A 144,179-nucleotide genomic window follows, 5' to 3' on the forward strand; every position below is an offset into this window, starting at 1 on the left:
TGAGGGAATTTCTGGATACAAATATTGGTCGAGCTTTGGCGAAAGAAAGAATCGATGCTGATAGACCTACCTACATAGAAAATATTGAAATGCAGAACGTCCAATCTTTACCCTGGTTGATCGAGTATAAACCTGGAAATACCAACCTATCAATCGTTTTAAGGTTAGCAATGCCCGAGACTGATCATTTCCTCAATTGGGTGTTGGTCAATTTTTCCCTGACATTAGAAAATAACAAAAACGAAGAGGAGTCGATCAGGTTAGAAAATATCATATACAGATTTAAGCCTGGTTCTACCTATGTCTGGTCGGACGTTATACCTTTAAACGTTTTAGACAGTCCTCAAAATGGCTACTTAAATGAATCCGGTGAGAATACGGTGACTGTCCGCATTGATCGATTGGATTACTACTAACCTGTCTAATTAAAATTATTCCGGAATTTCGTTCCGTTTTATTTTTCGATTGTTTACTCAATTTCATCTTAGTCTAAAGACATTTTGTTTTTCTATGATTTCTAAAATGTCGGTTGTTCATGAGCTCTCTCCTGAATGCAAAGCAAGAAACGCCCATGTTCATTTCGCAGAAATTTCGTTAACCTTTTTTTCGATACATTTGTAAAATTGTAATTATTGCCCCCGACATAATACAATCTGTAGCTATAATGATATACACCGAACTCCCCGAGGTTTTTTAAACTAGATTGTATCCCAGATATGAGAAAAATCTGCGAATACAATCTCTCACAAAGAGTTTCAACGTTAAACTCTCGTTAAAATGTTTTAGTGGTTTCACTCAATTTAATGAAAGTACTAAAAAATAAATAAAGTCCTACGCAAACATATTAAGTAATGTTCGAAAGAGAAAATTTTTTTGTTAATAACCCGCTATTTAAACCTTTAATTTCATAGCAACCTTCGTTTTATTTGTTTGTTTTGCTGGCTTTTTGTTTTTTGTTACTGTCAAATATATTTATATCGCATGTATTTAATGAGTTATTTTAGTATTTTAATAAAAGTACAACAAATGCAAAGAAATATAAAACATAAATGTGAGTAATCCAAAATGTCTGATTATTTCCTTAGCCTATTTGTGGCTACTTTAATGACAACTAATTATCAATGGTGTGAAAAGACAAAATTGTATTCAGACTTGCGCTGGCGCAGTCCCCGATTAAGTAGGTTGCTGGTTGCAGTACACTGCTGGGCAGGCCCACGTACTATCCAGGCCCACGTAAAACGAAACGTCCACTCTGCCTACGCCATAAAACGAAACGTCCACACTACTTAAAACGTGGAAAAGAAAAGTGAAAGTGAAAGGAATGTCACAATGAAATTAGAGGGACAGTTCTAGATATATATATATATATATATATATATATATATATATATATATTTTAGTTAAGAACAGTAGTTAATTCGGTGTGAAAGATCCAACCTTTTATTCTAAACGTTTGAGAAATATACAATCTTTAAGTTCCCATGTGGAATTTAATACGTCTATGTTTATATGCCTGGAGGAACAGCTGTGGCTCAGTGAGTAAGACGTTGAATCCCTAACCTGGTGATCCCGTGTTCGACCCCGGTGTTGGCCAAGAAAGTTCGTAGCGATTTTCAGGTGTTTCCCCCCTCTTGTCAGTGGTGCACTGCAGACAGTGATTCTGGTAAGGGACAACGTATCGGATGGGGCGATAATCATTGGCGGGTTCGTATAACACCCCTTGGCAGTTAAAATTCCATATAACAGTAGGTTGTAGCGCAGCTGTCCGGGCACAATTTCCCTCATCGGACACTGGCGTATGTCAGGCTTCGTCCTCATTACCTCAGTCGGAGAAGAACAGTAAAACATTGAACCCCGTTTCATTTCATTATAGAGGTAAGCGCTCGTCGCGATTATCAAATTTATGATAGGGTGAATAAACTACCATATTTTGGCATTAAATTGGCGTACTAATACCCAATTTAAATTATGGTGAGTTACGAAATCAGTGACTTTAACTTCAAGTAGTCGAGAGGCATGTCGGTGGGGAGATGAGAGGTCAGAACATATACGTTTCACAACACGTGATTGGTGCTTAAAACACTTCAAATGGCACCTAAATGAAAACAAAATAGGGTTTAACGTCCTACTGTTTTGCGGCACCTAAATGAGCAGAAATATTGTCTGAGGGCTTCTGTTTTTATAAAACTCTCGGGTGATCCCAACAACCTCCGCTCGTACTCACTTGTACAACAATAGAAAGTGAAAGTAGAATTACTGTGAAATTAAAAATGGGGCGTGTGTAAATAAATCCTTTTATATGTATACAATAGCTAACAAGTATAAGAGGAGATGTAGGGCACAAACAACAATGCACCAAAACTCTTAGAATATTGTTTAATTTGGTTACAGGTTTAATACATCTCAAAATCTTATACAGTTGATCGAAGATCTTTCAAGACTAGAGACATAGGCTACATTAATAAATAATGATGACGGTGGTGGTGATGTGATGGTGATTAGAGTAGAGGTGGTGGTGGTGGTGGTGATTGACTGAAAAGGATAAATAAACCAATCAAGCACCGGACAATAATTATCAATAAACTATCTTAATAAAGAAACATAAAATAGCATCGAGTGCCTGGAATTTTCTGGGACCTGCACAACCACGTGATAAATCAGTCATGCATGTCGACTGTCAATATCATCGAATAATAACAATATATGACTATAACACATTACAAAACTTATGGATTAGATTAAACTATAACTTAATATGCTGCGGTAATTCATCTTACCGTGTTTTATGCCCTCCAAGCGTTACAAAACTGGTGCTGAAGACCACGCTTGCTTAAGCGAACAAGTTGTCAATTAAATAACAGTCTCCTACATCCAGGCGCAAATTAAGTCAACTAAAACAATGACAGGCCTAAATAATCTAGACTACCTTCTCGCTTAAAGTTGATCAAAATTTATGCATTCTTAGACCAAAATATTGTGGAACGAAATTAATATTAAAGAAATATATAAAAAGATAATAAGTGATAATTTGCATCTTACACCGGCCTCCTAATCGTGTATAGTCAAGGAACGATTACAAAAAATTCTTCTATGAAGCGAGCAAATTATCCATTCAGCATATATACATGATTTTGACTAAAAGATGGAATACATGTTACAAATGTACAACCAATTAACTTTCAAACAGTTGTAATTGATTACTATCCTTGACTGATATCTAAACAGTAACATTCTAAACAGTACTACTCAAAACAGTTGTAATCTCAAACAGTGTTATTCTAAATAGTAATATCCAAACAGTATATTCAAAACAGTAATTCTCAAACAGTATTATTCTCAAAACAGTAATATACTAATAAACAGTTATTCCAACAGTAATCTTATACTCTGTGATATTTCAAACAGTAATCTCATAATCAGTAATATTTCAAAACAGTAATATACATTTAATGCTCTGACATTATACAGGCACAAGACATATTTAGTACAAATTACTAAAAGTAATTCACTTAAATCTATACAGGGATTACATGTCTGCTTCTAATAACAAACACAGTTTATTTACAGGCCGTTTTAATACATTGTTTTTTGTCTTAACTGTAACACCTAGGCCTTTGTGATCATGACATACACTTAACACATGTCCTAATAAATATGAATCGCGAATATTGCCATCTACTATCATTACTACATCTCCAATGCGGATATTTCTTTTTGGCATCATCCATTTTTGTCTTTCCTGTAGGAGTTGTGTAAATATTCATTGGACCACCTTTTCCAAAATATACTGGCAAGATACTGAATTTGGCGCCAGCGACGTTTCGCGAAATTGTCACTTTTATCAAACACACCTATTGGTAAAGATTCACCTGCTCTTAACAATAACAAATGATTAGGAGTCAAGGCCTCGAGGTCATTGATATCATCTGACACCTTGGTGATAGGTCGTGAGTTCATTATAGCTTCGACCTCACAAAACAAAGCCTGCAAGTGTTCATCATCGAAACTTACTAATTGCTCTTTTAAGAGTCCATATAAAATCTTGCGCACTGTTCGGATCAAACGTTCCCACACTCCTCCAAAATTAGATCCAGAGGGTGGGTTAAAGTCCCACTGAATGTTCTGCTGTATAAGTTCGCTACTGATTTTAGAAACATTCCATTTATTAATTTCTTCTTGGAGTTCGAGTTCACAACCGACAAGATTTGTTCCATTATCTGAAATCATATACTTAACAGATCCACGACGTGCGATAAATCTACGTAGACAGTTAATGCAAGAACTGGTGTCAAGGCTATACGCTACTTCCAAGTGCACAGCACGCGTTGCTAAACATGTGAAAATAACACCATATCTTTTTACTGTGGTAAACATCCTTTCTTTTATTAGACCAATATTTCAGTTTATCAAAATATAACAGTAATAGAGAAACTGTTCTTCTCAACTTATCCCAAGACGAAAAATGACAGAAAAGTTTATCTATAATACCAGTGTTCAAAACAGTCGAAGTAACAACTTTCTTCACTTCTAAATCATCAGTAGGAGTACTTGGAGAGAATTCCTCTTCGACAGGCCTTCATTCTCTGGTTTCAGCAAAAATCTGGGTCCATTAAACCACCGTTGTATTCTTACGTTACTATCAAAGTTTAATCCTCTTGAACAGTCGTCAGCTGGGTTCAATTTTGTGCTTATATAACGCCATGAAGATACTGAACTACCATCATGAATCACAGAAATACGATTTGCAACGAATGTTAAGAAACGAGCGCCTTCATTTCTAATGTACTCTAAAACTGACATACTATCAGTCCAGTAAAACATATTATCAATTTGAATTTCGAGTTCTTTCACAAGCATATTAGTCAAGCGAACAGCAACAGTAGCTGCAGTTAATTCTAATCGTGGCACAGTTAATTTCTTAAGTGGAGCAACGCGAGATTTACTAAACATCAACGCACAGTGAATTTTACAGTCTTCATTTACGAGTCTGATATATGTTACAGCACCATAACCAATGTTACTCGCATCGGAAAAGGTATGAATTTGAGACGAAACAATCTTTCCAAAATTCGCCGGTTTATAACTTCTTGGAATCTTGAAATTTTCTAAGCCAGACAGGTTGTTTAGGAATTGATGCCAAGTATGTAGATCGGTCTCAGGTATTACGTCATCCCAATTTAGATTCTGTTGACAAAGTGATTGTAGCAACAACTTTGCAGGCAAAACGAAAGGTGAAACGAGACCTAGTGGGTCATATATAGAGCTAGCTGCAGATAATATTCCGCGTCTTGTTACTGATAACTTATCTAGCTTCACACTAAATTTCAAAACATCACTTTCTACCACCCACCTAATGCCTAGTGCGTGTTCTACTGGTAAAAGTTCACAGTCGAGGTTTAATTCTTTTATGTCCTTGGCTCTCTCGTTAACGGGTATAGCATGCAACACATTGCGTTCGTTACTCACCCATTTTGTAAGGCGAAAACCTCCATTTTCACATATTGCGCAAATGTCTTTAACGAATTCTACAGCACTTGAACAATCTTTTAATGACTTAAGTAGGTCATCTACGTAAAAATTCTTAAGTATTGAAGAAACTATATTGTCATCAAACAAATGGGAATTGTCAATTGCAGTTTGGCGCAAAGCTAAATTCGCACAGGACGGGGATGACACAGCACCGAAGAGATGAACAACCATTCTATATGTGTTTGGCGTACAACTAGTGTCTCCATTGGGCCACCATAGAAACCTCAAAAAGTCACGGTCACACTCGGGTACTCGAACCTGGTAAAACATTTTTTCTATGTCACCCATAATAGCTGTATTATCCTGTCGAAAGCGAATTAAAACACCTGTTAATGTATTGGTCATATCAGGACCTTGCAGTAGCTGCCGATTAAGCGATATACCGTCATACATGGCTGCGCAATCGAAAACAACTCGCAACTCGCCTGGTTTTCTTGGATGATACACACCATGGTGTGGGATATACCACACTTGCCCATCATCTCTGTTGACTTGACTATCTGGTACCACTTCTGCATAGCCATTGCAGATAATTTTAGTCATAAATTTAATATAGTCATTACAATAATTAGTGTCTCTGCGCATTTTGTTCTGAAGACTATTTAATCGACACTCTGCTTGCACTCTGTTATTAGGTAACAAAATAAACTCGTCACGAAAAGGCAAGCCAATAGTATAATGTCCGTTTTCAAAATTTATTGTCTGATTAACCTTTCTTATAAAAGCATTGTCCTCTTGTGAATTTTCCCTTACATCGTCGATCGATCTTTCCGGAAAATCAAACTTAGTTGTTCGTTGAACTAATACTCGCAAATCTTCAAAATTCTGAACAGCTTGCACATCAAGTCTATTAACAGTATTTACTAAACTAGACGAATCTCTAATTAGATTCCAAATAATCCAACCTAAAGACGACAATACAGCATGCGGACTATCAGATGGCCCTGTTTTTACTTCTATTGGTGAATAAGCATTGGGCACGTTATTGCCGATTAATAACCCGATTTCAGCATTTAAAACAGGAATGTCAATTCCACTTAAATGAGGCCACTTACTAAGGTCATTAGTAGTTGGTATATGATCATGTGAAACAGGTATACAGTCTTTAGTATAAATGGTTGGCAAGTCAACAGTATTACATAAAGTCAAATCACACACTTGCATACCATGAATAACAAACGAATTCAAAGTATGAGTAGAACCCATAGTGTCAAAGGTCAATTTAGTTCTTTTACCATTACAGGACAACTGTCGCATCAAATTTTCAGTACAAAATGAAACGTTAGATCCCGGATCTAGAAAAGCGTATGTTTCAACAACATTATGACCATTCTTTGTTTTTACCATAACAGGTATAATTGCCATTGTACATGGGCTATCATTATGGTTTCCGGCCTCCATATCGTTACTAAGAGTACTCGCTACCACAGGTTTTTGATCAGTTTTTGTTTGATTATTGTTCTTATTATCATGTAATACAGGATGATGACTTTCATCACACTCATTATTTGGGCACTTAGTTTTCTTACTACAGTATTGCAAAATATGACCTGGTTTTAAACAACCAAAACATAAACGTTTAGATTTAACAAAGTCCTTCTTCACTGACTCTGGTAAAGATGATAATTGTTTACATACAAACATTGAATGCGAGGGATGCTTACAGTAACAACATGGCTTGGTAAATGCTATGTCTGTGTTATAAGGTCTTGTATACATGTAAGTTGATTGTTCATTGGGCCTTGAATTTACTTGTTGAATGGCAAATGATCCCTTTGGTCTATTTGCATGTACTTGTACATGTGATTTGCGGATTGGTGTACTTAATAACCGGTCACCCAACAAGGCCTTTTTACCATATGTTGGATCATTAGCTTTCAGAGCTTCAGTATTAATTAATTCCACGAGTTGATCAAAATGGACACTGTGTCCTTTATCTCTAGTAGACTGAACAATGTTTCTCCACTTATCGTGAATAAAATAGGGTAATTTTTGTAGAATTCTTTTAATATTTTCAGAGTACTCCAAAATGTTTACCGCTTCAATACTTTTAACTGCATGAAGACATTCTGTTAAGAATAAAGCAAAGTCATCTAAACCCTTAGGATTGTCTGACTTGATAACTGGCCAATGTAAGGCCTTTTCTATAAAAGCATTCGCTATCAGTTCACTATTACCATATCTAGATTGTAGTTGACTCAAAGCGCAATCATACGCCTTGTCAGCACGAAGATAACTATAACTACGAACAATTTTATTTGCTTCTCCTGATGTAAATTGATCAAGAAAGTTCAAGCGCTCATCATAAGTGTCACAATTTGTTACGATCACAGAATTAAATTGTCTAATAAATCTTTGATACTCCAAAATATTACCATCAAACGGTTGAATACTTGTATTAGGTTTCTTGATATGTTTAATCATAGAGTACAAGGCTCCTTCAGCATTATGTGGCGTCAAATTTTGATCAGGTACCAAGTTTGCTGAAACACTGTCAGGCTTGTTTTCAAAAGGGCTAACATCTTTATTAAATTCACATTGTTTATGTGTAGGTCTAATTGTTAGTTTATCAAAAGAATTATCATCATTACATGTATTAACAGTTTCTCGAACAGTCCTGTCAACATTATATGTTGTATTACATGCGTCAGAAGAAATTATGTCATTAGAATCTTTAACTTTCACATTAGAGTCTGTATTTTCTTTAACTTCGCCTACAACACTAGAGGCCTCATCCTTCGACGATGGAGCATAACGTTCGTACAGTTTTGATTTGCCTTGTGAAATAGCTAATTCCGTTTTCAAGTCTAATTCCTTTTCAATAAATTCTAATTCTAGTCTTTTAGCTTCAATGTCTTTTCTTTGCCTTAATGCCTCCACTTTAGCTGAGAGTTCTAAATTCTTTTGTTCTTCATGAAACTTTAATGAGGAAATGTCACTACGATGTGAAGAACTACAATGTGATGAACTACGATGTGAAGAACGATGACTCGAACGAACAGATTTTTCTTTCGCACATACTGGTTTTGTAGGTGTAGCTATGCCTTCAGTTTGAACAAACCAATTTTTAGTTGAAGACATAAAATTTGATAAATACACATCACGATCTTCAAAGAAATCATCATAATACGCGGCTCTATCTTCATTAGATAAATGTAAACAATATGCATCATGACAGCTTAAGTATTTATCATAAAGAGTCATCCATTCAGAGTAATGCTTTCTAACAGTTGCAATCTCTGCATTATCAAAAATCAATTGATTAATGTCTTTCACACCTCTTTTCAAACCTTTAAACAGTGTATTTACCAGTACTTGATTCTGCACATGTTTATCAATATCAGCACAACTGTCACTTGACTTGTGGTCTCCAGCACCAGTAGATTGCATGTTGAACAGCTAACACGTCAATGATGTAGGGCACAAACAACAATGCACCAAAACTCTTAGAATATTGTTTAATTTGGTTACAGGTTTAATACATCTCAAAATCTTATACAGTTGATCGAAGATCTTTCAAGACTAGAGACATAGGCTACATTAATAAATAATGATGACGGTGGTGGTGATGTGATGGTGATTAGAGTAGAGGTGGTGGTGGTGGTGGTGATTGACTGAAAAGGATAAATAAACCAATCAAGCACCGGACAATAATTATCAATAAACTATCTTAATAAAGAAACATAAAATAGCATCGAGTGCCTGGAATTTTCTGGGACCTGCACAACCACGTGATAAATCAGTCATGCATGTCGACTGTCAATATCATCGAATAATAACAATATATGACTATAACACATTACAAAACTTATGGATTAGATTAAACTATAACTTAATATGCTGCGGTAATTCATCTTACCGTGTTTTATGCCCTCCAAGCGTTACAAAACTGGTGCTGAAGACCACGCTTGCTTAAGCGAACAAGTTGTCAATTAAATAACAGTCTCCTACATCCAGGCGCAAATTAAGTCAACTAAAACAATGACAGGCCTAAATAATCTAGACTACCTTCTCGCTTAAAGTTGATCAAAATTTATGCATTCTTAGACCAAAATATTGTGGAACGAAATTAATATTAAAGAAATATATAAAAAGATAATAAGTGATAATTTGCATCTTACAGGAGACGTTGTTCTTAGAATGTGGTTTACAAATGTAGTATCAGTTTCATATATAGTTACAATATTATTATGGTCTAATTGTATCAGAATTTATGCAGGAATACGTTGAATTATAGAAATATATTGACCGCAATTCTACCAGGTTTTATTTGGAATACACAGAACAGCACAACAAAAGTATTTTAACTACGTGAACTCCTCAAATGAGAAGTAATATTAGAGGAATACGTATACTCTGCTTAATTTATAGGTAAATGACGCGATAGTTGGAACATGGATATACATGGTCATATCTACAAGATACATGACTACAACTCTTCATGCAATGATTGCGGCTGCTAACCAAGAACCAAGAAGTAAAGATGTCTGGCAATGTTTTTCACTTCAGTGCCGTATCACCGCCTTCTGAACATGGTTATGCAAAATATGCCAGATATAAGACGAATCGAAAGTGCAAGAAAAATAAGTTGAACTGTAGGAAACCAAAAACTTCTTTGAAGTCGAATCCAAAACCTTCTTTAAAGACGGAAGTTATTAAACCAAAAGACTCCAATCCGACCCAGACAGGGGATGCTCCAAATATACCTCCTTGGAAAAGTCCGTCTATAAATAGTTCGGATGAAACAAGGGTAGACAATTCTAACATAACTTCAACTTCTGCGTCTGATTTCAACAGAGGTGATATACCGAAGACATCCATCTATTGTAGTTCATCACAAAGGTAAATTTACAATCTGTTTCGTGGAGGTATTGCGAAGGTCGTCTTTTTACAACTATGTGTAAGATAACTGAGCTTTATAAAGTTCATACTATGCATTCTACGTGTGAAGTACATCACCTGTCATTGGTCATACTGCACACAGCGATCCACCTGCGTCAGCCGGAGCTAGCTGTAGACAGGCAGCCTAAGTTTGGGATGGTCATTGGTTTGATGGCTCGTGCAATGTTTTAAACATAACGTGGTCTAGTCCGGGCAGAATGGCGTCTTTTCCTATTCATTTACACTAAATAAGAAATGTTTATTATCCAGATATACTTCAAACACCTTTTTTTATTTTTCTATTACTTCAAAAGTATGTTCTAGTATTTAATTTGCAGAAGGAAAAGTTAATATTGCGACCACATTAACCGCTCCGCATACTCCCCACAGTGATATTAGCGGTCTAGCGAATATTTTCTCGCTGATCAGTGTAGTAAATTTACCGAAAAAAACTGCTGATCTAAATGTTTTTGATGAAAGATTTTCTTCGGCTGCTTTATGCATCTTCTGGTATTCGCATATTATTGATGGTGTTTAGTATCTGCTCCTAAGAATTAAAAATTGATCATTCTATGGTCCCTGTTCGTAGTCCTTCGGGTAATAAGACCCAATAACCTAGCTTACGCATGATCTGAATACAATGGTCGATATGGCCTATTTTCTCTGTTAATAGCGAGCCAAGGTAGTTCTTGTCTACGATATCACCCTCTGTAGAAGTGGACGTAAAACTCCAGAAACGAACGAACGAACCACGGTAGCTCAGTGAGTAAGACGTTGGCTGGCTAACCTGGAGGTTCCGTGTTCGATCCTTGTTTGAAGGAAGTTCATCTGTATTTTCCGGTGTGGTCCCGGATGAGACTTGATTCAGAACGGAGGCCCTGCAAAGGACAACCGGGATCCCGTACATTGACGTGCACGCAAAAAAAACTTTGACTGTCCGAGCAAAATATCCCTCATACCAGCATACTGCATGGCTTATGCCCGTCTTCGTTCATCATTTTATTCTGTTAATAACCCAGCGTATCTGGTAGCTTGATGTATAATTAATGCTGTATAGTGACACCCACCCCAACCTTACCCTTTAATCGTCAACGGTTAACGGAGCAGTTGTCGGAGGGAACACGTTGATAAAAGTAGGTTTACATAATATATACACATTAAACGCCCAGATATTACGAAGTAGCCAAAACAGCTTGTATGAAAGATTCGCCGCAAACATTGTGAGTAATTCGGATGTAATCGCTAGATTTGTATTTAAGGAATTTATGACGTATGATTTGTTCAAATGGCATGGTCATTAGAAATATATTTAGGTGCAGAAAAGTTGAGACTTTAATCCCAGTGTTATTTCATTTGCCATTTTGCCATAACTTCTGCAACGACCAGGCACCATTTTAACCATTCAGTGAAATATCTCTTTAAGATAAAAAAAAATATATTGTCTTTTATTTATTTCAGCAATTCCTATTCTTCGACCCATTCGACTTCATTCCATAACTGTTCATCGAAAGATGTTTCCATTAATAAATCGACACAAAATGGCGGATCGAATAAACAAGGGGGTGAAATCGTTGAAGACTGTATCGAAAAACTGCAAAAAACAATGTTAAGATTAGAATCAATCGGAAGAAGCATAAAACAGTTGAGGAAAATGATTGTTCAAAAACATTCAGATGACGAAGAGATTATCGAAATAACTAAAAGATTTCAAGAATTGAACATTTCAAGAAACCTATCGGAAATGTCTTATAAAGCCCCATTAATAAATCGACACAAAATGGCGGATCGAATAAACAAGGGGGTGAAATCGTTGAAGACTGTATCGAAAAACTGCAAATAACAATGTTAAGATTAGAATCAATCGGAAGAAGCATAAAACAGTTGAGGAAAATGATTGTTCAAAAACATTCAGATGACGAAGAGATTATCGAAATAACTAAAAGATTTCAAGAATTGAACATTTCAAGAAACCTATCGGAAATGCCTTATAAAGCCCCCTGACATCTCCAGGGGATTTGGGCAGTTAAAGTATTAAAAGGCGTAAACAAGATTTTTTATAAAGACAACGAACAAAATGGGTTTCATATCGGTGTATGCATAACTAATAATATGGTACAAACGGGTTTCCATACTTAACTGTAAAAAAGCTATGGAAGTGACTTTGTCCATGAAACAAATTACTTCCTTATAAAGTTCCATCCCAACCAAATATATATGGCGACGGGGATGTGTAATCGTTGTACAGACGATTACGGATGGCTAGGAAAGTGACTCTGGGCAGTTAAGTTATTAAAGACGCTAACAAAACTTTGGGAAAGTGGTTCTGGGCAGTTCGCTAACAAGGCTTGTCATAAAGACAACGATGTACAGATGAGAAACTAATTAATAACTCGAGATGAGTAAATGGGTGGACAATCTGACAAGTCATAAAAAAAATTGACTAAGAGAACACGAATAAATTAGAAAAAGTCCGTGCATTAGCATGTTTTCATTAAACATACATTATGCAAGGGCTAAATCTGCCTATTGCACGTCTTTCTTTAGGCCTGAAATGTTATCTAAATTATTAATTAGACATTAATTAACTTATCCAGACCATAATCAAGTCTCGATGTCATCGCTAGCCAGCGATATTTACTGGATTAGGGTCCGATTTGCTGCTCAACTTTCATTCATTATTTAATCATGTAATGGATAATCGAGACTATGTTTTTTATTGTACCAACTTTAGTAAAATGATGATCGAGGATAGACCGAAACTTCAATCGCTAATTTCTCGGTTCAGAGTGGATCAATTTGACTGAAATTTTCAGCAAATTACCTTTACATTATCTAGTTTTTAACTATTATAATTAGAACTGCCAACTCTTTACCTAATCTCCCATAATGTATCTTTAAGTACAGAATAAAGAAAAATAAGGGAATGCTCGGACCTTTTCTATTTTTTCTCGTTTTCTCTTATCTAGTGCACCAATTACTTTTATGGATTGTCAGATATCCTCTCACAGTCTCATATAACAAATTTTCATCTTCAACGGATTATCAGTGAAATGAAATATAGAAGTTATATAGAACGATAACTCGTGTTTGTCATTTTTGATGTCACTTCCCGTTTCTTCAAATGTTCGTTACACATCTACCGTAGCAATGATTTCTGTGTTAAAATTATATTTGGAATGTGTTTAAGTCACATATGTAATAATGGCTGACACCAATATTGTCCTTCAAAAAAAACAACCCGCCCTCCCCCTGAAAAATAGACATTAAATCTTTTTTGTTAATGGAAATTTAATCTCATTTAATGTAATTGAATATGGCGTACCTGAAGGTTATATAAGTATTGTGTCCTTTATAGTTTAGTATTTCAATATGGTTCTCTATTATATAATGCGTGTATACAATCTTATGTAGAAGATTGTTCGTCAGTCCTACGTTTTTGCTCCAGTCGTGCTAATAAAAAACGAGTTGTTGAATTTGGCCCCTGGCATTCTCAGACATAAGTTAAGAATTTACTCAACTTTCAATCACTGTCCATCAGAAATATCTCTGATCCAGAAACACAAAAAATTGCAAATAGTTTCTTATTGATGTATTTGATACATTAAAACAACAAGCTTTATAATGGTATGATATTTTATGTTTTACGGTATTAAACAGTTTAAGGGATAATTTCAGTGGATATTTATTATCGAAGATTCGCACTGCTACAATACCATTCATTTCACTGACACATACATACATTTTTAACAAAACAAATGGGCTAATGTCCTTTTTAATAATATATAATATTATTGTATACTATATGTATATACTATTTCCATTTTTGGTTGGTGTGATATTGTGTATGAATGAATGAACAGTTAGAATATTGTGACTTTGTAATCATTTTTTTGTATATACATGTAGTTCTTATATAACCCTCTTTCTATTTTCTTGCTATACGTATTTCTCTTTATCTAATTTTATCCAGAGGTTTGACGTCATAACGTTTTAAATTCATCTCATAATAAAACATAACAGTAGATCCTTTACATAAAATATAGTATTTTACTGTTACATATAAAATATAGCATAAACTGTACATAAAATATAGTATAAACTGTTACATAAAATATAGCATAAACTGTACATAAAATATAGCATAAACTGTACATAAAATATAATATAAACTGTACATAAAATATACTCTTAAAAAAAGTAGGGGATATTCAGAAACAATACAAACTGCGGAAATGCTGCTATTTTTATTAGAGGTAACCAGTGTATGTTACAGGCCAATTGCCTACCCATGAACATAAACAGTTCATATGGGCGGCTTATCTGACGGTCCCATTTCACTCGCATAGAGATAAACTGTCAAAACTGAAAATTGACGTTTTTGAATTTTGTCTTAATAATGAGTAATTGCTCCACCAATCCTCAGACATTCAGCAATTCGTCGTGGCATGCTCCTAATCAACTGTCCAATCAAGATTTAGGGCAATCTGACCCACTCCTCTTGCAGTGCCACGGCCAATATTCTTGCAGTGTTGTCGGTTGACGTTGCCGTCGACGAACACGTCTCCCGATAAAATTAAACGTAACAAACTAAAACAAAGATACGCTAAACAGTAAATCTTATGCAAGAACCGATAGGAAAGCAAACATGGATAGATAAACCAGCATGCGGCAGTTTTCATCAACTCTTCCTCGAAGTGTCAAATTTGACAATGAACCCCACCCACGTGTATGACGCTATTGCGTGTCGCATGTGTGCAGCTCAGTGGTTCTGTTGGGGCGATAAGTTCTTCATCTGTGAACATACTCTCAAAGCGTGTCAAGTGTCCATGACTATTTATCATATCACAACCTGTATAGGTATTTGCATTTCAATATCCCCTACTTTTTTTTTGAAGAGTACATAACATAAACTGTACATAAATATAGCATAAACTGTACATAAAATGTAGCATAAACTGTTACATAAAATATAACATAATCTGTACATAAAATATAGCATAAACCTGTACATGTTATAAAAAAAATATAGCATAAACTGTTATAAAAAAATATAGCATAAACTGTTATAAAAAATATAGCATAAACTGTTATAAAAAAATATAGCATAAACGGTTTCTTTACATAAAATATAGCATATATTAAATAAAATATAATATAGAATGTATTTTTCATATCAAATTTATCTTTACATAAAATTTATACATAACAGTAGTATTAATAGAGCTATATTTGTGGAAATGGTTGTAGTTTGGTTATTACCAAATAACTCCTTAGCTTTATCCAAGGCAATTTTATCATTAGGATTGCCACTACCTTCGGCAAACCAGTGCTGCATACACGGTTCTCTGTCCGGAACAACTTTATAGTCATAATTCCAGATTATTTCACAGAAGTTTGTAGAATTGCTGTAGATTTCACTGAATGACTTGCACGTGGTATTAGCAGGACACTCAAGACCTGGAAAATGAAGAGAGTAGAATTAATATGATGACATTTGTCCATGGTTTCAATAACATGGAGTTTCAATAGTCTGAAGGTTCAGTTGTCCTGTAACTGTTCGAAGTTTCAATAGTCTGAGGGTTCAGTTGTCCTGTAACTGTTCGAAGGTTCAATAGTCTGAAGGTTCAGTTGTCCTGTAACTAATCGAAGTTTCAATAGTCTGAAGGTTCAGTTGTCCTGTAACTGTTCGAAGTTTCAATAGTCTGAAGGTTCAGTTGTCCTGTAACTAATCGAAGTTTCAATAGTCTGAAGGTTCAGTTGTCCTGTAACTGTTCGAAGTTTCAATAGTCTGAAGGTTCAGTTTTCCTGTAACTGTTCGAAGTTTCAATAGTCTGAAGGTTCAGTTGTCCTGTAATAGTTCGAAGTTTCAATAGTCTGAAGGTTCAGTTGTCCTGTAACTAATCGAAGTTTCAATAGTCTGAAGGTTCAGTTGTCCTGTAACTGTTCGAAGTTTCAATAGTCTGAAGGTTCAGTTGTCCTGTAACTAATCGAAGTTTCAATAGTCTGAAGGTTCAGTTGTCCTGTAACTGTTCGAAGTTTCAATAGTCTGAAGGTTCAGTTTTCCTGTAACTGTTCGAAGTTTCAATAGTCTGAAGGTTCAGTTGTCCTGTAATAGTTCGAAGTTTCAATAGTCTGAAGGTTCAGTTGTCCTGTAACAGTTCGAAGGTTCAATAGTATATTGCCCTAATAGTAAGTGCAGGGGAGGCCGCAATACACGCAAAACAAAAATCTACAAGATAAACCCGCGGAAAAGACAGAAAATAGACATTGCACCAAATAAACAAATATCAAATCAAGTGAATGGATCCGGGGGCTTGCCGTAAGCGTCCGCTGCGCTGTACAGTCCCAGGCCTGTAGTAGCACAGACTTCACTCAAATTCGAAAACAATCAGGAATACAAAAATGACGTAACAGAAATAATGCGACCAACCTTGACAGTGGTCGTCACCTCAATGGCGATAGTCTGCCAGTTGACGTCATGAGTTAGAACGTCAATCAATTTTAACAATAAATCAAGAAATCATTACTTTATTTTTGTTCATTTATTACATCTGGGAATACTGATAAATGGATTATTAATTTGGTGGTGGGAATGTTATAAAAACTGACGAGTTTGTGCATTGAGTCATCAAGCTCAAAGGCATCGACACTCACCACCAGGTACCATTGTTTCGAAAAGCCGCGGCGACGCAGTGAGTAAAGTAGTGGCTCGCTAACCAGTAGGTCCCGTGTTCGATACCGGTGTTGGCCGACAAAGTTCATCGGATTTCTCCGGCGTGTTGTCTTCTTGGCAGTGATGCAGGGCGGAAAGCCTGACAAGAAAAAGCATCCAGTCGTTCTGATGTGACGGAAAGGCGAGGTTTCGTGTACCTAAAAGAGCTCGTGGAAGTTGGGATTCAAAGAAGAGTAGTTTATAGCACCACTGTACGGACGAAATTTTACATAATAGCATAGTATGTGGTTAGGTCTAAATATTAAGTCCCCCTACAAATTTCTTCAAGGTCGCAAGATGTATATACGGTTAAGGCACGTAATTGTTGACGAGATGGTGGGTTGGGGTTACCGTAAGGGTTAGGGCTAGGTCTAGGGTTATGGTTAGCGCTAGCCCTGTTTACATCTCGTGACCTTGACGAAATATGCAGAAACGTGGGACGTATCATTTCATTTCCAACGTTTCTAGCCCCCACGTCAACTATACCAATGCTTCAATTCGACCCACGAGCAGCGATTCCTCACCAGCACCACTGGACCAACTTACTATAGCCTGTGTAATTAAAATCTGTTGCCCAGTTAGCGACACAAGTTAGATCATCTTTACAGGCATCCCACCAGTTAATACAGTCAGATTCACACAAAGGCACGTCTCTGTATCTCTCAAACGAGGCGTTTTGAAACTCAATCTAAAAATAGATAATGACGGAAATTGAATACAGAGCATAAAAGGCTTTAAAACACAGATGTGTCATCATCCTTTGATGTTGGCGTACCATTATTTTAAATAACGGTACGGGCAATAGTGCCAATCCTACCTTATTTTAAACATGCATTATGCAAGAGCCAATTTTGCATATTGCAGGTCTTTCTTTAGGCCTGAAATGTTATATAAACTATTAATTAGACATTAATTAACGCATCCAAACCATAATCAACTCTCGGTGCCATCTGATGGGTCCAATTTTCATTAGATTAACCGTAAAATGGGTTTAATTGAGACTGTGTTTATTATCGTATCAACGGTAATAATGACAATCGAGGCTGCAATGTTATTAAAATGAGTTTTCTCGGCTGAGACTATTTGCCCGAAAATTTTCTTTGTTACCCAATTTTTCAGAATGAATCAATCATTAACTAAAACGAATTTTCCACAAAGCTGTGATGGTTGTTTATTTTTAATTAATTACACAATTACACAACAATATATATATTTATAATATATTTGCGTAGGGGTCTTTTGCAGTGGGAGGAAACCGGAGGACCTTGGGAAAACCCACGAGATTGGACAGGCCACCATACTCCTTGCCACGTCAATAGGGGAATCGAAACCACGCCAGTTGACTCAATGACAGACTTTATGATACAGCGCGCACGCGCTAGCCATTCGGCCATCCACCCCCACCCCCACCCCCACCCCCTTTCGGCGAAGGTAAGAAGTGCCTCACATTGATTGTTACTGGACTTGCCTTTAGACTGAATCCTATTCATAACGAAGCTAAACCGCGGCGGTGCGAGATTAGGAACATTAGTCCGTCTTCGTGGCCTCCTTTAGCAACTGGTTAACGCGGTAAGGAGGAGCGAAACAATACTTATCGGCTTCGATACAATATTTATCCTCTTTCGAATCTCAATTCTATATAATAAGATGTAATTTACCGTAGTTATCCATGGCCCAAGGTTTGGTGAACACTGGAAGAAGCAAGTTTCCCGATGGAACTGCTGGAGACATTTAGCTGACATGTTTCCACAGTGATTCCATTCCAGACTTAACCAGACGTCAGACGTATGAATGGTCTCTGAAGTATTCCTGGTACAACACGATCTGTCTTTCCATGGTTTACACTGAAATTAAACACACATTATGCTAGAGCTAAATCTGTCTATTGCCGGTTTTTTCTTTAGGCATGAAATATTATACATGTATAAACTATTAAAAAGACATTTATTAACATGGCGAGACAATAATCAACTATCGATGCCATCTGATGCTTCCGATTTTCATTAGATTTGAATCCAATCTGTCGTTCAACAGCCATTGATGATTAACCACAAAAATGGATAATCAAGGCTTCTTTACAACGGTAACAATAACAACCGAGGCTACAATGTTATTAAAATGAGTATTTCTCGGTTTAGAGTGAAATAATTTGACTGAAATTTTCAGCATATTCCCGTTACATAATCTATAATTCAACTATTATAGCGAGAACTGGCAACTCCTTATCAAATCTTCAAATAATAAGGCCAATTTAAATAATACCCGCGTTTGTCTCCAGAAAACCAGGAGAAATGGTTTACACCGCGGAGAAAAGATTTTTCCTGGGGTTTTGGTTTTTTTTTTTATTTATCATAGTTTCACTGGATTTCTCATATGAGGTAAATTACAAGAAAACGGTATAAATCAACGTATGGCACTAATTGGCCACTGTACATTTCTCCCCAAATGGAAACGCTTACATCGAAACATTCCCATTATATTGCATTAGATCGCCAGTGAACACGCGACATGTAAAGCGGGCATAGAGCGAAGGGAAGACTTAAGGCCCGGTCCCAGTGGCCGATGGACACAAGACGTATGCGAAAAGGTCACAGCGGACGAGCAAACTTTCGGGGGTGGCTCCATCCGTTTTCATCCGCTCCAGAAATGGACAAAATTGACGAAAATTTGCGAAAACAGAACGGAAAAGAACGAACGTGAGAAGTATGTAGCGGGGATGTTAAATGGATGTTCATCGGAAGCCTAGCGGATGAAAGCGGATGAAAGTGGATGACAGCTCCGAAGGGGTTAGGCAAACTCCAGACATCCTTCAATATACCAGATACATCACAGATACAAACGCTTTGTCAGTTTTGAAAACTTTATATACGAGATGCATACACGCTTACATCATTTCTATTTCCGTGCTACTAACGATGTATAGACGTTCCATGTACCTTATCTTTCCTCCCTCTTTCCGTTTTCAGATGGAGCAGATGTGAGTTGCGAAGATGCCCAGAGGATGCAGAGAGGATACAGTGGACGTTTAACGGATGATAACGGACATGGAACGTTTGGTGCTCGTATATGTTGCGCATTTACATCGTACACGGCAGAAAGTTCATCCGTTATAAAAGTTTTGTGCAGCTCAAAACTTTTTGCGCGGATGAAATCAAAGTGAACGGATACTCGATGGATAGAGCGTATGAAACACGTATACAATGAGTTCATAACGGATGCATGGCGTTTTCAAACGGAGGGCACGTTTTTTTCCCCGTTTTACATCCTCTCTGCATCCGTAAGTGCAGTGGAACCGGGCCTTTAGATCGTCTATCTGTTGGTCGAATACGCTCCTAGGTATTTTCCAACGTATGGAATAAAGCAACGAGGTCCTGTGTACATGTTGGCGTGTACGTAAAAGACCCCTTGGCAGTTGGGATTAGTCGGACACAATACCTACAATTTCCCGGTTGGTGCGGAAAAGTAGAACGTTAAACCCCGTTTCATTTAATATCTTAGATTGGTATTCAACTTTCGGTAATTGCTCTATTAAAAAGCAAACTAACGTGTTCAAAGAGATCCGGCTCTGGTGTTGGTTCATATTTATGCTCGAATCCGTCTGCTTCTATACAGGTACTGGCCAATTCTTCCACTGTTGTCCTGTTTCGGAGTTGACCCATTACTACTGGTACCAAGCATAAAATATACAATTTGTACATGTTGTCTAAATTAGGCAGCTGATATATAATTAATTCTGAAAAATAAAGTAAAAAAGGATGGAGATTTTACAACATAGGCGCGTGTCCAGAAGGGAGGGGGTCGGGGCGAGAGGTCTGGACAGTACCTCTTTGCCCCTAAGACATCGAAATATCTTCGAACAAACAAACAATCGAGCGAAACATTGTCACCGTTTGGTCTCACTCCACTCAATGAGCAGAAATATTTTCTTAGTGCTTCTGATTATATAAAATTCTCTGGTACCCCGCACCCACCCGCCCCCGCCTGCCCCCGCCTGACCTCGCCTGACCTTACGCCAAACTGGACAGTCTGTGTCTACACCCCGGACCCACCGCTGCTTAAATTGTTGGATACAACAATTCTACAGTTCTTGTTAAGTTGTCATATCGTAAAAAAAAATTGCTATCGAATTCGATTCCGGTGTTGTCCGAGGTAGTTCCTCGGGATTTTTTTGTCAGTCGTACAAGACGGAGAGTGGGGGGGGGGGGGCGGTCAAGGAAGAGTGTCTAGGCTTTCGGGTAGGACGAAAAACCTACGTCACGTGTATACGTTGGCGTATACGTAAAAGAACACCTGAAGAGTCTGGGCAATGTTTCCCCCAATACACACTGCATGACGAAAGCCCGTCTTCATTTTCCCAGTCTGTTCAGAATAAGGAATTAGAAATAAAGAGTAGAGTAGTGAAGCCTCCAATTCGGTCCGTTGTCAGGCCCGTGGACACCTGGGCTATCTGCTCTAGCTATCTACGGCCCTGTTAAAACACGAAACGTGAAACATATATAACCGTGCAAGTTATAGTATAATTTAAATCTTAAATATTTTAGATAATGCATTATTAATTTTAAAGTGAAAGCCTTCAAATTGAATTTATTTAAACTCTCGGGACAATAACTATTCTATTCCTTTAAAACATTAATTGTATGTGTACTATTAAAAGGTGACTAGCCAATGATGAAATGTTATGTAATGCTTATGACATGTTAATTTATTATAATCCCTTATTGTTTATAAAACTGTTATAGATAGAAAGTAACTGCTTATAGCCTGTCTCGTGAACATGCCAATCGTATGATTAATCTATTAATTGTTTTATTTCTTATATCGTACATTATAACATCAATGCATATTTATGTCAACGCTTGATCTCGACAATTGATTCAAAGTAATTCCATATAAATATGTGATTGTACTTGATGTTTTACTCTTTTAGGTCTATCCGACTTAGTAGCATTAAATACTAGTCGGTTGTCCGCGGTCCTGTAAGTGTATGGAGATAATTATTATTATAAGTTTCCAGTATTAAAGATTTGATGAGTCATTCCAGACTCTTGTAAAATCTGACGGACCCCACGGTCACACATACATTCACCTAGACGTGCGGTATATGACTACAGTTGGTACTTTTACATGGTAAAATGTTCTTATTACTGTCCCAATTTCTTTGAGGAGGGGTAAGGGGTTAAACCCCAGTTCTCTCTCGCTCTCTCGCAACATTCTCGACTAAAATACAAATATACGCTATTACATCTACACAGTAAGATTAAGAATTGGGCGATATTTTGGTAATATCTGGCTGGTCTTTCAGACACTCTGGTTATCGGGTACCGATACAATAAATAGATATGTCCAGTTTAACGTACAAATTTGACGAATTCCGAGAATTAATCCAACCACTTTGTTAGTTTTTCACCTTGATGAAGTAGTGTGTGGTGGCATTTTTATTTAGTGGTATATATTATGTATTATTGGGTGGTATTGGATAAATTGACCTGTCACAGGTAAAAAGCTAATTGACCCAAAAGTTATTGAAATCGATTTATCCTAAGGTAAGTTATAGCCATCTAAAAAGTTTCTATTGTTTTCTTTTTTTCTAACGAGTTTCACTCTATGAACATCGAGGTCAAGATGGCATTTAACCTAGGTTGTTTTTTTTTTAAATGAATCCTTAAATCTTAAATAAATATATAAATAGCAAAAATGACTATTCGGGCACTGAAGCGTTATAATGCTTAAAGGGGATATAGCTCTATTCTCTATTGGACCTTGAAATGAACGAAAGTGGCTCTAAAAGCATATATTAATGTGAGTGTATATAAAGTATAAAGTGATACACAGCACCATTTTTTTTTTTTTTTTATATTAATTTCTTATTAATTATGCTTGGTGGAATATGCGAAAAATCCAAATTTGTTCCTGCTTAGCGCATACTTCAAGGGGTTTTTTGTGTTTTTTTGTAAATCAATCATTTTTTTTTTAAATTACTGCTTCATGGTTTTCTTTGGTCATTAAAAATTGCGCATGAAACCTTTATGCCCATAGAATACACATTTGTGAACTGTAGAACTTTATAGAAATCCCATGTAAAAAGTTTGTTGATGGCCCTATAATAACGTCGTACGGACATGGTTCTCTTTAAATGAATTAATGTATACTGCTTCTTTAATACAAATCAAGGTTCGATGCTCAGCTATAGATCTAGTTTGTGTATGTCTATTGCCGCGTGACTGAACGTTTCTTGTAGCCATTTGTCAATATTATTTCTGCCGACACCGTTTTTTTTTCAGTTACAACTCAAGTCCTTCACGTAAGCCTACAAAATGTCTAGTTGTTACGAAAACGAAATGTGTCTAAATTAACAAGCGATTGCCATGCAAGATACGCCCACATTTTGCAAGAGGTGGAACAGAGAACGAGCTAAAACAAATAAAGCGATTTTACGTACAATTAGGGGCCATAATCCATTAGGGTGTAACGGTGATATATTTAAACGTTTTTTGTTAAAATTGGATAAAAATTATGACTTCTACAGGGTCCACAAGCTAAAAACGCTACTTTTCGAACAATCAGGGGCCATAAGTCAGGAAGTTCCGAAATACGCGAATATCGAAAGGTACCGAGATCGTTGGGATATAAACATATATTTCAAGCTTCATCAAAATTGGATTAAAATTGTGACCGATTTTCACGAAATTCAAATTCAACCGTCATTATGGTATAGCGATGATACATGTATGTCCGAATGGTTTTTCAATCGGATAAAAATTGTGATCTCTAGAGTGTCCACAGCCTAAAAATGTGATTTTTCATACAGATACATTCCAATATCTACACGAACGAGTTCTTTGGGAGATAAACCTATATATATGCCCAACCCACCCCTTCTTCAAGTCTAGCAGATTTTTACCCACCGGCTGCCCCAGGTATACAGCGCAGCATTATTCCCCCATTGTGCCTTTACCGCAAATGGATACGTAGTATGTTATTTGAACATTATATATATATAAATTAGAATACATTTAATTTGATTCAGCATCCATTATTAAAATAATTTTCACTTAATCTCTGAAGCACTCTTCCCCAAGCTGGTGGAGACCCCTGGGCTGCAGCCCCTAAAGCCCAAAGCCTGAAACCAACCCTGGAGTCTAGTAAAAAAACAGTGTCAGACATTAACGCCTGTCCAACCTCGTGGGTTTTCTCTCGGCCCTCCAGTTTCCTCCTACTGCTGAAGACCCCTACGCGCAAGCGAATTATTGAAATGGCATTGAACCATGTGTTAGTCCCGAAATGACCTGGTTTGTGTCGAGTGGACGTTAAACTATCTCTCTCTCTCTCTCTCTCTCTCTCTCAGACATTAAAATGATCATTATAATCAGGTCATCAAGCTAACTGTTCAATCGGAATGCGTGACTATTCATCTTTTACAAATATGATATCTTAACTCTGTATTTAAATTGTTTCTATACAAAAAGAAACTAACCTGGTCGCTCCTATACTGGATATTCTACCAAATTATTTCACACTGATGACACAAAACAACTTATTTTGCTGTGATCGTAACCGGTCAGTTTTATTAACCTGTTCCGCACTGATGATACTAAAGACTTCTTTCACTGATGATCGCTGGGTCCGGGTTACATTGACTGGAGTTTAATCTCACACATGCGTAAACTATGTTGGTGTAGGGTCGGATTGGGGTTGGAGGGGGTGTCGGTGATGCTACCTTGGCCGGATTAACCCTCAGGCAAAAAAGGCACGTGTCCCAGAGCGCAAAAAAGTATATGATAATTATCGAGTGATTACAAAATTGCTTCCCTCTATTTTTATAAATAGCATACTTCGTCATCTACGTATGGTGGCTGATAGTGGCCATGTTAAATCTCACCCTTTTCATAGCGCGACAACACGACATCACGACAGTATTGACGCAATCATACGACACTTAACTCTGTCGTATCATCGTGTTATTTTTATCGTAACGTCGAGATGTCGACTTATTGTCCTAGTCTCTTTCTACAAGTCACAAAAATACAGCTGTACTCATTACATCAGATACATATAAATAGATAAATATAAATAAGACTCGTCAAAAGAGATAATAGGAAAACGTTGATTCGTTTTCTAAAAAAAAATGAAACATTTTGCGCCCAAAATTGAATTATATTTGGTATTATATTCAAAAAATCTAGAATTATAATAGCAGGACAAAAGTGAGTCAGCTATGTTAATTACTTGAATAAGAAGTGGTGTCGGTAGGTATCGAACAGGTATGCATTGCCTCGTGTACGACACCCACCAATACTTATAGATTACTGAAGCGATAGTTTAGAAGCGATTTCAGAAGATTTCCAATTTATTTTATTAGAGTGGGAAGGGGATTATATAAAACCTCAAATCAGACCACATAAAATCACCGCATTGGTGTAGCACGCCATCCCAATAAGTGCAGGGGAGGTTTTTTATGAGGTGAAGAAAGCGATTTGCAGCTGTTATTGACCTTATCGCATATTCATCCGTTTGGCATCACTAATGGGATCTGGGCCTAGATGATTAAAAATAGGCCCAGTATTGCCTTCAGCTATGAACACACTCCGAAAGTCCCCAACGCACCCCCCCCCTCCCTCTTATTTTATTTAACAAATAATTTCGGAATCAATAAAATGATAGGTCCCTATCAATGATGTTTGACACGACTGGAAATTAATGTGTCTAAAATTGATTAAACAACATAGGATAGTAAATATTACATTTTGAATCCGTATCAATGATACATTTAGGGTAGTAAATATTACATTTTGAATCCGTATCAATGATACATTTACTCAAAATGTTCCTTCCAATGGATCACCATTTAACTTGAAAACAAGGGAAGCAGCCGATCGAAGAAAAAAAGATTTTAAAAAACAAGTTTCAATATGATAGTAGTGGTTCGGTCATGCATTTACATCTGTGGGTGTCATCCTTTCTTTGAAAGTAATGATTGTGCCAGATTTGAACAAAGTCCATCTAGATTCGCGGCCTGTAGGTAGAGTGTTGACAGATCAAATGTAAAAAAAAAAAAAAAAAAAAAAAACCCAGACCTATAAAAATATATTTTCTTAAACTCTTTTAACTTTGAAATGATATTGTTTTCACATGTGCTAAGTGTTTTAGCGAATATTTATAGAAGGGTCTTGTAGATAAAGACTATAGCGCATGTGCAGTTTTAAACTTCCGAGACGACAAGTCGACAAGTCGATGATACGACAGTTTAGTGTTTTGTCGTACCGTCGTATCATCGACTTGTCGTGGCGATAAGTCGATGATACGACAGCACGACAAAATAAGGTCGATGATACGACAAAATCAGACGATCTGTCGTAAGATCGCCCGATTTTATCGTAAGATCGTGTGGTTTTGTCGTGCCGTCGTATCATCGACTTATCGCCACTGTAAGTCGATGATACGACGACACGACAAAATCGGGTCGATGACACGACAAAATCACGCGATCTTACGACAGTTTGTTCTGTCGTAAGATCGCGTGATTTTGTCGTGTCGTCGTATCATCGACTTACAGTGGCGATAAGTCGATGATACGACGGCACGACAAAACCACACGATCTTACGATAAAATCGGGCGATCTTACGACAGAACAAACTGTCGTAAGATCGTCTGATTTTGTCGTATCATCGACCTTATTTTGTCGTGCTGTCGTATCATCGACTTATCGCCACGACAAGTCGATGATACGACGGTACGACAAAACACTAAACTGTCGTATCATCGACTTGTCGACTTGTCGTCTCGGAAGTTTAAAACTGCACATGCGCTATAGTCTTTATCTACAAGACCCTTCTATAAATATTCGCTAAAACACTTAGCACATGTGAAAACAATATAATTTCAAAGTTAAAAGAGTTTAAGAAAATATATTTTTATAGGTCTGGGGTTTTTAGAGTGTGTTCATAGTTGAAGATATTACTGGGTCTATTTTTACTCATCTAGGCCTCAATCCCATTAGTGATTTCAAACGGGAGAGAGAGAGGGAGAGAGAGAAATGGGGTTTAACGTCCAATCGACACAAATTAGGTCATTTCGGGACTAACATGGTTTAATTTTATTTCAATAAATCGTTTGCGCGTAGGGGTCTTTAGCAGTGGGAGGAAACCGGAGGACCCGGAGAAAACCCACGAGGTTGGACAGGCGACCCTACTCCTTGTCACGTACAACCGGGGATTCGAAACCACGCCAGTTGACTCAATGACAGGCTGCGAATCGTTTTCTCCATCTCATTCAAAAAAAGTCCTGCAACTATTGGGGTGACGTGCTGCACTATGATAAAAATAATGCTGTGATTTTAAAGAATGTGGCCCGATTTGGTTTTTCTACAATCACCTTCCCACCCTGTCTTCTGATATCACTTTTAAACTATCGCTCCAGTCATCTATAAATATTGGTGGGTGTCGTACACATGGCAATGAATGCTTACTTGTTCGATACCTCCCGACACCACTTTTTCGTCAAGGAATTAACTTAGCTAACTCACTTTGGTCCTGCTATTGTAATTCTAGATTTTTTAATATAATACCAAATATAATTCACTTGTGGGCACAAAATGTTTCATTATTTTGAGAAAACAAATAATTAATCAACGTTTTCCTACTATCTCTTTTATATTTATCAAATCTGCTACTTAGGCCTATATATGATGTAATGAGTACAGCTGTATTTTTGTGACTTGTAGAAAGAGACTAGGACAATAAGTCGACATCTCGACGTTACGATAAAAATAACACGATGATACGACAGAATGACGTGTCGTATGATTGCGTCAATACTGTCGTGATGTCGTGTTGTCGCGTTATGAAAAGGGCGAGATTTAACATGGCCACTATCAGCCACCATATTTACGCGTTTATCTTCTTCTTTTTATCGGTGAACCCAAAATATCTGTACTTTCAGGCCACCTATCGAAATGTACCTTAGGGCCAGCAAAGCCTTAATCCGGCACTGCTGGGACACCAAACTAATTCTTGCCTAACACATCTCCTGACCAAACTGCTATTTAGACCGTTTATTGTGATATCTACATTTGTATGAAAAGCATGTAATTTAAAATTTCATGATTTTATGATATTATTTATTATGTTGTTCATGGGTATGTTTGTGTCAGGCAGGGTTCCTATGCAAGCTTAATCCGGCCCTTTATTGATAGGCACTTGGTAAGTGATTCCAAAATATGGATTTCTTAAGTTTTAAATTCCTGGGATGTAGATGTCAGATATCATTGATTTCGACATTAAACTGTGGAACAAATTACCTTTTATTCTAAGAAGCTGTACATCACTTTCCACTTTTAAAGACTTTTTTTATTTATCAAAGCTTTTTATTAACTATGATATTGTCTTTTTATCCCAATTTTTGACTTAGCTGGTTTTATAGTTCTGTTTTGTACAGTAATTTTATTTATTCTTATTTTTTCCTTTGACTATTTAGATGTATTTTATTGTTTTGTATTGTATCTATTTAAGTTTGTAATGATGCGCTATATATACGCCATAATAATAATAAATACAAGGTAAATATTACGACCTTGCTGGATGAAGCTACCCGACAAACTAGATCGAAGTTTTCATGCTTAAGGAGTGACAGCTTCCACCATCCATACCTTTAAGAAGGCACTAGTACCATCTTGCGTGGGCGTAAACACTTAATGGTCTGTTATACTTATTTCGAATTCCAACTGTTCTTTTACGTGCACGCAAACGTGTACTCTAGATCCTGTTTTATGCCCCATCCGAAGGAAATGGTTGTAGTTTGGTTGATACCAAGCTTCATCAAGGTAATTTTATCATTAGGATTACACCTACCTTCGGCAAACCAGTAATGCATACACGGTTCTCTGTCCGGAACAACTTTATAGGAATTATCCCAGATAGTTTCACAGAAGTTTGTAGAATTTCCATATATTTCGGTGAACGGCTTGCACGTGAATTCAGTTGGACACACAAAACCTGGAAAATGAACGGAGTAGAATTGATATGCTGAAATTGATCCGATGGTTCATTAGTCTGGAGGTTCAAAAAGCTCGACGGTTCAGTTGATCTGAATATGTCAATTTGTCCGATGTTTCAGCTGTTCTGTAACAGTCTGAAGGTTCAATAGTGCATTGCTCTAAGAAGACTAATATAATTAGAAGCGTTATTTAGAACTCCCCTCCAACCACTATTGCCACCCACTCTCACCCCCATCCACCATTACAACAACCCTCACCCTCCGCCACCATTACACCCACGTTCACACCCATCCACCATATCAACGCTCACCCCAGCTACCATTACCACCCACTCTCGCTCCCAGTCACCATTGCCACCCAATCGCAGCCCCACTCTCACTTCCAGTCGCTATTTCCACCCACTCTCACTCCAAGCTGTCATTACCACCCACTCGTCATTACCACCCGATCGCAGTCCCAGCCACCAATACAACCCACTCTCACACCCATTCAGTCCCAGCCACCAATACAACCCACTCACACACCCATTCACCATTGCATCCACTCTCACTCGCAGTCACCATTATCACCCACTTCCACACTCACCCACCACTACATTCACTATCATCCCCAGCCACCGTTACCACCCACTCCCACACTCACCCACCACTACATCCACTATCATCCCCGTCATCCACTATTATCTTTTGTCTTTCACCCCTTTCTGGGTTAACACCGGGAGCGAACACGTTGAATTGAAATCGTACATGCATCGTTGTGTACACGGTAATATGGGGTTTATCGAGAAGCTGGGGGGGGGGGGTGGATAGCCGAATGATTAGCACGTGCGCGCTGTATCATAAGGTCTGCCATTGAGTCAACTGGCGTGGCTTCGATTCCCTGATTGTACGTGGCAAGGAATAGGGTCGCCTGGGTTTACTCCGGGTCTACTAGTTTCCTTCCACTGCTAAAGAGCCCTACGCGCAAGCGAATTGTTGAAATGACCTAGTTTGTGTCGAGTGGGCGTTAAACACCATTTATCCATGGTCCAAGATTTGGCGTGCTCTGATAGAAGCACGCTTCTCGGTGGAACTGCTGGAGACATTTAGCTGACATGTTTCCACAGTGATTTCAATTCAAATCTAACCAGACGTCAGACGTGTGGATAGCCTCTGAAGAATTCCTGGCACAACACGATCTGTCTTTCCATGGTTTACACTGACATTAAATTAAATTGATTAGGATGACCGAAAAGACAAGTGTGAGGTTGATTGTTTCGTTATAAACGAATGCAACCAGCGGCTGCCAGGCAGGATACGCCCACATTTTCCAAGAGATCGGTAGAGAACAAGCTAAACAAATTGCGATTTTTCGTAACATCAAGGGCCATAATTCAGGAAGGTACGATCAGATATGCACGAATATCGACCGGAACCAAGATCGTTGGGTTATAAACATGCATTTCCAGTCTCATTAAAATTGTGACTTCTAGAGGGACCACAAACTAAAAACACGATTTTTCGTACAAGCAGAGGCCATAATTATTTAGGAAGTTACGATCCGATATGTGCAAATATCGACAGCAACCAAGATCTTTGGGTTATAAACATGCATTTCCAGTTTCATCAAAATCGGATCAAAATTGTGACCTCTAGAGGGCACACAACCTTGATATACCACAAGTTTACACTATTTGCGTAGGGGGGGGGGCATTTTGTCTGGCAGTTTTCGTCCGATTTTCACAACATTCGAACTCAACCTACATTACGGTGTAACGGTGATATATTCGAACAGTTTTTTTTAAACAGTTAATAATTGTGACCTCTAGTGGGACCACTAGCTAAAAACGCGATTTTTCGTACAATCAGGGGATTTAATTCAGGAAGTTACGATCTGATATACACGAATATCGAAAGTAACCAAGATCTTTGGGTAATAAACATGCATTTCAAGTTTCATCAAAATCGGATCAAAATTGTGACCGATTTTCATGAAATTCGAACTCAACCAGCAATACGGTGTAACGGTGATATATTCAAACGGCTTTTTTTTAAATCGGAATAAAATTGTGACCTCCATAGGGTCCACAAGCCAAAAAAACGTGATTTTTCGTACAATCATAGGCCATAATTCAGGAAGTTACTTTCCGATATGGGCGAATATCGAAAGGAGCCAAGATCTTTGGGTTATAAACTTACATTTCAAATTTCTACAAAATCAGATCAAAATTGTGACCTCTATAGTCTATAGGGTCCAAAAGCTAAAAACGCGATTTTTCGTACAATCAGGGGTCATAATCCATGAAGCTACGATCCGATACATGCCAATATCGAAAGGAACCGAGATCTGAGTTAGGGAGATAAACCTATATTTCAAGTTTCGTTGAAATCGGATAAAAAAATTTAGCTGTAGCGTGTCCACAAACACGGACGGACGGAAGTCCGGACGGACAGGGGCACTCAGCCTCCAGACTATAATGTTTTGTTTGGTTTTGTTTTCACAGGTAGAAAATGTCAACCAACAGCTATGGGAGACCATTAAGGGTCAATCAGATGATACTTTTAAGGTCGCCATCGTATATGGTATAAATGAGACCATGATATAAATTAAAACATGGTTATCTCGTAATTACGACATACTTAAAATTACGAGATAATTGTAATGTTGTCGTGCGCTTTAGATCAAAAGCTTTGACATTGAGTCGGGTTGCGTGGTTTCGGTCCCAAGCTAGTACGTGATAAGTATGGGGTGCTCTCATCCAGCTCAAAATATTGATTAAGGGGATTAAGGGTTTAGGGCTGGGGGATTATAGTATGTAGCTGAAATGTGTTCACCTAAACTGTGTTTAATAAGTGACTGAAATAAGAATTGTACAGCTCAGTGCTAACGGCATTTCCAGGCCAAAAAAGGAAGCCTACCGTGAACTAGAAGAGAGACTTCAAGCATTGAAAGATCAGTTCCGAAATGGTCAAAGAGACATCATGCTTTATGTAGATGCGGTTTCTCATCTTGTCCATTTAGAGTAAAAAGTATGAAATGTTTACTTGCCCATATGAAATATATATTTTTAATGTTGATGCTCATTTCATAGTGCTATTTAGTTATTTATTTTTTATATTAAGTTTTTCCATTTACATTAAAAGTGTTAAAATAAACATGTTTTACTATAATAAATGCTGAATAAAACATTATCAAGTGATTTTGTTTTACTATTAGGTTTAACCTAATGAAATAAACAGTGCCCAATGTGAAACAGACTACAGCTAATCCTTCTTTAGAAATTCCAATTAACACCTTAGTCACGCTAACATGATTATTTAAGTTTTGAGCTGGGTGAGAATGAACCATAAGTATGTCGTAATTACGAGATAGACAATTCGTAATTACGAGACAATCAGATTTTATTTCCATTTGATCGAACCAAGATAATTGTAAGATCGGCATGCGCTTTAGATCATAAGATCATAGGGTCTGTCATTCAGTCAAGTGTCGTGGTTTCGATCCCAGGCATATACGTGACAGCTAACTCATAATCAGAATTTTACTTTTGAAGAGTAATTGATGTGTATCAGTTTCTTTGAAAAATACTTTAATTTCCAGTTGGCCAGTGTTATTGCTGTTGCTACGTTTGAAAAAGGTGGTGTCAAGAAAATCTATGCTGTTATGATTTACATTTGCGGTTAATTTGACAGATGGGTGATGATTGTTCAGAATGTTGAAAAACGTCCAAAATTCGTCTAGTGTGTACGTCCAGACTATGAACATGTCATCTAAAAACGTCCATAGAAATCTGGTTTTAATAGGCAGAGTGGCAAAAATTCCCATTCCTACTCTGCCTTGAAAAGATTTGCAGTTTCGGAAGACTGGAGGTCTACTTGGTCGCTGAATGTGAAGTCATTCCTCCTCAGACAGATGTCGAGTAATTTGAGGATTTCTTCGGCCGGTCTGAAATGCTTTCCTAACTGCTTCAATACCTGTGTTATTATCAATGTTCGTGTACATGCTCTGTACATCAATGGATATTAAAATGGTGTGCTCAGGGACTCTTAACTGTTTGATTTTGTGAATAAAATCGCTGGTGTCTTTAAGGTAGGATGGGTGTTTGCATGCTAGAGGTAATAAGAAATGGTCTATATATTGTGATACGTTGTATGATTCTCTGCCACAGTCTGATATTATTAGGCGTCCCTTGAGTAATTTATTAGGTATAAACCATTTCGTTTCTAGATTTTTATGTATTTTTGGTAGCGTATAGAGATGTCGTTGTCAGCAGTCAGATTTAGCGGATAGATAATCATATTGTTTTGCTGTTATATGTATTCCTTGTCTTGCAATTGATGTAAGATGTTGTTTATTAAGGTTGCGGTGCCCTTAAAGATGGGTTGATCTAATTTAGTGTAACGTTTAGGATGACTTAATTGGATTTGGAACAAACTTGAGGCCTTTGTCAAATATGCTAAGTCCTAGGGGGGCTGAGAATTTTGTCGCTCGAATTGACAACTGTCTGTTCTAAAGACGGCTTCTCATTCCTTTACCCTGATTCTCGTTTAAATTCCCCCATCCAGCAGTTGATGATCTCCCTCGCCGTGTCTGGGCGTGAGTGTGTGGGGGGGGGGGGGGTCCTATTGGTCCAAAAATTATTAAAAATTATTAATCTTATCTAATGGTTATTTAATAAATCGATGACTTTCAATTGATTTATACCACAATTATTTCTGTTTTAGTTGTAAGTGTAGGAGAATCGCGCTACATACAAACACAGCCCATACAAGACAAACCTACACAATAACGGTGTGAACGTCAGGTGTTGACGAATAACTCGTTCCTCTCTATGAATATTAAGGTCAAGGTAAAAATTAATGTTTACGTCCTTAGTCACAGTTTCTATAAATAACGTGGTCATAAATTGGGCAATACATTTGGCTTCATACATGTATGTGGCCTAGAATATAGCTAGTTACGCAGGTAGCGTGTCTCTGATGTTCAGATTGATAATGATGGGTGTAAAATAAATCCCAATTGTATTTTAAAGAAGGGTTCACACAATCCGTCCCGAAATTTGGAGCCCTGTCGAATATTTCATAATAGTGTGTATACATTTCGCAATAAATCTATTATATGAATCAGGTCGAAAACATATCTTTAAATATTTTATTAACCGATTGAGAACCGGTTTCAGACGGAGACATTTGTCTCTCTGAAATTAATTATATGTCTTTAAACCCCGCCCGTCCTAAAATAAGAATATTTCATAATATTGTGTATACATTTCGAAGTAAGTCTATTATTGTGAATCCGGTCAAAAACATTTATTTGCATATTTATTGACCGAATAAGAAGCGGTATCAGACGAGCTATTTGGACACAGATCACCAAATATTCCTACGCCGTCACCCACAAAACAAGGGCCAAAGCTATTTTTAGTCTTCCTCTCCCTTTTCCTTTTTCCCCCTTTTGCATGGCGATTTTTGTTGACTTTTTGGTGTAGAATCGAGGAACAAGGGCCAAAGCTATTTTTAGTCTTCCTCTCCCTTTTCCTTTTTCCCCCTTTTGCATGGCGATTTTTGTTGACATTTTGGTGTAGAATCGAGGAAAAGGGTTTGAAAATACATTTTCTGCCAGGTTTTGGTGAATATTCATAATTTTGATGCGGAAGGATACAAGAGTTGAGAGGTTGGTTAGGTTGAAATGTAGGGCCTGAAATTGCATGTTTATTTGTCTCTACTTCCAGCTTGTGTATATCAAGTTTTTCATGAAGAACCTCATACGTGCTTTTGGGCAAGTGGTTGCCACATGTTGCTCCATCTGTGGTAGAAAGCGTTCTACCCAACGAAAATTTGGGAAAAAGTTAGAGCCGGTCTAAGATACGAGAATTAACATTGGAGTCAATGGGGAAATCTTTAGTGATCTGTGTCCATTTGTCCCACTGAATGTGGTTTCTCCCTTATAGAGTCATGCGCGCAAGGTCTCGAACTTGTTATTCTCTCCGGTTGTACGTGACAAGAAGTATAGGGTCGGCTGTCCAACAGGCCCGTAGCCAGCGGGGGGCAAGGTGGGGTGGGCAATGCCCCCCTGAAAAAAAACGTTTTGCCCCCCCCCCCCCGAACACAACTTTGCCGACCATAGCTCTAAAATACCTACTGTAGACTGTGCTTTGTGTGCCCCCCCCCCCTTAAAACTTAACTGCCCCTCCGAAGCCAGCAAGCTGGCTAGGGGCCTGCTGTCCAACCTCGTGTGTTTTCCCGGGTCCTGCGGTTTTCTCCCACTGCTAAAGACCTCTACGCGCAAGCGAATTATTGAAATAAAATTGAACCATATGTTAGTCCCGAAATGACCTAGTTTGTTTCGAGTGGACGTTAAACCTCATTCCTCTCTCTTTCTCGCTGGTTATTCGCTCCCCTGATCTTAATCTTTATGATCACAAAGAGATCAACATGTCACAATCATCCGAAATAAAAATATTGACGCAGAACGACCATTTAGATTTTTTGCTAGACCTGGTCAAAGCTATAGGCTGTGATCGATTTTTTTCTAGCCTGGATCAAAGGAATCTATCTATAGGTGAATTCCGTAATTATTGTCTCATTTACCTCCTGATCCTTCCACCTGAAAATCATGAATATTCATCATAACCTGACAGAAAATTAAATTTAAACACTCTTCTTTGAGAAAAAATGCCATGCGAAAGCGGAAAAATATGGAAAAGCATTTGCTCTCAATAGACAAGACATTGTGGGTTGTATTAACTTATCTTAGGGACCACACTGGTATTTGGACTCTTTACAGACTTTTGTGTTATCTTTACATTTTTATACAAAGCATACAAATTTCGAAGCATAGGGTTAGTAAACACGACACATTCCGATGGCAATGATAGTAATGTCACCAACAAGTCATTCGTTTTAATCGAAAAGTGTTGTAAACTGTTCTGATTTGGAGAGGAGACTGAACATTGATAGTCAATTACTACAGTCCAACTTAAATAGTAATATCGCTTGGCATAATCATTTAAGACGCATGAGTTTAAAGTCCAGTTTCAGTAAGAAATCACTAGATAATTTTGAGCAAAGCAGAAGAACACAGAACGACCATCCAGCAAATATCGGAAGAAAACCTGAAATTTGTACACGGGACCTCGGATGTCCGTCTAATCCTAATCTTAATCCGTGGCACCTTCCAGAGACTCCTGGTTAGGTAGCCAGCACCTCACACCCCCCCCCCCCGCGACTCCCCATTGGTATTCGTACTGTCCCCACGGGTCAATGAAGACGGGCGTGTAAGATACTGAGTGCAGAGTGCTATGAGGGAAATTTTGCCAGGACTGCTATATGGTCTATTCTTAATTCGTATTTCAACCGCCCTTTTGCGTGCACGCCAACTTGTAGACAAGACACATTCGTAACGAACATGTTAATTGTTTTTATGCAGGTGAAATCTAATATAAACTACATCGTTTATAATATAAACTGTTACATAAAATATAATATAAACTGTTACATAAAATATAATATAAACTGTACATAAAATATAATATAAACTGTATTTTACAATAAAACATAATATAAACTGTATTTTTCACATAAAATGTATCTTTACATAAAATTTATACATAATACAAGTATTAATAGAGCTATATTTGTGGAAATGGTTGTAGTTTGGTTGATACCAAGCTTCATCAAGGTAATTTTATCATTAGGATTGCCACTACCTTCGGCAAACCAATAATGCATACACGGTTCTCTGTCCGGAACAACTTTATAGGAATTATCCCAGATAGTTTCACAGAAGTTTGTAGAATTTCCATATATTTCGGTGAACGGCTTGCACGTGGATTTAGTTGGACACACAAAGCCTGGAAAATGAACGGAGTAGAATTGATATGCTGAAATTGATCCGATGGTTCAATAGTCTGGAGGTTCAAAAAGCTCGACGGTTCAGTTGACCTGAATATGTCTAAAAGTTCAACAGCTAGGGGGTCAATTTGTCCGAAGTTTCAGTGGTTCTGTAACAATTGCTCTAAGAAAGCTATTAATTAGAAGTGTTAATTAGACCTTTCCCCCTCCAACCACTTTAATCAGTCCCATCCACCATAACACCCACCCTCACCCCCTGTGACCATTACACCCACTTTCACACTCGTTCACCATTACGCCAACCCTCAGCATCATCCACCATAGCATCCACCATCACGATACCCACTATCACGATTCCTGCTACGATTAAAATCCTGGTTTTAATCGTGGAGTACTGGTGGTGATCCTATCAGGTGTTATCATATATTGAGGTCAGTCGTAGCAATCGTGTTGATCATATAGAAACGTATCGGCGCGTACCAGATCGTGGACACAATATGGACAATCATGTTGTAACAGATCGCACGACAGTGAGAACCTAGCATAACCACTAGCTTTCATTACATCCACTCTAACCACTAGCAACCATTACATCCACTCTCACCCTCATCCACAATTACACCCCAAGCTGTCATTACATCCACTCTCAACCCTAGGTACCATTACCACCCACTCTCACTAGCGGCCACCATTACCACCCACTCCTACCATCATCCATCCACCATTACACCCACTCTCAGCTCCAGAAATCTTTACGCCCACTCTCACTCCCAACCAAAATAAAAATATGGACTATAACCATGAATTACTGAAAACAACTAACCACCATCTGTAAAATTCATATCTGCCTCCCAATTAGGGACACACGTTAAATCATCTTTACAGGCATTCCACCAGTTACTACAGTCCGTTTCACATATGGGCACGTCTCTGTATCTTTCATACCCAAATGATAAAGTCTCATCAATCTAAAAATATATGCACATAGTAATCAAATACAGAACATAAAAAGTGTGTACAGGCCTAAATAAGATAACATATCCTCATAGGCGTACGAGCTGGGCACCAAATGGCACCAAATGCTGGGAAAATTTGGGCACACAGTTGTATAAAAAAATATTGTGTTCTTAAATGTGTCCAATTTAACGGCGAATTTATTATTATTATGTAACATACTAAGAACCTAACTACATTTTTGGGGCACCAACCACCACCGCCCCCCAGTCAAAAATTTCCTCGTACGCCTATGCATATGTTTATTCTTTATATCGATTTACGAGCGGTACACATGTTTAGTTGTTTTAAAGGAGATTAACAAATGGAAAGAAATGAAAGGGGGTTTAACGTCCTCTCTTTCTGCACCGAATGGGCTAATGAAGACGGACATATGCCATGCAGTGTTCTATGGGGGAAATTTTGCCGGGACAACGGCGCTACGACCTACTCTATTTTCGAATTCCAATTGTCAAAGGTTCTTTAACGTGAACGCCAATGTGTACGCGGGGCGTCGGATTTTATCTTCACCATTGACAAGGGAGGACCGAGGGGAAACCAAGTCGGAAACCCTGGGAATTTTCTAGGTCAACACCGGAAGTGAATGCGTTGACTAGAAATCGTATAGGCATCATTGTGACGGAAGTAAGCAGTCTCAGAAGAAGTAATTCTGTTACATATTTCGCCGACATTTTGATTGCCACATATATGTTAACAGGATATAAGAATTAAAAACTTACCAATTTTAACCATGGTCCAAGATTTGGCGAGCACTGATAAAAGCACGCTTCTCGATGGAACTGCTCGAGACATTTAGCTGACATGTTTCCACAATGATTCCACTCCAGACTTAACCAGACGTCAGATGTGTGAATAGCCTCTGAAGTATTCCTGGCACAACACGATCTGTCTTTCCATGGTTTACACTGAAATTAAATTAAAATGATTAAGATGACCGAAAAGACAAGTGTGAGGTTGGTTGTTTCGTTATAAACGAATACGGAATAACAAAACCGTTTGTTATTATTCACGATTTTAAAGATGCACTATGTAAGATTTAGATAAAGAGTTGGTCGAGTTTGCTATAATAGTTCCAAAAAAGACAATTCAAAACTAATATATTGAAAATTCCATTAAAATTACTTTATTCTGAGCGACGTTATCAGTGTTTGAACGTTTGACATAGATTGTTTATTATCGTAGCAACGTTACTGGTTAATCCAGACTCAATCTCGCCTCTAGGGAGAGGGGTTTTACATAGAATATGCCTGTTCCCCAATCCCATTCACACATCCTGAATAAAATATTGTTTATAAAAAAAACAAAAAAAAAACTCGCCTCTCCATTTGTTAATTAAATCATTAAATGGCGATCGTATTTTAATCCGTTTACAACTGCGCTGTCTGATGCTCTAGAGATTTGATTGTAAGCTTATCGTATGAATGGATGTCTAAATAATAATTTATATAAAATTTAAAGCCAAAATAAAAATCTGTAATAGGCAGATTTAGAGCTTACACAATGTATCTTTAAGTTTATAATGGTAAGCCTTGTAAACTACTATTGTTCTTTCCATCCAAGTGAGAAAAAGGAGAAGCTTTCTCGCCGAACAAAAAGTTTGACCCGTTGTACAGTAATGCTGAATGGCGGAAAAATAGTCAGGTCAACAGACAAAATGGAGTTCGTTTTTGGGTCCCCTGTTGATCAACATCTATACAAATAGGGAATAAGGGGTCAAGATCATTTCTATACTGCATATAAGTATACTGCTGCAGAATCGTCCATAGTTTTATTAAATGGATCGATTTAAATACATTTAAGACCAATATTTATTTTGGTAAAACTGCCGTTGATTGTGCTTTACTTTGCAATGCTATGATCTGTTAGGCTATAAAATACAAATACTAACATGTTTAAAGAGAGCTGGCTCTGGTGTTGGTTCATATTTATGCTGTCTTCCTTCCAAACAGGTATTAGCCAATTCGTCCAATGTCGTCCTGTTTCGGACTAAACCCATTACTACTGACGCCAAGCACAATACATACAATTTATACATGTGGTTTTTCTTTTCTTAAATAAGGCAACAAATCTGAAGAATAAAAAACACAATTGGAGATTTAAGGACTAATCTACTACATATTCTTGTCATAATGAGAATATAGGGAGCCGCGATAGCTCGGTGAATATTAAAGACGGTGGCTTGCTATCCAGGGTGTCTCGGGGTAGGGATTTTCCTGCGAGGTTTCCCCTTGTCTGGGGTGCATGACGAAGAGCCTGACTAGAACAGTGCCTAGTCATTCGAATGGTGCGACAAATCAAGGTCCTGTGTACACCAAATTGACAGTTGAAATTCGAAAAAAGAATAGGCCGTAGCGCCGCTCTTTGGACAAAATTTCCTTCACTGCATACTGTATGGCGTAAGACCGTCTTCATTAGCCGAGTCGGTCCAGAAAATAAAATGCTTCGTGTAAACTTACATTATGTCAACATTTCATTTTATCTCACATGAATTTTAGCTTATAGCTCTCATATGTCTGTTCAAAACCACTGACAGGCACACATATTACAACCGTGTCTATTTTCTTAATCGGTATGTTTATAAACCGTCTCATCGAGCTGATAGCAGTAGCTTACATAGCAGTAAACTAGTGAACCGTTAATGTTTTGTTTGCGTTTCTACAAACTATTAGATTTAGTTGTAAATGGTAATGTTTATAAATCCTTAAAATATAATAGTAAATTGTAATTTTTATAAATGTTTAAAAAATTTGTTTTATAATAACCAGCTACAAGTCAAAGTTGGAAATACACTAAGTGAAGTAGGCGTCATGCAAGGAAATAACCTCAGTCCTTTATTATTCAACATTTTTATTGACAAGCCCCCGTATATTTTAAATCATTCTATTGATGTCCCTAATTAAATGTTACTACTTATATACTGATGATATTATTTTGTTTTTGTTGTCAAGTAGTGGTTTACAAACCTCATTAAATATAGTTGATAAATATTGCAAGCAATGAAGACTTGAAATTAACATTAAAAAAACACAGGTAACCATTTTTAATAAATCAGGAAAAAAACTTTTTGACAAATTCAATATTAATGGAAACTGTCTAGAAATTGTTCAAGAATACAAATACATAGGTGTAATTGAACGATGTTGCATTGAAAGCATTTTTCAAAAGTTTAAAAGCCTTTTTAAATTTTGATGTATCTTTGAACATTAAATTCAAACTATTTGATATCCTAGTCGAAGCCATACTATTATATGGATGCGATTCCTGGGGCCATCATATTACATCCAACAATACAAACTGTTACAAGCTTGAAAAGCTGGAGTTAAATCTTTGTAAACACTTTTTGCATATTCATAATAAAACTTCAGACTCTGTTGTATTAGCTGAAGTTGGTCGGTTCACGATTCTTCTTGATGTTAAATACAGGCTGGCCAAGACATGGGTCGAATCAAAATCAATACAGACGCTTTTCTACAGATTTTCGAACAAAGATAGAGGGATATTTATGTTCAATCTTGGAAATATATTGAAAAAGGTCGAACTGTTAAAAACTTACATAATTGCCTTAAGACTCTTATAAAATTAAGACAAATTATGATATTGAGAAATACCTGGATCTACCAGATAAACAAAAGCGCCAGGCACTGAGCCAATTTATACTCAGTGCACATAAGCTTGAAATAGAGACAGGAAGGCATAAAAAACCTTTTGTCCACAGGGATAAGTGGACCTGTAAAAATAGTACGAGCGGAGAAGTAGAAGATGAAACGCACGTTCTTCTCCATTGCTCAGCCCACAATAATCTTTGGAAAAAGTTTATAAGTCATCACATTAAAACTAGTTTGAATGATTCAATAATACATATAATGAACGCTGATAAATGTATTCAAGATGTTGCAACGTTCGCATATGAAATGTTTAAAAATAGACATTAAATACCATTTGCTATGTAAGGCCTAATATAGGCATTACAAACATTATTAAAGATACATTATGAGAGATTAGATAAGGAGCTGACAATTCTCACTATAATAGTTAAAATCTAGATAATGTAATGGGAATTTGCTGAAAATTTCAGTCAAATTGATCTACTCGGAACCGAGAATTGATTGAATTTTGGGCCTAGTCTAGGTCATTATTACTAAAGTCGGTGCGATAAAAAAAAAAAAAGTTTCGATTATCCATTTTTTGATTTAATCATCAATGAGCATTGGGCAGCAGGTCGGGTTCTAATCCAGTAAATATCGCAGGCTAGCGATGGCATCGAGAGTTGATTATGGTCTGGATAAGTTAATTAAGTTAATTAATCGCTGTCGTGAGAAGAGAGGGCGGGACATTATGAAACAAATGCTAAATTGGGTCTTAAATCAAAATAAATTACAAAACAAATTATTCCGTCGTCAATAGTTTTATTTAATTAGGGGGATTAAGGAATCAGTTAGGCGTTAATGAATACAGACGCCAGCTGTATATAGGTAATTAAGGAATAAACATTCCGAATATGGCGTCTGAGGGGATTAAGAGTGTTTTCGATAATTGGCAAAGTCGTTTTTACGGGAGGTCTCTTTTTGAGACTTTGAGTGAAGATAGCCCAATTAATTTTAATCAGATTGGTGTAAACTTGCCGTAAAGTGGATATAGTAACCATTGGCTATACGTACCCAAAAGTAATGTCGTCCATCTTATGTGCCCTTTAAGAGTGTTTTCAATAATTGGCAAAGTCGCTTTTACGGGAGGTGTCCTTTTGGACTTTGAGAGAAGACAGGCGAATTAATTTTAATCAGATTGGTGTAAACTATAGTAACCATTGGCTATACGTATCAAACAGTAATGTCGTCCATCTTATGTGCACTTTAATTAATGTCTAATTAATAATTTAGATAACATTTCAGGCCCAAGAAAGGCACGCAATTGGCAGATTTAGCTCTTGCATAATATATGTTTAATATAATTTAATATGCTTTTAGAAACCTCGGTAAACCTTATTTTATGTTCTTTGATGTTTATTATTGTATTGTAATTTGTATTGTATGCTTTACCATACTCGTGTATATACCATGCCGTTGTGTAATAAAGCATTATTATTATCAGTATTAAAACAATAGCTATGGAAGACCATTAGGGTCAGTCAGATGATAATTTTAAGGTCGCCATGCTCCATATAAAATTGCATCGAAAGATTTTTACAGAAACGAAAATCTACCTGGTAATACTTGTCACGGGTCACATGTATGTATAAAACTGTTCCGCACTGATACGAATGACTTTTTTGTTATGGATCAGGTAGCACTATATATCTATTCACGTAACAATATGGTCCCTTACATTTATATACAACGATATCATACTAGGTGGAAACACACGTAAACCCCAAATGTTGTAGTAGGAATAGTAATCCCGTATATTCTTTGAAACAAATGTCCACGGAATAAATAGTGATTTACTCGAAAGATCAGCGACAACGAAACAGCTTTGAACAATTAAAAGCGTAACTTTTCTCAGAAAATACGAAATTAATGAATGCCGCCAGTCACCTGAATAACAAAAACGACTTGAGTCACTGCTCCTAATCAACCGTCCAATCACGATTTGGGGCAATCTGACCCACTCCTCTTGCAGTGCCACGGCCAATTCTTACAGTGTTGTCGGTTGACGTTGCCGTCGACGAACACGTCTCCCGATCAAATTAAACGTAACACAATAAAGCAAAGATACGCTAAACAGTAAATCTTATGCAAGAACCGATAGGAAAGCAAATGTGGATAGATAAACCAGCACGCGGCAGTTTTCATCAACCCTTCCTTGAAGTGTCAATTTTGACAATGAACCCCTCCCACGTGTATGGCGCTATTGCGTGTCGCATGTGCAGCTCAGTAGTTCTGTTGGGGCGACAAGTTCTTCATCTGTGAACATACTCTCAAAGCATGTCAAGTGTCCATGACTATTTATCATGTCACAACCTGCATATCCCCTACTTTTTTGACGAGTATATTTCCATGACTTTCCATTGATCTCATCATATAAGTAATATAACATCATTTTTTCTGTTGTAAGTGCAAATGGATCGCACTACACACAAACACAAACCACTAGGCAAACCTGCGAATAATGGGACATACAAACTAGCCTACACCGACATAGCAAGCAATAAACAACAAAGTGACTGTATATGTAACCTGTATTATCTGTAATATAAATGGGGTTTAACACTCAAATTGTATATTTAAATAAACTAAAATTAATGACATTCGTATTTATTTTAATAAATACGAATGTCAATAATTTTAGTTTATTTAAATGTCTAATTGTCAAAAAAAATTAAATCTTTGGCAATATGGGAGTATGAGAGTCCGCTCATGTTCAGCATGATATTACACAATGCCATGGTTATGAATTCGTGTATACCCAATTTGGTTTCAAATTGTTGAACCACATTTTTTGAGGCGAAAAATAATTCATCCAGGAGCTTAAAGATGGGTTCCCAGAAAAGTATTTATCGGGTGGTTATTTCCAATAAAAGTATGGTAATTTTGGTATATATGGAAAGTAGAGATATCCAATCTTACTAGAAAAATACTGGATTCCCCGAAAAACACTCACAGAGCGTATACAGGACAAAAATGTTAGGGTTCCCCTAATCAACAGCCCGACGATTAGGAATTTCTGCACGCGTGATGTCAAAGGTCACAGGCGAACATTGAGCGCTTGATGTACAAGTTGATAAACTTTATGAAGAGTTAGACGTACAACACTTTCTGAGATAAAAATGACGGAAAAAGACACGGGTAGTGGATAATCCGAGAATTTAATTTGGATTCGACTAAACAACGTATTCTAAATCCATGAAATAAATCTCTCCTACATTTTAAAGAAGGGTTCATAGGTCAATTGAAATGAATTATATGTCTTTAAACACCTTACGTGTCGATTCGAGGGCCCTTTCTAATTGAGTGATAGTGTTGAAACTTCAATACCTTAATACAGTTCGATGTTGAGCATTTTCTGCTTGGGTAAAGTAGAGACTTCAATCTAACTGGTCGAGACTTTTGAACGCAATAACTCTCCTTCTGATTGGGGTGGGATGTTTAAAATTGGTGTAGGTGTCTATTTGGTCAATGCCTTGACAGAGTTGGATCATTTGCATTTTCCACGAAGGCTAAGCAGAGATAAGCAATTTGATTGGTTGAGACTTTGGAACACGATAACTTTGGTTCTAATTTGGCGAGATCACGAAACTCCGAGTATAGATTCATTACATCAATAGCTTGACAAAGTTCGATGATGAGAATTTTCTGCTTAGACTAAGTAAGTAACGATAACCAATTTGATTGGCCAAGACTTTGTTTATTAGGTGAATGTCTTGACTGAGTTCAATGATTAATATTTCCCGTTAAAGCTAAGCAGAGCTAAGCAATTGGTCGATGCTTTGGGACAAGATAACAAATAAACATTGATTTTAACTATTGGAGAGTGGTGGAACTTAGTGCACAGTTTCACTACCAAATCAGGTACTTCAAACCCTGACTAAGTTTGATCGTGAACAATTTATGCTTAGATTAAGCACAGATAATCAGTTTGATTGCTTGATACTTTTGAAAAAGATAATTGTGCAATTAATTAATGTGTCATCTATTTATTATGGGATTTTGGCTGGGGACATCAGCCTCACTGTTGGCTTGTTAACATTCCGATCATGTTTTTTCTAGCCTGGGTCATAATGGAGGTGACTCCATAATTCGTGCCTCAAAATCATGAATATTCATTAAAACTTAACAGGAAATGTAAATTTAAACACTCTTCTTTGATATCAGATCAAAACTTCAACAACAACATATTCCTGAAGCAATGGCCTGTGAAATCCCTCTCTGGCCATTGCTGGATAGACTTCTGCTGATACTTGAGCTTTTGAGGGAGTGTGTCTTTTCTTTCCGTTCAATCAAATCTATCCCAAGTACAGCAACATAACAGTCCTTCGTTTAATCTGGGGCCTTCCCTAAAACTTGGACAGTGATTTAAGGTATAAAAACGGTGAAAGCATTGTTCGTCTCCAAACAGTATTGTTTACATTGTAGCCGTGTTGATAGCCTCGTTGATAGCAATTAACTTTTATGCAATATTTTACTATGCACTGGTTAATTCTATCTGATCGACAGATCCACCATAGCTGCTAGCAACCATTTAATTTTTGTACGTTAGTTACGTATGTGATTAATTGGGCGTAATACAATTCGTGAGTCAGACAGACCGAGAGAAATGTGGTTAAGTCCATAAATTAGGTCATTCCGGGACTAATGTATGTTAAGATTGTGACAACTGACAACCTGACCAGCTGTATAATTTGCCACAGACAAATTCATCTACAATGGACAATCTCATAACTGCAGTGGGTCCCCCATTTTTTTTCATAGCTCCGCTTGGTTTTAGGTAAATTACCCCTATCTGAACTGACCCATCCACTTACAAAAACCACATGGATCTGTACTTGACATAGATAAGATTATGTTTACTCACACTGCTTACATATTGGTTATTATCTGTGGACAAGGAACAGTTCCCAAGTCGCTACTCATTGTCTTCTTGTTCTTGGGGACCACCTATTTGAAAAAACACTATGGCTCCACCAATTCCTGTAAGATTAACGTGAAACTTAGCATGCTTGTTTCTTGGACAATTGGGCAGTTTTTGATATGTCACAATTCCAAGACGGTCTATAGTCTTGACCACAAGACATTTACTTGTCCAAATTGACCACAAGATAGTCATTTGTCCAACTTGACCACAAGATAGTCATTTGTCCAACTTGACCACAAGATAGTCATTTGTCCAACTTGACCACAAGATAGTCACTTGTCTACATGACATTTATTTGTCCAACTTGACCACAAGATAGTATTTAAAATAGTAATACTTTTCTAACTAATTTAAAACTAGATGATGTAATAAACTACAAAAACTGCCATTTTGTCTTTAATGTGGTTGTATATTTTACAATTAATTATGGTTAATATTATATAAGATACTAAGGAAAAAGATTTTAATACAATAACAGTGCTTCTATATATACAATCAAATACTGGCAACAAATTCATGCTTTGTCTGGCACAATCCCTCTGGTGCCAATCTTTTTGTCTAGCACTTATTTGTCATTTGGGGGGGGGGGGGTTTGATATTATTAATACTCCATCAAAATGTCTGATAATGTATTTCAGTAGGGTCTGACATTTGTAAATCACAAATAATATCACTACCATTCTTAAACAGAAATAACTATCAATTCTCTCACTTCTTTAACATCTTCTAATTTCACAAAAATGGTTTCTCAAATCAGGGGATGTTTTCATTCAAATCACAGATCCCTGATCGTGTATTATTTTCGGGAAATATTTCATTTTTTACAGCTTCATCCACACTATAATATACTCCAACTGAATATTTAACAGATAATTAAGAAAACAAAATATAATCTCTGTTCTTGGATTCAATCGGATAAAACAGGGGCCCATCAAAAATTTATAGGTTCCGCTGGTTTGTTTATATCAATCTATCATCTGGTTTGTTTATATCATCTGGTTTGTTTATATCATTGTCTGCAAAGGATGTTGAAAGTTGGAAAATTTTTCATTCATCATAATTATCTTTGTGAATACTAAAAGGAATGAAACTGTTTTGAAACTGATATTAATTTTAGAGTTTCCACTTTCACAATATTGTCGTTTGCAAAGGATCCGAAATTTCTGAAATAACAATCAGCGACTTTTGAGTTGTAATACCAAAGATTCCCATAAGATGTACTGTAAACACCCACGTACAACATACAATTTTTCCCCTTGGGGAGTCTCCCTCAACTGGGGAGTGTATATTATTTATGTAAATTTTGTAACTCTTTCCATCACTTTCAATGCACAAACTATTGATGTCCTTTTTGAAACACAGCCTATATGACTGAATTTGGATCTCAATCAAAAGTTTCACACAAGATATTTATATTTAAACATCAGCTACAGGTTTCACTTTCTTTACTTTCACTCGTCCACGTTGCTTTCGAGGTTTTCTTTTGTTGTTGTTTTTCATTGTGAAGTTGATGCACTGTAAAAGAAAAACTAACCAAGTTGACTTACTGATAAACATCCTGTGCCTTAAACCAAATGAAAAGGGTTCACTGTCTTACTCTTCCGCACCAGCTGAGCTAGTGAAGATGCAGTTTGATACAAGAGAAATGTTGCAGGGACACAGCAGCATTAGAGCCTACTCCAACCATCAGGGGATCTTTAACGTGTTGCCTATGGCAGATTTAGCTCTTGCATAATATATGTTTAATATAATTTAATATGCTTTTAGAAACCTCGGTAAACCTTATTTTATGTTCTTTGATGTTTATTATTGTATTGTAATTTGTATTGTATGCTTTACCATACTCGTGTATATACCATGCCGTTGTGTAATAAAGCATTATTATTATCAGTATTAAAACAATAGCTATGGAAGACCATTAGGGTCAGTCAGATGATAATTTTAAGGTCGCCATGCTCCATATAAAATTGCATCGAAAGATTTTTACAGAAACGAAAATCTACCTGGTAATACTTGTCACGGGTCACATGTATGTATAAAACTGTTCCGCACTGATACGAATGACTTTTTTGTTATGGATCAGGTAGCACTATATATCTATTCACGTAACAATATGGTCCCTTACATTTATATACAACGATATCATACTAGGTGGAAACACACGTAAACCCCAAATGTTGTAGTAGGAATAGTAATCCCGTATATTCTTTGAAACAAATGTCCACGGAATAAATAGTGATTTACTCGAAAGATCAGCGACAACGAAACAGCTTTGAACAATTAAAAGCGTAACTTTTCTCAGAAAATACGAAATTAATGAATGCCGCCAGTCACCTGAATAACAAAAACGACTTGAGTCACTGCTCCTAATCAACCGTCCAATCACGATTTGGGGCAATCTGACCCACTCCTCTTGCAGTGCCACGGCCAATTCTTACAGTGTTGTCGGTTGACGTTGCCGTCGACGAACACGTCTCCCGATCAAATTAAACGTAACACAATAAAGCAAAGATACGCTAAACAGTAAATCTTATGCAAGAACCGATAGGAAAGCAAATGTGGATAGATAAACCAGCACGCGGCAGTTTTCATCAACCCTTCCTTGAAGTGTCAATTTTGACAATGAACCCCTCCCACGTGTATGGCGCTATTGCGTGTCGCATGTGCAGCTCAGTAGTTCTGTTGGGGCGACAAGTTCTTCATCTGTGAACATACTCTCAAAGCATGTCAAGTGTCCATGACTATTTATCATGTCACAACCTGCATATCCCCTACTTTTTTGACGAGTATATTTCCATGACTTTCCATTGATCTCATCATATAAGTAATATAACATCATTTTTTCTGTTGTAAGTGCAAATGGATCGCACTACACACAAACACAAACCACTAGGCAAACCTGCGAATAATGGGACATACAAACTAGCCTACACCGACATAGCAAGCAATAAACAACAAAGTGACTGTATATGTAACCTGTATTATCTGTAATATAAATGGGGTTTAACACTCAAATTGTATATTTAAATAAACTAAAATTAATGACATTCGTATTTATTTTAATAAATACGAATGTCAATAATTTTAGTTTATTTAAATGTCTAATTGTCAAAAAAAATTAAATCTTTGGCAATATGGGAGTATGAGAGTCCGCTCATGTTCAGCATAATATTACACAATGCCATGGTTATGAATTCGTGTATACCCAATTTGGTTTCAAATTGTTGAACCACATTTTTTGAGGCGAAAAATAATTCATCCAGGAGCTTAAAGATGGGTTCCCAGAAAAGTATTTATCGGGTGGTTATTTCCAATAAAAGTATGGTAATTTTGGTATATATGGAAAGTAGAGATATCCAATCTTACTAGAAAAATACTGGATTCCCCGAAAAACACTCACAGAGCGTATACAGGACAAAAATGTTAGGGTTCCCCTAATCAACAGCCCGACGATTAGGAATTTCTGCACGCGTGATGTCAAAGGTCACAGGCGAACATTGAGCGCTTGATGTACAAGTTGATAAACTTTATGAAGAGTTAGACGTACAACACTTTCTGAGATAAAAATGACGGAAAAAGACACGGGTAGTGGATAATCCGAGAATTTAATTTGGATTCGACTAAACAACGTATTCTAAATCCATGAAATAAATCTCTCCTACATTTTAAAGAAGGGTTCATAGGTCAATTGAAATGAATTATATGTCTTTAAACACCTTACGTGTCGATTCGAGGGCCCTTTCTAATTGAGTGATAGTGTTGAAACTTCAATACCTTAATACAGTTCGATGTTGAGCATTTTCTGCTTGGGTAAAGTAGAGACTTCAATCTAACTGGTCGAGACTTTTGAACGCAATAACTCTCCTTCTGATTGGGGTGGGATGTTTAAAATTGGTGTAGGTGTCTATTTGGTCAATGCCTTGACAGAGTTGGATCATTTGCATTTTCCACGAAGGCTAAGCAGAGATAAGCAATTTGATTGGTTGAGACTTTGGAACACGATAACTTTGGTTCTAATTTGGCGAGATCACGAAACTCCGAGTATAGATTCATTACATCAATAGCTTGACAAAGTTCGATGATGAGAATTTTCTGCTTAGACTAAGTAAGTAACGATAACCAATTTGATTGGCCAAGACTTTGTTTATTAGGTGAATGTCTTGACTGAGTTCAATGATTAATATTTCCCGTTAAAGCTAAGCAGAGCTAAGCAATTGGTCGATGCTTTGGGACAAGATAACAAATAAACATTGATTTTAACTATTGGAGAGTGGTGGAACTTAGTGCACAGTTTCACTACCAAATCAGGTACTTCAAACCCTGACTAAGTTTGATCGTGAACAATTTATGCTTAGATTAAGCACAGATAATCAGTTTGATTGCTTGATACTTTTGAAAAAGATAATTGTGCAATTAATTAATGTGTCATCTATTTATTATGGGATTTTGGCTGGGGACATCAGCCTCACTGTTGGCTTGTTAACATTCCGATCATGTTTTTTCTAGCCTGGATCATAATGGAGGTGACTCCATAATTCGTGCCTCAAAATCATGAATATTCATTAAAACTTAACAGGAAATGTAAATTTAAACACTCTTCTTTGATATCAGATCAAAACTTCAACAACAACATATTCCTGAAGCAATGGCCTGTGAAATCCCTCTCTGGCCATTGCTGGATAGACTTCTGCTGATACTTGAGCTTTTGAGGGAGTGTGTCTTTTCTTTCCGTTCAATCAAATCTATCCCAAGTACAGCAACATAACAGTCCTTCGTTTAATCTGGGGCCTTCCCTAAAACTTGGACAGTGATTTAAGGTATAAAAACGGTGAAAGCATTGTTCGTCTCCAAACAGTATTGTTTACATTGTAGCCGTGTTGATAGCCTCGTTGATAGCAATTAACTTTTATGCAATATTTTACTATGCACTGGTTAATTCTATCTGATCGACAGATCCACCATAGCTGCTAGCAACCATTTAATTTTTGTACGTTAGTTACGTATGTGATTAATTGGGCGTAATACAATTCGTGAGTCAGACAGACCGAGAGAAATGTGGTTAAGTCCATAAATTAGGTCATTCCGGGACTAATGTATGTTAAGATTGTGACAACTGACAACCTGACCAGCTGTATAATTTGCCACAGACAAATTCATCTACAATGGACAATCTCATAACTGCAGTGGGTCCCCCATTTTTTTTCATAGCTCCGCTTGGTTTTAGGTAAATTACCCCTATCTGAACTGACCCATCCACTTACAAAAACCACATGGATCTGTACTTGACATAGATAAGATTATGTTTACTCACACTGCTTACATATTGGTTATTATCTGTGGACAAGGAACAGTTCCCAAGTCGCTACTCATTGTCTTCTTGTTCTTGGGGACCACCTATTTGAAAAAACACTATGGCTCCACCAATTCCTGTAAGATTAACGTGAAACTTAGCATGCTTGTTTCTTGGACAATTGGGCAGTTTTTGATATGTCACAATTCCAAGACGGTCTATAGTCTTGACCACAAGACATTTACTTGTCCAAATTGACCACAAGATAGTCATTTGTCCAACTTGACCACAAGATAGTCATTTGTCCAACTTGACCACAAGATAGTCATTTGTCCAACTTGACCACAAGATAGTCACTTGTCTACATGACATTTATTTGTCCAACTTGACCACAAGATAGTATTTAAAATAGTAATACTTTTCTAACTAATTTAAAACTAGATGATGTAATAAACTACAAAAACTGCCATTTTGTCTTTAATGTGGTTGTATATTTTACAATTAATTATGGTTAATATTATATAAGATACTAAGGAAAAAGATTTTAATACAATAACAGTGCTTCTATATATACAATCAAATACTGGCAACAAATTCATGCTTTGTCTGGCACAATCCCTCTGGTGCCAATCTTTTTGTCTAGCACTTATTTGTCATTTGGGGGGGGGGGGGTTGATATTATTAATACTCCATCAAAATGTCTGATAATGTATTTCAGTAGGGTCTGACATTTGTAAATCACAAATAATATCACTACCATTCTTAAACAGAAATAACTATCAATTCTCTCACTTCTTTAACATCTTCTAATTTCACAAAAATGGTTTCTCAAATCAGGGGATGTTTTCATTCAAATCACAGATCCCTGATCGTGTATTATTTTCGGGAAATATTTCATTTTTTACAGCTTCATCCACACTATAATATACTCCAACTGAATATTTAACAGATAATTAAGAAAACAAAATATAATCTCTGTTCTTGGATTCAATCGGATAAAACAGGGGCCCATCAAAAATTTATAGGTTCCGCTGGTTTGTTTATATCAATCTATCATCTGGTTTGTTTATATCATCTGGTTTGTTTATATCATTGTCTGCAAAGGATGTTGAAAGTTGGAAAATTTTTCATTCATCATAATTATCTTTGTGAATACTAAAAGGAATGAAACTGTTTTGAAACTGATATTAATTTTAGAGTTTCCACTTTCACAATATTGTCGTTTGCAAAGGATCCGAAATTTCTGAAATAACAATCAGCGACTTTTGAGTTGTAATACCAAAGATTCCCATAAGATGTACTGTAAACACCCACGTACAACATACAATTTTTCCCCTTGGGGAGTCTCCCTCAACTGGGGAGTGTATATTATTTATGTAAATTTTGTAACTCTTTCCATCACTTTCAATGCACAAACTATTGATGTCCTTTTTGAAACACAGCCTATATGACTGAATTTGGATCTCAATCAAAAGTTTCACACAAGATATTTATATTTAAACATCAGCTACAGGTTTCACTTTCTTTACTTTCACTCGTCCACGTTGCTTTCGAGGTTTTCTTTTGTTGTTGTTTTTCATTGTGAAGTTGATGCACTGTAAAAGAAAAACTAACCAAGTTGACTTACTGATAAACATCCTGTGCCTTAAACCAAATGAAAAGGGTTCACTGTCTTACTCTTCCGCACCAGCTGAGCTAGTGAAGATGCAGTTTGATACAAGAGAAATGTTGCAGGGACACAGCAGCATTAGAGCCTACTCCAACCATCAGGGGATCTTTAACGTGTTGCCTATGGTACACACAAGACCTCAGATTTCCAGACCATCCGAAGGGTTAGACGATTTTCCTAGCTAAGCCCCACGCATTTGATTTCTATACTTGAACAAACTTTATTTTATTCAGAGACCTAGGGATTCTACTAAACATTTACCTTTTCATCCAGGAATTCTAATAATTTATCCATGGAACATTTCAGTCCTACATCAGTTAAATCCTTCTTTAAGACATCTATCTCAACCGGCTAAAAAATACAAAAAAATACCCAAAAATATTGATGCTAGGCCATTAGATATGTTATAAACAGGCTCAAAATTGAAATAAATAAAAAAAAAAAAATAGGCCGTTTAGTTATCAATAACAGTAATTATTACTAACATGTAGATATCAATTACAGTAATTATTAACATGTAGATATCAATATAACTAGTAACATGTAGATATCAATTACCATAATTACAAACATGTAGATATCAATTACAGTAATTACTAACTTGTAGATCAATAACAGTAATAATATGACTTACATGTAGATATCAATTACAGTAATTACTAACATGTAGATAGATATCAATTACAGTAATTACTATCATGTAGATATCAATTACCATAATTACTAACATGTAGATAGATATCAATTACAGTAATAATATGACTCACATGTAGATATCAATAACAGTAATTACTAACATGTAGATATCAATAACAGTAATAATAATACTTACATGATATCAATAACAGTAATAATATGACGTATATGTAGATATCAATTACAGTAATTACTAACATGTAGATAGATATCAATTACAGTAATAATATGACTTACATGTAGGTATCAATAACAGTAATATTATTACTTACATGTACATATCAATTACAGTAATAATATTACTAACCTGTAGATAACAATTACAGTGACAGTATTACTTACATATAGTAACAAAACTACAAATATAAAGTTACATTTTGTAGTCGTTCATAGAAGTTGAAAATCAATTTGTCAGAATTGATAGCTTGCAGGTATTTAGTGCAGGGGCCCTTGAAAATGTGATATATACAATGGTTTTTACCTGATATGTGAGGACTTGTGTATATAGTTTAGAACTATCCTGGATAAAGTTGGATAATCTCTTAAATAATTCTTCTTTATTGCACTAAAAGACAACAACAAAATGGAGTTATGGCAACATTTTACATATTTGAATAGGTACCATTTTATGTAAGCAATAAGTTTATTTCAAATGTCCCAACATCATTAAATGTAAACAAATGCTATTTTGGTTGACAATTAACTAATTAAAGAAGAAGGGTTTTCAAATGGGCCCCCGAATCCATTCACTGGATCTGATATTTGTTATTTATTTCTTGCAATATCTATGTAGTTTGTCTTGTCCGTTTTGATTTGCATGTAGTGGGGTCGTCCTGCACTTCTTATTTAAGTTAATTTCAGACAAACAGGTGTTATAGGTCCATGTAAACATCCAAATGACTCACAAGACACACAAATTTGATCTTTCACAAAAGATTATTTTATTTTAAAAATCACTACTACTTCAAAGTCAAGAATAGTTAGATTCTACTTAAACAGGAAATTATTCATCAATCGTTTTACCTTCTGTGATGTAGGAACAGAAGAATCATCATCATCCTCCTCTGGACCAGCTATAAAACTTTCTTCAGGCAAATCACTGTAAACACAAAATAATATTACAGTCAGAGAGACATGTACATGATAAGGAGTAGGGTCACCTATTCAGTCCCGTGGGTTTTCTCCATGTCCTCTGGTTTCTCACACAGCTAAAGAATTATTGAAATAAAATTTAACCATTATGTTAGTCTCGAAATGACCTAGTTTGTGTCAAGTAGACGTTAAACCCCATTAATTTCATTTCTAGTACCAACACTACTTTTATACACAGTGAGATGTATTTGATGCCAAGAAGGGAAATAACTCTGTGAACAATATTCTTAAATTGGGAACAGTTCTGTCACCTGATATCTGAACTCTGTGAAGAAGAGAGTTGATCATCACTACAGCTAGCCTCTGGTAAAATATCAACTTTTTTGTTTTTAACTTGTTGCATCTTTTTTCCTTTGACTGGTTGTTTAGTTGACTTTTTGCTATTTTTTCCCGATTTCTGACCAGGTTTTAAGGATGTTGCGGCTGCAGCTTCAATCTCTGCCTGCTTTATTCTCTTCAATTTTTCTTCGTCCAGATCACAGTCACTATCTGTTTCATCTAGGATGACATAAAAAATTAGTGTCAAGGTATGAAATGTAGTTTGTCAACACTGTAATTTTAAAAGGAAAGAGAGAGAGAGAGAAATGGGGTTTAACGTCCACTCGACACAAACTAGGTCATTTCGGGACTAACATATGGTTTAATTTTATTTCAATAATTCGCTTGCGCGTAGGGGTCTTTAGCAGTGGGAGGAAACCGGAGGACCTGGAGAAAACCCACGAGGTTGGACAGGCGACCCTATTCCTTGTCACGTACAACCAGGGATTCGAAACCACGCCAGTCGACTCAATGACAGACTTTATGATACAGCGCGCGCACGCTAACCATTCAGCCATCCAACTCCCCTTTAAAGGAAAGAAATGGAATTTAACAGTCATACGACACAAACTAGGTCATTTCAGGACTAACTTATGATAGAGAGAAAGAGAGAAATGGAGTTTAAATCCATTCAACACAAACTAAGTCATTTTGGGACTAACACATAGTTCAATTTTATTTCAATAATTCGCTTGCGCGTAGGGGTCTTTAGCAATGGGAGGAAACCGGAGGACCTGGAGAAAACCCACAAGGTTGGACAGACGACCCTACTCCTTGTCAGGTACAACCGGGTAATAGAAATCACACCAGTTGACTCAATGACAGACCTTATGATACAGCGCGCACATGCTAACCATTCGGCCATATGTAAATTAGTTAAAGTAGTAAGTAACTGTAGTTATTACTTACATTGATGTGTCTGACTATAAATCTGTGTTAGAACTGTCACCATCCTCTTCTTACATGCTGGTCGTAAACCATATTTGTCTATATGTTTCTACAATTATAGGTACAATACAATATCAAATTAACACTTTCTAAATGGATAAATAAATAAAAACCATTAAAATCTAATCAATGGTCAGAATCCTAGTAATGAGAGAGAAAGAAATGGGGTTTAACATCCACTCGACACAAGCTAGGTCATTTCAGGACTAACCTATGACTTTATTTTTACGAGTATCTGTGCAATGGTTTCAATATAAATCTCCTATGTCATTGCCATAATTTAATATTTTGCATATCCCAAACTCAAAAGATCGAAATCAAATGCCATCTAATGGTCAGGGTTTGTTTTGTTTGCAACACATGGATCTGTCAAAGTTAAATCACCCCGGCAACAACTTCATTGGTTTCGCCCAACACGTGACGAAAGCATTGTTGTCTTCCACTCAGTCGAAATTACAAGTAAATAGTCAAGAGAGAACTTTTTTATTTGTTGGGATAATTAGTTGGAGTTAATTTAACCGGAGTTGATTTAACCAGAGTTGATTTCAAACACACAGGTAAGTTTATAATAACCAGAGTTAAGTAGTTTGTTCATAATTGAAGAAATCCGTTATTTATGACGGTTCAAACAGTAAATATAATTACCTTTAGTTGAGGTGTGTTCATTGTAGGATAATCTGGTATGGGTGTAAATGGTGATGGTGGGACCCAATTTTTCTTTCTTCGTTTTTTCTTACAACTTTCACTAACTGTTGGAGTTTTAAAATTTGTCTGTAATAATTGAATATTATTTTCAGCACAGTTTCTGAAAGCAATCTTTCTCAAAATATATTTTCTCAAATTATATTTTCAATATCATCAAGACAAAAACAAATATAAACATGAGTCTCAGTACCTGCAGCAAATGTTTATATTTTTTTTTTTGTAATGTCGAAATCTCAAATATATTTCAGTGACGAAAAATGGTTAATTCTTACAACCCTTTGTTCTATTCCTAAACTACTATTTAAAGCTATGTGCTATATTTCCAAAGTGTTCTGGGGGATCACGTGGCTAAGTGGGTAAGACGCTGGCTCGCTAGCCTTGAGGTCGGGTGTTCGATCAAATAGTCTCTTTTATCAGGTCACTCAATGAAAACTCATTAGATAAACACTTTAAACTGTTCTTACTATCATTTCCAAACGATTCACTATTTTGAACTGGAACTTTTAGAAAAATTAAATAGGTTATTTCTTCATATTTTGGTGTCTCATATGCCAACTGAAAACAGTTATTTCTACTTTCAATTCATTGTGTTATATATACATACCCCTGGTGTTACATTGGTCAAAACACTGATCGGTGGTTCATTATTATCTTCCCATAATGCACTGTCATTTAAATCTTCACCCATTTCCATCACTTCTGCTTCTTCTTCAGTTATCTCCCTTTCTTCATCATCACAAGAAGCCTGTTAATGAAACATATCGTTCAGAAAGAAATATAGAAGATATATGTTTCATAAAATATTCATGTCCATATAGTTGTGGTTTTTTTTTTTAAATAGTTGGTGGGATTTATCGCCAAACGATTGCAAATTTGATACTGGAATTGTTTATCAAGTTTTTGCATTCTTGAATAAGAAACTTTGTTCCTGCATTCCAGTCCACCCAGCTACTGAGCTCTTTGTGCGGTACAAGTTCAGGTGCTTTCTAAGATTAAAACGTTCAAGGGAGGTAATCAGGCTTTAACTGGGGCTTTATTTACGAATAAAAGTCTACATTCTTAATGTTTCCGTGAATACCAGGGTAATAACTGTATAACCCTTAGTGTTGTGGATACAGCGCATTATAAATATATTTACATACACATTATCATAATAATTATTTAATAGAGAGTTCAAACTTTTGTGTGGGTCATATCCAATCTGATTAAAATACCGATCTATATTTCGTTTCGTTTTTTTATACTTTCGATGGCCTACACTACATGAAGATCTGACAAGTTAGGTCACGTCAGGGGTCAAAAGACCGACTTATGACCCTATGATGTCAGACATTTGATTAATCAATCAGCATTGATGTTACTAGTGGATTACCCACAGTTCCGTGCAAAACATGCCTAAACCTCGCCGTGACAGACCGTTTCATTTGCTTATCCACGACACCATTCAGAACACAAGTTAAATAACAACTCTTCCAGATCCAAGTGTAGTAAAGACAAGTAAAACGAAATTTTTAACTATAAAAACGAAACGAAATAGGATCTGTGTTTTAACCAGATTGGGTCATATCAAGCTATATACAGCTACAGAAGTAACACAGATATCAAAAAAATAAATGAGAAACAAGTCAAACATGCTTCCGATGTGTGTGATTTTACTAGAATCCGGAATCATGAAATAACTGAGGATCATACTTTGTATGAAGTTGGGTGCTTGATAAACACATTTTTCAGTGCATTACATTATACTTTTCCTTTATTTATAGAGAAGTTATAATAGAAACCTGATGTTTTGAAGGAGATGGTGGATCACAATAAACATCATCTTCATTATAACCGATATCATCAAAACCTTCCCATACATCATCTTCTATACCTGTAAATAAATCATAGTTTCATTTCACTAGTTATCATTTATTCAATGTAATCATTTAATATCTTAAAGGACAATATTGGTGTCAGTCATTATCACATATGTGACAGAACTGGTTAAACATGTTCCAAATATAATTTTAACACAGAGATCATTGCTAGGATAGATGCGTTATGAAGATTTCAAGAAAGGGAAGTGACAAACGCAAAAGAAAAACACAAGTTATCCTTCTATATAACTGACTGAAGTGACGAGTGATAACAGATACACGGGTGAATTTTTGCTCACTAATAATTCTTTCAAAGACCAAAAGTTGTTATGAGACTGTGGGGGGATATCTGACAATTCCCAGAAATAATTGACTATCACTAAATAAGAGAAAACGAGAAAAATAGAAATAGTGCATTACCATGTTTTTATTAAGTATAGAATTAAAAAAAAAACAAAGGAATGTACGAACTATTTCTATTTTTCAGGTTTCCTCTCACAGTCTTACATAACAACTTTTGGTCTTGGAAGGAATTATTAGTGAGCAGAAATTTGCTTGTGTATCTGTTATCACTCATCACTTCAGTCAGTTATATAGAAGGATAACTTGTGTTTACTTGAAAACTTCATAACGCAGCTATCGTAGCAATGATCCCTGTGTTAAAATTATATTTGTAACATGTTTAGCCAGTTCCATCACATATGTGATAATGACTGACACCACAAAGGAGATAAATAACATATCATATTCTATACTATTCAAAAAAAGTAGGGGATATTTGATTTTGGGGGCATAATACTAAAATATGCAAATGACTACGAAAAAAGTCACTATAGAACCTAACAGAAGAAACATTTCCAGTTACATGTGACGCCCAAACGCACCAATAGCTACCGCATGGAATGCAGGTGATGCTTGGGATCATCATAGGGGTCAAACCCAAGATTTGCACGACTCTGACTTTGAATGTTACAGTCATTGTGGCATTGAATTCCAGGGTGGAAACATCAGTTTAATTGTTTTAGTGACCAGAAAACAAATTTTGATATGCGTCGGCTTACCCAAAATGAAAGGTTACGTGCCCTTGGCATGCTACAGATCGGCACAACACAGGCGGTTGTGGCGCGGACGATGAATGTTTCTCAGTCTGTCATAAGCAGGCTATGGTCCAGATACCGTGATACACAATCTGTACAGGACAGACCACGCTCAGGTCGACCAAGGGCGACAACTCAAGCCCAGGATCGATTTATCCGTACCTTGGCCTTGAGAAATCGTGTCATCACAGCAAATCAGATCAGCGCTCGTCTTCAAACAGACACTGGTGTGAGAGTGAGTGGCCAGACGATTCGGAATCGACTGCATAGGGGTCACCTTCGCGCCCGACGTCCTCGCGTGATCCCTTGTTTGAGAGATCATCACATTCAGGCAAGACGTCGTTGGTGTAGGGATCGTCAACACTGGGATAATCGACGCTGGAGCAATGTGATGTTTTCAGATGAGTCAAGGTTCACTGTTGATTTTTTGGACAGACGTAGGAGGGTGTGGCGTCGTCGAAACGAGCGCTTCCAAGACGTTAACGTCATCAGACATGATCGATTTGGGGGTGGTTCTGTTATGGTGTGGGGAGGCATCACTGTTGCTGGAAGAACGGCTTTACATGTTGTTGCAGGGCGTGTTACAGGCCAGTACTACCGGGACAACATCTTGGCAGTCCATGTTGTGCCGTTCGCACGACGTCATGGCCGCCGTTTCATCTTCCAGGATGACAACGCAAGATGTCACAGGGCAAGATGTCACAGGTTACCTCCAACAACAGAACATCACCACATTACCTTGGCCAGCACTGAGTCCCGACCTCTCCCCCATCGAGCATGTCTGGGACATGCTTGGACAGAGGTTACGTCAACGTCAACAACGTCCTGCCAATGTCCAAGAACTTGCTGCTGCGTTGCAACAGGAATGGGACAATCTGGACCAAAATGACCTTAGACGTCTCATTAGGAGTATGCCACGTCGGATCAATGCTTGTTTGGCAAACAGAGGAGGATTTACCCGTTACTGACTTGGTTGTGATGCTATGGTAACTTTGCTATTTGACCCCGGGTATCATTTTACCCTTATAATGGTCAGTCTGTGCCTTACTTAGTCTAACGATCATTTGGAATAAATCAATGAATGTGAACTTCATTTCATTTTGTCATTTGCTTCTTCGTCAGTTTCATTAGGTGACTTTAATAACACTTAAAAATCAAATATCCCCTACTTTTTTTGAATAGTATATTTCTTAATTAACAAATAAAATAAAATGGGGTTGAATGTGTTACTTTTCTACTCCTTTCAAGCTACTAAGATATACCATGCAGTGTGCTATGAGTCAAATTGGCCCGGAGAGCGACACTACGGTTTAACGTCCTACTGTTCTGCTCCTATACTGGGCCATTTCCAACAATCAAAGGTTCTTTTAAGTGAATGCCACATATACACATAGGACCTGTTTATTTCACCCAACTGAACAAACAGGCATCCTGAGCCACTGACAAGGAAAAACCATAGCAAATAATCCTGAGAAACTATCTCAGCCAACACCTGGATGAAACCCAGGACCTCCTTGCTCACTGATAAATGAAAAACTATTTGAATTGGAACATTCGCAGAAAATGTGAACTCTGGCAGATAATTATCTAAAAATACCTGAATTCAAGTTAACATCCTCTACATTACTTGATCCTTGCTTTGACATCTGGGACTTCAAACTTTTACCAAACTTGGGAGAATGTGAATAGTCATTACTTTTTTCTACTAAATTTTCACTTAATATTTCTACATCGGAATCACCACCAGCGTTTACATTCTCATCATTCCTAACAACCATGTTATTTTGATGGTCATTGGTCACTTCTTGATCACTTTCATTAGAGTCAGTTTTAATCATGTGTCGAGATACTGATACTGACGGGCGATTGGATAATTTTGTTTTGTCTTTTTCACTAAAGGAATTACCAAGATAATTTCTATCATCATTATTTTGTCCTAAAACCGACGAATTTGTCACTTTGTTCACCTTTATGTTGCTGTTGCTAGGAGAGGAAGGTGATTGTGTGCGGTTATCACTAACAGGCTTGATATACGCTGAATCAAGTTCATTCACAGAACAATAATGACCCATTGTTTCATTAGACAACATATTATTCGATGTCGACACTTGATATAATTTATTTGACGGCATTTGTACATTTGGCAAACTTTTTTGCTTTTTTAATATTGATAAATTTGGCGAAGATCCTTTAATTTTATCTGCTACTGTATATCTTACAGATGGACTGTCTGATAATCTATTTTTAGAACAATCTTTATCTGTATCAGTGAACTCTGACCCTAATACATTGTGACTGACCTTCGACCCAGGATGAGAATCACTATCACTTGTTTCACTGATATCTTTCGACAAATTTTTTCTCGGTTTTCCCTTTTTAAATTTAAATCCTCCAACTTTCTTGGCTATTCTTCGCTCAGCTTCATGTGATAATTTATCAATGACCTTTTTAGGAGATTTATAAGCACCAGTGATTGGCTGATGTGATTTTTGTGCAGCCAATGAAATAGGGCTACCATGTTTATTCACAGACACTAATCTCAATTTACTCGGGGATGTTTGGTATTTTTTTGTTTGATTAACACAACGAGAGTTGGAAGGAGATTTATTGACTTCCAATAATTCAGAATTTGTGTTTCTGGTAGGAGAATTGCAGTCACCATCTGAATCTGTCAAAAGAATTGGATTCTCTATAGAGTTTTCTTCTAAGGCACTGGCATTGTCTGCATCCTTTGGCAAACTTTCATGTAATATCTCATCAGATATGTTCAGTTTTCTGTCATTCATCTCTTTACCCTTTTCAGTTTGTTTTTGTACAACATCTGCAGGATGTACTTGAGAGTTATCTCCTCTTTCCATAAATTCAGCAGAGTTATCTCCCTTGTCTGTTTTATCTATTTTAATACAATTTGTGTGGGGACTGTTTATTTCTTCATCACTGAAAAGTTCATCATCACTAACGGGACATTGGCTGGGATCAAAATTAAAAACGCTACCTGTGCAAATACTTGGTGCCTGTGAGAAATTTTGGTTTGGAATAATCGGCGAATCTGCCTCATGTCTTTCAGCTGTATTTTCTTCGCTTGATTCGTAATGCTGGGAAAAATTTAAATTTGCAATAACAGGTGAAGAAGATTTGTCACCTTCAGTTTTTTCATCATCAATAAATTCAGCATTATCACAACTGAAATCTTGTTTAGAAAAGTTAAGTTCATCTGCAATATTTTCATCATCCACGGGAAGTTCATTATTCTGGGAAACATTTAAATTTGTAATAACTGGAGAAGAGAGCCTATCACTGTTTTCATGTTTATCTTGTGGATTATTGTCCTCATTGCTGGACGCAGAATTCTGAGAAAAGTTTAAATTTGTATCAACTGGTGAGAACGAATTTTCATTACTTTTATGTCGATCGCTTACGTTATTCTCATCACTGCTTGACGCAAAGTTCTGAGACATGTTCAAATTTTTATTTATTGGTGATGACGGAACAAATTTGACTGAAAGGTCATGATCATCTGTTTCATCTTCACTCATCTCAAAATTCTGAGAAAAATTTGTTGTTATCAGAGAAAACTGTTTATCTTGATGGTTTCCTGTTTCTAGAATTTTGTCTTTGTCCACCACACTACTAAAATATTTTTGGGGGGAATAATTTAAAATAGGAGAATCTGACTTTTGTTCATTCAAAATTATTGTACTCAACTGCAAAGGAATGGATGAAGGATTTTTGTCATTATCTAATTTAATTTCTCCATCACTACTTGAATTAGTGTCAATATATTCACTTTTATTTACTAAACTTCCTGGTGCTACTTCAGCCAGGTCTAAAACTTTCAATTCTTCTTCAAACTCCATGTCTGAATCAACAGAAAATTCATCAACATGCTCATGTTCCAAAAGTTGAATATCGTCCTTAACTTTGTCTGAATCACTAGGAACTTCATCAACATGCTGATGATCAAAAATCTGAATATCGTCCTTCAGTTTAACAGTTCTATCAGTTTTTGTTAGATATGTACAGCCATTGTTGGATGTGCTAGAAATTGTATGCTGGGATACTGTGGACATTATTTCAGTATCAACATTCATGTCTTCCACCTTTCTTTCAACGGAAGATTTGACATCGATTAACAATTTATTCACAACTTCAGAATTCTCAGAAGACATTTTTAAAATTCCTTTTTGTTCATCATCACTTATATCACTCCTCATTTTTAACCGCTTTTTAAATAATTCCCTTTTATTTTTTATTTCCATATGGTTCAATACGGTTGTCTCTTCATCAAAGTTTCCATTATCTGACTTCTCATCAGTTTCGACATCCATGATCTCATCAAAATCATCACTTTCGCTGTCTTCTTTTTGCTCTGTCGATTGTTTGCGTAATTTTTCTCGTTGCGTGTAAAACATTTCTCTCCAGTCATCTTCTTCAGCATCTTCCTGACCTTCAACTTCATCTCCCTCTGCATGACCTTCAACCTCATCCTCACTGTCTGAAGAGCTCCATAACGTTTGTTCCAGGATATCCAGTTGCTGATCTTCAGTAGGTTCTTCAGTGACTGGCTGATTTTTCTTTAAATCGATCACAGATTTACAGATATTTGCCAGCTGAGATAAACCAAGTCTGAAAATTGAAATATAATTTGTAAGAAAACTGAATAAAATCATTGGATACATATGTCAGAGCTAAATATACAGGTTTTTATTTTGGCTAATGTTACATAAAAAATTATTATTTTGACATTTATTAACACGACAAGCCCATAAAAATTAGCGATAAAATGGACAATTGTGACTTAGCCTCATTTGTCCAGTACCGTTGCTATGATAATAAACCATCTACGCTACATCTTCCAACACTCCTAACTTTGCTCAGAATAAAGTAATTTGAATGAAATTTTCCATGTATTCATTTTTCATTATCTATTTTTGAATTATTATAGCAAGAACGGCCAGCTATTTATCTAAATCTTACATAATGCATCTTTAAGATTCAATATGTTTGTAGATGATCACTGTAGAGTATGTTTTAACTACATGCACAGACTATATGTGCTTGGTTTTCCTTAATCAATAACAATATAGTTACTTTAAACAAATTCCTAATTGATGTATATCAAATTAGAAGCTAAATAATTTCCTAATTGATGTATACCAAATTAGAAGCTAAACAATTTCCTAATTGATGTATACCAAATCAAAGAAAAACACATTCCTAATTGATATATACCAAATCAAAGAAAAACATCTCATATAAATGCATATTTTCATCACATATAAATTTGGTTATCAATACCGGAATAAATTATATGCATATAGTTTAGATTGTTATGCCAGCGTGTCTCACTTAACCAGACCTCATCATAAATAAACATTTTTTGATTTGTTCTTTATGAACATTAGTAAAATTTGCCTTTATAAATCATAGTGTTCTTTGTGAAATCTCTTAAGAAATAACTTACAATGTCGATAGATCTAAAACATCTTGAATACTGCCAGGATAAAGATGAATGGTACCAGAATAAATAAAGGTTAATATAGATAATATAACCTCCTCATTATAAGTAGACATATCTATAGTGGTTCCATCCAGGGATAATTGCTGAAAACATACAAAATAGGTTGCCAGGCAACAAGACAAACACCAAACAGCAGCTTTCTAGACAGGGTCACAATTTGCCACAACTTTAATGTGTTTGTAATAAAAAGTGTAATAATTTCATTGAAAGTGTAATCAAATTCAACATCTCAACACATAGGCCCTGTATAGAATGTTTACATGGTTTTGCATTCAAGGGCCATAACTCCTGTCTTTCTTTAACTATAATAGATTTTTAAATTTCATAAAGTGAATTTCCAGTAGATCCAACACTACATGGAAAGATTTGTTCATTCAGCTTTCCACATATATTGCTTCACATTTCAAGGACCGGAAATCCTTTAAAAAAACCAGTGCCTAGTTATTCTGACTCAAGCCCCGGCTAACATCCATTAACAGACAGCTATCAGATCCTGGGGAAAGATGAAATGAAATGAAATGGGGTTTAACGTCCTACTGTTTTGCTCCGAACTGGGCTAATGAAGACGGGCATACGCCATACAGTGTGCTATTAAGTAAATTTTGCCCGGACAGCGGCACTACGGCCTACTCTTATATCGAATTCCAACTGCCAAGGGATCTTTTACGTGCACGCCAATGTGTACACGGGACCTCGGTTTTTTGACCCATCCGAACGACTAGACAGCTTTCCTTGTCAGCCCCTCCGCCCTGCATCACTGACAAGGGAGAACCACGCGGAAAATCTTGATGAACTTTCTCGGCCAATGCAGGGATCAAAAACCCGACCTCCAGGCTAGCGAGCCAGCTTCTTACCCACTTAACTACGTGATCCCCCTGGGGAAAGATATCTGAAGAGTTAGACCAGATGACAATTGTTAGCCAAATAGAAATACAGATAGGTTTTCTTTCGTTTGGTGGAGTTTAAAACTATAAAACAAAACACTTTGTTTTCAAGAAGCAATAAGGTCCAAGGGTCAAGATGATTCACAAATTTCTATCCAGCTATTTATCATTTAATAACAATTTTTGCCATTTATAAGAAAGGTGGAGCTTGATTATGGCACCAGCAATTCAGAAGGAAAAACCTCAAAATAACTGAGTTTTGTATTCTTGAATGGCATTTAGTAATTCGAACATAATCGAATAAAACGCTATTTATGGATAACAATTACTTTGGCTTATTAAGCATACATATCAAGCATACATGCATGTCATCATTAATATTTAATTCATTTGTGTTGATATATGCTTGATTACAACTTGTTAAATCTTGTTGAAACGTCACAGCCTAGTAATTGTTATCCATAAATAGGGGGTGGGGTTTTAACTGCGTTTTGTATTTTACTTATTTACAACCCTATTTGTAAACTATTACCTCCATTATTTTCGGACATCTTGTATAAAGGAATATTTTATGAGCAGGAATCTTCTGATCTCTTGTTACTATGGTAACATCTGTGAATATTTGAGAATTAACCAATGGTAGAAGAGATGACTGAAGGTTATCAAATGTTGATTTCTGAATATCAACCTGTAGAATGGACATTTAAAAATCCATCAATACAGAAATATTTCTTTGAAACATATCCTATTTTGAAATCATTTATATAAAAAGAAAAATAATATTAAAATTTGGAATCCTAATTAAAAAACACCCCCATAAAAGACTTAAAAAACAGAAAAAAGAACAAATTACAGGAATTTCCAAAGGATTTTCAGGACAAAATCCACTACAATGCAGGGCTTCATTTGAAGGTGAGGATGTGTTGACAGATTCAAGATGACCACTGGTTGCATCTGCATCAGCTGCAAGTTGAGCTAGTATGGTGCCTGTTTGAGTTATTGGTGGAGAAGAACTGACTTGATTGGTTGAAGATTTACTGGTAGCTGGAGACAGTTCTTTAGAGTTATGCTGTTCTGACAACCTTTCTGTCATCTGCTCTTGCAACTTTAACTCTTTCTCTCTCTGAAATTAAACATTTGGACAATAAAAAAAACATTTAATAAAATTGTATATTTAGACTTGTGACTTCGGTTACATTTAGAACGGTATATGTTATAATTTCTGAGCTTTTGTCGGTTATAGGGGACCCTTCACTTTTCAGGAATTCCTTAAAAAAGCGTTTCAGCTTACATTTCATCACGTTACAACTGTCAAGGGTTCTTTTACATGTATACCAACAAGTACTAGATACTTTTGTTTTCTTGCCAGGAAGTCTGTTCTGCATCACTGATAAGGGGACACTACTCACAGAGTTTATAAAGCGTTCTCAGTCTTAAGTTAAGAATTTACTCAACTTTCAATCACTGTTTATGAGAAATATCTTTGATCCAGAAACATAAAACTTTCCACTAGTGCCAGAGATCATAATGGATTTTCAGACTTAAGTTAAGAATTTACTTAACTTTCAATAACTGTTTATGAGAAATATCTTTGATCCAGAAACACAAAACTTTGCACATAGTTTCTTATTGATGTATTTGATATATTAAAATAACAATAGGTTTATAAAGGGCTATTTTTAGTTAAAATAACTTTGAGTAAATTTTTAACATCTGCCTGAGAATGTTTTGTGAAACCAGTACCTGGAAAATCCTGATAGTGACCTAATACCAAACTCACTGAGCCACTGCGGGCCTCGATTTCATGTCAACATTAACATTCAGTACTATTGAGCCTACCTCTAACTCTAAAGAACTTCTGCGTCCTGGGATTTCTGACAGCCTTTTCAGCTTACTTCCTGCTTTAACTGTTGCTATAGTTACAGTTGGCATGAGAGCTGTGACGTAAAATCTTTCCACGTTGGATGTTGTGTCCATCAAATTACTCTCATTCCATAAACGAGGCTGTAAAATCAAATAAACAGAACCATAGCTTAGGCCTAATCTTATTCAAATTCCAACTGTCAAGGGTTCTTTTACATGTACACCAACATGTACACGTGACCTAGGTTGTTTTTTTTTTGTCCCAATAGAAAGAATGCATGCTGTTCCTTGCCAGGAACTCCATAGTGCACCATTGAATGAAAGAATAAAATGTTACCTTTAGGTCTGCAGAATTAGTTGACTTATATACAGTTGATGGTACAGAGATTCCTTCTAAATTACTGCCACCAGGGGGAGTTGCATAGATTTCATCTTGACTTGACTTTAAGAAAAAAACAAATAATCAAATATATCTGTATGAAGTTTTGAAACCTAAATTCTGACCATCTTGATCCCTTCAGTTGGGAAAAAATACAATTTCATCAAATCAGTAAAACATTTTAAAAAGAAAATTGAAAGTAGGGTTTACCTGTGGAATAATTAACCGTGTAAGTTTATTAGCAATACGATCTTTAGCTTGTTCTTTACTGAGTTGTAATATCAATGGAATCTCTTCTATTTTACTGTAAAATAAACAAACATTGTCAGGCAATGAAAAACACCTGCCCTGGATTAACCATTAAGAAAAATATGCAAGTAGAGGAGATTCATTGTCTGAAATCACTGAAAATCGATATGAAACTTCCCTTAACCTATCTGAACAACCTAATAAAATTTCACAAAGATCCAATGATAACTGTGTATTCCAGGGACAAGTTTTACGAAACTCATGTCAAGCTATATAATACAAATAATTTGACCAATCAAGTTGAATTAAAAAATAGGTTTGATAATGTTTGAATTACATGTACGAACGGAACCCTGGAAGATTTCTCTAGATTTCAATTCAAGAGACATAACCCCTGAGAGTTAGATAAGAATCATTGAAATATTTGTGTTAAAATATGGGTACAGTAGAATCTGTATGAGCAGCCACTCCTATTCAGCCACATCTCCTTGTAAGCGGTCACGATAAATTCCCCCCGTAAATATTCTATTGTTTCATCTCTTTAATCAACGGTCACTCCTCTAACGCGGCCAGCGGTCACTGTTTTACTAATAAATTTAAAAAAACATCTCCCATTCAACGGCCATTGTTGAATGATACCGTCTTGTCTTCTTCGTAACACCCCCACTTATCCCGTGATTAATAGTTAATTTGCTGGACCCCCGCTGATCAGGCAAAAAGAAATGTGAAAATAACAATAAACCCGGGATTATCTGTTAATTAATCTTTTGTTTTATTAAACGACCAACCCGCTCGTTATTTTCACGCGTAACGAAACATTATTAGATACTGATTGAATAAACTAAAAGTACCGACGAATTTTGTCACGATCATCTAGTATCTCTTTACCATTGCCACTTTGCTGCTAAACAGACGTTTTAGCGCCTCCTATAATATAACATGCAGAGTTAAACCCCCTCATAATAGGTGACGAATTCAGCGATGGTTTTTAGTTCATGTGCTTGTTTGATAAAATAAAATTAATTCATGGATTTTCTTCACAAAAATGGTAAATATTATCGAATGCATCACAATGTAGACTGTAGTATCGTTGTTGATACAAAATGATTTGTTTACAGAAGTTATGTCAGAGATTTGAGTCAAAGAATTTTCGTTCCAAGCAAGTCTTAGCGACGGCCAAATTTACCGATGCAAGTATTGATGTTCACTTGATGCATCCAAACGTAATATTTAATTGATGTCAGCACAAAAAAACACTGAGATTTTATTAAGAGGCCACTCCCGTTAAGCGGTCAGTTGTGAAAATTCAGTTGGGTGGCTGCTTAATACAGATGTATATAAAAATTAACCCTTACTTTTTCTTGTTTCTTGACTTTTTACCAGGATTGTTTTTATTTTGACCTGTGATGACCTGATCTTGTATTTTCTGTTGTTCTAATATAGATTTAGATAATGCTATGGCCAGTTGGATATCTTCATCAGATTTACTGAAAATTATCAAAAAAATTTAACAAATAATTTAATTTCAGGTGAAAGCGGAGAATCGAAACCACGCCACTTGACGGAATGTTATGATTTAACACACACACGTTAAACCATTCAGCCACCTAACCCCCTGTTAAATTTATACAATAAATCATAATAAAACAGAAAATTCAAGTATTGTGATTCACCTCTCGTGATTTGATACAGCATACATTATTCACGATCTAACTTCATTAACATGTTATAAAATATTTTAACTTAACCTGTTTCAAATGTTTACAAAAAAAAAAGGGCTGCAACTCGATAAATATAACTTACGTTTTTGGTAGTTTTTTTGTTGATATTTTCTGTTGATTTGTTGATTTCGATTTCGTCGTTTTAATTCTACAAAACATAAACAAAAAGTTAAACATAATACAGACTACTATCCTTGATCTTATAATAAGCTGATGGGTTTCCTGTCGTTAGGAAATCTAGCTCATGAGTAGAAAGTTTGTTTTAGTAGTTAAAGATATTTCATTTTTTATGATTTAGCACAAATGACACTGTGTCTGTGATCCTAGAGCCTAAGACTTACAAGATATTTTTGTAATAAACACAGACAGGATCATGGCAGAAACATACCTGATCCATACAGAGATGGAGAAGCAAAATCTTACTCTAAACCATGGCAACTCTCATCACAGCATGGAGAAACAATCTGCTTGAACTCAAACTTGAGCATCAAGATGTTGAGGAGCAATCTGCCAAGAAGCCAACTAAAAGTTTCAAACTTGAGCATCAAGGTAAGGAGAAGCAATGTATTCACCTGACAGTAGTTGGCAGTATCCCAGCAGTCACCTGTATTTTACGCTGTTCTTCTTGATCTTTTATTAATACCAATAATCTGTCCATTGGTACGCTGTATACAATGGCACATTTCTTCATGTGAGTATTGCGAGACTAAAATAATATAAATGACTGAATTAGCCGGTATATATTATATAATTTTTTCAGTCTAAGTTTCTAAACTTCTTATAGAACATAGACTACTTAGTATTTATTTCATTTTATTTTTTTCAAAACAGATTTTAGTTTTATTTAATTTTTCAAATCTTTTATTTTATTTTCGTTTCAATGGTTTTTGGGGCTTTTTTTCATTTTCATTTCAGTCTTGTTTTATTTCCATTTTAGTTTGGTTTTGTTGGAATTTTTATCTTGATGCTTATTTTTTTATACTTAATAGTTTATTTTCAATCTATTTATAACTTATAAGATATTTTTCTATAATAAACATGGGCCTCCATTAGACTACTTGTATTTTCAGTTTGTAAAATTCTTCTAGAATATAGACAGCTGTATTTTCAGTTTGTAAAGTTCTTCTAGAACCTCAGTATCAGAACTTGGACCATGACTTACTTGAGTAGTCTTCAGTGGTTTACCACAAATTGGACAATCCAATATTGCTGTTTTAGCTACTTCCAACAATTTCTTCATCTCTGCTTCTTCTTTGCCGTCTTCTTCCTTCTACAAACGTACATAAACAGTTACAAAAAAAAATTGTTTTAGGTTCACCTATTTCCATAATGTGATTTCTTTTTTATAAAGAGAATGTTTCAATGTATAGCTTTCTATGGAAATGAAATGAAATGGGATTTAACGTCCTACTCTTCTGCAGTGACTGGGCTAATGAAGATGGGCAAACACCATGCTATGAGGGAAATTTTGCCTGGACAGCCGTGCTACGGCCTACTCTTATATCAAATTCCAACTGTCAAGAGTTCTTTTACGTGCACTGCACACCAATGTGTACACAGGACCACAATGTTTTGTCCCATCCGAATGACTTAATGCTGCTCCTTGCCAGGCCTTCTGTTCTGCAGCAATGACTGACCAGTGTTAACCATGCTACATCACGAACCAAAACCTAAATTAATCTCACCTTATCTATACAACGGTTGACATGTTGAGTCCGTCTGGTCGAGTTCATATGTTTAATATCCTTCTGACAAATCTGACACATTTGATATTCATCCGCCCCTTCATTACCTCTAAATACTTCTTCTACAAAATATAGACCCAGTACATCATAATATGTATCAAACTACTTCATCTTTCTTTATTCATTTATTTAGAGAATTTATCAAAACAAGGGTCTTTTTAAGTTGCCTTGCCCATGCCATATTGCTACGGGGTGACGCAATGTTATTTCATTAGTGTAAAATTTCTAAATTAACGCCATTAAAGTTCCCTGTCCTGAACCTATAAGTTTCGGGTAAGTCAAAACTAACTGAAAAAGTCTAATTAAGATAACCTTCCTCTTCCATATTGGGCAGACTAAATTCGATCAATTTCATTTAAACAAATCTAAACACATACTACCAAAGCAATAATGGTGTTTTCTCCAATTTAAATCCATCAAATGGATCAGAAGTCTGCATTTCCCTTTAAAGTTTACTAGTACCCCTCAAGCACCAGACCCTACTTAATTTGGTCAAAATCATTTAAAATGGACAAAAAAATTAAAGTGCTCCTGTCCTACCTCTATGCCAACCATCAACAAATTTAAACAATGTAAAATCCAAATTTAGGTGAAACCCTTCTAGTGGTTTAGGAGAAAAGTCAAAATTACATGTACATCTAAATTTGGGCATTTATGGTGCCCTGTCCCCCTCACCTACTCCTGTGGGCCAAATTTACTTCATTTTAATCAATCTCAATAACCACTGGCCAAGCAAAATATAGTAGTGTGCCGGTGCAATACTATTTTGGCTCCAAAATAAGCGAGTTTGCTATTCCTTTCCCAGTGACATTAAGTGCAGGAACATTTACCATTCAAAGCTTTTGGTTAAAAAGGTTGATGCAATTATAAATTAGGACTTAAAAAGTATTTAACAGAGTGGGACTGGGAACCAGATGTTTCTTGATAATCTTAAAATGACATTTAGTAACTGGACAGAGTAAAAACAAAAACACATAAAAATTTATTGAAAACAGCTACTAATGTATTTTATGTTTCTTTTTTAAATGTCCTTAAGCCTTAAAAATAAAAGGATTTTAAACTATAATTGTTACCTTGGCTACTTGTTTTTTTGACCAATGAAAATTGCTTTAAACACTGAAGAATGTGAGCTTGAAATTGTGATGAAGTTATGCCCCTTTGACATGTTGGACATTTCTGCTGAGAATCTTCATTTTCTTCATCACTATCAATATTTGATTTTGACTCTGTTGAGACAAATGAAGGGGAAGCAATTCCTGAAGTCTTCCTTGGAACAGTTACCTCCCCTGCATCTAAGTTTGCAGAACTTTGTCCAATCTCAACAGAACTGCTAACATTTTCAAGTTTTCTTTTTGGGGGTAATCTCTGTACAGAGAACGGCTTTTCTTGAAATTCATTGGTTTCATTTGAATTGACATTTGTCAATTGATTCAGTGGTTTAGCTGTTTTGGACTTTGTACTATTTTTAAACAATGAAAGTTTGGCTTTTTTCAGCAAATTCTTGCGATGAGAATTTTTCACTTTCTCTAAGACTCCATTACAGTCATTTTCATTTTTTCTGGGAGTAATTTTATTTTTATCATCCATTTCACCATCTACAAAGATTTCAAAAAGATATTTCAAATATCAGACATTGTATATCTGTAGTTTGATAGAATTCTCTCTGCTTTCCACGTACTTCTGTTTTCTTGAGCAGAAAAAAAAAGAACGACTGGGATTTAACGTCCCTTCAACACAATGTTTCGAGACTAATATATGGAATTGTTTACTTCCTTGTTAGATGTGCAAGCACAATGGAAGGGACATTTGGATGGGAGGCTGTGTTTCCTCCTACTCTTCTATGTACTATCCAACAAATAGACAAAATTTCTTAAATTACGGGCCTGCTCTAGACTAGTACAAGTGCTAGCCACAAATCTATAAGATAAAGCGCTTTCGTTTCAAGGATTTTCTGAACACTGATACTGAAAATGAAATTAAGGACCCAAAGTACATGTATAGATGTAAACTGAATCAGGCTATACTCTACACATGTAATCTGAGTCATGTCATATGGGACACACGTAATCTCAGTCATGTTATATGGGTCACATGTAATTTGAGTCATGTCATATGGGACACATGTAATTTGAGTCATGTCATATGGGACACATGTAATTTGAGTCATGTCATACGGGACATGTGATCTGGATCATGTCATATGGGACACAATTAATCTGGATCATGTCATATGGGACACAGGTAATCTGGATCATGTCATATGGCCAGGACATGTAATCTGGATCATGTCATATGGGACACATGTAATCTGGATCATGTCATATAGCTGGGACATGTAATCTGGATCATGTCATATGGGACACGTGTAATCTGGATCATGCCATATGGGACACATGTAATCTGAGTCATAGCTTATGAGACATATGTAATCTAGGTCATGCCTTATGTGTTGTTTTTTTCTAAGAATATATGAAATTTGATCATTTTCTCGAATCATGTCATATGGCTGGGACATGTAATCTGGATCATGTCATATGGGACACGTGTAATCTGGATCATGCTATATGGGACACATGTAATCTGAGTCATAGCTTATGAGACATATGTAATCTAGGTCATGCTTTATGTGTTGTTTTTTTCTAAGAATATATGAAATTTGATCATTTTCTCGAATTTTACCTATCAAAAGATTTTACCATCCTGACCAAATAATCCTTTTAGGTACAAAAAATCCATTTAATTTGGAAAAAGATCTTTAATCATAAAATAGATTACAAAATTTAAACAACTGGAGTTAGACTTATTATTAAAACAGTTAATTCTCCTTAGAAACAACAGATATGGATGCACAGTCGCACACAGATATTCAGCATTCTTTTATATAGCCAAAGATAGACTGCCAGTCCAACCACATAGCTACTAGCTAGTTATCCTACTGAAATGTCTAGAAGTGGTCTCTACATCAACACTACGGATCTAAAATCGTTTGTCAAACTGAAGAAAAGAACTATGGAATACTTCATTGTCTTTTTCCTATATCATTATATACACTATTTAGTCAAAAGTCAAGAAATATAATAACTATGTATTTACACATTTTTTATTCAAAATTTCTTCTTCAAGTTCAACCCAACCTCTTTCTGCTTCATTCTTTCTTCATATTCTTCTTTAAGTCTTCTATCTGCGTCTCTTTCCGCTTCTCGCATAGATTGCTTAATATTTTGTAAAATTTCTTGCATTCTATTCCTAAATACACTACAATAAAAATATATAATCATTATACTTCACATTTTAATATCCAACATTCCAGAATGAAAGTTAAAATAATGTCATCTCTTTAACTTAAGGTCAAAAATAAACTTGCTGATTTCATGTGATATTTGGAAGCCATGTTGGTTCAGTGGGTAAGGTGCTAGCTCACTAACCAAGAGGTCCAGGGACATTTTCACGAAATCCTGTTTGTATTGACTGGAGATGATGCCACATATAGCAAAATTTTCAATTCAGCATAACTTTGTGACTTCAGATTAATAATTTGTTTGGATGTAGAGGGCTTTAAAAGTGTGAAGAAACCAGAGGTGACTCTACTCCTTGATGCATAGATTAGGATCCAAATCCCACAACTTGAGACAATGACAGACCTTATGTTCTAGACCACACAACCATCCTACTCAAATGTGTTTAGTGTTTCTAATGTCCGCTACCACCAAGGGTAATATTGCAGACAAGCTGTCTTATTTTCATTTTTATTATCTTAGTGCACGAGCAGGGGTCTTTCCTGTGGGAGGAAACCAGAGTACCCGGAGTAAACCCACGCAGTTGGGAAGGCACCCCTGGCACCCTATCTCCTATCACATACTCCTACACCAAAGATCAAAACACCAACCGGCCAGCTATGAGGGAAATTTTGCCCGAACAATGCAGGGACCAAACACCCGACCTCCAGACTAGCGAGCCAGCGTCTTACCCACTTAGCCACCGTCACCCCCGGGGCAGCTAGAGCTTACTCTAGACCACTAGGCCATCCCAACACACTCCCCCCACCTTCCACCTACCCAAAAAAAGATGAGCAGTTTTATATAGCCATGTGTGCTTTAAAAACTTACTATGCAAAAAGGCAACCTGAACTAAAACATAAAGCCATGGAACCAAAAATAAATCCATTTAGATATCGTCGCATTGGTGTTCCTGTGGCCCATCTTTTACTGCGGTTTACTTCGCGGGCACTGGTCATAGTATATAGTAATTCTGTTCTGCTGTTTAAAAATAAAATCAATATTATCTGTTAGCTATGTCTATTTCAAGTTCCAACAATACAGTGAATTAATATTGTTTATCAAATATCTAAAACTTATAATCAGTATACTATGATATAAGGCCAAACAAATAAAGGATAGGTAGAGACTCTACTAGAGAGTTTATTGCATTGACATTGTAACCCTCATTTAGAGACTTTCACTATGGTTATAGGCTGGTCCGGTACCACAATTTACCCAAATTCACCATTACTTCAACTCATATCACAATAATTTAAATAGATTTTTGATAATGTATGTCAAATTGTCAGTTTTAATTCAAAATTGTAGTGTTTTTGTATCCAAATGTGATTTCCATGAAAGTTTAGAAGTCATAACCAAGAGTATAACTTGCTTAATACTTGCTTGGAAATTGAATTTTGAGAGGTATTTAAGACACCAAAACTCTTCCATTTTAAATTAAGACAGGTTGCCAGGCAACGAAACATACCCCCACAGCAGCAAAATCGTCCAAGCAGTCAACAAGGGTTGTCGCATATTTATTCTTTTGTAGGTAATTGGGGGGATTTACAAGACAATTTCATACAGATCAGATTATAATTTTTGTCATTTGAAGGTTCACAAGGTTCTACAAACTGTAACATGGGCCTTAACACTGGAAGCAATTTACAGAAAATTGTGAAATTTGACAGGCTTTTTCATTTTACTAATTTAAATAATGCATATAAATTTCATACAGACCAGATGATAACTTTTATCATTCTAACGTTCATAAGATTCACAAAGTAAAACAAGGGCCACAACTCTAGAAATAACAGATAGAAATTTCTGAAATTCAATAGACCTCCGTTTCACAAATTTAAATGATGCATATAAATTCCATACATATCGGATGAGAACTTTCATCAATCGAGCATTAACAAGGTTGAACAAAGTGAAACAAGAGCCATAACTCTAGAAGTAATTATTACAAATTGCTGATATTCAATAGGTTTCATGGCTTCACTAATCTAAATGAAGCATTTAAATTTCATACAGACTGGATGATAACTTTTGGCGTTAAAGCGTTCACACGGTCCAACTCCAGACGTAATAAACTCAAATGGCTGAAATTCAAAGGCTTCTTCGTTTCACTAAATTAAATAATGCATATAAATTTTACAAAGATTGGATGATAACTTTTGGCGTGAAAGTGAAACAAGGGTGAAAACCTTAGATATAATTAACAGATTCTTTTTTTTACCAATCTAAATGACTCATAAATTTCATACACAGATCAGCAGATAACATTTGATGTTAGAGTGTTCACAAGCTAAACCAAAGGACATAACATTAGAGGTAATTAACAGAAATTTATATTGAAATTAAATAGACTTCATCTCACTAATGTAAACAAATATCAATTTTAAAACAATCAGATGATAACTTTTGGCATACGAGTGTTCACAAGGTAAAACAAGGGACATAACATTAGAAGTAATTAACAGAAATTATTGAAATTACATAGATTTCTTCATTCACTAGAAATTGTGGACGACGGACGAACGGACCGACAGACGGATTGATGGGGGTGGGGCGAGATGGAATATACATCCATATTTCCATGTGGGCGTATAAAAATGGCATTTGCATTGTACTAATTCTGTCTATTGCAAGTCTTAATTAGACACTTAATCACATGACAAGCCTATACTGCCGATTAATCTATCTAGCCCATCTGGTGGCTGAGATTTAAATGGATTAGAACACACTACACAGGTAATGCATCTTTAAAAATGACAATTTTGAATAAAGAATGGTATATTATCAAATATTGATATAAATTATTGTGATATGAGTTGAATAATGGTGGATTTGGATAGACTTGAGTGCTACCCGTTGTAGGTTATGATGTATGTTTCAAATGTTTTGTTTGCACAAATATTGTACGGCTGAAGTGAAGTGGCAATCGATCTGCATTTGACCTTTAATTTCCATACTGTTGTTAAAGTTTTACTCACTTGCATTGATTGACAAATTGAAAATATGAAATCTGGGACTTTTACGTCAATTAGTTATTAATTAACAAAATTATAAATACACATTTAATATTACTAATATTGAATAACCACAGAGTATTTGTACTCTGTGGAATAACGTTTTTTCAAGTGTGAAGTTCAAGTTGAAGTTCTGATTTTCAACACACTACTGATGTGCACCATGATAATACGGTATTATCTATGTGTGCACCCACAGTTATAAAAAAACACAACCATGTAGACATTTCTTAAATACAAAATGTACCTCAAGCAATATGATATTTAAAATTTGACAGTCAAATTATCCAGATTGTCTCTGACAAATGTATGTAGTTCATTTTTCAGTGTAGTCGACAAATCCCAACCGCGTTTCACTGGAGGGTGCCATTAACGTTTCGTCAAGGTCATATTTTGACCCTAAAGACAATTGGTAGATATAAATAAAACAACCAATGGAATACTAGCAAATGGTAAGTAGATATATCCCAGCGCACTCGGCAAACCTCGGCAGATTCTATAACTCTACATCTAGGTACTGGAATCGTCCGAGGTTTGCCGAGTGATCCGAGCGGTCTTTTTGTTTGGTCCGAGTGGTCATGGATTCAGTCCCAGTTTTGGGGATCTTTTCTGCCGTCCCGTTTCGGTAAATCAGCTGATTCGGACCAAGGTTGAATCGGACCTGGCTGATTTGGATGATCACGTCCTTGGCTGATTTGGACCATGGCCAGGCATATTCGGACCATTATTTGATTGACAATAGTAGGCCTACTTATGTTTGCATATATTTATTATTATGACAAAAATGACAATAAGTAGTGTAGCACTAATTAATAATTCATTAATTGATTACTTCATAATAATGAGTTAAATCGCGGAAAAGGTGCTTACAGATGTTCCCGCGATAGTTTGTTGTTTCTTGAAATTTACACTACTAGGCCATAGACCTATACATTACATAACATAAAAGTAGGATACAAAAATAAGTTCATGCGGTAATAAAGTGTTTTTGCAAGTAAAATATGTGTTTTATTAATATGTACATACAAAAATATCAAAATGGTAAAAAGAAAATTATTTCTATAATAAAGGAATTTAAATTAACTGCCAAACATTCTGGGCAGAAATGCGCTACCTGGCCAGGTAACGAGACACTTGGCGGTTAATTTTAATAGCTTTACAAACCAATATTTTATTTTAAAAGTACACATTTAAAAATGTTTCATACAAAGATGTAAAAATTAAAAAAAACAAGATAACAAAACAATTATTTACAAGCTGTAGTACGATTTAATTTTTAGTTGGACCATATATATGTGCAATTTTGTTCAGAGAGATGACTAGTCGTTATGGTTTTGATAATATTTTCCCCATAATTCCATTATTTTACCCGCAAAATACAAGAACCTATAAGTCATGCCATTAATTTTTAATTAATGAGTAGCCTACTAATCCAATAAACAATTTTTGTGTGAGTGGACGTTAAACCCCACTTTTCTCTCTCTCCATTAAACAATCAGATCCAATGACACAATTCCCTATTGGTGGCTGTCAGTGAGATCTAAGTCATTTTCATTTAGTAATATAACATTTTCCCTATTGGTGGCTGTCAGTGAGATCTAAGTAATTTTCATTTAGTAATATAGTACATTTTCCACGATGCTACCGGTTTACATAATGTGTTAAATTTGGGTCTATAAATCTATTTTATGTTTATTTTCTGAACAAGGTAAGCTAAATGTTTTGATTGCTTTTCTATACATCATTTATTCGCAATAACATAGATTTCCTCAGAACCAGGACATACAAAATTATTTTGTCAACTAACATCTATTATAGTGGTAAGTAAAATCAGGCGAAAAGAAATGAAATGAAATATAAACATTGATAAAACCCGAATCAGCCTTAACTGTGGTTCGAATGAGCCTAGAATGTGGTCCAAATCAGCTTTGACTTTTGGTACGAATCAGCCATGATACGAATCAGCTTGGTTTCGCCGCCCCGATGCCTCTCACGCACCTAAATGTCCTGGTTTTCTTTTGTGTTTTTCAATTGAAAATAATAACACAAAACACATAAACTATTAATGTAGCGTATACTTCATTTGCGACAAACACTCGTGCTTCGTCATCTAAGTCTAGTTCAGTGCATAAAACATGTAAAGGCCGAAAACAGGAATTGCAATGCGCTTGTCTATAGAAATTGACATGATCTTGGATATAAGTTTATTGGTTAACGACGTAGAGGTTTAAAGACTGATTGTAATATTAGTCTAATATTAGACTGATTGTAGTGCTTAGCCAATCAAAATTGAAGTATCTACTAAAATTTGGATTTTATCTTTAGTTAAAATTTCGTGAAACAGGACCCTGGTGCATAGCGGATTTTAATTATTTCAAATTTATGTTTACATGTAAATATTCTTATGGGTTATGTGTACATATATATACATGTATATATAGTTTCCTTTTTATCAATTCCTTTTTTGTTTTTCAATCTATTGTACGGAAGCGTATAGGGGTCATGCAAAATTTTGTAGAAGGTCTCGAGATCCTACGATCCTTTCTCGAAATCCCGTGATCACCTGGTAATTTTCTCGAGATCTCAATTTAATGTTCTCGAAATCTCCTGATAATTTTCCTGGGATACTGACATACTGTGTAAATGTTCTCGAGAATTCGAGTTAATGTTCTCGAGATATTGACATCCTGTGTAAATCTTCTCGAGATCTCGAGTTAATATGGAACGTTATGTCATAGTGTCTCCACGTTGTGAAGCAACTATTGGCACAATACTTAGCGCCAACTTTGATAAAAAAAAAAATACTCTAGTATTTGTTACAAAGAAAAACTGCTAACTAATGAAAGAATAAACGGACAATCGATAGGGTTCATCCATTCTCTTATGGTCCTAATGTTTTACAATAAATTTTAAAAATGATTAAAATCGATACAGACTTGCTTGTTAAATTATTTCAATTTAAAGTGCGGACGCCGTTTTATTGAAAATGTCATAATTTGCATGGTTTTCTGGCCATATTTCTTTTAGAATAAAGCTAGAAACATGGTTTATTGTCTTGTGGCCCAAAAGCTTCGTGGTGGATTTTAAAACAAAAATCTTGAAAAACTCTAGCGTTCACAAGACGGAAAAATATGAATAACGCCATAACGAAAAGTCCCCCGAGTGCTGCAAATCAATAAGGATCATTCTCTAGTTGCAAGAGTCCCTCCGAAAATCTAGATTCTTTCCGTTCACAAGGATAAATCCTATGGAGCACCGAAAATAAACAGGGTCCCTCTACTCATGATATCAATGCTTCAAAAAAAATTGAAAAGATAGCCACGCAATGTGTGGAAAGACGCTCACGCAGCTATGCCCCAACAGCAGATTATCGAAAGGAAAACTTGGACGTTGAATAAATTGAATAAGGATCTAGGATCCTTCAAGAAATCTAATCTTTATCTGTTCACGTTTTTTATGAAGATGCATTGTGAGTGGCGTACGTAGCGCGTAGGGCCAATAATTGCAAACAAAAAAAAATGTTGAGAAAATACGGCGTCGGCAAAATGAATGATCACAGACCATTTCTTGTCTGTCTAGCTCAGGTAGTGTGAGGTAATTCAAAGTGGGGAGTATATCGCAAGTTATTATACGAATCAAGAATTGTGTAATATGGTTTAGATAGGAGAGACTAAAGGTGATATGAGAGCGCTTCTTCCGAAAGTTTTGCTGAAATTGTACATTTTGCTTTTTAATTATTTGATGTGAGCTGGGTGAGTATTATGAAACGTAAACGTGGAGAAATTAAAAGCTTTATTCTTTACAAGTTTCTGACAAACTGGGAAAAAATCTGATGTTTTATGGGGAGTAGTTAGAATATGAAAGGAGTTCTTTCTGGGAAATTTGGGGCCCTTAAAAGGGCCGAGATGTTGTGTGCTTTAATCCGTGTCCGTTAATCTATTTCCTTGCCTTTCGTCTCCTTCGACGTTTTCCACCCTTTCGGGCTTTTCGTCGCCGCCTGGGAGATCGGGATCGTCTCCTTCTCCTTCGACGTCCAGCCTTGGATCTGGTTCGTCGTCGTCGACGCCTAGAAACGGATCTTCGTCGACGAGATCTACTTCTTCGTCGGCGAGATCTACTTCTTCGTCGTTTGGATCGACTTCTTCGTCGGCGGGTTCGGCTTCTTCGTCGTCGAGACTTTGATCTTCGTCGTCGGGATCGGCTTCTTCGCCTTCGTCCCTTACGCGACTTGGATCGACGACCTCGTCGTCGTCGTCGTCGTCGGGATCGACTTCTTCTTCGCTTTCGTCCCTTAGACTTGGATCGCCTTCGTCGTCGCCTCCTAGACTTGCTTCGACTTCGTCGTCGCCTTCGTCGCCTTCGGGACTTAGAGCGTCTTCGCATTCCGAGCCTGAATCGGCCCTTTGCTCCCTTTGCTCTTGATCCCTTCGGTCGGACGAGTGCACCAGACCTTAAACCCTTTGACAGGGCCCGTCGTAGTAGACCATTGACACGCTTAGCGGAAACTTTAGAATTAGCTAAAACATATTTCCTGATACTAGGAACAGTTGAGCCTTTTCTATCCCTCAAAGCTCGTACAGCGGCTACGGCGACAGTCAAAGTGGTGCGTCGTCTCCTACCAACAGATCTTCTTCGGCGACGTTTGGGAGAAGCCCTCCTCCTTGGGCTTCTCGCCTTTTTCGGTGATCGAGATCGAGACCTCGACCTCGATCGAGATCTTGATTTTGACTTCCTCCTTGGGCTTACCATGGTGAAGCAGTTATAAGCGATTCACCACGTGTTATTGTTTATATTTATCAAGCGCGGACGTGATGGAAAGCATGACGTCTCCTGGATACGTTGTTCAGCGCGTGCTAGAATTCAAAATTGCAATATCGCCAATGTGCGTTCTCATTTTTGAATCGGTTTATTTATGCGAAGTTTATTAGTGAATTTGGTGGTATATATTATTTAGTCATGTGTAGGAACATACTTAATAACCAGGGGTATATTTTTCCTTCTATTTTCGATGTCCGGTTAAAACTATTAACGTTATTAATGAATAGGGTAGCCTAGGTCTATTCTGTTTGATCGCAGTCAAACGTGCTGTCGTTTTTGGTCGTTGCTTGGTTATATTTTTGGTTGTTGGAGACAAATTTCATGATACCAGTTTTATTCATGATATTGAAAATTAAAGGACCAAGTGTGTGTTTTACAGATTGTGGGCCTTCAAAAATATTCACAAAACAAAGCTTTATCAAAATCACCAAGAAAATGGCGGACAATTTTTACGGCTAGGACTAGCCTAGTCATACAGTTGTAGGCCTAGTCATCCATAGCCTATCTCCAAAAAGCTGTCGGACTCAGAAGAGAGTATTTACAACTTTTCTTGGGTGTAACTGAAAACTAAATGAAATGGGGGGGGGGGATACCCTACAAAACTACAGAAAAGTTAGAGTTCATAATAAAACTGGACCTGACCCCAAAACCTTTCCATTCTTCGAGATCGATGAATTATTAGGCCTAAAGTAGATGACTAGGCCTAGCCTATAGGCCTAGTATTTGGGAGATAAGCCTAATAAATAGTAGGCTAAGCTATACAGCCTCGTGTTATCAGTGCATCAGAATTAACAGTGGAAAACACAAGCCTGTCTGAAGAAACCGACGACGACATACAAATCATCACTAAAGATGAGGAAGTCAAGAATCTGATTCTCTCATTTCGAGAAAAAGAACAAATTCTAAACCGGATCGAGTGGATCGACAAGCAAAAATGCTAAAATTATTGGATGGAAGACGCTGAAGCTGCTAGAGTAGAAAGGCAGATAATGTTCGGCTTAGAAGAAATTAGGAAACAGAATGTCATCTTTTTTAAAGAACAGAAAAAAACCCCAAAGATAGACATTATATTTTAAAACAAATAGACTCTAGATCTACTCGAAAAATGTTAATATGCAACTCAATGCAGTACGAATAGTGGATATATCTCCCAAAAAATAAATGAATTGTGTTCATTATTTCCATTATCGTACCTTAATTTATTGTTATTTTATATCTTAAGAATTCTTCTCAAGGGACGACTTTAAAACATTTTTTATGTTCACATCTTGAATTATTATCTTTCCATTATCGTAATACCTGAGTATTTGTTATTTTATATCTTAAGAATTCTTCTCAAGGCGACAAGGGAAGACTTTAAAACATTTTTTATGTTCACATCGTGAATTATGTATATCTTTCCATATCTGAACTAGCGAGTGTTAGTTATTTTGTAATTATTTAAATTTGAATAAGTTAAATTTTTCTAGTATTTGTTTTAGTATTAATTAACTTAGCTGAGATGCTGTGAAACTTTTCAACAGCCCAGGTGACTTATTGTTTTCCTATCTTGTATTCTAGAGTGTGGCATGAAATGAAATTAAATGAATAAATAAATGCAAAATAGACACTTAAAAGTATGAATTTGACAACGTGTATGCAGGTCTCGGTGTGTCATCCCATCCAACCGACAAAACACTGTTCCATGTCAAGCCCTCCGTGCTACACCAAGGGAAACCACGCTGGGAAATCCAGTTAAACTTAAAGATGCATTATGTAAGAGCTAAACCTGCCTACAGGTTTTTAAACTGTGATAACGTCGCTCAGAATAAAGTAATTTGAATGAAGTTTTCAATATATTAATTTTCAATTATCTATTTTTGAACTATTATAGCAAGAACGGTCAGATTTTTATCTAAGTTTTACATAGCGCATCTTTAATTAGCGTGTCTTTTGTTGACGACAGATGTTACATTGACGTGGGAACCGTTATTATATCACCCTCTTCCACTTCGTGTCTCCCATCTTGAAGCAGATCATCAAGATCCTATCATGTCTGGGGGTTGGATGGCTAGTGAATGGTTAGCACGTGCGCGCTGTATCATAGTCTGTCATTGAGTCAACTGGCGTGGTTGACAAGGTCCAACCTCCGGTTTCCTCCCACTGCTAAAGACCCCTATACGCGCAAGCGAACTATGGAAATAAAATTGAACCATATGTTAGTCCCGAAATGACCTAGTTTGTGTCGTGTGGACGTTAAACCCCATTTCTCCCCCCCCCCATCCTGTCTCTAAACACATGTTGTGTATTAAAAAACCGCTTGTTATACATGTATCTATATACTTAAGTTTTCTAAAACAGCCTTTAAGAATCCCAAAAGCATTTTTAATAGCTACTCTTGTAACGCTATGTTTGTAATTATGCTCCTTCGCTGATCTAGTAATTTCCATAATCCTTGTAGGGGACCATCAAATAATCATTTAATTCATATGCAGAATCCCCACCGATGTGTGTAGTGTTAGGGAATATGACATTCCTCTGTGCTGGATCTTCCGCGGCTTCACAAACTGAGGAATTTTTAAAGACACGGAAGGCATGTGTAGATCCAGGCCAATCTACCAATACATATTTGTATTTGTGGTCACAGACGGCACATTAATTGGGTGTTTGTGGGGGGTTTTATTGGGGTTTTTTTTTGGGGGGGGGGGCGTCGTTTAATGTAGGTCTCTGGACTGTCGACGGGAGTTTTGATTGAAATATGGGTCCCATCAACTGCACCAAGCACATTAGGGAATCTGTTTTTTTCTTGAAAACCATCGTCTTTATCTTAATGCGATGACCAAGTTTCTCCATCAGATATTGCTCAAGAATAACAACAGCCAGAAAGCCTGAAACTATAAACAGATTGTGCCATACAGCCTCTATCTCATTAACTGATTGGAAATATATTTTTGACTCGAAAACATTAAATTCTTTAAAACCAAATGGGGAGCCGTAATGGTTCAGTGTATAAGGCACAGGCTCGCTAGCCTGGAGGACCCGGGTTCCATCCAGTATAGTTTGGGAGCAGAACAGTAGGACGTTAAAACCCACTTCATTTCATTTCATTTGTACTGTGATTTGCCTACGTGGCTCTTGTCAATTATGCTGGACGGGGGGCAAGGACAGTGTCTAGTCGTTGGGTGTGACGAAAAACCGATTTATACTTTTTAATGTCTATTTTGGATTTATATCATAAAATGGAAAAATCGGAACAGTCCCTGAGGAAGATTTAAAGAATTTAAAAAGAAATTTTTTTGAACAAAACACAATTCGCGTTAAACTTTACGGTACGCGTAACCGGCGATTGGGGTCTGTCCGAGTGGCACTTTATTTTAGATCTGCATTCTCATTTTTGCATACTGTTTTACATAAAATTTTGTTTCATGTGTTGTCGGGGTGGGTGATAGTAAACTCAATGACCGTCGTTGGCGCCCAAAATCCTAGCAAGGTTCTCAGTAACAGAAGAGATTGGTTTACCGACAACGTTGAAAACAGTGGCTTCATATAGCCTACTCCGAAAAGGTCTGCAGCTCGAATTAGAATTTCAAAAGATGAACGGAATATTCGGAAACGGGCTTGGAACTCGTCAAGTCCGTAACTCGGTTGGCCTGCAGTCACCGAGCAGCAGGTTTTTACACTGGGGACCTCTATTTGTTTTATGTTTTCATTTAATAATAAATTTGTTAAATATGACTGTACGGCTTTGTGGTCAATCTGTTTTACAGACCTAATGCGACATCCGTCTTTTATCTCTGTCCAAGATGACTGACCTTTAAAAGGTCAGATCGCTGTAGTTCTAAGGGTGACGTCACACCACAATGTTTACCAACAAAGCAAGATGGCATTGATAACGCCAAAAAAGATTACTTCTGTGGCTTGTTTTTGTTGTTTTAAAACAAACACGAGCAGGTCAATCAGATTAGACGGTAAAAAATGTACTTCTGAAAGAATTCAGAGTAAACAAACAAAAAAACGTCAAATTGATGGTCACACGTGCGTTGTTTACATCGAACGTAGTAATATGAACTGGTACGGGCAGAATTATATCGTTTTACCCATTTTACGCCTCCGCGTACTATTTTCTGTACCTATTTACGCTAATTATGGAATATTTTTTTATCAAGATATACTTCAAACACCTTTATTTATTTTTCTAGTACTAAAAAAAAATGTTTCAGAATTTAATTTGTCGAAAGAAAAAAGTTAATATTTTGTAGTCATTAAGTCGCATCGATGTCATCCTTATCAGTGATTGTAGCGGCCAAGCGAATATTCACTGCGGATCAGTGTGCTTTGTGGTATCTAGCTACGAGAACGTAGCTAAAAACGTTGAGATATACTGATGTGTTTGTTTTTAGCTACGATTGGCAGCCTTCAGTTTGACGTGGCAAACTCATTTAGTACACGCCCTTTTTACCATATCCTGAGGTCTGCAATTTATTATCAGGTCCAAAATTGCCTTTTTGATTGGCTGTTATAAAAGCCTAATTTAGCCCCGCCTTCAAAATGACATATTATACGGTCAATATGCTGTTTAAAAAGATGGCGGTCTTAGTAACGGCTTAACGCCTCGATTTTAAATACGACAATTTGTATCCGTTTCAGGTAGGATTATATGCTTAATTGTAGTTGGGTGTTGTAGAAATATTATAAATAACAATAATCAATCGTTGTTTTGGTTAAAACTATTGTCAATTTTGTTTAAAAATGCCGGGTGTGAATCGGTCCCGGAGCTGCAACGTTATAGGTCATGGCCTCAGTTCTTAACTCGAAACACGGAGGGTTGAGAGATTAAGGTTTGTTATCTATGTGGTATCCTACGTTGTTGTGGCTGACGACGATTATTTGGGGGTGTCCTCCAGAACAGAATATAGAAAAATAAATATTTTTAACATTTTTTCTTAATTTATTAAGCCATCTTACGAGGCAAATCATCGCGTTTAGTTGGGTGTTGTAGAAATATTATAAATAACAATAATCAATCGTTGTTTTGGTTAAAACTATTGTCAATTTTGTTTAAAAATGCCGGGTGTGAATCGGTCCCGGAGCTGCAACGTTATAGGTCATGGCCTCAGTTCTTAACTCGAAACACGGAGGGTTGAGAGATTAAGGTTTGTTATCTATGTGGTATCCTACGTTGTTGTGGCTGACGACGATTATTTGGGGGTGTCCTCCAGAACAGAATATAGAAAAATAAATATTTTTAACATTTTTTCTTAATTTATTAAGCCATCTTACGAGGCAAATCATCGCGTTTACGAGAACCGATTCGAATACCAACTCGAGGCCTACGTCATGTACAAACCGAAATAGTTAATCGAAACCGATTTGTTTTCTCGTAAAATGGGGCTTAGATTTGAATCTTCGAGTTAAATCATGAATTTAATGTAAATTTATGTTTTGTCATGCTCACGAATAGACAGACGTTTTCCTGATTAGTTTCGGGTCACCCATTATTTTAACCCGTGGTCTTCTTGTTCGATTAATTTAATGAAATCCGCCCATGGACTATAATCGAGTTATTATAGTTAATAAGTTATACAACTCTTCTATCATCCTAATTCAACGCGATTTATTCAACCACGCTCTAGGCCTAGCTCACCAGAATTTATAATTAATTTTATTGGGTAGATAAATATATTACTTTTAAAACAGAGGTTATAAAATACAACTCAATTCATGAATTTTAGTTATTTGAAGGTATTTACAAGAACGTATTGTTCACCGAAAAGGGAGGTAACTGCGTTAGGTGTGGGCGTGGCCAGCATTCTGAAATATTTGGAAAACCCCAGGTACGTCACAGAGATTATCCCGCGAAATGTACACGGCCATTGTTACGTTTGAGTTGAAGTAAAAAAGCGGTTTTGATTAATATTGTCAACAAAATGAGTCTATGGGTTGATAAACATCGACCATCTCTGCTACATAAACTAGATTATCACAAACAACAAGCTGCCAATCTCAAGAAACTGGTAATTACTGTCGGATCCATTTACTTGTTTAACCAGATATATTTCCGTTTGACTTATTTCTAAGTTTCCCTCATTATTTATAGCACACTGTGTATATGCACGTCTTCATTAGGCTAATCGGAGCAGATCATTAGGACGTTAAAGCCCATTTCATTTCAATAAATTTACTACACGACGAGCTTGATCTACTGCAAAAATGAGCACTTTCATATGGGTTTGGCAACCCCCCCCCCCCCCCCCCCAGACTGGGCCAGCGTCCTTACTGCGCCGGCGTCCTTACTGCGATCGTACGGCGAACAGAAAATGCACAAGGTCGCCAGCAAACGTGAACACAATGCGAGAAAATGCCCCCAAAAATTACAAACTTGAATAAGTCGCCTTCTCACAGCTTTCCAGGTCAGATCGCAGAACCTTGGCATTTGTTTTGAACATGCTCAATACAATTGCCGTGACTCATTATCTGCGCTCTACTGAGACCATTTCCTGTCGCTGCAGCAGTGCAGTGAGGACGCCACTCCGGTCTGGCGGGGTATTAGGAAACGTCGTTATAAAAGATACATTCCCGGGTACAAACTGGGTGAATTGATGATATATTTGGACTAAAAACATATTCAGACTAATTAATTTATCATAATTTTGCTTCAAATCCTTCTCAAAACATTGCTATTTTCGGGAATACCCTGGCTATAAAAAAATTGATCAAAAGAAGTCAAGTGTACCGAGACGAAGTAGGAGGTGAATTCATTGCGTACACAATAAGATGTTGTCTTTAATCGCTGACTATTTATTACAAATATCAAAGCCAAATTAAATTCTCGGATTATCCACCGCCCACATCTCTTTCCGTGAATTTAATCTCAGAAAGGTTTGTACGTCTAATTCTTTATAAAGTTTATCAACATGTACATCAAAAGCTCAATCTCTGCGTGCCACCTTCGACGTCACACGTGCAGACACTCCTAATCGTCGGGCTGTCGATTAGGGATACCCTTACATTTTTGTCCTGTATGCACTCTATGAATGTTTTTCAGGGAATCCAGTATTTTTCTAGTAAGATTGGATATTTCTACTTTCCATATATACCAAAATTGCCATACTTTTATTGGAAATAACCAACCGATAAATACTTTCTGTGAACGTAGCTTTAAATAAGAGTGAAGTAGTAATGTATACCTAACCTTGTGTTGTGTTTTGTTATGAACACTTTCAGAGTTTTTGTCTATATTTGAGTTATTTATGGTCGCTATATATAGCCACAAAGTTATCTGATTACCTTGAAATTTACGCCTGGAGGTCGGGTGTTCGATCCCTGCATTGCCCGAGAAAGTTCATTCAGATTTTTCAGCGTGGTTTCCGCCTTACAAGGAAAGCTGTCTAGTTGTTCGGATGGGACGAAAAACAGAGGTCCTGTGGACACATTGGCGTGCACGTAAAATATCCCTTGACAGTTGGAATTCGATATAAGAGTAGGTCGTAGTGCCGCTGTCCGGTCAAAATTTCCCTCATAGCACACTGTATGGCGTATGCCCGTCTTCATTAGCCCAGTTCGGAGCAAAACAGTAGGACGTTTAACTTCATTTCATTTCATTTCTTTGATTCTTATCTAACTCTCGTGGGTTATGTGCCTTGAATTGAAATCTAGAGAAATCTTACGTCATACTCATTTACATTGTCACATTGTGTTTATGTTGGGACTAGAAATTGTAACTATAACCATTGATTGGTTCATGGGCTGTTCCCCTGATCAGTGACTGCAGTGGTCGGCTGGTACGTAGGGCATGGGCATATTGACTAGAGTAGAATGTCCCCGGATTTGTATTTTCAAGCCTGGTTTCTCAGCAATTTGTCAATGGTCACAATGGTGTCACATGACAAGGACACTTAGATAAGAAACCTCCTCTGTGACCTAGTTTAGCTCTGAACGTAGGTCTCATTACACAGGACGAGTGTAATGATACCTACATTCAGAGCTGAACTACTCTCGACCTAGTGTCTCAAGATAAGAGATGGTACTATATAGTTCTTTCTGGCAAAGTATGATGCGGATCAGATAGTATACTATTCAAAAAAAGTAGGGGATATTTGATTTTTAAGTGTTATTAAAGTCACCTAATGAAACTGACGAAGAAACAAATGACAAAATGAAATGAAGTTCACATTCATCGATTTATTCCAAATGATCGTTAGACTAAGTAAGGCACAGACTGACCATTATAAGGGTAAAATGATACCCGGGGTCAAACAGCAAAGTTACCACAGCATCACAACCAAGTCAGTAACGGGTAAATCCTCCTCTGTTTGCCAAACAAGCATTGATCCGACGTGGCATACTCCTAATGAGACGTCTACGGTCATTTTGGTCCAGATTGTCCCATTCCTGTTGCAACGCAGCAGCAAGTTCTTGGACATTGGCAGGACGTTGTTGACGTTGACGTAACCTCTGTCCGAGCATGTCTGGGGGAGAGGTCGGGACTCAGTGCTGGCCAAGGTAATGTGGTGATGTTCTGTTGTTGGAGGTAACCTGTAACGATCCTGGCCCTGTGACATCTTGCGTTGTCATCCTGGAAGATGAAACGGCGGCCATGATGTCGTGCGAACAGCACAACATGGACTGCCAAGATGTTGTCCCGGTAGTACTGGCCTGTAACACGCCCTGCAACAACATGTAAAGCCGTTCTTCCAGCAACAGTGATGCCTCCCCACACCATAACAGAACCACCCCCAAATCGATCATGTCTGATGACGTTAACGTCTTGGAAGCGCTCGTTTCGACGACGCCACACCCTCCTACGTCTGTCCAAAAAATCAACAGTGAACCTTGACTCATCTGAAAACATCACATTGCTCCAGCGTCGATTATCCCAGTGTTGACGATCCCTACACCAACGAAGTCTTGCCTGAATGTGATGATCTCTCAAACAAGGGATCACGCGAGGACGTCAGGCGCGAAGGTGACCCCTATGCAGTCGATTCCGAATCGTCTGGCCACTCACTCTCACACCAGTGTCTGTTTGAAGACGAGCGCTGATCTGATTTGCTGTGATGACACGATTTCTCAAGGCCAAGGTACGGATAAATCGATCCTGGGCTTGAGTTGTTGCCCTTGGTCGACCTGAGCGTGGTCTGTCCTGTACAGATTGTGTATCACGGTATCTGGACCATAGCCTGCTTATGACAGACTGAGAAACATTCATCGTCCGCGCCACAACCGCCTGTGTTGTGCCGATCTGTAGCATGCCAAGGGCACGTAACCTTTCATTTTGGGTAAGCCGACGCATATCAAAATTTGTTTTCTGGTCACTAAAACAATTAAACTGATGTTTCCACCCTGGAATTCAATGCCACAATGACTGTAACATTCAAAGTCAGAGTCATGCAAATCTTGGGTTGGACCCCCATGATGATCCCAAGCATCACCTGCATTCCATGCGGTAGCTATTGGTGCGTTTGGGCGTCACATGTAACTGGAAATGTTTCTTCTGTTAGGTTTTATAGTGACTTTTTTCGTAGTCATTTGCATATTTTAGTATTATGCCCCCAAAATCAAATATCCCCTACTTTTTTTGAATAGTATACTTAAATAAGCAAAACTGTCAATTTTTTCTCCAAACAACGATTGATTAATGTTATTCATTAAATTTCTGCCATGTCCAACAACAATTATGAATACTCCTACCTGACACGGTTTGAATCGAAGCGATAATAACTGGCTTTTCCCGACATTTTAAAACGGAATAGGTTTGTTGTCTTTACGTCATGAAGGCGGGGTTAAATATATTTCGCACACAACAGTCAATTAAAATACGCATGAACAACAGAACACTTAGGAGTCGCACATGATTAAATTAATGCACCTTAAAGTAGCTAAGTTTCTAACTCCATATCATCCAAAATCTTCGACATTGAAAACACGAATTATTTGTCAATTTAAATCAACATTGATGTTGTGATTTTACAGGGAAAAGATGGGTTTCTGATATCCAATATTCAAGACAAAATAAACATTTCACCATTGGTACACGAATCGTGTACCATTATGTGTTTCAGCGCCATTTGGAACAAGGGACTCAAAGAACAGGGCTAGACATATTCCACAAGTCATGTCAACAAACGGTGACGTCATATTCTTATCTGGAGAGCATGCACAATAAATACTATCGGTATAGAGTGGAATAACCAGACGCTAGAGATTGCCTTTAGATTGAGACTTCTGGCGTATTTCGCCAAACATAACTGATTAGAAATTGCGGTAAAAACAGAATCGATTGAATGTAAATCAGTTTAGGTATATACATTCACATTACATTATTATATGCGTTGCGACCCATTTTTGTCAATTTCTAGATCCAAAATATTAGCGATTTAGCTCCTTTAATTATGAATGTCCATATCAATTATGATAAAAGCACCACTTGATTAACTTTACTGACAATATTTACAGATAAACAAATGTTGTTTCACTACATTGGGCTGGGTATGTTTAAGTAGTCCTATTAGTATAGAATTAACCTATTTTTAAGATTTTGCATAAAGAAATTAAGTTTTCCAGGTGAAACTAAAGGCATCCAATAGTAGCTAAAAACAATCACATCACAGTATATCTCAACGTTTTTAGCTACGTCCTAGTAGCTAAAGGACACTGGGCATTGCATAGGCTTTCGGATAGGATTTAAAAAAAACGAGGTCCACTCCACTCACATGCACTGGAATTTGAAGAAGAGTAAGCAAAAATATGCTGTCAGTAGTGTCAGGGCAAATTATCCCTGCCCCCTTTGCAGTGTTCACCTAAAAATTGACGTTAACGGTACTGGTACCTTTTTCCAGGATTGCATGATTGATAGAAATTTCAAACAATTAGACTTTTTTTTTTTACTTTCTAGGTCCAAAGTGGGGATCTGCCTCATCTGTTAGTGTATGGTCCATCTGGTGCCGGCAAGAAGACCAGAATAACGTGTTTACTACGAGAACTTTATGGAGCCGGTGCCGAGAAATTACGTATAGAACAAAGTCAGTTTACAACCCCTTCAAATAAAAAGATTGACATCTCAACTATAGCTAGTAATTATCACATTGAAGTTAATCCAAGGTATTCTAGTTTCATGCTTGTTTTTAATGAAATGAAACAGGTGTCCTGTGATCTGCACCAACTGAGCTAATGAAACGCCATACAGTGGTGGTATGAGGGAAATTTTGCCCGTATAGCAGCGCTATAGTCTGCTTTTATATCAAATTTCAATTACTAAAGGTTCTTTTACATGTACACCAATGTGTATATGGGACCTCAGCTTTTTGTTTCATCCAAACGACTATACTTTGTTCCTTGCCGACAGGGCTGCCGACAACCAGTATCGCAGCGCAATTTGCGATACATATTTTGTCCGTTGCTAATCAAAAATTAAAATCTAACGTTTTTGATTCGCAGTAACTGCGAATCATTAATATGCCTGTCATTTTGGATATTGACACAAAGATTTATCCACATTTCTCAACACTTTCAACGTGTATAAAATATCAAATAAATTTTATAAACAAAACGGAATTCTCCGTGTGACATTTTCTTCTCGAACTATCCAGACTCAATTCATGATACTATATAATACAGGGACATAACTCTATGAATCGGGACTATTAAACCGGAAATAGGGAATCCAGAGTACCACTCACGTTGCGAGACATGTCAATTTCGAGTAATTATATCAGTATTCAATTTGAAAAAAAATAAATTCAGTATATCCCCCACGTATTGTAAATAAAATATAAAAAATAAATACGTGTAAACGTATTGTAAAGTGAGAAATCAAAGTAAGAATTCCCGTAAACTATTATTGTTTATATCGTGTGCGTCTAGTTAATCGAGATTATTCGTAAAATACCGCGTGCTTCCGATTGAACAAAAATAATAACACACGATAAAAAGCAGACGAAATTGTTTTCTAACGAAGAAATAAGAAGCCACTGCCAAGAATTGGCTTCAGACATAAGGCCTAACAAAAGTCTACATTCATTCAGAAATGTTCACAGCTAGCTGTAGAAGTGCTAAAATTCTAAAAAAAAATCTTAAGAATGAAATCTAATCATTTGCTATCAATTAAAATTAAAATAATCTTGTTATTTAGGTGTTTTATGTTGATTTGAAACTGAAAAACTGCTAATCAATTTTTAAATTTGCTAATCAAATTTGGCAAAATTGGACTTTTTGATTAGCAGTGCTGCTAATCATCTGTGAAAAATTACCGACAGCCCTGCTTGCCGAACCCTCTGTCCTGCACCACTGACAAGGAAGAAACATGCCGGAAAATCTTGATAAACTTTCATTGTCGACACAAGAATCGAACAAGGGATCCCACAGTTAGCGAGCCAACGTCTTACTCACTGAGCCAATGTGGCTCCTAATTTGAATATGGTGGTCCATGAAGGCTTACCTGTACATTCAGTAAATTTAATCTACAGAACTGACCGACAATGAACAGATTTACTTTATAATGAGACACTGCATCTGATGACTGCCGTGGAGTTGACATATTTACATGATTTGGCTTTTTCATAAACACAATTATTTTGAAAATTACAAATAAATTCTGTTTTTTAAACATGTCAGGTAGTATGACGCCTGCTTCTTTGGCTTTCTCTGGCTTTTCCATTGTAAACAAAACATTAATTTGGTTACCTGAAACGCAAATCGAAAACTTGTGTTTCATATAGGTTAGTCTTGAACCATCTATGAATAAAGGCTATTTTGTTGTACATGTATGTATTGCATGATTTATATCTGGAGGTATGATTTATTAACTATGATTTAGATATGTTTTCAATTATGGACCAAACTACCACATTGGGTAATTATTAAAATGTTCTTTTCTTAATGGTAGTTAGTTCATGTAAGCTAGTACCATATTTGATGTTATAATTCACACAGACCTGTAAGGCCATTTTATTTGAAACACTTTCACACATGTTGTAACATTTAAGGCTGGTTTATTTGACACACACACAGTATGTAAGGCTGTTTCATTTAGTAATTCTTCCATAAAAGGTTTTATATTTATGACATTATCATTTACCATATTGATGTATTTTGATTAATTTTTTTCAGTGATGTTGGTAATAATGATAGAATTGTTATACAAGAATTAATCAAAAACCTGGCACAAGTCAATCAACTTGATTCATCTTCACAAAAAGAATTTAAAGGTGGGCATGAATTCTTATCTCTTTTAAAGTATTAAAGACAGCAAACCAGAAATTTTTTGAAGTCATAAATATTTCGTTATTATTTAATTAAGCATGTCAGAGTGTAAAAATACAGTAATGAAGAACAATTATTATTACTATATTTGTCAAAGAGATACAAAGATGACAGCGTTTATATTTTTATAACCCTTGGCAGTTGGAATTCTGCCTTACATTGCAAAAGAAGCCAAAGAAATGTGTGATACTCTCAAAATAACCTAAGTGGTGCTGACAGGATATTAAACCCAAATCCATTTATATGGTCATTTATATTTTGAACAGTTATAGACCTTATTATTCTTTATGTATAGTTGTGGTACTAACAGAAGTTGATAGATTAACTAAAGATGCTCAGCATGCACTACGTAGAACTATGGAGAAATATATGGCTACATGTCGACTGATATTGTGTTGTAATTCTACAAGTAAAGTTATACCTGCTATCAGAAGTAGATGTCTTGGGGTTCGTGTTGCCGCACCATCTGAGGATGAGGTAAAACAATATACATGTACATATATCTTCAAGTCTTGAATGGGGGTTGGGTGGGCGGATGGTTTAACACGTCACCATATTGGATTTTACAAAAAAAATGTTCAAATCAATATTCAGCCGCCATTTTCATTCCGATTTTCGAAAACATTTTTTTTATTTTGAACCTACTCCAAATGGCAACAATTCATATGGAGCCGATTTTTTAATTTCGATTTTGTTAATTACTTCCGGTTTCACCTTGAATTTTTAACTTTTGACCTTCCATCTGGTGACATAGCCGTTCAGTGACCCTTGACCTTTGCATATATGATGACCCTGACGTCGACTGACAACTTATATCAAAAAGTTTGGTCTTGAAGTATAACTTCCCGTTTTATTAAAAATTTAAAATGATAGGTTTTCCACTTTAATGGGTATTGGATGTTACTATACTCAATAGTTCATGGTGGAACTTTATTGTTGACATATCAAGGTGTGACCTGACTTGAACCCACGTACCGAAACACGTCAGTACTGCTTTTTTTTACGCAGTTCTAGTTTTTATAGATATTTAAATATCGCCGCACAGCAACAGTATAAAAACAGACTTAGGTAACATCTTTTGATCCAGCAGCTACACAGATTTACCAACTTATCCAGCCTCTGCTTCTGTTATAAGGGAGTATTGCAGTCCCCCCTCTCGTTTCCAATGTTATTTATTTCACTTCACGATATTTACAGATCTGCCAGATTCTTCAGAATGTTTGTAAGAAGGAGGGATGTAATTTACCAATAGAATTGGCCAAAAGAATCGCTGTCAAGAGTAATCGTAATTTAAGACGAGCTATTTTAATGTGCGAGGCCTGTAAAGTCCAACAGTAAGATATTACAATTTAATTATGTAAGGCCTGCAAAGTGTGCAGTCCTTAAAATTCCTAGAGTAGACATGAAGGCTTGTCTTTTCTGCTTAACAAAATTTTTCACTGTGTGGATGTTGTGTATTCTGGGGGTTTATTCACAAAAATTTAAACATACATTATGTAAGAGCTAATTCTGCCTATTGCCAGTCTTTTTTGTTGGCTTCAAATGTTATTTAAATGATTAGACATTTATTTACATAACAAGTCTATAATCTAGAACATCAGATGGATCTCTTGACCAATGACAGGACTAGATTTTTAATTTAATATATTTTAGTTGTATAAGATCCCTAAGACTTTCAATTGTTTATCACCTATTGTATGATGTTATTTCAGATATCAGTTCAACTCTGATTGTTTATCACCTATTGTATGATGTTATTTCAGATATCCGTTCAACTCTGATTGTTTATCACCTATTGTATGATGTTATTTCAGATATCCGTTCAACTCTGATTGTTTATCACCTATTGTATGATGTTATTTCAGATATCCATTCAGCGCTGATCAGAATATAAGTGAACCTGATTGGGAGATTTATTTACGAGAAACAGCCAATATGATTGTACAACAGCAATCACCTAAAAGGTAAGAGGACACACAGCATCTTGAATTATGTTGAAATAGGGCATCAATTTGATTCAGAACTCTGATTTATCAGTCTGGTTGAAAAGCCTACCTTTTGGTCTATTTACTTATTAACATTGCCTTAATCGGTGGATATAAAATTTTGAAAATAACACCTATGAGGGAAATTTTGCCCGGACAGCGGCACTATGACCTACTCTTATATCGAATTCCAACTGTCAAGAGATCTTTTACGTGCATGCCCATGTGTACACGGGACCTCGGTTTTTCATCCCATCCGAACGACTAGACGGCTGTTTTTGTCAGGCCCTCCGTCCTGCATCACTGACAATAGGGAACTTTCTCAGCAAATGCAGGGATCGAATCCCTGCTATTAGAAGCTGATCTAGCATCTGATACGTCTTTATCTATTGTTAGAGAGTACAGAAATTGAAAATGCAATATTGTCTTACTTAAAAATAAATATTTTGTTTTGCTGTACATATTATTGTCCTGGTGAATTGAAAAATTCAATTGCATTTAAAACATTAGTTAAATTTTAAATCATTGTAGGCCTTAGAGAGTGGAATCTGCAAATCTGACAAGGAATGTGTGTCCAGTCCTTCATATAGATGAAAAAAACAAGTTCAATTAGTGTGCAGGTTAAAGCGCGATTGACGGTTGGAAATCAAAGAAGAGTAGACAAAACCTGCGCTGTCCAGTCAAAATTCTCCTACCTTGCATTGCACATATAACTATAGCTTGTCTCAAATTAACAATTATGTTGACCAGGCATTAAACTCCATTGTATATTATATTTTATATAATTGCAGGTTATTAGAAGTACGAGCCAGATTATATGAGTTGTTGACACATTGTATACCTGCAGACGTTATTATCAAGGTTTGTTCTGTATTTTTATAATGATATAAAGGCATTTGTCTCAGATATTGTCAGGTACAAATTATCAGACAACCTATCATAATATATACATGCAATTATTTGTGTTGGTGACAGGGTGTCCAGGCTTGATGATGTAGTAATCTTTGGTCTTTGCATATTTGAGTTATCCCCCTTTTGTATTGATAGACATTTATGCTCCAGATAAAAAATTCTCCACAAAATATGCACATACAAATTTGAAAAGCACAAGATTACTAGTAAAACTGTTTTGAGATATGGAAGTGTTTTGACCATGAGAGAATGCGTAATTAATAACCCGTAGACTAATATTTGCTACATTATTCGTATTGTGATATTTGATATTTGACACATTATTTGTTCCCTTTGTCATGTGTGCGATATCAGGTAGAAGAATTTTGCCTTGACTCCTCATTGGGTTTATCTGTTATGGGGAACCACAGTGGCTCATCAGGAAAGACGTTGGTTCGCTAACCTGGAGGTCACATGTTGAGTCCCTGCATTGGTCGAAAAAGTTCATCAGGATTTTTCAGCGTGGTTCCCCCTGTCAGTGGTGCAGGACAGAGGGTCTGGCAAGGGACAGAGTATAGTCAGTTGGATGGGATGAAAAACCGAGGTCCTGTGTACACATTTACATACACGTAAAAATTCTTGGCAGTTGGAATTCGAGTAAGTTGTAGCACTGTCCAGGCAAAATTTCACCCCATAGCACACTGTATGGCATATACCCATCTTCATTAACCAAGCAGTATAGTAGGACGTTGAACCCACCATTTCATTTTATTTCCAAGTTTTTCATCCTATCTTTGTCAATCCCACTGGGACTACACCTGAACCATCCCAGGATTCTTCTCAAACCGCACCTTGATTTGATCCTCGGAGATTTTATTTATTTAATGTACCCAATTCACTGATTACTCGACTATCATTTCAAACATCCATCCTCACTTACATATAATGTCACTTTTACAATATTTTTAGGGATTGTTACAAGAGTTATTGGCCAACTGTGACGGACAATTAAAAACAGAGGTAGTGCAAGCGGCAGCTTATTATGATCATAGATTACAGATCGGACAGAAGGCCATATATCACCTGGAAGCTTTCGTTGCTAAATTCATGGCTATATATAAACAATTCTTGGATGAAGGAATGGCCGAATTCTTTTAAGGAACAAAGACATTAATTGAAACATCATTCCGAATTCAAGAAATTTTATATATAAATAATTCTTGGAAGAAGGAATGTCTGAGTTCTTTTGAAGGAACATTAATTGAAACATCATTTAGAAAGCAAGGAAAAGTTCAAGATAATCTTGTATTTTGAAGCAGCTTAAGATGATGCTTGTGGTGGACAAATTAATTGATGAATATTATCAGAGTCAGTGAACAGTAGATTACTAAAACAGGTTGACTAATTTTTGTGACGATAACCGAACCATTTATTGATAGTTAAAAACTGTAAACTGTACTGATGAACAGAATAAAGTTCAACTTATCCAATTTGCTGAATTTTCTTATAACCACTACCGTTTCTGGGTTTGAGACCAGCTTTATTCTTATTGGTATCCCACATCTATTTATTTATTTGTTGACGAGGGAAAAATACCAACTGTCATAGGTTCTTTTACATATATATGTGCATGAAGTATTAGATATTTCTTACCAGGCCTTCAGTCCCACACCATTGACAAGGGAAAACCACTCTAAAAAATATCCAGAGGAACTTCTTGTCCAACTCCAGGATCAAATCCTAGTAGTACCTGACCTTGGAGTAGAATTCCGTAAAAATGTGCCCTCTATAAGTATACTGAAGACAGTCAATTAATGGGTTTTGAAATGTATGCAAACCATGCAGGCAGGTCATGAGAAACAAACAATTAATTAACCACGGCCTAAATAACTGACACACCTATTACTAGATAATGACATCATTGATTACTCTCACATCATTTAATCACCCTTGATTGTTATATTATTTTTAAAAAATATGTATTAAAATCAGTGAAATTGGTAACAACCTTAGCATTAATTTCTCATTTTCGTGTACATGTAATCATTTATTTTATCAATCCCCAATCATTAATTCTAATTCGTTACATGCTAATACATACACAAACTGATTGTTTAATATCTAAGAAAGCATAACTAAGATGTCATTGGCTAGATGATCGCAAGCCTTGCTTACATTCAATCGAATTAAAAGTGGCACATCAAACAAATTTACCCAATTCTTGTAGGTGTCTTAGGCTTGTTATCGTCTTCATAACTCTGTAAATGTACATTGAAAGTAAAACATTTTTGGACTGATATTCCATTTAGAGAATCAACCTCTAATTTACCCAATTATTATAGGTAGCACAGGCTTGTTCTTGTCTCCAGAGGATGCTGAATGCTAGGAAATTTTCAATTCATCATAACTCTGTACAGATCCAAATCGAACCATTAATGGACTGATATTCGCATTAGAGATTCAACCTCCACAATAGTAAACAAGACATGTTTAATGGTTTTTATTCCATCTTCATAAAAAACAAAACAAATAAAACAATATTTAACAACAAATAACAGTAAACAAGGGTTCATCGGTACACCAATATTCATCATGTCTTCTTTACAATTAGATTATTGCAATTACAATTAGGTTATTGCAATTAATGTTCCCAATCAAGAATAAGAATTTTTGTCAAAAAATTACCGGATGTTTTGATTTTAAGTGCATTTTCATTATAACCAGGGGTGTTTGGGTGGCCGAATGGTTTTATCTTAAAGCTAAAAAAAAATCCATACACACAAGCGAATTATTGAAATAAAATTGAACCATGTGTTAGTCCTAAAATGACCTAGTTTTTTTTTAATACATGAATATTATGGTTGTACAAAACAACTTATATTCAATAATACATTAGGACATTAAACCCAATTTCATTTCCATTTATTTATATATTACATGAATATTATGGTTGTACAAAATCAAAACAACTTATATTCAAATAATACATTAGGACATTAAACCCAATTTCATATCCATTTATTTAATAATATCATTTATATATTACATGAATATTATGGTTGTACAAAATCACTTATAATAAATAAAATATATTTAATAATATAACTTGCAACCAGGCCTGGAAATAACTAAATATCCAGCTCTATTAATGCTGTTGTACTCACTTATATTAAATATAGCATTAAAGATGCATTATGCAAGAACATCTGGCCATTTCAGGTCTTTCTTTAGGCTTTAAATGTTATATACAATATTAGACATTTGCTAACATGACAAAACGATAATCAACTTGCAATGCCATCGGATGCTTAAACATACATTATGCAAGAGCTAAATCTGTCTATTGCAGGTCTTTCTTTAGGCCTGAAATGTTATATAAATTATTAATTAGACATTAATTAACTTATCCAGACCATAATCAACTCTAGATGGCATCGCAAGCCTGCGATTTTAAGTGTATTCTGAGCCGATTTACTGCATAACTTTCCTTCTTCATTAAACGATTAAATGGATAATCGAGACTATGGTGTTTATCGTACTGACTTTAGTAATGATGACCGAGGCTAGGCAGACATTTCATTCGCTTAGTTTTTGGTTCATAGTGGATCAATTTGAAATTTTCAGCAAATTGCCTTTACGTTATCTTGTTTTTAACTATTATAGTGAGAACTGCCAACTCGTTATCGAATCTCCCATAATGTATCTTTAAGATTTTGAATGGATTTAAACACGATTGGCGGTAAATGACTTTGTTTACTTTTGTAACAACAGTAGCAATGACAATCGAGACTCAGCTATTCACCCAAACAGCCCAAACATCACTCAGAATGAAGTAATTTGACAGAAATTATCAAGATATTCCCTTTTCATTATCAATTTCGTAACTATTATTATAGCGAGAATCGTCAGCTCTTTTATGTAAATCTTACAAAATGCATGTTTTAAAAACACATTTAAAAAAATACAACAAATATGTGCTAGACAAATGGTCAGGCACAAGTGGAACCATGTCTGATATTATCTGTGACACGTGTTATATTTCCAGGCTTGCCTGCAACAGAATAATACTGTCATCAAATATATTTACAAGAACATGACGTTTTATTTGAGCAAATTTACACTGTAAACATGAAAGTATTGCAACACATTTGCGTACATGAAATTCATATAAATATTCAAAAACAAAAGTGAAAGATTTTGAGATCAAAGAATATTTCAAACGGGGATTTTCTATGCCCTCCAAATCTGTTATGATCCAGTCATATTTTTTTTTAAAACTAAAAAGATGCAATATCATTAATTGGTTTGGTTATGACGCCTACATGACAATTTGGAAGACTTAAAATTCTTTTCATTGGCAGAGAAGAAGTAATCCAGATGTCAGGAACAATTGCTATCTGTGGCAGGGTCTCATCCTAATACACAAATGTCAAGTGTTCATGATCTAATATTTTTTTTATACTGTAAAACATGAAATTATTGCGACATGAAATTATTGCGAGTGTGGGTGGTGAAACATAATTGCGAAATGAAATTATTGCGAATTTCTATAGTGGGGAAAAAATTATTGCGACATGAAATTATTGCGAATTTAAATAATTTTTTTAGTAAATTTGTCTATAAAATGTGGTAGATTGTTAATTTTGAGGTGACAGTCGGCTCTTCAAAACATCGGTTGATTGGTGATCATTAGTAACAGTAAATAAACAATACCTGTTATCAAACTCAATTTTTAAATAATTATTGTTAAATTAAATCCCTTGATTAACTCCAAGCTGACGAACGACTATAAAACACATGGCATGCGACATTGTTATTACTTTCAAAATGGCGATATTGGGACTCTTTCTTGTGAAGAGTAATGAAGAGAGGATAATTCAATATGGCCAACATTTCAACGAATTTTCACAAAATTATTGCCAACATGAAATTATTGCGAGAGGGCCTCGCTCGCAATTTTTCGCAATAATTTCATGCTCGCAATAATTTCATGTTTTACAGTATATAAAACTGCTGTACAGTGAGCATAGTTATCCAGTGAAATTGATCAATTCTAGTTAAAGTTTTGGCCTTTTTAAATTTACATTGGTTACTCTTGCATAGAATATGCATTGAGCTCTGTTGATTCATGTTTAGTTAGAATATTTATTGAGCTGTTTTGCGTCATGGTTAGTTAGAATATTTACTGAGCTCTGTTGCGTTGCATTATTTTTAGTTTGAGAACGGTAGTATGTATTGAGACATGTTTAGTTAGAATGTTTATTGAGCTGTGTTGCGTCATGTTTAGTTACAATATTTATTGGGCTGTGTTGCGTTGCATTATGCTTAGTTTGAGCAGTATGTATTAAGACATGTTTAGTTAGGGTATCTTAACTGTTGAGTCATGTTTAGTTAAAATATGTATTGACCTGTATTGCATCATGTTTAGTTATAATATGTATTGAGCTCTGTTTTGTCATGTTCAGTTAGAATATGTATTGTGTTGAGTAAAGTTTAAATATATTTTGTTGGAATATATTCTGGTCTGTAAGCTAATGCCAAGACATAAATATCAACCAATCATCACATTAAACTGTGGACCTATAAACTATAATAATAAAAAAAAGAAATCGTCAAATATAATAAATAAAATTCAATCTGTTTTGGGAATAAGCATTGTATCTACATTCATTCGCTGTGCATTTAGGTCAAAATAAAGTATTGAATTGGGTTGAGCTCATGTGTTATTTCCATTAGTGATCTAGCTGTTTTATTATGCTACAACGCTTAATTCATTAATTAGACTATAAATAGGGCTTAATTCATTATTTGTGTTATAGCACTTTACTCATCATTAATGGTACAACACTTCACTCATGACTAATAGCAATTAACATATTACTCATGATATAGCACTTAGCTCATTACTAATAATGGCATTTGACATAATACTTAGGTATATCACCTCACTCAATCCTTACTAATGGTATAGCATTAACTCATTACTAATTATATAGTACTTAACTCATCACTTCTAGTATAGCACTTAACTCATTACTAATGGTATGTAATTTAACTCATCATCAACATTGGTAAGCTGATATGTTGACTAGTAATGAGAATTTTTGTCATTAAATCATACAAGTGATCATTATTTAGTATGTATAGAAAGTGGTTAGAAATTATACAGTTGTCATTAATTAGCAGGTGTGTAACTAGCTGTAAAAGATATCACTACTGGTGTAAAAGTGTGACTGTTTATGACACCCATCACTATTGAATACACAAACCTGGACAATAGTGGTTTATGACACCCATCACTATTGAATACACAAACTGGACAATAGTGGTGTATATCATTCAATAGTCACAGTTTTATCACCTTAATGACTACTGCCTGATTACTAACAATTTTAACTAATATACATTATGTATATAAACTGATGACTTTGATCTATTAGTGTTGTATATTTTCATAAATAACAGTTATTTGTTGCTTAGTCAATGATATCAACATTACAGTCTAATGGTACAGCACTTGATCATTCATTAGTCATTACTAATGGAAAAAAACACATGAAATTAATCCAATTCCAAACATTTATAAAAGTGATTGAGCTTACTTAATACATGAAGAGATCAAATATATTCATATCATATTTTGCCAATGGATATCAATCTGAATGCTAAAATTATCTTGCAGTCTCACACTATTTAATATCGTTTTCATCAGGCCAGTTGGTGCAGACAAGTGGGACATTAAAACCCATTTCACTCCTTATATAATAGTCCTGATGCACCATTTACTTTACGCTAAAATATCAAATATCTCACCACTTAATACACGCTAAAAATGTACTCAGTTTGTTTATTTAACATTTAATTAAGAAAACAAAATACCAACGCTAGATAATCTCCAGGCTTGGATTTAATCAGATTTAAACTAGGCCCATAAAAGATGGCGGGGTCTTGTTACGTTAGGGCAGCATAGATTGATGAAATTTCAATGTAACGTAACTTTGGAAATACTGAACGGAATCAGTCCAATGTTGAACTGATATTCCAATTAGAGATTCAATTTTCACAATATTGTAGTTTGCCAGGGATTCTATAGCGTTAATTGGCGCATCGGGCCTCTAAGGAATCTTAATCTTGAGCAATGATAATATTTTTGATCAAGCACTACACAGTATAGAAGGCTCCACACTTCTCTTAAAACCCATACTACTATCACAACTTGCGAGACTAATCGCATCTATATTATCAAATTCTTCCTCCAAATCTGCCTCCCTTAAATGATCTGCAGTATAATCCAAACCCCTTTGATCCACAATTCGAAATGCTTCCAGGAATTCGTTAAAATCAATCTGACCATCTTTGTTCAAGTCCAAACTCTTGGCCACATCCTTTATTTGTCCTGGCAATAAACTAACGCTTGTGTGGCGTATTAATATGCTGCATGCTTCCTGGAACTCGGTCATCGATATATAACCAGAGTTGTCCTTGTCAAATATTCTAAATATGGTCTCTAAACTGTCTTTATAACGATATAACAACTCCATTACTGAATCACCATTCTGAAAAAAAAAAAAAAATGACCATCTTCGTGTGATTAATGAAAGATAAAATTATTGAACATAGCGGTCTCAGACTTTTCATTCATATCTTGGGACTAGGGACCAGACCAAGGCTACCAATTCAATCATATTCAGGGACCAGACCAGGACTCCCCTTTAAGTCATATTCAAGGACCAGGCCAGGGCTTCCCTTTCAGTCATATTTGGGAACCAGGCCAGGGCTCCTATTACAGTCATATTTTGGAGAGTAGGGACCAGACCAGGGCTCCCATTTCAGTCATATTTTGGGGAGTAGAGACCAGACCAGGGCTCCCATTCCAGTCATATTTTGGGGACCAGACCAGGGCTGCCATTAGTCACATTTGCCAGTCTGGAGAACTTACTTGTCAGTCAATTTACATACTATAAATACTATAAAACTAGAATTTCAAAGAATTTAGACTTAATTCACAATAAATACAGTTATATAGACTTAATTCACAATAAATACAGTTATATTGTAATGTGTCAAACTTGGGACTTCCTGGTTAGTGTGCCAGCGCTTTACTCACCGAGTCACCATGGTCCCTCAATAAATCCATACCAGAAACAGCTTACCTCACTATATCTGTGTAAAATCTGTAACTGTTCAAATGTTGTATCGTAAATAACCTGTTTGTCAGAGTTTAGTTTAACTAGTTTAGATCGCAGCATTCTCCACGGAACATCCACATCCATTACTGTTTCCATAGCAGAACACCAATCACCTATCGTTATTGTTCCTGTCAAGGAAGGAATGAAAATTCATGAGGCCAAAACAATTTAATTTTATTCCCAGTGTTGCTTCTTCTTGTCAGTGATGCAGGACAGATGGCCTGACAAGGACAGTGTCTAGTTGTTCGGATTGGACAGAAAACCAAGGTCCCTTGTGCACATAAAAGAACCCTTGACAGTTGGAATTCAAAATAAGACCTGGCTAATGAAGATGGGCATAAGTAGTCATACAGTGTGCTCTATGGGAAATTTGCTGATGTTAGTAATAGAAGAAGGCAAACATGGAGATATTCTAAAATCATGCCAGAATCTTCATAACTGACAAAATAAATAATCTTACCCTTTTCTTCGGTATCATGTTTCTTAAACTCCTCCAAAAGATCAGATTTTAACGCCAATATTTTTTCTCGTAAATCTTGCATGGCGGAAGCCTCTAAACAGCTGATCCTATTAATAGATAGAAAATTACTAACACTACTCAAATATATTTCCTAGTAGCCTACATATATGTTCTGTCTTGTAAAGATGCATTATGTAAAATTTAGATAAATGAGTTGTTCTATGTAATAGTTCTATGTAAAATTTAGATAAAGAGTTGGCCATTCTTGCTATAATAGTTTCATGTAAAATTAAGGCAAATGAGTTGGCCGTTCTTGCTATAATAGATTTATGTAAAATTTCGATAACGAGTTGGCTATTCTTGCTATAATAGTTTCATATAAAATTTCGATAAAGAGTTGACCATTCTTGCTATAATAGTTTAAAAAAATGAATTGCACAAATATATCGCATAGTACATGTATATTAACAGTCCAGAAAGGTTCTTCTACTTCTTCAATTTAAAAAGATGATTGAGAGAAAAGAAGAGGTAATATTGGCACTGGAGAACCAGACTGAAACAAGCCAAAAGTGAGGCTGATGTCCTCCGCCAAAAGACCAAAATAAATAGATGACACTTAATTAATCGCACATTTCTTTTTTCAAAAGTATCGAGCAATCAAACTGAATATCAACTATTTTCGAAAAGCGGGGGACAAAAATGTAAGAGCTAAATCTGTCTATTGCAGGTCTTTCTTTAGGCTTTAAATGTTATCTAAACTATTAATTTGACATTTATTAACACGATAAATTTATAATCAGCTCTCCAGACCGTTGGATGGCCAAGATGTAAGTGGAATAGAACACATGTGAGATGTAAATATTTCACGATAGATCTCGAATCAAATAGATCTCGAATCAAATATATTCCACCACAGATGACTAACGTACGATCATCTGCATTCTTACGTGGGGTGGGAAGAAGTCACAGGACCCCAAGTCTTGAGTTGAGTCACAAGTCACGGGTCTGAGTGGTGTCCCTAGTCTCCAACTGTAGTCGAGTGCTATGTCTTTGCAAAGCCCAAGTCCTGTTCAGGTCGCTTGTTTATGAGTCAGCAGCTCATAGCGACTTGAGTCCTTAGCTCTTTTAAGTCACGAGTCTAGTCACAATAAATATTTCACGTTACATCGCAAATCGGATCTTTGATGCGACTAAATTCGGCCTCGAGTCCAGCATCCCACCTTGTATTCTTACATGTAAACCCTAAATGATTCAGTGAAGGATATTAGGAATATAGTTACTGAAGTCATGAAACCATCATACTGACCTTTGTGTGAAGGTTAATTTACGGACTCCACTACATTCGTTCGCTAGAAACTGTACGATATGTATCTGTAAATCTGGTCCAGATAATTTTATATATGCTCCCTTATTACTGCCGATATCATAATAATTAGACGCTGAAAATATCGTTAAAACCTGGAGGGAAAAAACAATTTGAACAGATCATTGATTTCCTACTAAAACGGAAAAGTACTTGTAATCATTCAGAAAGGCACCAAACAAATGTATAAAATTTGGTTATGACACTCTCCTCAAAGCAAATAAGTTTTTTTGTCTAAATTGGTAACATGTAACCAGATAAATTCTGCCTGACATTGTTGCAGTAAAAGCTGTGTCGTTATAAGGATCCCCATCAATTATGTCTTTTGCTTGTATAGTTTTAATATTAAAGTCTCACAGCATCATTTTAGCGCAGTAGTAATTCCCTGTACAATATTGTGAAAGATGAGTAGGAATATCGGTCCAAAAATGGTTTAATTCTGTTAAGTATTTACAAAGTTATGTACTGCTCTATATTTTATAAGCCTGCAGCTATTTTGTTGTGGATGAACAGAAATGAAAGGCCTATTTCAATACCGAGAGGTTATCTTGCGTTGGTATTTCTTATTTTGTTTTCTTAATTATATGTTAAATAATAATCTGAGTACAACAGGACTGTACAGCGCAGTTGATGCTTACTGCTAGCCACTGGATCCATTCACTTAATTTGATATGTTCGTCTGTTTGTGATTTCTGCATATTGTGTCTTGTCCGTAGATTTGTTTTTGTGTAAATTATGTGTGATGCAGTCCCCCTGCACTTGCTATTATTAGCATGGATTAAGCCGAGAGAAATTTGATAATTTAGCAAAAAATGTATATGGTGCATTGTTACTTTAATAAAATACTGAGTCATAGTTACCTTTCCATCATGATTGTATTCAAACCCCTCGGGTTTACATTCATGGGAACGTATTAAAAGTTGGAATTTATGTTCTTCTAGGAAACTCTCAGTGACATCTGGACCAAAATAGCATCCTCCTCCACGAAACGTATTTGGATTACATCCCATATGTGATTTGGGATCACTCCATAATAAGTCTAATACCTAAAAAAAATAAACATATATAGGTCTCATCAACATTTCTTTATTATACACCTTGGAGCTGCGGAGCTCACCTGCCGGTTCAGTGTTCGATCCCATTGTTGCCAGAGAAAGTTCATCAAGATTTTCTGGCGTAGTTCACCCTTGTCAGTGGTGCAGGGAGAGGGCCAACAAGGGACAATATATAGTCGTTCGGATAGGAACAAAAACCATGGTCATTTGTACACATTGGTGTGCACATAAAAAAAACCTTGGCACTGTCCAGGCAAAATTTATCTCATAGCACACACTATGGCCTATGCACGTCTTTATTAGCTGAGTCGGTGCAGAACAGTAGGAGGACACTAAACCTACATTTCAGTTCATTTTATACACCCCCATCTTATTAAAATAATTAATAGAATACAACATGAATAAAAACACATTGTTTTATCCAACCTTGCATCAATAAAATTACTAACTTTTTCAGGAAAGAAGAATTAAATACTGAAGAAGTTAATATTTTTACTGATGAAATGTTGGGAAAAACAATTGATTTTTTTTATATTGTATTTTATTCATTATTGCATATCGACTTATCTGATGTATCATTTTGACTCGATTGATCCCATCAAACCGTCTGTAAATTGGTTTTTGTTTTCTATTGATTGGAAGCCTCATGTATTTTCCTCACCCTGTTCATCCATCTGTCCAGCTAACTGGAGCTTGAAGCATGACACTCTAGAAAACAAGGCCATCCCATCCACCCCACCTCGTGATACATAACTCATTGAAGGTCTATTTTATACTAATTACCTGTTTCCACTCTTCCAGTCTTTGTAATTCCATAGACATACTATCCAGTCCTCCAACATCTGTTATAGTTGGTGGTCGTAAAACTGATATATACTGGAAAACAATCAAAATACATCATCATCAATTCTTGAGTTTTTCACCAGATGTTAAAGATATATTATTATTCAAGAGCTAAATCTGCCTATTGTAGGTCTTTCTTTAGGCCTTAAATGTTATATAAATTATTAATTAGACATTTATTAACATGACAAGACCATAATCATCTCTCTAGTCCATCGAATGGCTCTGATTTTAAGTAGATTAGAATGGTTCGACCATTTAATGATTTAATTTAAAAATAGAGAAGCCAGCCTAAGTCTCGAAAGACCAGAACCGAAGTTATGATAATTAACAATTAGTGCACATATCTTGTCAAAACTACAAACAGTGATAACTTCGCTCAGAATAAAGTAATTTGAATGAAATTTTCAATATATTATTACATTATCTATTTTTAAACTATTACAGCAAGTTCTAGGAGACACAGTGGCTCAGTAAAGCACTGGCTTATAAGATATTTTCAGCATGGTTATTGCATGGGTCGTGTGCACATAAAGAATCCCTTGACAGTTGGAATTTGATGAAAAGTAGGCAAAATTACTCTCATCTTTCAGTTTTAATTCAATTCAATGCTTACATAAAGTTATGTACCTACAGTTCAATATGGTTTAACCTTACATCTGCATTGTTCAACGGGACCAATGTCTCAGATTTAGGAGAAATTCAAATATGTCCCATCCGCTGAACAGAGTTACCTACCTTATGTCTGTCTAATCGTGCCAGTGATTTCATACTAACATGGTCGGATATCCCACCATGCACTACCAATACCTTATCATCTATAACTGTTGCTAACGGTAACCAACTAAATACTTCACTAAAGGCATTTGTCACCTTTACAGCATTATTCTGAATAATACAGAAATTATATATCATATTACCAGGGTATATGATAAGAAAAAAAAATTGATTAACAATTATTGGATGTTTTAAAAAATTGGAAAATTAGTTAGCAGTTCCTCTTGATTGAATAGCCCTAAATTTTCATGGTATTGTATTGAAGGATCTCTAAAGGCCATAAATTCTATCGGTAGGCCTATACAACTAATGTTTATGTGTGTATGGGGAAAGTTCTCTGGTTTCCTCCCAATGCTAAAAACCTCTACGCGCAAGCGAATTAATGAAATAAAATTGAACCACATGTTAGTCTCAAAATGACCTAGTTTGTGTCAAGTGGATGTTAAACACCATTTCCCTCTTAGCCGCACCCCCCCCCCCCCTTCCCCCCTATTACTAAGCAAAGCTTCAACTGGGCTTGTCTCGCCTCCATCATGCAAATGGTACAATCATAAAAATAAAAGAAGTCTAGCCGAAACATCCCTCAATAATAAACAGTAATTGTATTTGATATATTTGTGTCCTGTGTATTTCTAGTGATAGTTCAATTACTAAATGCCATCCACATAAAAATAATATTGTCTCTCACCCAACAGGCATCCATAACAGCTAGTATAGATATATGTGCTGTTGCTGACATTACACTGATTTGAAACATTTCGCACACTAGGCATGCTAGATTATCAATAAAATGTCTGCTTTCACCAGTTAGTCTATGTCTCTCACTTTTACAGTTTTCCCTCTTAAAATGAATTACCCACTTGTAAAATGATAAATTTAATGAAACTATAGGCCTACCTTGTATTTTTTGATGATTTCTTTGATAAAACCATACCTTTTAAATAATAAATAAAACATTATAATAAAAACTTTAGAATAATAAATAAAACATGATAATAAAAACTTTAGAATAATAAATAAAACATGATAATAAAAACTTTAAATTATTAAATAAAACATTATAATAAAAACTTTAGAATAATAAATAAAACATTATAATAAAAACTTTAGAATAATAAATAAAACATGATAATAAAAACTTTAGAATAATAAATAAAACATGATAATAAAAACTTTAAATTATTAAATAAAACATGATAATAAAAACTTTAAAATAATAAAACTTGATAATATAAACTTTAAAATGATACATAAACCATGATAATAAAAACCTTAAAGATACATTATGGGAGATAAGATAAAGCGATGGCAGTTCTCGCTATAATAGTTAAAAAACTAGATAGTGTAAAGGTAATTTGCTGAAAATTTCAGTCAAATTGATCTACTATGAGCCGAGAAAGAAGCGGGTGAAATGTTTGCATAGTCTCGGTCATCATTACTAAAATCATTAATATAAACAGCATAGTCTTGATTATCCACTTTTTCTGATTTAATTATCAGTGGCCGTTAGCGGCATATAGGAATCTAATCCAGCCAACATCAAAGGCTAGCCTTGACATCGAGAGTTTATTATGGTCTGGACTGGATAAGTTAATTAATGTCTAATTGATAATTTAGATAACATTTCAGGCCTAAAGAAAGACTTGTAATAAGCAGATTCTGCTCTTGCATAATGCATGTTTAATTAAATCATGATAAAATAACAGTTATTGGTCATTATACAGATTTTGTACTTGAATTTGATGATTTTTTAAGATTTTATATCCATATATATATATCAAATGGTTATAAATTGTAAACCAAGTTATATAGATTTTAAGTGCTGTTTTCTATAATGAACAGTATGTATGTTGTGATTTATACATAAAGTGTGTATTGCTTACCTAAACATAAACATTGTATTTCTGATCTGTACATAAAAAGTATATTGCTGATCTGGACATAAAGAGTGTATTGCTGATTTGTACATAAAGAATGTATTGTGATCTAATATAAACAATGTATTGCGATCTGAACATAAAATGAGTATTTCTGATCTGTACATAAAGAGTGTATTGTAAACTGCAACTAAGAGTGTATTGCTGATCTGTACATAAAGAATGTATTGTGATCTAATATAAAGAATGTATTGTGATCTGAACATAAAGTGGGTATTGCTGATCTGTACATAAAGAGTGTATAGCAGATCTGTACATAAAGAATGTATTGTGATCTATACAGAACTAGAATTGCTGATCTGTACATAAAGAATGTATTGTGATCTATACAGAACTAGAATTGCTGATCTGTACATAAAGAGTGTATTGCTGATCTGTACATAAAGAATCTGTTGCTGATCTGGCATTTGAAAAGTAATATGAAAATATCAATATTTACCTCAAGTTCATAACATGATCTTCGTGGTTACCACGGTTTAAGAAGACTTCATTAGGTGAGGCAAGAAAACAGGCTAGTAATATTGTAGCAACCTCGATAGACGATGGTCCACGGTCCACAAAATCACCATTAAAAACAAACGGATTGTCAACTGATGGAAGACCATTCTACAAATAAATATATTAATTTTTGTATTCATAAATGAAAGCAACTGTGTATATTGATTGAGGACTATTAAAGAAGTTGAATCTTTAAAAGCAATATCAGTCCCAAAATGATTCAATATCATTCAGAATAAGATGCACAACATTCAGCATGTATAATTAGAGTCTAACCTTATGTAAGATTATGTATAAATCATTAGAAACTAACATAATAGAAGATTCAATGGGGGGCACGAGGGGCGCGCCCCCCCCCCCCCTAATTTTCGACAGTGCCCTTTTTTTACTGCTGAAAGTGCCTTTTCTCAGACTCAAATATGTCCGTTCCCAACCCGTTGTAGGGATCCCAAATGACTCAAACCATCGACTCAAACACACCAGTCTGGGAAATAGCTCTTGGAATGGCTACAGATGCAAGGAAATGACGGATAATTTTCTTGGGGACCCCCCCCCCCCCCTCAGCAGCGTGCCCCGTCTCCGCGGTCAATGGTCAATGCCTTCATTTTGCAGCACCCCCCCTTTTCAAAATTCCTGGATCCGCCCCTGAATAACCTTATGGAAGAACATGTATGAATAGAAACTAACCTTATGGAAGATCATGTATCAACAGAAACTAACCTTATGGGAGATCATGTATCAATAGAAACTAACCTTACGGAAGATCATGTATCAATAGAAACTAAACTTATGGGAGATCAGGTATGAATAGAAACTAACCTTATAGAAGATCATGTATGAATAGAAACTAACCTTACAGAAGATCATGTATCAATAGAAACTAAACTTATGGAAGATCATGTATAAATAGAAACTAACCTTATAGAAGATCATGTATGAATAGAAACTAACCTTATAAAAGATGACGTATGAATAGAAACTAACCTTATGGAAGATCATGTATCAATAGAAACTAAACTTATGGGAGATCATATATGAATAGAAACTAACTTTATAGAAGATCATGTATGAATAGAAACTAACCTTACAGAAGATCATGTATCAATAGAAACTAACCTTAAAGAAGATCATGTATGAATAGAAACTAACCTTATAAAAAGATCATGTATGAATAGAAACTAACCTTACGGAAGATCATGTATGAATAGAAACTAACCTTATAGAAGATCATGTATGAATAGAAACTAACCTTATAAAAGATCATGTATGAATAGAAACTAACTTTATAGAAGATCATGTATGAATAGAAACTAACCTTACAGAAGATCATGTATCAATAGAAACTAACCTTACGGAAGATCATGTATCAATAGAAACTAACCTTATAGAAGATCATGTATGAATAGAAACTAACCTTATAAAAGATCATGTATGAATAGAAACTAACCTTATGGAAGATCATGTATAAATCCTCAAGTTTTCCGTGTAGATCACCACAGACTGTAATCTGCTTGGATATTGATGTGGAAGCATAGTTGATATTTTTCTGTTGCTGTAACAATTTACGAGCTGCGTTTAGTAGTTCCAGTAAATACCGTACATGTAGTCTCTAAAATTGAAAGTAAAAATATAAATCTTATGAATTAAAACAAATGTTCATGTCATATCTGGGAGTCAAATTAGCTCAGTATTATGCTGGCAGACTAACCAAGAGGTCCCGGGTTCACTGAGAAAGTTCTTCAGGATTTTACAGTCTGGTTTCCTCTTGTGAGTTGTACATTTGGACAAAAAGGAGACCCCATTGAAGAAGATATTAGTGATTACTGAGATAGATTACGATGGTGCTTGCGAAGGGCCCAACTCTTTAGGTCTGCCACTGGATGTAATGCTAGAAACAGTGACTCAGTGAGTAACCTAGAGGTTCTGTGACAGTTGGAATTTGATATAAAAGTAGGCTGTAGTGCTGCTGCCTGGGAAAAAATTTCCCTCATAGCACAATGCATGGCATATGTCTGTCTTCATTAGCCCAGTCAGAGCAGATCAGTAGGACATTGAACCCTATTTCATTTTATTTCATTGCTAACTTACCTGTTTAGCTTTAAATGCTTGTATTAATGTTTTAACCTGGGCATGAGTTACAGGTAATGTCAGGTGTGGTCCCGTATACGTGCTTTCTATACGTATATCATCTAAACTCCCGATTACATCTGATGTCTCCTTCGCTACAAAACAAAAAAAAATAACATGGCTTAACATCTCAGCCCAGCAAACAGCTCATAGTCATTTTCCCATGGCGTGGTGACGGTGAGGTTGCAAGAACAGATACTCATGCACTACTTGTTTGTTTGTTTTTATGCCACTCATACAACTTGTTGTTTTTTTTTATGCCACTCATACCACTTGTTGTTTTTTTAGGCAACTCATGCACCACTTTTTGTTTTTTTTAGGCAACTCATGCACCACTTGTTTGTTTTTTTACCCCACTCATGCACCACTCCTCTCCTTTTTTTTTACGCAATTCCTGCACAACTTGTTTTTTTTATGCAACACATTTAAAGTGGGTCTGGGGTGGGGTACATAATTTATTCACAAGTCTGTCTGTAATTTTCTCTTTTGCAGGAGGGCGAGAGAACACCCCTAATAATTGTGCCACTTGGTTGAGAGCCTATTCAAGCTATTAATGCTCTCACTGGCCTCACCACATCCCTGCATTTTCCACTTATAGATTTAACCAAATAAAGGCAAAAAAGTATTTTCAGAGAGCAATCCAGACAGTTAAATGAAAGTAATTCGGTTAAATACAATATTCATTGCTAAAAAACCAAAAAATCCCAACAACATGGAATTTTATTCGAAAAAACCCCAGAAAAGACAGAAGCTAATATCAATCAATCAACATAACAATGGTGTGTGATAGACATTCAGACCAGATCATTAGTGGCACTACACCAGAAAACCATAAAAAAAAATTAATGTCACAAAATAGCTTATTCACAGGGAATTTTTTTATACCCACTGATTGGCATTTGCATTTTTCTGACAATGTTTTATTTTTCACCTTAACAATATTTATTGTGGGGACAGATCTCTCTCTCTCTCTCTCTCTCTCTCTCTCTCTCATATAGGTTACATAGAAAATAATAACTAGCTCTTTCAAAACAGAAAATAAATTCAACAACTATTTCCTTATCCCAATCGCTAAACAACACAAATTCAATCGATTTCATACTCTGTTGTGGAAATACTGTAAAATGTATCAAACTTGTATTAATTTACAATAATTGTTGAGTAAATACTCTTAAAGATACAGTCTGTTATTTAAGAGACATCTAACTTTTAATTTCCTTGTTTGTTACAGTTTCATCTGGTTATCAAATTTCTAATGATTTTTATAATTTTCTAAAGAGACATACAACTCTTCTCTGAGCGTCATTCATCAATTGACACACTCAATAAACAGCTCTCCACACAGATATTATGCGGCATCGTTTGAAAATTGAAGCATGTTTTGTTTTTTTCTGATTCTTTGTCCTGGTTAAAGGTAATACACACTCAACAATGTTATCACCCATTATTAATAGATATTTTTCGGGAAGGACACTGACCTTTGCAGGCTCCCAAGTCATATGGATATCTATATATGATCAAGAAGTCTGCTTGATATCTTCCCATTTCTAAATTTCTAATACTTTAATGCGATTTTAAGTGATTATGTACATGATCACTGGCAACGGTCTTGGGATCTTACAAACACAAATAAGCTTCAACAAATTAAGCCTTGCTTAGGGGGGTGGTCAAACTCTTAAAATACTAACAAGAGGGATGAATTTGTTTTGTGCTGCTCGAGCATTGGTTATACTTTCTCAATCCATATTTTCATCTTAAAGTAAGAATCTTAGAATGAATGTAACGCTGTCATGTCCCTTGGATAGTTGAGCACATGTTAATTACGTGCATCACCCAGGCTAATGAAGATGGTCATACACAATATTTAGAGTGTGTGTTATGAGGGAAGTTTTGCTCTAACAGTGCTAGCCAGACTATGGCCTATTCATCCCCAGGGCCATGATTTTACATTCTATTCGAATGATTAAAAGATATCCTTTGCCAGATACTCCATCCTGTATCATTGTTAGGAAAAAACAGGCTGGAAAGAAAAAATTGGATTTTTATCAGCCAAAACCTGGGATGGAACCGTGGACATCCTGGTTAGACACCAGCGCCATACACACCAAGCCAGAGGCTTGCTGGGCAGGTAGGCGTAACAGAAGAAACTGGAAATGGTTGATAACGCTCGAATTCGATGAGATTTCCTTCCAGATGAGCTTCTCCCTCCCGAAGATGTGCTCTCATTTCGCTCAGTTCTTGGTTGTTGCTGATCTTCAGGACATAATCATAATCCATCAACCAAGGGTGGATTGGATGGCTGAATAGTTAGCGCATTCGCGTTGTATCATAAGGTCTGTTATTGAGTCAACTGGCGTGGTTTCGATTCCTCGGTTTTAAGTGACAAGGAGTAGGGTCGCTTGTCCAACCTCATGGGTTTTCTCTGAGTCCTCCGCTTTCCTCCCACTGCTAAAGACCCTTACGCGCAATCGAATTATTGAAATAAAATTGAACCATACGTTAGTCCCAAAATGACCTAGTTTGTGTCAAGTGGACGTAAACCCCATTTCTCTCTCTCAACCATGTCATGGCTCAGATATATGTCAAATTGATTCTAGCGTGCCCTAAGTTTGATCTGCCTACCCTCCTTACGGAAGCCCCAGCATGCCTCTGCACCAAGCCACAATCAATAATAAAGATTTGACACTATGTCCCTTTAATTGTCTTGGTTGAAGAACCCTCATTATAATCATCTTTAATCTCAAGTTTAATACAATCTCAGTATGTGAATTATTGCTCACAGCACATCCTTGCATGTTTGGTTGTATGAATTTTACCATTATTTGTCAGATCACTTAGTTATCTTAGTCGTACTCAAAAGCTTTTAGATAATGACACATGGCTTGAATACTTTATAAAACATATATAAGCTTACCTAAGGCAACATCATTAAATATAGAGTTGTAAGAACATAAATAGTCGGATTTACCTTTATTTACTCGAAAACTATTCAAATTAATCCATTCTAACTTCAGTTACAGTCATTTTAAAGTTTAAGGTTTCTATTGATTTCACACCACCATTTTTCTTTGTCTCAGATAAATACAAGAATAATAAAAATAAACACAACAGTTCTATGGATAACAATTACTGTATTTCCACTAAAACTACGTTTCAACAATGATTCTCTTGTCGTTATCAAACACAATAGAAATACAGTAATTGTTATCCATAGAACTGTTGTGTTTATTTTTAAATGTGTTCAATTACTAAATGCCATTCAAACAGTATAAAAGAATAATAGGTTATTTTTTACTTTGATGTGCTTCACTATAAAAATACGAACAGTGTTTACATTAAAATGATAAATATTTTTGACTTTTAAGTTTTAAGACATGGAAAGGATCGGGCATATTGTGCCTTTCTTTCATGAAAATTATTCTTCCTAAAGGTAGTGATGACTTATCCTCTTTCTTTCAAATGCTGACTTTAATTAACTGAAATTAGATTTTTTTATAAACAGAAAATATATAATCACTGGGTGAAATGGAACTGGTTATCTCGGCCAAAAGAATGGAACAGTGTTAAATGTATCGTGAAAACAACATTTTAAGTAATTCTGAGAAAAATATACGTTTATTTATTTCTAGGGTCACATGTGCAATGCTAATGTGGACAATTTTGTCAAGACAGCACGTATGTGCATTCCAGTATGTACGCAGATGGACCTCAGAGGTTTTTTTTATCTTCCAAACAACTATGCAGCAATTTTCTTGTTAGTCCTACAGGTGCTAACCCTGACTAATGGGATCCAGACTCGATAACCTCCAAGACTTTAAATCTTAGACATTCTAGTAGGGAGTCCTTGCATCCTTGTTGCTCAACCACATTGTCCATAAATATACTTGGGATCACTCCTTTAAATTATTCTATAAGGTTAATTAATAAATCCACTTTACTTAGTTAATGTTTAATTGTGACTGGGTTATTCCTAGTCTAACAAATAGATTAACCAAATCTAACTGTATCGTGACTTGATTGAATTCAACGGAACTATTAGAACCTACTTTATAAATTTGGATAATGAGTTGTCTGTATACAGAAAGACAATTCCAGGATGTCAATTTACATACAGTGAATGGTTAATTAACTTCCAGTTGGGACTCAACAGTTTGAATAAAGGAACTAGCATGCTATTTTGTTAAAACATCTTAATATTACCCACCGTGCAGTGATCAGTGCGACTGGAATCACAATTTTAAATTAAATGCATTTGGCCAAAGAAATTTAATTCATAAATGTTTCAGGGTCGTGATAAATAGATATTACCCCTTGTCAGTGATGCAGGATAGCTGTCTAGTCGTTCGGATGGGACGGAAAACCGAGGTCCCTTGTACACATTGGAGTGCACGTAAAAGTTCCCTTGACAGTTGGAATTTGTTATTAGAGTAGGCTGTAGCCGCGGTCCGGGCAAAATATCCCTCATATGCCCGTCTTCACTAGGCCAGTATAGGAGCAGAACAGTAGGACGTTAAACCCCATTTCATTTCATTTCATTTGATAAATAAATAGCCACGTGAATCTCATGAACAATATTTTGTTTAAAATTTCAAAACTTAACATTGAACTAAAGCTATTGAGTAATATTTGGTATTGCCACTGCAGTCACGATACGATATGTATTGCGATTTAGGTACTACGATACAATTCATAACCAGGTCAATATTTACCAAGAAAATAACAGGTTAAATGAATAATTGATATTTTTGGTCCTGCTGTTGTTGAAGAAATAAAACTTGTTTTATATCACGATATTGGGGTGAATTAAAATAAGGACCAAAACAATTTAAGAGTGTTTGTGTGTGTGACATGATGATTAAGTGTGACCGGTTACTTACTGAAGCGACAAAAAAACCCAAAAAACAAGAATCACGATATATCTATTCAGCGTCTCACGATTCAATATGCGAATCGTGAAAAGATGAATCACGATACATCGATTCAACGATATATTGAGACAAGTAATGAAGTATTTTTGTTTGTTTCAGAAGAATTTATTTTTGAATCCTCAATGACGTTCACAGACTCTAACATGGACGTTTATCGGAGAGAAAAACGACCAAATGCATCCACAAAATAACAAATTATCCCTAATCCTTGGAATACTAAGTGAATTTATTCTCAGATTCATTCAATTTTATCAAGATAATTGTCATGAGTCGAACATCCACTATCATCACTTCTTAATAATTTCCTTATATCCATTATTCATGAAGTGACGGGAAAAAAATTCCAGCAGGAATCGTCTGGAGGATTTATCTGTATAATATGCCATGAATTTTAGCCCCCGTCTATTTTTTGAGGTATACAGATTCCCTAGTTAATATCAAATAATCGTTAATCATGATTTACGTGGCGCGTTAACTAGTTTTACAAGCTTTTAACATAATTCTCAAGACATTTTCTGCCATTTTTATTATCAGTGCATTTATCAATGACGACATTAACACGCATATCGTTATTTAAACGTATCACAAAAGCACAATAGATAATGATAGATTAAGTCTGAAACACTTGTTACATACAAGCAGACGCTTTAAGTTGCTCTTTGTTATCATGGGGTTTTCTTATCCTGCTCGACAGTATCATTAAAGTTGAATATCTAAAAGATATATGGTTCAATGTTCTATTTCATTTGGTTTGAATTGAAAATGTCACAATATTTGGCATACTCTCTGCATATATAAACAAGCCAGTGCCACCCAAAATCTTTAAATCTGATTATCTCCCATTAAATTTTGGACATGAAATGAAATGAAATTGGGGTTTTAACGTCCTACTGTTCTGCTCTGAACTGGGCTATTGGAGACGGCATACACCATACAGTGTGCTATGAGGGAAATTTTGCCTGGACAGTGGCACTACGGCATACTCTTATATCAAATTTCAACTGTCAAGGGATCTTTTATGTGCACGCCAATGTGTACACAGGACCTCGTTTTTTTTTTTGTCCCATCCAAATGACTAGACAGCTATCCTTTTCAGGCCCTGCGTCCTGCATTACTGACAAGAGGGGAACTTTCTCAGTCAATGCAGGGATCGAACACCCAACCTCCAAGCTAGCGAGCCAGCGTCTTACCCACTAGCCATCGTGACCCCCTTGATTTTTTGGCTTTGCTTTTGTAGTTAAATGTTAAATAATGAATCACAGTATATTTCAGTGAGAATTAAGCGGCGGTGAAATTGGAAATTGTCTGAAATGTGTGCAAATAACCTTGTGTCATTCGTTCATTCAATTCTGCCTACTTAGATAGCAAAAAGAACTTCACTACTTGAGAATGGGCTTGCAACAAGACGGTTATCAAGAGTAAAAACACAATTATTGATATTAATATAAATCATAGATGGAAGCAATAGCTTGATTAACTACGCCCAAATTTATGGTTAAAGGAGCTAAGTCGCTAATATTTGGGACCTAGAAATTGGCACAAATGGGTCGCAACACATATAATAATGTAATATGAATTTATATAAACTGTTTTACATTCAATCGTGTCCGTTTTACTGTGAATTGTCATCAGTTATGTCTGGCGAAATACGCCAGAAGTCTCAAGTCAGTTTCTAGCGTCTGGTTATTCCAGTCAACACCGATTTTATTTATTGTGCATGCTCTCCAAATAAGAACATGATATCACTGTTTGACATGACTTGTGGAATATGTCTAGCCTCATTCTTTGAGCGCCTTGTTACAAATGGCGCTGAAACGCATTATGGTACACGATTCGTGTACCAATGGTAAAATGTTTATTTTGTCTTAAATATTGGATATCAGAAGCCCATCTTTTCCAGGTAAGATCACAACACCAATGCTGATTTAAATTGCAAAAAAATTTGTGTTTCTAATGTCGAAGATTTTGGATTTTATTGAGTTACGGACATAGCTACTTTAAAGAAGATAATAATTTAGACGTGCAGTAATAAAAAGCTGAGAGAAAGAGAGAATAGGGATTTATAAAGTTAACTGACAGAAAAATGACAGAGACCTTTCACTGCAAGCACAATAAATTTATTAAAATTATTTCTAGCCAAATATTCAGGATGGAAAATAAAATTCATGAAGGAGAAATATTTAAGTAAATTTAATAGCATTTTTTCAGCTAAAAGTTCAGGATGGAAAATAAAATTCATGAAGCAGAAATATTTAAGAGAAGTGATTAATTTCTTATTATACGGCCACATTTATTTTTCAATCCTTTTACAAATTCATGTAAGTGAGATGAAGATTCCTGTTGAATTTCAACAATTTTTATTAATTACTTCTAGAGTTATTTGTCCTTGTTTCACACTGTAGAATCTTGCGTATGCCAACAAAAGTGATCATGCAATCTGTCTGAAATCTATGTATGGTATGCAGACTATCATTTAAAATTCTTAAACTTGTATTAAAAAAAACTTTATGCAAACAATTACTATGAATTGTAAGTCAGTAAGGATTTGTAAACCCTGGGCCAATATTGCATAAAAAAACCTCAAATATCCACATTCTGTCTAAAATGAATTACAGTATTATAAAACAAAATATTTCTAATAGTAATAAGATTCTATTATTATCTCCTTCACCTGGAATTTGAAGTTCATGGGCATTATTAAAATCTGGAGTAGCCAAGCAGTTTAACCCGTCCACCAAAAATTTACTTTTTGGTTAATGACTGATAAATATTAATCAGCTTACAAAAATGTGTTAATAGGACAAATGCAGGCTATAAAGGGGAATTCCCCAATGATGTGCCCACTCTCTCCTTATGGTAGATGGAGCTTAAAATAAGTTTGCATTTTTTCTTAAAGTCTTGATACACCATTTTGAGCAATAGGAGAAATCACTTGCAAACTACATTATTTTGAAAAGTGAATCTCTAATCGGAATATCAGTTCCAAAACAGTTCAATTCCGTTCAGTATTTACGAAGATATGTTTAATTGAAATTTCATCCATCTATGCCCTATGCCACTCTTTTATCGCTAGCAGAGAAATCCAAGCCAGGAGATTTTGATTTTGTTTTTCTTAATTAAATGTTAAATAATCAATCTAAGTACATATTTAGCCGTGAAAAATTTGATATTTTAGCGAAAATGCAAATGGCGCATCAATACCTTATCAATTTACTTTAAATTTTAAAGTTGATTTCTAAAAAGACTAAAATATAATAAATAAATCTCCAATCTTATGTCCATGTAAGTCAATTTCAAGCAGCTGTGACAACAAAAATTTATTCTCAGGTAAGTTTAGATATTCACTTTATTTAAATTTTAATGTTGATTTCTAACTAGATTAATTCTTAATACAGAAATCAACAATCTTAAACAAACATTATGTAAGAGCTAAATCTGTCTATTGCAGGTCTTTATTTTGGCTTCAAATGTTATATAAATTATTTTTTAGACATTTAGTAACATGACATTAAGCCAATGATCAAGTCTCTAGACCACTGGATGGCAGTGATTTGACAGGATTAGAATGCCTGCGAGATTTCAAAACTTAACAATTGTCCAGTACCGTTGTTATGATAATAAACATTCTATGCTACATGTACATCTTCCAACGCTCATAACTTTGCTCTGAATAAAGTAATGTGAATGAAATTTTTAATATATTCATTTTTCATTATCTATTTTTGAACTGTTATAGCAAGAACGACCAGCTTGGTATTAATATCTTACAAATATCTCTTTAACATGTCGGGGGGTTGGATGGCTGAATGGTTAGCGTACGCGCTTTATCATAAAGTCTGCCATTGAGTCGTCTGGCGTAGTTTCGAATCCCCGGTTGTACGTGACAAGGAGTAGGGTCGCCTGTCCAACCTTGTGGGTTTTCTCTGGGTCCTCCGGTTTCCTCCCACTGCTAAAGACCCCTACGCGCAAGCGAATTATTGAAATAAAATTAAACCATATGTTAGTCAGTATAGTAGCTCCACATCCCATCCCGCCCCCTCTGGCATATGGGACATTCATTTGAAACCCTATCTAGTTTTGAGGGGTTGAATGGTCTAACATGTGCGCATTAGATCATAAGGTCTGCCGTTGAGTCAGGAGGGTTGGGTGGCCGAGTGTGTGACAAGGAGTAGGGACGTCTGTCCAACCTCATGGGTTTTCTCCTGGTTGTCCAGTTTCCTCCCACTGCTAAAGACCCATAGGGACAAGTGAATTAATGAAATAAAATTGAACCGTATAAGTCCCGAAATGACCTAGTTTGTGTCGAGTGGACGTTAAACCCCATTTCTCTCTCTCTCTCTCTGAACATGTCAGTCATGTAAATTACATCAGGGACTGATCCGTCTCGTGAAATGTTAAGGGGAATTATCCGATAAATGTTAGTGAATAATTTCACATTTCTGCTGGCATCACAAGATTAATGGTGAAAAGTCTACGACCTTTATCAAATTACCCCCTGCTATGTCATGTAATACATCAATTCCCCTGCGCGGTCGAATCATTTACACTGGTGGCATCTAGGTAATTAATTTGTTGATTGGTAAAAAACAGAGATAAATAACGTATAAATAAATTATATACATGTTTATCATGACATTAATGCTAGGATGGTCCGAGCTGAGATCAATACCACCACCAAATATCCATTAATCTTTCCTAGTTCTTCGGACAATGTCACCAATTATCCAAGCCATATTCTCTCGTGGTCATGTTTAATTAACAAACCAAACTCCTTGATCTTAATGAAGAATCTATGAAAAGTTTACCTCTCCAGACAGCTGTTTATGAGAGGCCCCATTTTCATAATAATCTCTGATACCCACGACAACAATTTGTCTGAGAGTCAATTTGTATGGAAGATATTTGCTCAGAATCTCGGTGACACGACACACATACAGTTTTATGTCATCTCTGAAAAGTTTTGCTACTTTCAATATTAGTGAAGCGAGTTTCCCATTGTGTTAATAAATAACGATTTGTCTTGATAATTGTATTTTGACTCGTGTTGACACACATACAGTTTTATGGTATCTTATTGGACAGGAAGTTTCATTGTGGCTTCTTTTACATTTGTTGAGATCTCTACATTAATCTGTCTGCTGCCATTATTTGATGGAACCACGGTGACTCAGTGAGTAAAATGTTAGCTTGCTAACCTGGAGGTCATGAGTTCGATCCTGGTGTTGGTCGAGTAAGTACACTTGTATTTCCGGCGTGGTTACCCCTTTTCAGTGGTGTAGAAGGGAGGGCCTGGGAAGGGACAACATATAGTTGCTCGGATGGGATGATAAACCAAGTTATCATGTACACATTGACATGCACATAAAAGAACCCTTGACAGTTGGAATTCAGTGTAAGAGTAGGTTGTAGCACTACTGTCCAGGCAAAATTTCCCATATAGCTGAGTGCATTGTGCATACCCGTCTTCATTAGCCCAATAGGAGCAGAAAAGTAGGAGATTAAACCCTATTCCATTTCATTTTGTCATTATTTGATTTCAGATTCTGAACACCGAAGAGTACAGGATTATATTTTATACATTATTAATAATAACGCTATTTATATTACACAACTATTCAATCCCCACTAGGGAATACTGTAGGCGCCAGAAAATTTTCTCATTTTGGAATGACAATTTCATTAGATAACTAAGTTTTCACACAGCTGATGCATTGTATTGAAAAGTTCTAGATCCAAAATGTCTTCAAGTTATGAGTAGGTACATCCAATAACCATTAATCTATCATTTCATGATCTGCGTAGGTTTCATTACAGCTCCACAGTAAATTTATTAAATCCTAAGGGCTCAATTAAGGACATCACTTTGCTCAACAATGCTGGAATTTTATGTTAATACTAAATCAAATCACATCTGGTTCCGTTTCAAACCCCATACTTCAGATTGGGGTTCTAAAACTGAACATGTTAATTATCTTCTGTATATCCTGAAGCGCCATTTCTATTTTGAGTTTAAAACCAGACATGTCCAGCTGTTTACCTGAAGTAGTAGCAGCATTCAACAGTACAAGAAAGTCCTCGGGTATAATCCATAACTCAACGGACAAACTCGCTCAATTTTATATCCAATTTAATAGAAACTCCAAATAAGCTCAATTTTATATCCAATTTAATAGAAACTCCAAATAAGCTCAATTTTATATCCAATTTAATAGAAACTCCAAATAAGCTCAATTTTATATCCAATTTAATAGAAACTCCAAATAAGCTCAATTCTATATCAAATTTAATAGAAACTCTAAATAAGCTCAATTCTATATTCAGTTTAACTGAAACTCCAAATAATCTCAATTCTATAGCAAATTTAATAGAAACTACAAATAAGCTCATTTCTATAATAAATTTAATAGAACTCCAAATAAGCTCAATTCTATATTCAATTTAATAGAAACTCCAAATAAGCTCAATTCTATATTAAAGGAGCTAAATCGCTAACATTTGGGAACTAGAAATTCACAAAAGTGGGTCGCAACGCATATAATACTGTAATATGAATGTATATAAACTGATTTACAGTTATTCTAGTCTACATAACTCCATTTGATTTGGTGCAATGTGTCTAGCCTCGTCCCTCTCAATACAACTGGGGCTGAAGCGCATTATGGTACACGATTCGTGTACCAATGTTAAAAAAATTATTTTATCTTAAATATCGGATATCAGAAGCTCATCTTTTCCCGGTAAGTTTACATCATCAATGTTGATTTAAATTGACCAATAATTCGTGTTTTCGATGTCGAAGATTTTGGAGGATTTTGAAATACGGACTTAGGTCCTTTAAATGTGGGAGCCCAGATGTGATGGAAGCAATCCGAAATAGCGACACTGATGAAGGCTACATCCAAACCGTCAGCATGTCACACCAAGTATCACCAAACATGATGACTTTAACAACTCCCATTCTTAGCCTAGGAGAGTGGGAAAGGAGACAGGGTGAAGACCCATTACTTCGGCAACTCCGCAATGACATCCTGAATGGAAGACCAGCTAGGACAAAAACAGGATCACCAGAAGAAGCTGCATTGTACCGCCATTATGAACACTTCGTTCTTAAGTCTGGTACCCTGTATAGGCGCACAATGGTGGCAGGAGATGAGATTTTACAACTGGTTTTGCCTGAAGCCTACAGACGTTTGGCGATTGTCGGAGTCCATGACGACCTAGGACATCAGGGAAGAGATCGAACTATAGGTTTAGCTCAAGAAACTGTCCTCGGTGTGTGCGTAGGAAGGCTTTACCATCAACCTGTCCTTTGGTCAACATCAAAACCGGTCAACCGATGGAATTGGTCTGCATGGACTACATGTGTGTGGAAGAGGCGAAAGGAGGCTATGATAGTATATTAGTCATCACTGACCATTTCACCAAATATACCCAAGCAGTGCCAGTTAGGAACACCACAGAAAAAACAACTGCACTATGGGATCCCTCAACGGCTACATAGTGATCAAGGCCAGCAGTTCGAGGGAAAAATCATCAAGGAATTGTGCCAGTTGACTGGGATCGAAAAGTCTAGAACAACACCATACCATCCACAAGGGAACGGACAATGTGAACGGTTCAATCGGACTTTGCTGAATATGCTCGGAACTTTGCATCCTGAACAGAAGTCGGACTGGAAATCTTACGTTGCTCCACTCATCCACGCATACAATTGTACAAGACATTCATCAACAGGATATTCACCGTACAAATTGATGTTCGGAAGGAAACCAACCTTAGCTGTTGATGTTATGCTAGGAATTGTGGATAGTACAGAGGCCAAAGGAAACTACAACTCGTATGTTGGATCTCTGAAGGAAAAGCTGGAGCACGCATATCTTACAGCATCAGCTTTTAGGGAGGATACGCAGGAACTTCAGCGGAAAAAATGCAACCTAAGAGCCAGGATAAATGTGTTGGAACCAGGGGATTGTGTTTTAGTGAAACGCCTAGTTTTTCCAGAGGGCAGACACAAGCTAGCAGATAAATGGGAGGATAAGCCATGTAAGATTTTGAGACAGCCAAACAAGGACATACCGGTTTACGAACTACAAGCGATTGGTGGAAATGGTCGGAAAAGGACATTACACAGGAACCATCTTTTACCCATCAGTATGTTACCGGAAATTTCACCAGATGTCAACACTAGAACAAGACCAGTACCACGACCAAGAACTAGACAACCAAAGGTAATACCAGAACCGGAAGAGTCATCCAGTAGTGAAGAAGATGAGGATCAGGTGTACTTAGTGGAGGATGCAACCTACTTGCAACCGGCTAGCACCACTGAGGTACACGATGGGAACGAAGGACAAGCTGAGATCGACACCAGTGTTCAAGATGGTGGAAGCAGGCCTGAACCACCAGACTCAGCTGTTTCTGAAGTGTCAGAGGAAAATTCACAGCCAGATGACCTGGAGCCCAGAAGATCGGGAAGAGAAAGAAAACAACCGCTCCGGTATGAAGATTATGTCATGTCACAGCAACCAGCATCTTCGGTACCTTCTACCCTACAGTTGCGTGTTGAACTGGCAAGATCGCTGTTACCACCAGATTTCATGAGTTTGTCACCAGATAGGTTGCAGGTCGTACTAACTATGTTGCCAGGTTTATGCAAGTCCTTGTTTCCGGATGTATTTTAGTTTAGCTGGTGTTGGAGACGGCCAGGTTATATTGTGATCGGATGTCGAATATGGTTAATGTCGGGGACAACATTTGCATTAGGGGGGAAGTATGTGGGAGAGTGATTTTATTGGGGAATATTTTAAAGTCACCAATACTAAGTTTTAAATGTTAGATAATATGTTCCACTTCACTAGCTTTAGCTATCCTGTGTTTCTATCGACTTTCTATCCACTATCTTAAGTTAGAGTGAGTTTCTTCTCACTTTTGGTATCTTGTCTTGGTTTTAACCTTTGAACCTGAGTATATTGTGGTCAGGTGATTTGGTATCCAGGGAATGTTTGGACACTTAGGTAATAGAGTTTGAGGCAATAGGTTGACTATTTTCAGTTCTCCATATTGCAACTTATTTCTGTATAGTCATAGTTTAATTAGCTAGTTTTAGATATTTCATTTCTAATATAGTTTATATAGAAGTTAGATTAAAGTATTCAATAGTTCCAGTGATTGCCAGGTAGGATACTTCAAAGGTACTTCACCTTTGACAGTCTGTCTAGCCAGCAAAACCCCTCTCTAGGGGTTTCTGTTATATCTGAATAAACCGTTGAATCGAACCCTTGGTGTGGTTTTTTTTACAACTAGAGAATGGACCCCCCGTAACATAAATATAATAGAAACTCAAAATAAGCTCAAATCTACAGTAAATCTAATAGAAACCTCAAATATGCTCTGTAAACAACAAACAACATTGTCAAATCTAACACTGCTACGATCAACGTGGTGAAACCCCAATAATTTTTTTTTTTTTTAAGTAAACCAATATTCTGAATATCTCAACTTGGATTTCAGAAGCTGAAGCTACTTAATCGATACATAAAATGACTAGTCTATGTACTGATTACATAAAATGATTACTGTACTCACCAATTACATCCGCTATATTAATGGATTATATAAAATGACTGTCATACTTACCAATTACATGAGGTCTTTGGGTAGAGGCAAAAGCCCGAGCTATTTTAGGTTGACCATTAACATCCAACGACAGTTGATTTATCATACTGTTAAAAAAGTTATGAAGCTGAAATGGATAAAGGAAAAAAATCATATAATAAATTATCTTATCCTGTCCTGGAATATCTAACAAAATATTTATTTTAGAAATAATAATAGCATGAAATGAGAGGCTTCAAAATTAGCGTCCAACTGAGTCAAATTCATCTGCACAGAAGAAAATAACAATTGAAATGAGATGGGGGTTTAGTGTCCAACTTTTTTTTCCTATATGAGGGAAATTTTGCCCGAGCAGTGGCATCTCGAATCCACGTGCACGGTCAATATGTGCATAGGACATCAGTTTCTGTCTCATCTCAATGACTCAGAACAAAACAAGCTAGCTATATGGTTTACACAAAACTCGTACCATCTAACAAAATTAAAATCTCAGATGAATTATGCAAGATTTAGATAAAGAACTGGTTGTTCTTGCTATATAGTTCAAAATAGATCATGCAGAATTAATATATTGAAAATTGTGTTCAAATTTCTTTATTCTGAGCGAAGATATTAGCCTTTCGAAGTTTGACAAGATGTTTGCATTTTTTGTAACCACCATTCTAGATGTTTGAGGCTTAGCCACATTTTTTTTACCAGTTTTAGATTAAATCATTAAAAGGCTGAACCATTTCAATGTACTTAAAATCGGACCTATCCGATGGCATCCATAGTTGATTATGGTTTTGTCATGTTAATAAATGTCTAATTAATAATTTATATAACATTTAAGGCCTAAAGAAAGACCAGCAAAAGGCAGATTTAGCTCTTGCATAATGTATGTTTAATATTCTAGAAACAGAAAAGAATTACAATCCACGGTAAAAAAATCGTTTCATGGCCTCCAGGCTTGTACACACATGATTACATGCTTAAATGGTTTCATAATTACATGATTACACGAGTTTTACAGAAATACAACATAATATAAAACAAGTTGTCGAACAGATTCAATAAAATTTGACATTTCTTATGTAATCCACATTCAGTAACAATTATTTTTCCATTTCCACATCATCTCAAAATGAAATTAAACTAGGTTTTGCAGAATGGTGACATTATCTACAAATCTCCTGGCAATTTAATAATTAAAATGGTGAATTGCCAACAGTTTGTAGTATTGCTGAGGTTAATACTATTTTCATGCAAGCCAAATAACTCGTAAAATTACTTGTCATGTTAATCAACGTGGGAGGAAAGTCATAGAGAGAAAGCCTGATTAGAGACCCGTGTAAATTACCTTGATTTCCCTAGATGGGATTAACGCTTTCGAGAAATGAGTCGGTAAATTATAGGAAATATAACACTACTTGTATAACCAAGATGTAGCTGTCAGGTTCAAACTAAATGGAGAGAGAGAGAGAGAGAGAGAGAGAGAGTTTAATGTCCACTCGACACCACAAACTAGGTTATTTCGAGACTAACATGGTACAACATTATTTCTTATTTCATCAATTTGCTTGAGGAAAGAGGAGGCTCCGTGATTTAATGTCCACTCAACACCAAAAATTAGGTTATTTTGGGACTAACATTATTTCATCAATTTGCTTGAGGAAAGAGGAGGCTCCAGAGAAAGCCCATGAGGTTGAATGGTAACTCGACTTCTCATCACAAACCAAGTGTGGGAACGAAACCAAACCACTTGACTCCACGACAGAGAGAGAGAAATGTGGTTAAACGTACACTCAACACAAACTAGGTCATTTCGGGACTTATATATGGTTCAATTTTATTTCATTAATTCGCTTGTCCATAGGGGTCTTTAGCTGTGGGAGGAAACCGGAAAACCAGGAGAAAACCCACATGGTTGGACATACAAGCGGGGAATCAAAACCACACCACGTACTTGACTCAACGACAGACCTTATGATGCAACGAGCATGCTTTAACCACTCGGCCACACAACCCCCCTGATTCAATGGCAGACCTTATGATCTAATGCGCACATGTTAGACCATTCAACCCCTCAAAACTAGATAGGGTTTCAAATAAATGTCCCATGTGCCAGAGGGGGTGGGGTGGGATTTGAAGCTACTATACTGATGTCACACAAGTTTTGCTTATAAAACTGTCTCAGTTCTAAAGAATATTTCAATATTTATAAATTAAACTAAAATTTAATTATTATTAAAGCTACAATTTTAAACAATATCCAATTTTTCATAGTTTATATCACTAACATACTCTAATTGATTATCAAACATTTAATTAAACACATATTATGTAAGAGCTAAATCTGTCTATTGCAGGTCTTTCTTTAGGCCTGAAATGTTATCTAAATTATCAATTAGACATCTATTAACAAAACAAGACCATAATCGACACTCGATGGCATCGGATACTCAGGATTTTAACTAGATTAAAACGGTTCACCATTTAAAAATTTAATTTAAAAATGGGAAAGTGAGGCTAAGTCCCAATTACACCAGTGCCCTGGTTACCACTGTGCACACATCTTGTCAAAACTACAAACAATGATAACTTGGCTGAGAATGAAGTAATTTCTTTATTTATCATCTATTTTTGAATTACTATAGCAAGAATGGCCAACTCTTTATTAAACTCTTAACTAATGTATCTTTAATAAAACAAAACCATAAATGTAAATGGTGGAATCTCTAAGCTTGGATTCTTCTGATTTATAAAGAGGACCTTTAAATGATTTGTTTGTGTTGTCTGTAAATGTCAAAGAATTGGACCAAGAAATTCTTTAAAGACCACGTAAGATCAAAAATCTAAATTGCATGTATGTATAGCCCATGGTTACTATATCAATTTTACGGCAAGTTCACACCAATCTGATTAAAATTAAGTCCGCTGTTAACGTTTAAGTATCCGACACGCCAAAAAGCTTTTCCGATTTTTCAATTACGACCTTAATCCGGTTGATTGGCTGGTGACGTCACAGGCACTACACATAGGATATACATTATCTATACAATATCTCACCGTCTGTACAATATACCACTATCAATACACACGGCAACTGGACAAGCGTCTATTGACGGTCCAATTACCACGTGACTGGCCTAATCATAATCACCAAATTATCGTCTTTCATTGGTATAGATTAGACATTTGTGATTGGAATATTTTAGAGTGAATTTAAAATGCCGTAGATCAATTTAATGTTTAAATAGGCCACATGTCAAATGAAGATGACTCAAGAAATCAGCTCATTTAACGGTAATTTGGATAACCCCGTAATACTTGATATCCCAAACTTAAACATGCATTATGCAAGAGCAAAATCTGCTTATTACAAGTCTTTCTTTAGGCCTGAAATGTTATCTAAATTATCAATTAGACATTAATTAACTTATCCAGAACATAATAAACTCTCGATGTCAAGGCTAGCCTTCGATGTAGCCTGGATTAGATTCCTATATGCCGCTAACGGCCAAAGATAATTAAATCAGAAAAAGTGGATAATCGAGACTATGCTGTTTATATTAATGATTTTAGTAATGATAACCGAGACTATGCAAAAATTTCACCGGCTTCTTTCTCGGCTCATAGTGGATCAATTTGACTGAAATTTTCAGCAAATTACCTTTACACTATCTAGTTTTTAACTAATATAGCGAGAACTGCCATCTCTTTATCTTATCTCCCATAATGTATCTTTAAGTACAGAAATACAAATGGTGCCAGTCATTTGTCGATATATTCATTATTAGCTATATATAATAATAATAACCATTTCTATACATAAAGAACAACTACAGTGAATATGGAATTTTCCAATGACTATGCATAACATGTACAATAGATCGCACTCATTTCTCTGCTAATCAACGCTTGGTATTTTATTATCATGTACCGTTCCATGTACTACAGGTGTAGTAAATGAGGTTAAACTTCGCCGCGAAAATTGCACGGGATCATTCGTGGAGTTCCTGGTGCCGTTTGGTGAGTGATTAAACTGTCAATGCAATTGTAAAATACTTTTATTATAAAGAAGATAACCGATGTTAGTCATTATAACCTAATCGTATCAAAAACGTTAATCCATCCATCAATTAAATGTTGTTTAAACGCCAATCAACAAATAATACGAGGCTACTTGATTACAAAAACACCGGTGAGCAATAATTATTGGGTATATAGTAATTTTAAACAACTTATTAGTAAAACTTAATTATTTTATACAATTAATGTGTGTGTGTATGATTCTACCATTAGTTTGTTCGTGAGGTATTACGCACACGTTCCACTAAGAGTGATGTCTTTGATCTGGCCGGTGTAAAAAACGATAATTACCTAATCATCATTCTTAATCCCACTAACACTCACTGCTAACACCAACGTGTAAATTAATTTATGACCCATGCCTGTATAACTTTTATAGTCGGATTGATTAATTAATGACAGATATTAACGACACTACACTTTATGTGGAAAAGCGAAGTGCTCGCAGTAAAAACAACATAGCTGGACCCGTATATTATTTACATATTAAAAGTGTTCGTCCAATAAGTTCCATATTGTAAAAAATTAATTAAGAGTTCAAGACTTCAAAGTTTAAAAGTTGTAGGCACTCTAAATTGGATCTTGAATTAAAATGAATTACAAAACAAATTATTCCGTAGTCAATTGTTTTATTTAATTAGGGGGGTTACGGAATCCTTTGGGCGTTAAAGAATACACACGCCGGCTGTATATAGGTAATTAAGGAATAAACATTCCGAATATGCATTCAGTCACTGTGACGTCACTGGCGCCTGAGGGGATTAAGAGTGTTTTCGATAATTGGCAAAGTCGTTTTTAAGGAAGGTCTATTTTTACGACTTTGAGTGAAGATAACTGAATTAATTTCAACCAGATTGGCGTGAACTTGCCGTAAAGTGGATATAGTAACCATTGGCTACACGTATCCCAAAGTTTCCAGGCCCATCTTATGTGCACTTTAAATTTCTCATAGACTTCCAACATCTTTCATGGGACACGGAACAATTTCTTATTTCAGACCAATCAATGTCAAGTTTCTGAGTATACCTCTCAGACCAACCCACGAGACAAAATTGTCATAAAATTGTGAAAAGACACGAAAATCCAATCTTCATTTGAAGCGCACAATATTGTTAGGAGAAAATGAGAAAATTAACGCTTTGCAGTAAGTCTGCTCTTAAGAAACTATACTAATCTACTACATGTGTGAAGGAAGTGTAAATTGATTCTCATCAGATAATCGTATACTTAATTTCTATTAATTCTTATGGAGATGGAGTGGAATTCATGGCTTAATTCTACTTCTTAAATCAGTATTGCAAATGTTTATATGCTTACTTCAATGCACCTAAGATTATAACTTCACACTTCTTTCCTTGGTAAAAAAAAAATTTCTCTTTTAATAATAGGCTTATATTTATGGAGTGGAATTCACAACATAACTCTTAAACCAGTAATACGTATATGCTAATAAGTTTACTTCATTGCATATAACTTTTTAATGATAAACAGTAAAATAACTATTTAAACATGTAAGCAAGAAGTTACATACAATGAAAAAAGCATATTAGCATACGCACTACTAAGCGAAGAGTTATATATTATCATAGTTATGTCGTGAATTCCACTCCATACATATGTGGCGCCATTTTAATGATGAAACTTGAAACATGTTCAAGGACAGATCTTGGCTAATTAATATCAAAACAAGTTATAACACTTATTTCCTTGGTGTAAGGTTTTTCTGTCCTAATAAGTAGCTAATATTTTAGGAATATATATTGATTGTGCATAGATCTGGCTGAACTTTGATCAATGTTCGAGGACATGTTTTTGGCTAATCATGGTGTACTTGGCTCATTATGGTCACATGAAGACATGATGGGAAACTATATTGCTTTTCTATTAGGTTTATTTTTCTGTCACGTGAAAAACCACCTGCATGCACACTTGGAATGCATGCAAAAGAAACCATGACAGTTGGAATACTATGAACAAAAATGCAGGTGTCCAGGCCAAACGCTCTCCCATAGCATTGCACATAAGACCAAGGAAATAATAACCATTTGTTTATTTTTGCTAAAAATGGCAGAAGTATTGTGTTGACGAGAAACTAAATACCATTCTCTCTTGACCATCCGCCATTTACACAGTCTCATCAGAAACTAAATACCATTCTCTCCTGACCATATCCGTCATTTACACAGTCTGATCAGAAACTAAATACCATTCTCTCTTGACCATATCCACCATTTAACCAGTCTCATCAAATGATTTTATCAGTCATACAAACCTTTAATTGATCTTGCTCTCCAGAATATTCAATGGATTGGAAAATCGTCCAAGTGTAACGCCGTCTGGCCTCTAAACGGGCCACATACATTCGGTACCATTTCTGTATCAAAATGGCTGCTATAATCTCTGAAATCAAGACACAAACCTTTTTAATAAAATGTGGTAAATAGTTATATTAACTGCTGTTGAATTTCTAGTTCCTCCTCATGCTGTTAAAGATCTCCACATGCAAACGGATTATTGAAATAACAAATATAGCCTACCATATGTCTGTCCAAAAATGGCAGGTTTGTGTAGGGTAGGGTTGAAGATAAATCTTTTCCACAATAAAATTATGAAATAATATCACGTCTATAAATCCGCTGATTGGCATTTGCATTTCTCAATTGACAATATCAATTCAATGGAATGGAATGGAAATTTGTTTAAAGGAATAGGCAAGTCTTTAACTGTATATCATTGACAGTCTTCGACATAGCAAACACGACTTAATTGGTCAATTTAAATCAACATTGATGTTGTTATCTTACCGTAAAAAGATGGGCTTCTGATATCTAATATTTAAGACAAAATGAAAATTTTAAATTGGCACACAAATCACGTGCCAGAATGCTTTTGAGCACCATTTGTAATGAAGCAAATCTGTGAGAGAGAGAGAGAGAGAGAAAGAGAGAAATGGGGTTTAACGTCCACTCGACACAAACTAGGTCATTTCGAGACTAACACATGGTTCAATTTTATTTCAATAATTCGCTTGCGCGTAGGGGTCTTTAGCAGTGGGAGGAAACCGGAGGACCCGGAGAAAACCCACAAGGTTAGACAGGCGACCCTACTCCTTGTCACGTACAACCGGGGAATTGAAACCCTGCCAGTTGACTCAATGACAGACCGTATGATACAGCGCACGCCTGCTAACCATTCGGCAAACATGACATATTAGAATTTACTGTAAACATAGAAACGATTGAATGTAAATCAGTTTATATACAGTTTATATTTAGTTCCTTTAAGCTCATGACATCAATACTTTGGTTATTCTGTAATTGATATGTGCTAATATTTCTATGATTATGTGTGCAGTGTTGGGTAAGAATTTTGTCTGAACAGTGACATTTCGTCTCCTCTTCACTCCTTCTATCTAATGTTCTATAACATAGACACCTATGGCTTCAGCTTTTCGTTCCCCTCGTGTTACTTGGCCACATTAACCTTGCCACTGGTATATGATTTCAACATTAATTTCATGATAAAATGTCTGTCACATAATGATGACAGCAAAACAGTAAATATCTGTTATGGAAACTACTCACGAGGGAATCAACAAGACAGTGTAATTAAATCTGGATGTTATTTTCTTTTCATCAATTCCACAGATGAACCAAATGAACCAAACCGCTGTCTAAGAGACAGAGCGACAGAGAGAGAGAGAGAGAGAGAGAGAGATCTGTTCCAACAATAAATATTGTTAAGGTGAAAAATAAGAAAATGTCAGACAAAATGCAAATGCTAATCAGTTTAATCTCCACTCGATTCAAACTAGGTAATTTTGGGACTAACATACAGTTAATATTTGTCTTAATAATTTGTTTGAGTATAGGGGTCTTTAGTAGTGGGATGTAACCTGAGGACCCGGAGAAATCTTGTAATAAAACGCAAGCCTGGGATATTCTAATCGCGAGTCCAATGTCTAGATCCCTTCACTAAACGTCACTTGTACTTGTATGGCAAGAGACAGTGTATAGTTATTCGGATGGGGCAAAAAAACTGAGGACCCATGTACACATTGGTGTGCACGTAAACGAGGCAGTTGGAAGGCCATAATACCCCTGCCCCGGCAAAATTTCTCTTATACTTATAGCACACTGTAAGGCATATACCCATCTTCATTAGCCCAGTCAGTGTAGAAGAGTAGAATGTTAAACACCATTTCATTTCTATAAGTAGTTTTAAAATATACAACCTGATTAAAATACAGATCTACATTTCGTTTCATTTTTTTATACTTTCGATGGCCTACACTACATAAAGATCTGACCGCTTGTAGTGATAGGTCGCGTCCAAGGTCATACGAGCGGCATTTCACCCTATGACGTCAGGCATTTGATTAACCAAGTAGCATTGATGTTTCTAGTGGATTACCCACAGTTCCATGCACCACACGCCAAAAGCTCGCCTTACAGACAGTTTCATTGGCTATTTTCTCACACCATCCAGAACACGTTAATGATAACAACTCTTTCAGATCCTAGTGTAGTTAAGACAAGTAAAACGAAATTTTGAACTATTAAAAAAAAAAAAATAGGATCTGTGTTTTAATAAAGACAAGTAAAACGAAATTTTGAAGTATTAAAAAAAAACGAAATAAGATCTGTGTTTCAATAAAGACAAGTAAAATGAAATTTTGAACTATAAAAAAAACGAAATAGGATCTGTGTTTTAATCAGATTGTAAAAAATATCAATTTGTATAGAATCTGTAGATCAGTTTCATAGTAAGGCAGTCTGATTAATGTTCTTAGGTTAGAATTCCTCATGGAATTAGAATTTATGACATTTCAACCATTGACATCTTGATCAAACAGATTTTAACCCTAACCTAAATCTTAACTCAGGGATAAATGAAATGAAATGGGCTAATGAAAACAGGCATACATCATGCAGTATGCTATGAGGGGTAATTTTGCCAAGACGGCGGCACTACAGTCTACTGTTGTTTCGATCTCCTGCTTGTACATGACAAGGAGTAGAATCACCTGTCCAACCTTGTGGGTGTTCCAGGGTCCTTCGGTTTCTTCCCCAGCTAAAGACCCCTACATGCAAGCGAATCACTGAAATAAAATTGAACCATATGTTAGTCCAAAAATGACCTGGTTTGTGTTGAATAGGTGTTAAACCCCATTCCGCTCTCTCTATCGAAATAAATGAAATGAAATGGGGTTTAACTTCCTACTGGGCTAATGAAGACAGTGTGCTATGAGGGAAATTTTGCCCGGGTAGCGGCACTGGTACAAGGGTAGAAGTTAAACTCCATTTTATTTTTGAGATGATATAACAACCTACTTACTTCTTTCTGTCCTCGAGAGTTCAACACTTTTAGGTTTTTGTGTCTTTAAGGATAAACTACAACCCATGGTTGATGATGTCGAAGGTCCGTGGTATATAACAATGATACTCCAGGATAATTATTGTCATAATGGTTCGGTAATTAATATAAACTAGGATCGTTAATCCTATTTTCACCAATTAGCACTTCCTGAATTCCACATTAGCCATCTGTCACTGACTCTTTCATTCTATATTAGCTTATTTCCAAAAAACAAAAAAAATGTTGTTCAGCATTTGAAAAGAAATCTTTTTGTGTCTGTCACCAGCTCGTTATTTTTCATTTATTCCATTCGTCGCATAAAAAACTATTTTGCAGGCGTTAATTCTAGTTCCATATTTTATTCTGTTTCGTAATACATTTGCGAATGTTGCAAGAGATTTCACCACCAGTTATCAATGACTGAACGTAGAAGTTGACGTGATCACAAAGTCATAGAAAACACAGCGGCACTGTATATCAGCAATTCCTTATATTGTGTCAGAATTTATCTTAATGTACATTTGTTCATGCACTATGTCCTATTATATGGTTTTAGTTCATTCGAATCAATATCATTTTCTCACCCGGAAATTCCTTATAATATGCCAGTATTTATTTTTATGTACATTAAGATGTGCTTTTCCTAATAAAATGTTCTAGTCTATTAGTGTGCCATCTTCAGCTTCGATCAACTCACTGATTAAAAACTACAAACAGTTGTGCATGAATAATAACCATATTCACAGATTGAAGATTCTGTTGTAAAGCTGTATTGATTATTATAAACGCCTTACGAATAAACATCCCCAATATGTCTGATGCGTACAGCTAACATCTTAAACTTGTTTAGTTAACTTCATCGCAACTTTAGATGATGATTAATCTTATCCTTTAAGCATACTATCGTAGACAAATTTACGACAAAAATATCGTCGTTCAGATAATAAAATTGTTGATAAATGATTTCATTAATTTCTGGTTTTTCTTTGTAGTCTGTTTGATTTCACATCTGAAAAGAAACATTTTAAAAATATCTATCACGTTTTGTATATAAAAAATGAGAAGAGTACATAAAAACGAATGACTTAAGAAATGAAATAAACTTTAAAAAGGTTGAAATGATTTACGACAGAAGGTTAGCGTAAACAGGTAAAAAGTTAATTAATCCCACCTTCCACCCTCTCCCCATACTTTAGATTTTAACCGTCTCTGTGATTTCCGAGGAATGTACACAGTTTTTACCACCAACATTTCAACCACAAAGAGGTTTTTATAAATCCTTATTTAACTAGTTAACAGGGAGCCACAGTTACTCAGTTGCTTCATAGGCATAGGAGCCTCTCCCCCCCCCCCACCCCCGCTATCCCCACCCCAGATTCGTCAAACCATCCATTTTTCTGGCAATGTATTTCCGCTTTTCGAGCATAGACGTCAGACAATGGGGAACATTGAGTTGTTTTTTGCTTAACATATTGCAATTTTATATTGTTGTGTAATTGTGTAATCAATTTTATATTGTTGTGTAATTGTGTAATCAATTTTATATTGTTGTGTAATTGTGTAATCAATTTTATATTGTTGTGTAATTGTGTAATCAATTTCAAAATAAACAACCTTCACAGCTTTGTGGAAATTCGTTTTAGTTAATGATTGATTCATTCTTAAAATTCGGGTAACAAAGAAAATGTTCGGGCAAATAGCCTCAGCCCCCCCTATGTTAAACCTCATTTCATTTCACATCAAAATGTCAAGTTTGTCTCCATAACATATTGAGATCATTATACAAAGCTGTACATATCTGGCAATATCCCTTTAAGGCGTATGTAACACAAGTAACTGAAATTTTATAACCTCTCTGTTCGTGGTTATTTAAAGGATATTGTTAATTAGATACACAGCATGAAGGGAAGATTACTACACAAGATGTTTACAAAAACTATGTCTTCGTTAAATCTTTACAAAACTCATCTCCGCTTTGGGTAGAATTAATGGTGTTTAATACACAGCACTATTCTTGTGACATTCGACAAAACTAAAGACAATAATGCTGATTTTATCAGACAGGAACAATCTCAGATGCCACATTTCAATAATTTTTTTATTATCCAGTCCCTTACTCTTTATCATTCTTATTCTATTAATCCTGCTTTAATGGTTACAACGGCAATCTTATTCAAAAGACATTTTACCAAAGAGAATTTATAAAGTTTTGACCCATCAAACATAAAAAAATTCTTATCAAAGCGCTGACAGAAGTTTTGCAGTGTTTCCATTAGAAGGGAATTTCTCTGAAAAATATTTTAATATTTTTAACCAGCGGCTGCCAGGCAGGATACCCCCACATTTTGCAAGAGATGGATAGAGAACGAGCTAAACAAAAAGCGATTTTTTGTAACATCAAGGACCATAATTCAGGAAGGTACGATCAGATATGTGCGAATATCGACAGGAACCATGCATGTCAAGTTTCATTAAAATCTGATCAAAAATGTGACCTCTAGAGGGTCCACAACCTTGATATACCAGATGCGGGGGGGGGGGGGAGGCGGCCATTTGTCTGGCAGTTTTGGACCGATTTTCATGAAATTCAAACTCAACCAAAATTACGGTGTAACAGTGACATATTCGAACGTTTTTTTAAAACAGATAATAAATGTGACCTCTTGAAGGACCACAAGCTAAAAACATGATTTTTTGTACAATTAGGTGCCATAATTCAGGAAGTTACGATCCGATATGCGCAAATATTGAAAGGAACCAAGATCTTTGAGTTATAAACATGCATTTCAAGTTTCATCAAAATCGGGTGAAAATTGTGACCTCTAGAGAGTACACGACCTTGATATACCATATTTTTACACTATTAGCAGTTTTGGTCCGATTTTCATGAAATTTGAACTCAACCATCATTAGGGTGTAACAGTGATATATTGAAACGGTTTTCTACATTGGATAAAAATTGTTAACTCTAGAGGGACCACAAGCTTAAAACACTATTTTTCGTACAATCAGGGGCCATCATCAATGAAGTTATGGTCCGATATATGCCAATATCAAAAGGAACCGAGATCTTAGGTAGATAAACCTATATTTCAAGTTTCGTTGAAA

At 36.0% G+C, this 144,179-nt stretch overlaps 6 protein-coding genes and 3 long non-coding RNA genes across 11 annotated transcripts in view; 2 read left to right on the forward strand and 7 right to left on the reverse strand.

Moving 5' to 3' along the window:
- The window catches only part of LOC126831154 (uncharacterized), a 14,020-nt gene extending 13,034 nt beyond the window's left edge, over nucleotides 1–986 (forward strand). For all 3 annotated transcript variants that reach the window (XM_050561830.2, XM_050561831.2, XM_056102646.1), the window contains one exon: nucleotides 1–986. This exon is cut by the window's left edge and continues 1,646 nt beyond it. In XM_050561830.2, coding sequence (XP_050417787.1) covers nucleotides 1–416 — 416 coding nt within the window. In that variant the 3' untranslated portion in view covers nucleotides 417–986.
- Nucleotides 987–4,773: 3,787 nt separating this feature from the next.
- On the reverse strand, nucleotides 4,774–8,800 carry LOC126831152 (uncharacterized; the record flags this gene model as incomplete). The annotated part of the gene is made up of 1 exon (XM_050561829.2): nucleotides 4,774–8,800. A coding segment is annotated over exon 1 (3,960 nt), but the record flags the coding sequence as incomplete, so codon positions are not given.
- Nucleotides 8,801–18,826: 10,026 nt separating this feature from the next.
- LOC126830213 (uncharacterized) lies at nucleotides 18,827–24,843 on the reverse strand. The gene is made up of 3 exons (XR_007683758.2): nucleotides 24,597–24,843; nucleotides 20,668–20,855; nucleotides 18,827–18,966 (listed from the first exon to the last, which is right to left on the reverse strand). It is a non-coding gene; the product is annotated as an uncharacterized LOC126830213 (long non-coding RNA).
- An 11,779-nt stretch (nucleotides 24,844–36,622) lies between these two features.
- On the reverse strand, nucleotides 36,623–40,556 carry LOC126830212 (uncharacterized). The gene is made up of 5 exons (XR_007683757.2): nucleotides 40,418–40,556; nucleotides 39,850–40,029; nucleotides 38,681–38,866; nucleotides 37,771–37,915; nucleotides 36,623–36,946 (listed from the first exon to the last, which is right to left on the reverse strand). It is a non-coding gene; the product is annotated as an uncharacterized LOC126830212 (long non-coding RNA).
- Nucleotides 40,557–52,346: 11,790 nt separating this feature from the next.
- LOC126830019 (uncharacterized) lies at nucleotides 52,347–74,185 on the reverse strand. Its single transcript, XM_050560223.2, has 22 exons — nucleotides 73,699–74,185; nucleotides 72,566–72,687; nucleotides 72,043–72,150; nucleotides 71,453–71,586; nucleotides 70,963–71,028; nucleotides 70,515–70,646; nucleotides 69,121–69,214; nucleotides 68,869–68,973; nucleotides 68,508–68,672; nucleotides 67,522–67,791; nucleotides 67,201–67,356; nucleotides 65,728–65,867; nucleotides 61,861–64,889; nucleotides 59,089–59,180; nucleotides 57,912–58,052; nucleotides 57,248–57,373; nucleotides 56,564–56,651; nucleotides 55,588–55,834; nucleotides 55,208–55,283; nucleotides 54,666–54,749; nucleotides 53,750–53,839; nucleotides 52,347–53,414 (listed from the first exon to the last, which is right to left on the reverse strand). Exons 2-22 carry the CDS (start codon nucleotides 72,644–72,646, stop codon nucleotides 53,316–53,318), a joined length of 5,523 nt encoding a protein of 1,840 aa, XP_050416180.1. The 5' UTR covers nucleotides 72,647–72,687; nucleotides 73,699–74,185; the 3' UTR covers nucleotides 52,347–53,315.
- A 1,175-nt stretch (nucleotides 74,186–75,360) lies between these two features.
- Nucleotides 75,361–79,315, reverse strand: LOC126830039 (uncharacterized). Its single transcript, XR_007683664.2, has 3 exons — nucleotides 79,165–79,315; nucleotides 76,732–76,881; nucleotides 75,361–75,880 (listed from the first exon to the last, which is right to left on the reverse strand). It is a non-coding gene; the product is annotated as an uncharacterized LOC126830039 (long non-coding RNA).
- Nucleotides 79,316–82,843: 3,528 nt separating this feature from the next.
- On the reverse strand, nucleotides 82,844–83,666 carry LOC126830430 (sperm-specific protein PHI-2B-like). The gene has a single exon (XM_050560818.2). The coding sequence runs from the start codon at nucleotides 83,664–83,666 to the stop codon at nucleotides 82,854–82,856; it is 813 nt and encodes a 270-aa protein (XP_050416775.1). The 3' UTR covers nucleotides 82,844–82,853.
- Nucleotides 83,667–89,555: 5,889 nt separating this feature from the next.
- LOC126830035 (replication factor C subunit 3) lies at nucleotides 89,556–101,340 on the forward strand. Its single transcript, XM_050560252.1, has 8 exons — nucleotides 89,556–89,728; nucleotides 94,609–94,814; nucleotides 96,822–96,919; nucleotides 97,270–97,451; nucleotides 98,172–98,308; nucleotides 98,840–98,938; nucleotides 99,751–99,820; nucleotides 100,820–101,340. The coding sequence occupies exons 1-8, from the start codon at nucleotides 89,642–89,644 to the stop codon at nucleotides 101,006–101,008; spliced, it is 1,068 nt and encodes a 355-aa protein (XP_050416209.1). The 5' UTR covers nucleotides 89,556–89,641; the 3' UTR covers nucleotides 101,009–101,340.
- Nucleotides 101,341–108,592: 7,252 nt separating this feature from the next.
- LOC126830036 (serine/threonine-protein phosphatase with EF-hands 2) lies at nucleotides 108,593–131,748 on the reverse strand. The gene is made up of 9 exons (XM_056102888.1): nucleotides 131,664–131,748; nucleotides 117,061–117,194; nucleotides 116,420–116,581; nucleotides 114,914–115,080; nucleotides 113,435–113,471; nucleotides 112,499–112,648; nucleotides 111,701–111,793; nucleotides 110,647–110,908; nucleotides 108,593–108,606 (listed from the first exon to the last, which is right to left on the reverse strand). Exons 1-9 carry the CDS (start codon nucleotides 131,746–131,748, stop codon nucleotides 108,593–108,595), a joined length of 1,104 nt encoding a protein of 367 aa, XP_055958863.1.
- Between the last annotated feature and the right edge of the window lie 12,431 nt (nucleotides 131,749–144,179).

This window comes from Patella vulgata, chromosome 8 (assembly GCF_932274485.2).
Source record: "Patella vulgata chromosome 8, xgPatVulg1.2, whole genome shotgun sequence".
In the NCBI taxonomy this organism is placed as follows: domain Eukaryota; kingdom Metazoa; phylum Mollusca; class Gastropoda; family Patellidae; genus Patella; species Patella vulgata.

Coding starts and splice junctions, on each gene's coding strand:
- LOC126830430 (XM_050560818.2), bottom strand. CDS start 83,666: ATGGTAAGCCCAAGGAGGAAGTCAAAATCAAGATCTCGATCGAGGTCG.
- LOC126830035 (XM_050560252.1), top strand. CDS start 89,642: ATGAGTCTATGGGTTGATAAACATCGACCATCTCTGCTACATAAACTA. Junction 96,920..97,269: donor TTCACAAAAAGAATTTAAAG/GTGGGCATGAAT, acceptor CTTTATGTATAG/TTGTGGTACTAACAGAAGTT. Junction 98,309..98,839: donor GAGGCCTGTAAAGTCCAACA/GTAAGATATTAC, acceptor ATGTTATTTCAG/ATATCCATTCAGCGCTGATC.
- LOC126830036 (XM_056102888.1), bottom strand. CDS start 131,748: ATGATAAATCAACTGTCGTTGGATGTTAATGGTCAACCTAAAATAGCT. Junction 115,081..116,419: donor TATACATGATCTTCCATAAG/GTTAGTTTCTAT, acceptor ATTTATTTGTAG/AATGGTCTTCCATCAGTTGA. Junction 113,472..114,913: donor GATCATGTTATGAACTTGAG/GTAAATATTGAT, acceptor ATTATTTAAAAG/GTATGGTTTTATCAAAGAAA.
- LOC126830019 (XM_050560223.2), bottom strand. CDS start 72,646: ATGTGTCAGATTTGTCAGAAGGATATTAAACATATGAACTCGACCAGA. Junction 68,673..68,868: donor CTAATTCTGCAGACCTAAAG/GTAACATTTTAT, acceptor TTGATTTTACAG/CCTCGTTTATGGAATGAGAG. Junction 65,868..67,200: donor GATGTCCGAAAATAATGGAG/GTAATAGTTTAC, acceptor GTATGTTTTCAG/CAATTATCCCTGGATGGAAC.